This window comes from Podarcis erhardii (genome assembly GCF_964252035.2).
Source record: "Podarcis erhardii genome assembly, chromosome: 7".
Taxonomy (NCBI): domain Eukaryota; kingdom Metazoa; phylum Chordata; class Lepidosauria; order Squamata; family Lacertidae; genus Podarcis; species Podarcis erhardii.
Window position 1 is genome coordinate 74621546 of NC_138511.1, and position 132474 is coordinate 74754019.

The 132474-nt window shown below is 45.7% G+C and overlaps 5 protein-coding genes and 1 long non-coding RNA gene across 11 annotated transcripts; 1 reads left to right on the plus strand and 5 right to left on the minus strand.

Moving 5' to 3' along the window:
• The first annotated feature begins 9073 nt into the window (after positions 1-9073).
• LOC309346001 (sushi, nidogen and EGF-like domain-containing protein 1) lies at positions 9074-21120 on the plus strand. The gene is made up of 7 exons (XM_081869614.1): positions 9074-9198; positions 11235-11270; positions 11811-11941; positions 12486-12767; positions 13350-13487; positions 19761-19930; positions 20967-21120. The coding sequence occupies exons 1-7, from the start codon at positions 9162-9164 to the stop codon at positions 20968-20970; spliced, it is 798 nt and encodes a 265-aa protein (XP_081725740.1). The 5' UTR covers positions 9074-9161; the 3' UTR covers positions 20971-21120.
• Positions 21121-24044: 2924 nt separating this feature from the next.
• Positions 24045-33015, minus strand: LOC309346094 (membrane-spanning 4-domains subfamily A member 4A-like). 6 transcript variants are annotated; one of them, XM_081869779.1, is made up of 8 exons: positions 32785-33015; positions 30263-30355; positions 29807-29958; positions 27532-27651; positions 26302-26358; positions 25621-25722; positions 24404-24523; positions 24045-24140 (listed from the first exon to the last, which is right to left on the minus strand). In XM_081869779.1, exons 3-8 carry the CDS (start codon positions 29921-29923, stop codon positions 24060-24062), a joined length of 597 nt encoding a protein of 198 aa, XP_081725905.1. In that variant the 5' UTR covers positions 29924-29958; positions 30263-30355; positions 32785-33015; the 3' UTR covers positions 24045-24059. The 6 variants fall into 6 exon arrangements, with proteins under 6 accessions (XP_081725905.1, XP_081725904.1, XP_081725908.1 ...); XM_081869778.1 differs by having other exon boundaries at positions 29807-29978; positions 32785-33011; XM_081869782.1 differs by lacking the exon at positions 32785-33015 and adding an exon at positions 32585-32738.
• Positions 33016-41735: 8720 nt separating this feature from the next.
• Positions 41736-72939, minus strand: LOC309347160 (uncharacterized protein). The gene is made up of 12 exons (XM_081871501.1): positions 72825-72939; positions 71486-71725; positions 69283-69399; positions 67561-67617; positions 66229-66402; positions 65662-65781; positions 51356-51496; positions 47370-47486; positions 46419-46475; positions 44674-44853; positions 43205-43324; positions 41736-42302 (listed from the first exon to the last, which is right to left on the minus strand). The coding sequence occupies exons 2-12, from the start codon at positions 71693-71695 to the stop codon at positions 42222-42224; spliced, it is 1374 nt and encodes a 457-aa protein (XP_081727627.1). The 5' UTR covers positions 71696-71725; positions 72825-72939; the 3' UTR covers positions 41736-42221.
• Positions 72940-75859: 2920 nt separating this feature from the next.
• LOC309347586 (uncharacterized protein) lies at positions 75860-90897 on the minus strand. Its single transcript, XM_081872258.1, has 10 exons — positions 90670-90897; positions 87702-87759; positions 84577-84651; positions 82349-82423; positions 80913-80972; positions 80732-80812; positions 79887-79928; positions 78218-78292; positions 77121-77166; positions 75860-76201 (listed from the first exon to the last, which is right to left on the minus strand). The coding sequence occupies exons 1-10, from the start codon at positions 90715-90717 to the stop codon at positions 76177-76179; spliced, it is 585 nt and encodes a 194-aa protein (XP_081728384.1). The 5' UTR covers positions 90718-90897; the 3' UTR covers positions 75860-76176.
• Positions 90898-102747: 11850 nt separating this feature from the next.
• LOC309346694 (FXYD domain-containing ion transport regulator 7-like) lies at positions 102748-121587 on the minus strand. The gene is made up of 6 exons (XM_081870608.1): positions 121400-121587; positions 107839-107871; positions 107396-107470; positions 105207-105240; positions 105027-105061; positions 102748-103567 (listed from the first exon to the last, which is right to left on the minus strand). The coding sequence occupies exons 1-6, from the start codon at positions 121425-121427 to the stop codon at positions 103548-103550; spliced, it is 225 nt and encodes a 74-aa protein (XP_081726734.1). The 5' UTR covers positions 121428-121587; the 3' UTR covers positions 102748-103547.
• Positions 121588-122008: 421 nt separating this feature from the next.
• On the minus strand, positions 122009-124786 carry LOC309346219. The gene is made up of 3 exons (XR_014158484.1): positions 123615-124786; positions 123437-123524; positions 122009-123164 (listed from the first exon to the last, which is right to left on the minus strand). It is a non-coding gene; the product is annotated as an uncharacterized lncRNA (long non-coding RNA).
• Between the last annotated feature and the right edge of the window lie 7688 nt (positions 124787-132474).

The following is a 132474-nucleotide window of genomic DNA, read 5'->3' on the forward strand; positions in this document are numbered from 1 at the left end:
GGTCCTAAATGCCATTCGAACTGAGATGATTGACACAACAATGTGATTTCTTATAAAAATAAAAATAAAAAAAAATGTCCAGTAGCACCTTGGAGACCAACTAAGTTTGTTCTGGGTATAAGCTTTCGTTTGCATGCACACTTCTTCAGATACCTTCAGATTTCTTATGAATTTCTAAAGTTTTTGCATTGAGCCAGCACATAGACACATTTATCAGTGAATTGGTAATGTGCAGCAGAGGCTCTTTGCCTTTGCCTCATAGTGTGGAGAGGCAAGGCTCGTGGGGGGGGGGGTCACCAGTCAAAATACTCATTTGCATATGCTTTCTTTGTTTGGAGAACTGCATCCCCCCCAAAAAAAGTTTCCCTGTTCATATCTCGAAAGATAGCTGTGTTTAAGTTTGCGTATTGTTTCCAGGCTTGCAGATTAGGTAGGTTTGCATAAAAATGCGAACCAAACCAACTCTCTTTCCCCTGCCCACATCCCGCAAATGCTGTAGGACTCTCTGTTGGTTTTGCTGCAAGAGGCAAGCATAACAACCTGACAGAACAAAGGCTTGCAAGTTAACACAGAAATCTCAGGAGGAAAAGGAAGCAGGTGGGACAGATGGAGAGATAAGCTTGACAAAGTGGTGACGTTATAAGGAGTCTTTTATATCCCCTTATGGCCACTAAGCTCATCTTCTGATACTGGAGGTCTTGCTTGCCTTCTGGCTGTGGGCAGAGACTAGAGCTTTGGGGGGAGGGACTTTTTCATCCCATGATCCAAATGAAAAACTGAGGGGGGGGGGACACTTGCCAGTGGTCCCAGAGGTGTGGCTAAAGGCAAAGTGGGTGAAGCAATGAATGGGACTTTTTTCCCTTTGAGGGTTAGGGTTAGGGTTAGGGTTAGGCCAGGAACAAGCCAGAGCTTTCTCTCTCCCATCACACACTTAACTTCACTCTATCCTCTGCCAGGGCAAGCGAGAGGCTTTATCATAATTCAAGGATACATTCCATGAAGGCCAAAGAACTCAAGGATTGGCAGAGAATGTCTAGGGAAGGGAGGGGTCTGGACAGATATCAAAATGACTAGATAGAGGGGTGAGGAGTTCCCATCCCTGGACTAGCGGGCACTTTCTCTTCTTCCATCAAGTTTTGTTTTCTGGTAGTGAGAGCAGAACTGGGAGGAAGAGAGAGAGAGAGAGGGAGGGAGGGAGGGAGGGAGGGAGGGAGAAGGTCCCTGCAGCTGAGCCTTTTAAAAGTGACATCTTAAATTTATATCCCACCTTTCTTCTATATGGTTTCTCATGACTCCCAGCCAACTATGGATCGGGACATCTTAGTCTCTCCTTTGGCATGTTCTCCCTAGGAGCCGAGGTATATTGACTCCAGTAGCACCAATTTGAGTTAAATATTGGGGGGGGGGCTGCAATCCCACCACCCCAGCCCGAAGGTCACTGGAAGTACAGATGGAGAGAGCAAATCCAGAGGGCCCCTGGCCCGGCGGAGGCTGCATCACTTTCCTCCCTCGTCTGGTGATTCTGAGACCCAAGCAGTAGTGTCTGGGCACAGGAGATGATGCTTCCTGGGCTGGGTTCAGCGCTGAGGGGCTGATCCAGGGGGCTCGGATGATGGCAGGCCCAGCCCCCACATAGCCCCTCCTCTTCCTGCCCAGATGCCAGCAGGTGGTGGCAGCCAAGTCCCTTCCTTGGTGGGCTTGCAGGGTTTCAGATCCAGGCGAATGCCACTTGAGGGGAGGAGAAGAGTGGGGGCACCCCAAGAGAGAGGGAGGAGGGTGGCTGATCGGGAGTCTTACCTGCGCTCCCATGCAGAAGAGGAGAAGGCTGGGGGGGGGGGTTGGCACAGTCAATTTGGGGCAAAGAGGACTGAGCCTGTTGAAGTTGACTCCTATCACTGACTCCCAGGTGGAATCTGGTCACATATAAAAAACGTTGTGAAAATGTTTTTTTTTTAAAAAAAAAAAGTTTTGAAAAAATACAGTGGTGTCTCAGGTTACAGACGCTTCAGGTTACAGATGCTTCAGGTTACAGACTCCGCTAACCCAGAAATATTACCTCGGGTTAAGAACTTTGCTTCAGGATTAGAACAGAAATCGTGCTCCAGCAGCGTGGCGGCAGCAGGAGGCCCCATTAGCTAAAGTGGTGCTTCAGGTTAAGAACAGTTTCAGGTTAAGAACAGACCTCCAGAATGAATTAAGTACTTAACCGGAGGTACCACTGTATATTGAATTTGCAATAGCTCACCATCACCATCTAGTGTCACATTTGTATAATGCACTTTACAAACACATTTAAAATGTTCTATTTGCATATTGCTGGGTCTCCAGTGGCCCCTGCTGCCCTGGTCACTTGCAGAGGGCAGAGTGTGTCTCCCTTTGGTTCTGCAGTCCAAAGGCAGTTGGCCTTTCTGCAGAATTCTTCTGATTTGTGCTACTTTTCACTTTTATTTTGTCTGTTTCTGAACAGAGTGCCTGCAAAAGCTTGTTGCTTGCAATTAACGTTCCTGTAGGCCTGAAGTCCCTCAGGACATGAAAAAAATGGACTTGGAGCAGCCAGGAGAGACTTGCTGGAATAGTGCCATAGGTATATAAAAATGCAAATTTGGTAGATGCACCTTTGAATGCAAGCTAAAACAAATTCCTTCCCCTTCACTTGTTATAAAGGTAAAGGGTAAAGGGACCCCTGACCATTAGGTCCAGTTGTAACCAACTCTGGGGTTGCAGCACTCATCTCGCTTTATTGACCGAGAGAGCCAGCGTACAGCTTCCGGGTCATGTGGCCAGCATGACTAAGCCGCTTCTGGTGAACCAGAGCAGCACACAGAAATGCCGTTTACCTTCCCGCCAGAGCAGTACCTATTTATCTACTTGCACTTTGACGTGCTTTCAAACTGCTAGGTTGGCAGGAGCAGGGACCGAGCAATGGGAGCTCACCCCGTCGCGGGGATTCGAACTGCCAACCTTCTGATCGGCAAGTCCTAGGCTCTGTGGTTTAACCCACAGTGCCACCACGTCCCTTCACTGGTTATAGATAGGGACAATTTTGAGATTTTGCTCAAAACAGGACCAACTTTTCTGGAACTCTACTGCACAAATATAAGAGGAGGGGACACCTGGCTTACTGGTAGCTCATGTGAAAGGATCTAGTGGTCTTAGTGGACCACAAGCTTCACATGAGTCAACAGTGTAATGAAGCAGCAAAAAAAAAAGCTAATGCTATTCTAGTCTGCATCAAAAAGTATAGTGTCCAGATCAAGAGAAGTAATAGTACCACTCTATTCTGCCTTAGTCAGACCACACCTGGAGTACTGTGTCTATTTCTGGGCACCACAATTTAAGAAGGATATTGACAAGCTGGAACATGTGCAGAGAAAGGCAACCAAGATGACCAAGGGTCTGGAAAAGACTCTCCTCCCTGAAAGAGAGGGGAGTGGTTGTGGGCGGGAGCCCGAGCACCACCCAACAGGGGGGCATTTGCCCCCTGCCTCCAGCTCACCTGGCTGGTGCTCACGCCCCCCTCCTGTGGCCATCCAACCAGGTGCCACGGAGGGGGCGTGTTCAGCAGCCTTTTGCTGCAGCACTAGCCTCTCCCTGGCCTCATTCCTCATCGTCGTCGTTTTCGTAATGAGGCATTGCTTATGCCATTGCTGAGAGGGAGAGTTGCCACGTTTGGCCCTCCTGACATACTTATCCTTCAATTAGGGGGAAATGACCTTGTTAACAGAAGAAGTGTGGACTTGTCGTGGCACATAAAGAGATTTGGATGAGGTGGCTGCCTTGTGTCCCGGAACAACGGTGTTCTGGTCCTCCTTCCTGAAGAGAATTGTGTGGCACGGTGTGCAGAACTGTATGGCCATTGAAAAATCCAGGAAACTCTTAAATCGTGCAATAGCCCGTTGGGTGCACTTTTTGTATGGCCGAGTCATTTATCATGACCGTATCCGGATCGGCGACCAAGCTTTATACCGGAATGACGGTGTCCACCTATCGAATCTGGGGAACGACATTTGGTTAGCTAGTGTCAGCAAAGCATCTGGGATTGGTTACAGCTTTGAGGGTATTGGCGGCGAGCCTTTCGGCTCGGGTGGCGCTTAGGCATTGGAATAATGTGTTGTGGTGTGTCGAAGTGCTAGGTGTGGCCATCGCCTATGCCTTCAATGTTTAGGGGTATTCCGTTAAAGGAATCTGGCGGTCGTGTATTCTGTCCGATGCCTGCTTGGCGGGAGGCCATGGCACGACCCTCGGTGACAGCAGGAGGTGAGCCCATAGTTGGATCAGCATCAACAGGCTCCACCTACTGGTGAATAAACCCACTTGTTTCGATCCAATGCCTAAGCCAATACCTTTTCATTGCTGTAATCAATAAAGTTGTGGCCTTTTCTAGCCCATTAACCTTATATCACGTGTCCTTGTGTCTTCATTTCACTTTCACTTCGCGGGGTCGGGTCCTCGAACCACAACCAAGCCTTATGAGGAGCACTTGAAGGAGCTCGGTATGTTTAGCCTGGAAAAGAGGAGACTGAGAGGAGATATGATAGCCATCTTCAAATATCAAATATCTCAAAGACTGTCACATGGAAGAGGGAACAAACTTGTTTTCTCCTTCTCTTGAGGGTTGGACTTGAACCAATGGCTTCAAGTTACAAGAAGCTGTTTGGCAGTGGAACCATTTCCCTTGGGATGTTGTGGACTCTCCTTCCTTGGAGGTTTTTAAGCAGAGGTTGGATGGCCATCTGTCGTGAATGATTCATTTTAGGTTCCTGCATTGCAGAGGGTTGGACTAAATGACCCTTGGTATCCCTTCCAACGCTACAATTCTATGATTCTGTAAAATGGACCTATTCATCCTTCCTAGTTCCTGATATGTAGTGGTGCATATGGTGCAAGAACGTCTATGATGTACACCTACAATTTGAATTACAAATTACAAATATGGTAAAATGCAACATAAGAAATAAAAGAAGAAAGAGAAACACCATTAAAGATCATACAGTATCAAGCAGAGTGTGCCATAATTGCTACAACAGGCAGGTCTGTCAAGGCACTCTGCAATTTTCAAGTTGTCTGTGGAGAAATTACAGGTTTTACTACTGACTGGTGAAACGGCACTTTTCCCCCTGGCACCCTTGGGCCCGCCCTCACTTAAATATAGTGCACCCACCTCACAGAACACCAATTCCACCAATTCCCACAAAGTACACCAGATTATCTTGTGGGGGACTTGTGTGAGGGGAAACTTAATAATTTGGAGTCTCAGGCAGGATGTGATCAAATAAACAATAAATATTTTATTTAACAAAGGAAGTTTATGACACAAGTGGGCAAAACATAGGATACTTCAGATTATAAAGTTATTTCACTTCAGCGCTTTCTCGGTTGTTGCACAGCTGTTGCCACTTAATACTTTGGTTCTTAAACAAGGTGTTACTTCCTGTCAGTTACACACCCCTTAGACAACCCTACTCCTGAGGTACTCCAAGTAAGAGACCCAAGGGATCACTGGTTTGGGAGTCTTCTCTTTTTGTAGAAGAATCTCTCCCCTCTTGACTGGAATGAGACCTAAGTAGATTGTATCTTTCCAGCTTCTACTTCTCCTGGCTCATGCTCAGCCTCCCAGTTAATTCCTGGCCTAATTACCCTAATAGGACACCACACACTGTCCTTCACACTAAGCTCAGAGACTCCTTTCTCTAGCTTGTGATATATTCCTCAGAGTGGATGCTTCTACCCAGAACCAACTCTCTGTATCTCCCAACCTACAAAACTGTCTCTCAAAATCCTCTCCTTTTCAACTCCCCCTCCTGGAACCCCACTCAATCATAAGTTGACATTCGTTTATGATTTGCTGGCAGGGAAAAAGAAAAAGAAAGGTGTTATGTACTGAGTTGAATAGGATCCAAAATGCAGCAATCTGATTGGTCCTAGAAAAATAGGATCCAAAATGAAGCAGTCTGATTGGTCCTAGAACAATAGGATTCAGAATGCAGCAGTCTGATTGGTCCTAGAACAATGCAGCAGTATGACTGGTCCGCAGGAGCCACCCAGTCCAGCTCCAGGGAGAAGTGAATCCACAACCTGATTGGCCTACAGGAGAATCCCGGAATTAGCCAATCACGTGCAGCCCATTGTGTAAATAATGTATATAAAGCAGATATTTTGGGGGAACATTCATTCCTCCTCACCACTATGAGCTGAATAAAGAGCATGAAATCCACTCTCGACTCCGAGTACAGTGGTACCTCGGGTTAAGTACTTAATTCGTTCCGGAGGTCCATACATAACCTGAAACTGTTCTTAACCTGAAGCACCACTTTAGCTAATGGGGCCTCCTGCTGCCACCGCGCCGCCGGAGCACAATTTGTGTTCTCATCCTGAAGCAAAGTTCTTAACCTGAAGCACTATTTCTGGGTTAGCGGAGTCTGTAACCTGAAGCGTATGTAACCCGAGATACCACTGTATATTTCAAAAACACTTGGTGAACCAACCTGCCCAGCAAAAACAAACTTTTCCATCACAACTGGTAGCAGCTCTGTGGGGGTTTTGACAGGAACCTTCCTCACCCTAACCTGGTGATGTCATTTACTGGACTGTCTGCATGCAAAACCTCCTATGACTCGGGCAAGGAGACATCATGGCATTTGGGGGATAAAGGCACATCTATCACCCTGCAAGAATTAGGGAAATGTTGGTTAATATTAGCATAAAGGTTTTGAGGCTCAGCTGAGATAAGGTCCACTGATTTTCATGGTGTTCAATTGGATTTGCATTAAGGGCTAACCGAAGAACAAGCTGGGGATTGAAGTCCAGGTGTCAGGTGAGACATGAGGACAAAAACTTCACTGATGACTAAGAATGTGTCAACACATGCGATGACATGATCAAACAAGCTTCATTTTTCTTTCTTTTGAAAAGAAAGCAGGCAAATTTGCTTTCCTGGCAAACAGATCCAGATGATAGAAACGACTAGACAGGATCCTCAAATGTAAAGATCTAGGCTGATGATAAATAAAGATAAAACTCTTTGCATTACCAAACCTGCTAGCTGTTTCACAAATTTGCATGGGTTGTTGTTGTTGTTGTTGTTGTTGTTGTTGTTGTTGTTGTTGTTTAGTAAATTTAGGGTCATTTTGCATTTGGGTGTTGACTCCATTGCAGTGCTACAGAAGCAGAAGAACAAAGGTCCATGACTTTTTTCCAAGCAGGAGTGATGTTGTCATCTGCTTTTGCTCCAGTATTTGGGAGATGTTCTGGCACGTGAATGAGGTACCGTGGCTTTCACGTTTCACCAATACCCTTCCAAGTGTCCCTATTTTCCAGGGACAGTCCCAGAATTACAGAAGCCGTCCTGGTTTCTGATTTCATCCCGGAATGTCTGGTTTTTTTCCTTTTTCCTCCCCTCCACGTTTTGGAGAACAATTAAAAGTGGTATGTGGAGGTGCAAAAGTGGAGTCCTGATTTTACTGAAAATAAAATACTTGCAATGAATGAAGGAAATAGTGAATCTGGAGCAGAAAGCCCTTCCAATCATTTTGAAGGAAAACGTCACCAATCCACTTTAAATTCTCTAATTGCAATGCTACAGCGGCCAGCAATTTTTTAGGAAACACGTGGAGTGTTGATTCCTTTCTTGTAAATGGAGCCTTACACTGTCTACTCAGAAGGAAGCCCAACTGTATTCAATGTAGTTTACTGCCAGGTAACTGCATAAAGACTAGGCCGCCTGCTTACACAGCAATCCTAAGCATTTTTACTCAGAACTAAGTCCCATTGAGTTCAATAGGATTTACTCTCTAGTTTGTTCCTGATCATGCTCCCAGTTTTTTATTATTATTATTATTATTATTATTATTATTATTATTATTATTATTATTATTATTATCATTCCGTCTTTTTCTCTGACAGGGACTCAAGATAGCTTACAGCTAAAAAAAATATTTCATTCCATTTATCTGTCAAAGGTGTTGAGCATTATCCCTTTCCTTTCATATTCTTTTCTTTACAACAATCCTGCGAGGTAAGGGAGGCAGAGAGGTTGTCATTGGCTCAAGGTGACATGTATATGACATGTATGTGTGCAGCGAGATCAAAGTCAGGAGAAGCTTCCTGATGTGGAATAGGATATCCCTGTCTTCACTGGAGAAATGTTGGGGAGTATGGTTTCACTATGGTTTAGGTAAAAAAAAGGTAAAGGTAAAGGACCCCTGGACAGTTACCGGTAAGTCCAGTCAAAGGCAACTATGGGGCTGTGGCGCACACCTCGCTTCAGGCCGAGGGAGCCGGCATTTGTCCACAGACAGCTTTCTGGGTCATGAGGCCAGCATGTCTAAACTGCATCTGGCACAATGGAACAGTGACGGAAATCAGAACACACAGAAACACCGTTTACCTTCCCGCCACAGCTGAACCTATTTATCTACTTGCACTGGCATGCTTTCGAACTGCTAGGTTGGCAGGCACTGGGACGGAGCAGCAGGAGCTCACCCTGTCATGGGGATTTGAACCGCTGACCTTGTGTTTGGCAAGCCCAAGAGGCTCAGTGGTTTGGACCACAGCACCACCCGCTAAACCTGTGGTTTAGGGCAGATTAGTGTAGAGGAAGTCAGAGAATTGGGAAAACACATTCAAATAACCCGTATGTTGAACCTCCAAACTTAGCTGGGGTGGGATGTAAGTCTGTGTGGCATTCCTGTTCCAAACACTACCTCATCACCCATCATTATTCTGCCCATCAAAAATAAACCGGATGCTCAAAAGCTCTGCATCATTTTGCCACACTGAGTAGCACCTAGAACATTCTTGGTGCTAGGTTTGTTTGCCTATGCACACAATTGTGGACGTATCCCACCCCCCACGCCCACTCCGACTCCACCCAGGAGACTATTGTGCCTTTTGTGGTGTTGGCCCATTTCTCACCAAAAAACAAGTTGTGCAAAGAAATTCAATGGGATTAGACTGTTGAAACGGCCTGCTATTTGATTAAGGTCCCCTTTCCTTGTGAGAACTGTTTGTTCTCTTTTTGTCAAGCTAGGTGTGGAAGGCAGGGTCAAGATAAATATCAGTTGTAGATCCACCCCACACATCCTTTCTTGGCTGGAGGAGGCATAGAAGGCACCTGAAATAAGCTTAAGACGCTGCAGTTCCAGGGCAAAGGAGCAGCCAGGATGGAAACTATATCTGTTTTCCTTCTGCTGGCAGTGGGTAAGTAGGAGACTCAGAAGCCAGCTCTTTGCTTTGGGCTGTTTTCTCCATTAATGGCAGATCAAGCCTCATCTTAACTTATTGTAAAAGTAGGTTCAATTTTGGGTTGACTTGACCTTGTAGCAGCAGTCTACTACAGCTACCTTCACAATGCGTGGAGGAATATTAAAAGCTTGTTGTTTCATTCAGCGTTTGTGCTGTGCTTTTCAGTTAAAAATAGACAAGGTGACTCATAATTATCAATTTATTTTGGGAAGAACAATTTTACAAAAAGGAAATGCAGCAATTGTGGAAGTGGCTGGGGGTGGGGGGGATATTGTACAAAATCAGGAGTACAGAAACCAAGTTGTGGGGGACTTTTTCAGCCCGGTGGGCCAATTCCTTAGCTCCCCCACTCCTGGTGGGCTACTTTGACAGGTGGAATGCATGACAGACACCTAAGGTCACCAAAATGTCCAGTGAGACATTTCTTCCTTTGCAGTGTGGTGGAGCAGTCGATCCCAGTGGGGCTCGACGACCCAGTGGGTCTAGAAGCTGACACTAAATTCAAACCATGCTTTTATGGCAGGGATCATCTCCACTCCAGAGCTCTGATCAGAAGCTGCTGAGTGTGGAACCAATCCCAGTTGGCCTTGCAATTGGCGCCAGACTTAAAAGGACTTGAATACAAGCCCTGCTTTTCATGGAACTATTGGGAACACATTTCAAGTCTCCTGGTTGTTCTTTCCTATCTGCATCTTTACTTGCCCCACCCGCAGGGGTCCAAGGTGTCTTTAGCCTCCTTAAAATCTCTGGGCAAGGGGCTTGGCCTTCTCAATGTCTGTCAGCCTTCCTGACTGCTGACTTTCTCCATGAGCCCAGAGCACCAGTGCCAGATGGAAAGGCATGTTGTGCTCATCAGCAGGATTGATCCAAGGTGCTGGACTTTCAGCACTCTGTTGTGATCCTGCTGACGAGCCCATCTAGTTTTGTGTCTCAGATCAAATCATTTGATAAAGGTAGGTCTTCTTCAAACCCTGTGAAGGATGGGGCTCTGCTTATCATTTCATTTTATAGAATCATAGAATTGAACCATTGGAAGGGACTGCGAGGGTCACCAGCTCCCTGCAACACAGGACTCTTTTTGCCCAATGTGGGGCTCAGATTTACAATCCCGAGATTAACAGTCTCATGCTGTACGGACTGAGCTATCCATTCCAATACAACATCCCCAAAAGGTTTAACCACAAAAACATCATCAATAATAAATATATATATAAACACTATTTCAAAACCGTGGTAAGAATTTACAGATACATTCTTATCACAAAATTAAGACAGGGTAGAAATAGCCATTGAAAAATCTTGCTGGGAAAGGGTCGAAAAGACAATTAACAACAGCATCTGTCTGATGGGAGTTCCAATAGGTAGGTGAAACTGCACTAAAGACCAATTCCTAACTATTATGGAATGGGCTTCCTGATGAGATAATATTTGCAAAGGCCCTCTCCTGCAATGTACAGAGGCCAGTTTGGGTATATAAGGGGTGAAACAATGTTTTAGATATCTGAATCATATGTCCCACAGTTGCGAAGTACACTGAAAATGTTCCCTTGCCAGCCATGGTAGCTTGGGCTTCACTGATTTGTTGCAGGGTATACGTGTGGCTAGATGGCTGTGTTGTCTTCCAGCAAGCCTTGGATGAGATAGCATATTCAGTAGTGGGGGCATCAATCTTATTGCTACTGTTTACCAGCAGAGAGAGGAAGAGGAGGAACAGCGGGGCAGAAAGGTCAGGGTGGTGGAAATGCACCAGTAGACGCACAGTACAATCTAGATAGCATTGGGGCCCTCTCTCTCTCTCTCTCTCTCTCTCTCTCTTGCTGCCACATCACCCTGTTGACTTAGTTTGTGGTCAACTAAGACCCCCTAGATCAAATCTTGATTTGAAACTCAATGGAACACTTCTGGAATCTGCATAAAAAACTCTTGTCTCTCCCTGCGTATGCCTGTAAACATGAAACAGATCTGATGGCTTCTCTCTTGCTGCTTTTTAGGGTCAACCCTGACCTCTCCAGCCGATGCCTCCAGTGGTAAGATCTACTTGACTTGTGGGCCTGAATTTGGGCTGAGGATTTGCCTTGAACAAATGAATGGCAGTGCACTTATAAAACATCCAGGCATTACTCCACCAAACATTGCAAGAATGTGTGGTGGAGGATTCCAGGCACCTTAAGACCTCCACTCCCACTGATTCCACCCCCAATTCCCATGTTCAGTGGGAAGGTTTGAAGGAGAATTTTGCAGGCTTCCTGATCCTGGGGGAGATCCTAAGCGTTTTCTTATAAAGGACACATTCAGGCTGTATACATGCCGTATGTTAAAGCACATGGTTTCCCCCAAAGAATCCTGGGAATAGCAGTTCACCCCCTTGCAGGGCTAGTTCCCAGCACCCTTAACAAACCATAGTTCCCAGGATCCTTTGGGTGACATTTGTGCGCTTTATGCAGCCTCAGACCCAGATAGAGGGAGGAGAGGCTGGCCAAACACATAGCCCTCCCTCCTCCCCAGGGGGCCTTCTGTAAAATGAGTTGCTGGCTTGGGCTCTAACAAGATGCTCCCTTCTCCTCTAGAATCATTGATGTACCCTTATGGGACTGCACAGGGTGACACAAAGAACCCCAAGTCAGATGATGGGACATCTACAAAGATCATCACTGCAGTGCCCTTCAGCTTCTATGGCAAAAAGTACAGCTCACTCTACGTACGTAATGCTTGGCCAAAGCCCCAGTCTACATGTTTCTTGACTAGAAGGGCAGGTGGTACAGAAGTCTGCTCACCTGTGATTGAGATCTAGCAGGCTGCCTTGGACTGACCCATCTTCAGTCTTGCTATCTAATCTAGTTGTCCATCTGTGCATCCATCCACTGCTGATTCCAGGTTTCAAGGAATCTTGGGCAACGTTCTACCTCCTCACCATCACTGTTGCCGCCTACTGATTCTCCTCATTTCTGAGGTCAGGGTTGGCAGGTGTTCAGTTACACCAACCTGGTGTGCCAACTTGAATAAAATATTGGAGGGGGAGTAAGCCCCATCCTGCATGATAAATCACATGATGTCACATACACACACACACCATTTGAATGGCAACGTCCATCAACTTTAGGGGAGTCCAAGCCCCTCAAATATTTTAATGGGGGGCTGAAGGGACCTCAGCTTCTAGGAGTTGACTCCTATGACGCCAACCCTATATCTCTCGGTCTACCTACTTGCTGTCATTCACACCTGTATCTCTCTCCTTTCTTCAGGTCAACAACAATGGGGTGGTCTCCTTTGGTGTGAATGTCTCACAGTACACACCCGACCCTTTCCCGCTGGATTTAGGGTCGCCCTTTGTCGCCCCCTATTGGGGGGATGTTGACAATACTAGAGGTGGGGATGTCCTCTGGAGACAGACTCAGGACTCTGCAGTGCTTAGCCGCTGCACCGCAGATATCAACCAGTACTTCCCAGAGATGTCTTTCACGGCTGTCTGGGCCTTGGTTGCTACCTGGGACCGTGTCGCCTACTTTGGAAGTGCTTCAAAAAAGGTAGGCCTCTCTCTGACCTAGGGTAGCCAGCTGCAGGAGATGATAGGGCCCTGGGTGAAGCAGAAAAGGGACTTTCAGCAGATGAAACATACAAGCAACACTTGCCAAAAATGCCTCTACTCTCCCTGGCCACTCAGCATTGTCCCACCACCATCCCTCTGACCCTTTTCAGCTTGGGGGTTCCCCATCTGGTGCCTCCCACCATTCCTCTGCATCCAGCCAGTCCATGACACAGCCACACAAAAGTCAGAGGTTTGTAATGTTCAGTACCTGGGTCTGAGGTCCCCGCCCCCCGCCGCCCTAACCCTTAATATGCAATGTGAAAATGTAACAAGAGGAACGGATGGGGAACCTGTTGCTGGACTCCAGCCACCATCATCCACAGCCAGTGTGGTCAATGGGGTGGCAACATCTGGAAAACCGCAGGTTCCTCTGTCCCTAATCTAGATGATTTCCCTATCACTCTCGATGAAGAAGACTCCCCCATGGCACTGTCCTACTTTGTGTGCCCCAGAGACAGAGCTGCATCTCTTTGTGCTGTCGTAGCTCCACACTCCCATGTCTCTTTCCTTTTTGCTGCAGACCAACACTTTCCAGGCTGTCTTGACCACCAATAATGAAATCGCTTTCATCATTTTGAATTATGCCAACATCCAGTGGACAACCGGAATAGCAAGCGGTGGGCATCCCAGGACAGGCCTTGGGGGAACCCCTGCACAGGTACTTGATCTGAATAGGAACACTGAGGGAATCTGACCTTTGCAGATTCCGATATGAAACTGACCTGGTCTCTGACCTCCCAGACCAACATGTGGGTTGGAACATCCTTTGGGTTTCATGCTTCTCCAGAGCTTTTGGCCAAAACCAAAAGTATCAAAATATGTGTTTTAAATTGAGATTAAAACCAAACCAAACCACATTTGTTTTGTGACAAAAGGTGTTTGGGATAATCATTATGGGCTGTATCCAATGTTCTCTGTCTGCACAAGCAGGTGGGTGAGTTTTCATTCTGTGCAATGGAGGACTCCGCAACACAAGGGAGAACTCCAGTGCAACAGTTGCGTCAGTGAGAATTCGTTGCTCAACAAAATTACCAGCAACCTGCTTCTGCGTTCTCTTGTGCAACAATTTCCTGCTGCTGCAGAATATTTTGCCTGGGGAACAAGTATACAGCCGAGTGACTTTGACTTGGATACAACGCTTAAGTATGAATTGGGGAGGGAGAGTTTTTTTCCTTTTCCTTTTCTTAATGGACAGATTAAGAGCTCGTCCGCATTCCTGCTTCTCCCATGCCTAGGAAGCATAAGTCTGAGCTGTTTTCTGCTTATCTCACATTTTCTAGGCATGCATCCAAGTGGTTGTGCCTTTGCCCCAAAGCTCCCCCCACCCCACCAAGAAAACCCTGTATTTAGCACTAAATCAGAACAAACAAAAATCCATGGAAAACCTGCCCTTTGTTCCAATTCAGCAGTGGAGTAAACGGGAGTGTGGCTAAGCCCTTAGCGTGTAACTTCAGAATCATAGAATTGTAGAGTTGGAAGGGACCCAACTCCCTGCAAAGGATGCTTCACCATGATATCCAGATATGCTTTGTATGCATCTGAGCCGATTCTGCTCTTAAGCAGGCCTGGCTTTGTAAGCGATCAGATGAGAGAAACCACCTGGGGATGATGGGTATAAGCTGCCTTGCTGAAATCAGAAACAGCAGGCTATCCATGTACAGAGTTAAACTGCCACGTGAACAGTCCAACAGATCAATATTTCCATCCAGAGTGATTTCATGAATGTCGAAATTGTACTGTAAGGTGCAATGCATAACCTACAGCAGCTTTCTGCCAACTTGGTGTCCTCCGCCTGCCACTAGACTATAGCCCCCATCATCCCTGATCACTGGCCATGTGGCCTGGGGCTGATGGGAGTTGCGATCCAAAAGCAGCTGGAGGGCACCAGGTTAAGGAAGGCTGTCTTAAAATACTATCTGAATGTCAGCCCATTAACTCACTAATTGGAAAGAAATTGGAGATGTTAATGTATTTTTCTTCCAGTTATATCAGCAGTTATGCCAAAGATTGGCCCAGCACTAATTGCTGATATCTGGGGGGCGGGTCCTGGATTTTCATTGTGATGGGTTTTTTGGCAAGGGAGGGGTCTCTACTGCCAGGGCTTTACTTTTCCTGTGCTAAGTACAATAACTATTTTGCACCCCAAATGCGGTGGCAATGAACTTGGATTCCACAACCCAAATTTAATTATGCAGAATGAGGGAAATTGCATGCTCCTCTTATCCATGAATTTATTCTGAAGGTTTTGCTTTTTCATTTATTCTGCTTCTGCAACTCAAGGGAGGAACAAGGAACTATACAGGGCATGGCATTTCTGACCTCTGATCGCTGGAAATCTGATTCATTAATGCTTCTAGCTTCTGAAATGTGCAAAGCTTTGCTTGAACAATTTCAGGAAGCAGGCATCCAACAATAAGGGAAGTTGAGGGTTTGCTTGTGGTGTTTCTATGTTTTCTAAATGAAAGCTGAAATTCTTGGTAACCAAATTCTGCAGCTAGTTCCATATTCCTGTGGCTATAACGTGCTTTAGGGCTATTTCACAGCAACCACACAATCACATCTGGCTATTGCTAAATCAGCTTTCAGTTGCCAGTGCAAAAACAAATGAACAAACCTAAAAACCCACTCTTGAAGATTCTGCTGCAGTTATCCCGCCGTCATACATTTATTTGCCCTGATCTGGAGCCTGGGTGGTTGTTATTTACAGATATATCCTGCCCTTCTCCCAAGCTGCTCAACATGACATTCCAGATTCTCTATCCCTGTTTGAGGCAATGATGGCCACCAACTTTGATGGCTTTCAAAGAGTGTCTAATCCTCATTCTTTTGAGGACCCCTCAATAATTTTTTTAAAAATTCAGGGGCTGAGGGAGGCCAGTCGTGTCTCCTCCTCCTTTTTTAAAAGAAATTTTATTTTTCAATTTTTGAAATTGTTTACAATCATACAATCATACAAATTAAATAAGTTTTCCAATAAAAACACATAGTATGACTTCCCTCCCCACTCCTTCTGTGGTTTCTTATGCTTTAATTTTCATTACTGCACCTCCCAATTGTTGTTGTTGTTGTTGTTTAGTCGTTTAGTCGTGTCCGACTCTTCATGACTGCATGGACCAGAGCACGCCAGAGTCTTCCACTGCCTCCCACAGTTTAGTCAAACTCATGCTGGTAGCATGCACCTCCCAATTAATTCTATTGATTGGTTACTCCCTGTGTTTTCCTTAACAAATACATCCACCCCCATTGTTCTGACCGGACACTGAGGTCCAGTGCCAAGGGCTTTCTGACGGTTCCCTCGCTATGAGAAGCCAAGTTACAGGGAACCAGGCAGAGGGCCTTCTTGGTTGTGGCACCCGCCCTGTGGAACGCCCTCCCACCAGATGTAAAGAGAAAAACAACTATCAGACTTTTTAAAGACATCTGAAGGCAGCCCTGTTTAGGGAAGCTTTTAATATTTAATAGGTCATTGTATTTTAATATTCTGTTGCAAGCCGTCCAGAGTAGCTGGGGAAACCCAGCCAGATGGGCGGGGTATAAATAATAAATTATTATTATATATTATTATTATTTAACAGCTTGTTTTAGATTAATCCTGCTAATGAGCTTTGTTGTTTACAAAGGTTTTTCAGATAGTCCATGAATCTTCCCCATTCTTTATTAAAAGTTGTTTCTCCCTGGTTTCCTATTCTTCCAGTAAATTTTGTCATTTCAGCATAATCCATTAATTTAATCTGCCACTCCTCTTTGGTTGGGACTCTTCTCCTCCTGCTGCTGCAGAGGAGGAGGAGAAGGCGGGGGGGAAGCAGCCCCCAGCCCCTGGCAGCAGTCGGAAGAGGAGGAGGAGGAGGAGGAGGCTGAGCACCAGAGAGGAGGAGCCACTGGCCAGTGAGGCCACACTGCCGCCACATTTAGCTCCACCTCCTAGCTCCTCCCAACATCCTGACATCACATCCATGCATCATCGCCCCCCTCCAAATCTCCTTCACAAGTTGGCCTCTGATGGAGAGCAAAGCCATCAGCAACTCTCCTGAGCCTGATGGCTATTTTCTACCTCCACTTCATGCTTCCAAAGACCAGTTTGTGGGAACTGCAGGTGCTGTGTGCTGAGGACCTGCTTGCTGGCTTCCCATAGACATCTGGTTGGCCAGTGTGATAACATTTTGCTGGACTTGATGAGCCACTGACCTTACATTCTTATGCATACGGGGAGTACGTCTGAGACGTGAGGCGGGAAAAAGGCAGCGGCAGGGGTTAACAGTTTAAATATATATATATATATATATACATTTGGTTTTTCAACTTAAAATTTTACAAAAATATATCAAACATAAAAACAAGATTCCAAGGAATCTCCTGGACTTCCATCCTCCCCTTGGTGGGTCCTATTATTAATCCTTTCCTCCCATATCTTTTATGATAAGCCAAATCTTTTACCTCTCCATTATGTGCAGCATTCAACCTTAAACTACAAGTGATATTCCAATCCTACTAACGACTTTAACTGTTTACAATGGTCCTTAAGATAAGTTATACATTTTCCCAATTTCTTATTGAAATTTTTGTCTTCCTGATTTCTGACTCTTTCCGCATTTTAGCCATTTCAGCATAGTCCATTAACTTCATCTACCATTCTTCTCTGGTAGGAACTTTATCTCCGTTCCATCTCTGGGCCAGTAACATCCGCACAACCATGGCCGCATACATAAATAGCCTTTTCTGCTCCTGTGGGATTTCATTTTTTTTTTTTAAATAATTTTTATTGGGTTTTTACATTTTATAACAACAGACACACACACAAAGACAAAGACAAACAAACACACAAATACAATTACATACCCTAAGTTTCTTTACCCACTTTCATTGACTTCCCCCCACCCCCTCCTCTTACATCCCAATTCCAAAATTAATTCAGCAAGTTCTTACCTAACCTCTTAAAGATATTCACATTGCTTTTAAAAATTAAATTCTTTTGTTTATCTATATTCAACTATCCAATTCTCTTATAATCATTAATTTCTTTTTTTTTAAGGTCGATCTAACTTCCCCTTCACAAATTTTCCCTTTATTATATTAATTATAGGTCACATTGACCAGGTAAAACAAAACATAACATTTTATAATTCTATTCTCTCCCCCCCCTGCCCCGGTTTCTGTCCCTTCCTAGACAAATGTCCAGAAAACAAACAAAAAATATTTCTAGCCCGGATTCCTCACGTCCGAGGCGTCTGATTCTCTGTCAGTCCCTCTCTGCCAGCTATATTGGTAGTCCTCTTTGATGGTCCTAAGACCTCGAAGGAGTTCAGTCAGAGTCAGATCATATTTTCTTTCATTCAGAATGTTGAAGAGTGTTTGCTGCGAAAGACCATCTAGTTTTCCATACTCAAGAGAAAAGTCCCAATCATATTGCTTTGTTCTTTCTAGTTTTAATATTCCAAGTACTCCAGGGGCTTCTCTCTTCTTCTTTCTCATCTTTCGCAGGTCTGTAATCCAGAGGTCTTCTTGCTCATACTCTAACGCTGCAGATTCCTGGTTGATATTTTCCACTTGTAGTGTCTGAACTCCTTCTTTTTTCTCTGTCAATTCCAAAGGCATCTCTTCCTGCTCAGCTGCAGAATTTTTATCATACATCTCCTTTGTGCATTCAGCAGAGTTGTTTGTTTCAGGATTCAAGGTCATAAAAACTTTACTCAGAGCCATACTCTGCTCCTGCAGGATTCCCACGAGAAAGAACATTTTTTCTATCTCCGCCAGTAATTTTCCCTCTGCAGCCATTGTAATGTCACTAATTCCCCCTAGGGGGCTTTCAGTTATTTAGTAGTCCTTTTCCAATAATCTGTTACTTTGTTATTATCAATACTTTGTTTCCAATCGCCTCAGTCCAAATGTATCAGCTTTAATTCCAAGAGTTATTAAATAGCAAAATTCTTTACTTTGTCCGCCCGTTTGACAGCTTCTTTGACAGCTGTCAAACTCCTTTCACTTCTTCCTCCGGGACCCAAATAGGACACTCCCGGGTTTTTTGGGGGGGGATACACACAAAGTTCCAAATTCCCTTTCTCTCCAGCACAAAAATCTTATTCTATCAAATTTGTGAGAAACTTTTAAATCATCAAAACAGTATTCATTCCGCCTTAATTCTCCGTTCCTTGCTTTGAAACGTCTATAAGTAGAGGGGGTGCGGACTTCCCTTTAACACATCCCCCGATCGTGCCGAATTCACAGGATAAAATTTTTAAAGTCCAAATTCCACTACTCACGGGTCCTTTGTTATCCAGTCCAAATTTTGGGAAGAAAGTCAGCGCTCTCCGGCCATGGCTTGCGGCTTCGCTCTACTGAGGTAGCGGTCTACTCTCAGCACCACGCCACTCTCCGTACCCTCTCCGCAGCCTTTAAAAAGGCTCTTCGTGGGTCGAGGAGGGCGCTTAAGGTGCCCACCGAGTCACCAAGTCCGCAGGCTTCCGCGCCTGCGGTTTCTGAGGGTCCCCGTGTCGCCGGCACGGCAAGACCCGTCCTCAGCAGAGCCGATTCCCTCCGGAGCTCGGAGGGAATCCGCCATTAGCCGTTCGCGCTAACCCGGAAGTCCTGCTCCTGTGGGATTTCAGCACCTAGAATTCCTAAAAGGAAGGCTTCATCCTTTTTTAACAAAGGTTATTTTAAAAAAAAATTCCAATTCATTATATATCGTTTCCCAAAATCCTTTTGCTACCTTACAATTCCACCACATATGATAAAAGGTGCTTTCTTTTTCCTTACATTTCCAGCAAACATTTGAGCATGTTTTATACATTTTCGTGAATTTACTAGGAGTTAAAGTCAACCAAACATTTCCACACATACATGAATATACAGAAAGGGATCGAGACTGAGGAGAATGTTTCCTATTCTGTGGGGTAGGACAGTACGTTGCTTTTATCCTTTCTCCACTCCCTAGGCTGGATTTGACAGTGGAGACAAGAAAAACTTTTACAACATCCCAGCATCACGCACCCCCAGTGTCCTCAATATCACACAAACCACCAACGTGCAGTTTCCGGGACGATGGGTGTTCCAAGTAGATGAGATTGTTATCGGAGACACAACGGAGATGAGCAAATGCTTGGAGTAAGTGCCAGAGTGTCCTTTGAGAGGGGTGTTTTTGTGTGGATTATTTTAATAATACTGGGTCTGATTTAGGTTTGATGAGGCCCTAAGCTACTGAAGGTAATGGGGTCCTTTATATGTGCAGCTGTCCTTTGTCAACAACAAATTGTCACTGTTTTTTTTTGTTGTTGTTGTTGTTGAATATATGCTATATGGTAATTTGTGGACCTAATAGGTATCTAAAGCCATTTGCACATAACAAAGTTTATCAAAGTAATTGTTGAACTGAAATACAATTAAGAAGAAGCATTTTAATAGTGAAATACAATTAAGAAGTATGTTAACAGTGAAATAATTATGAAGCTCTAACTTAAAATGATTTTTTTATTCATAACAAACTTAATAATGCAAACACACTGGCATTTGGCAATAACAAAAGTTCCTTTAGAAACACAGTTTACAACGACTCATAATCAAGTCTCTAGAAACTTGCTATAACATGAAATAATAATAGGTGTAAATATATGATGCAAACTAGTAATAATTATAAATAGCAGAATGTAGGCACCCTATATATAGAAATGAGTGACATTTTAGGGAGCAGGCTAGCAGGCCATTACTTACATCACAGGAGCCTACACAACACAAAAGACTGTTGCTGTATGTAGGTTTTATTTTATTTGTTTGTTTATCTTATATTTTGGAAATGTACATCCAGTTTTTTTCCCTTTACTTTTTTGGGGGGTCCCTGAGAGAGTGGGGCCCTAAGCTATAGCTTGTTTAGCTTATACATAAATCCGGCACTGTATTACATTTTTTAAAAGATCCCTACACACATTCACTGTTCTTTATAGACAAGGTTACTGGAAGCTGCCTCTGCTGGTGACATGCTCATTCTAGGCTTGTGTTTTAATCTTCCAAGCTGTCACAATGTTCCCTTAATAATGTGTGGGTGGAGATGTGGCAGAGGCTGTTAAGAAAAAATTAGCAAGTTGCTAAAACAGGCAGGAGTAGGGATCTGCTTTTCAGTACAAATGTTTCTGTCTCTTTTCACTAGATGAGACCACCTGCAACTCAAGAGAGCCCCCTCCTCATCCACCGGTGTCAAGACAGGATGTACTCAAATCTTTGCAAAGATCCCTCTGCTGCCCCCTATAGGCTTGGAGCCATGGCTGATTATGGCGTACCAATAAAATGGCTGTGCTCTCGTTGCTACTCTCCTTTGTCTGTTCCCTGAGTGACTGGAGCTGAACGTGCTTTTTGAAGTCAAGAAATGCAGGAATGCGTGTGTGCATGTGTGTGTGCATGTGTGCCTTTGATGAACAGAGGGTCTAAGGCTTAATCTTACATGAAAGTCATGCCTTCTGAATCTTGACCTCCTTGACTGTCACAGTGGAAAGCAAAGACTCTTCTGGCAGTGCCCTGATGCCTCAAGCAGCAGCAGCCTCAGCAGCAGAAATACAGACCATGGCACTTTCCTCTCAACACTGCTATGCATATTTTCCATGTGGTGGGGGAAGCTGCACCTGTTGAGCTTCTGCCTGTCATGCAGAGCAGACAATGCCATTTGGGGTGTGAAAGACCCAGTTCCTTCCAGGTTATGAACTCTGGCTTCGAAAACTGGTTCCAGGTGCTGAGTCAGCCCCACCAGCATCCGCAAACTCAAATCATTGTGCTCCAGTTGAATTGGATGTGTGGCCTCTGTGTGTGTTTTAAAGTCACCAGTGTGCTAACATTTACATTGCAGAGCATGTAAAGATTAAGCAGGATGTGCAACCGCTGTGCAAAGACCAGAGACGAGGTGCATGAGATAAATAATGAGCCACACCTCACATGCTTAAAGCCAGTGGCAGATATTATGTTGTCAGCTGCTGTTCTCTGCAAAGAGAGTCTGTTGTTGTTGTCAATAATAATAATAATAATAATAATAATAATAATAATGCATTTTTGCAAGTTAAAGAAACACCAAACAATATTCATCATTATCTCTTATCCTCAGACTTTCCAATCCATCTCTCCGTGGCATTCTGGGTAGTCTTTTGTCTGCTGCATAATCTATTATTCTACCCATTTTCATCTCAAATCCTCCTCTATTTAATGTTATCTGCTGCTCACATGCTCATTCCTACTTGTAGGTTAAAGTGACTATTATACCCTCTGAGATACTCTTCAAAACACTTCCACTCATCTCTGATCTGTGACTCATCCTTATTTCTTAGCAAAGAGAGTCTTTTGGAGAACCACTTTGCTGCACAAGACCTCCCCATCAACTCTAATTCTGTGGCCGAATACATACCATATTTTTCTTCCATTTGCCATTATGTGATTGAATCCCACCCCAAAATAGTGACAGTCTGAATGGAAGCACCTACAACAGGGGTCAGCAAGGCTTACTGGGCATGGGACAGATCATTCCCACAGAGATCCTCTGTGGGCCGGGCCAGCACAGCATGACACCAGAAATCACGTGCTCTGGTCCATGGGATCACGAAGAGTCGGACATGAATAAATGACTAAACAACAACAAGGTGCTGCTGGAAGGAATTTTTTTAAAAAAAATCCAGCTACAATCTATCTGTGATGCAACAGCGCCACTGCCTGGGTACCGGTGAGAAATACACTGTGGGAAATGGGAGGCGTCATGTGATCTCGATTGGTTGCCACACAAGGCAATGATGGTAACATTTTGCCCTGATCATCCCAGGCAGAAGTCCACACTTTAACACTCCATGTCCAGGCATTCAGACCCAGGTCCCGCTTTTAACTCATACATAGATTTCCCATATTTCAAAAGGTAAAAATCCAGATCCCACCACAAATTTGTTGAGCTTTTCTTAGGAGGCCCACCCCAAAAAAGTTGTTCAGACTAGCCCCCGCACCACCGTCAATTGCGCCACCAACACAGCACCCAAACCCAGACATTAGCTACAGTTTTATTTTTTAAAAAACCCGCCACCAAAAGGAACCAAATTCAGGACTCCTCTGGGATATATGGCAACCCTACCCAAACATGCACTTGGGGACCCAATTCTTAACCTTTTACCCTGCGATGTTCTGGTGGGTCCCAATCCATCAGCTGAAGACCAGTGCTTGAGGGGCAGCCATGATTGTTTGAAGTGCTATGATACTGCTTTAAGTGCATAGCTCTGATGGGACCACACACTTCTCCCACCAGGCAAATAAGAGGCATTATCAAAGTTCAGAGACACATTCCAGCCCGGCAAAAAGACCTTGCAAGGCAGGACTGGTGACTGGCATGATGCAGGAGGAGGATAGTAGCCTGGGAAAACTGAGGGCCAGTTTCAAAGCCCTGGAGGGCCACATCAGGCTACAGACCAGACGTTCCTCACCTTTGTTCTAGCATGTCAGAAGCCCTGGAAACGCAATAAGCTACCATATATGAAAACAGAAGACCAGAAATTTTGAGTAATGTATAATATCGTTATATAATTCTTGTTTTGCATTCATATCTTGCTGAAAGATATCTAGTGCAATTAGGGGGATCTTTATTTGTCCAGTCAACCCACATCCTGCTTGCAGTTTTTCTTTTTCTTATTCTTATTCTCATGTGAGTCCTAGTTCATCAACATTATATTTGCTATACAGTCAAGTCATACCTCGGGTTACACACGCTTCAGGTTGTGCGTTTTTGGGTTGTACACCATGCTGAACCCGGAAATACTGGAACAGGTTACTTCCCGGTTTCGGCGCTTTGCACATGCACAGAAGCACCAAATTGTGACCCGCATGTGTGCAGACATGGTGCTGCGGGTTGCGAACACTGCAGGTTGTGAACGTGCCTCCCATACGGATCATGTTCACAACCCGAGCGTCCACTGTAGTTTCTTTTGGAAATCTTTTTCATTATTTTTGTTTAAAATGGTCCTATTCATTTTCAGGGCTTCCATTGATTGGCTTCTTACATTTCCCCTAAACTACTTTTAAAATGTTGCTCTTAACTTAAAAGTTGCCAGTCTTCCTAACAAACAACAGGCCACACCGCCTTATCAAAATCCCAGTGTTTTATTTGCATGGGTCATGATAGACATAGATTTCTTCAAATATGATCTAGGATGAGCCAAGAAACCTCCTTGTTGCCTAAGTGCACATTTAGTATTTTTTACTCATAACATTGGGAAGGAACAGCAAGTCAGAGAGATCTGGCATCCTTGCAAGCATCTGGAAGAGCAACAGAGTCGCCTGGGCTCACGTTCTGGTAAACCACCACAACCTGCAGGAAAAGCACACCCCAGGAGAAAAATCAGTCTTGCTGTGCATTTACAGTGCTGCTCAGCTCCTGAGCAACTAACTCTGCTTGCTATCAGTATTAAGGGATGAGCTCTAGACCATTGAACTTAGAGGGAGACTTCTAGCCCCAAGGTGAAATGCTGTTTTGACAACAAACACCTTATTTGGGGAGCAAGGAAGCAGGCCGCACCCTGGGATATCTTTGCCTGCTCTGGTTACCAAACCCCACTCTCTTTTCAATGTTACCGTCTCGGTGTAGTTGTCCTGGCAAACAGTCTCGCACCCGAACGCAGCGGTGGAAATAGTGATGCAAAACTCAAGGACGTTGAATACCAGGAAGACAGCCGTGATTCCATACAATATGCCCTGTCAATGAAGCAGAGAGCCCAGCAAAGGGGATTACTCTCCATTTATAAATGTGTGTGTATGTGAGAAGAACAGAGTTTGAATCAGACCAGTGGACCAGATAGTCCAGCACCCTGTTCCCATTGCTGACAACCAGATGCCTCTTTGGGTTGTTGTGAGGATGCAAAACAACATAATAATGCACACAGACACCCAGTGCCCCTTGGACACTGGGAGATCAGGCAGAGCTGCCTAACTTGGCTGCCCCCCGAAGTGTTCAAGGGCTCCCCTTGCTTAAAAGACCTTCAGTCAAAGCCAGGGGTCAGCAAACTTACTGTGCCTTGGGCTGGTGTCTCCAGCGCTGATTGCGCGGCGGGCCGGAGGGCAGGGGAGCACGTGCCCATACACATGCGCACACGTTATTTCTGGTGTACTTCTGGGTCGGAGGAGCACCGGAAATAGCTTGTGTGCATGTGAATGGGCCTCCTCCGACCCAGATGTGCACCGGAAATAATGTTTGCACATTCGCAATTAACACTTGCTCATGTGCACAAGCTATTTCCAGTGCTCTTCCAACCCGGAAGTGGGCAGTGGCGCAGCGCAGCGCTGGTAAGAGCAAGCAATGGCAGTGGGAGATGGGGGTCTCTGCAGGCTGGATAAACGAGTCCCTCAGGCCTTATCGGGCCTGCGAGCCTTAGTTTGGGGACCCCTGGTCAAAGCCAAACGCAGCAGACTTAAGCAATTCAATTAATCCCATAATTGCTCTGTTTATGTCAAAGCGTCACTCTGCTCACACCATGACTTGCTCTGTTCATCCTTCCATCCTGTCCTGCCAAGGTTGTCTAAACACACTTTCTGCTGCATTTTCCAGTCATTTTCCTTATCCAAAAAGGGTCTGTTTTCAGCAGGAGAGTGGTGTTTCTTGCACAAGGGCGTATCGAATCCACTTTAATCTCACAATCTGGATTTGCCAGGATGCAACTGGAATCCCGCCCCAAAATAGCAACAGTCTGGAAGAGCCCTCCCTATGATGAGACCAGCCCTTTACCCAAGGGAACAATGGGGATTTATTACACCCACTATACTTTTTCGGATGATGCTCATTGCAGCTCTCTCACCTGCCTATGCAAATGGTAGCTATCCAGTGAAAAACAGAGCAAAATGATTCCAATGCCGGCCGCTACAGAACTCACGACGTTCATTCCCAGCATCCCTTTCACCTAACAGTGGGGACAAACAATCAGATATCAGGCAGAAGAACAATCCTTCATTGAGCAATCCTGAAGCAACTGCCTGGTATAAACCTCCCCAGGAGCTGTAATTCTGTGAGAGGAATAGAGGTCTCCTAACATCTCTCAGCACCCTGGATGACAGTTCTCATGTGTCTTTGGAGAGAAGTCATAATTGTCTAAAGTGCTTTGATGCAGCTTTAAATGTATAGTGCAGAACGGGCTTCTGGGGACATCCAATAATGTCATAATACACAGAGGCAGAGCACCACCCCTTGAGTTTCACAAATTCAAGCTATATATAGAGTTAAATAACTATTGGATTCTAACCAGCCATATCTGAATTGATGCATGATTTTGGACATGGTAGCTGCAGACCAATATGGTTCTTGAGTTGAGATGATAAACCCCATAAGAGATACACAGAACTTCCTCTGGAAAATGCATGAAGTTGGACAAGGTAACTTCAGACCAGGAATTCTAGGAGGGACCCTTAAATGGCAAGCAGCAGGTGCCATGAATTCTGTGCTCCATCTTTCATCGCAATTTCCCAACAAGCAAATTAGTTACCATTGGTATTTTGGGGTTCCTGGCAGCTGCCACAGAGAGGGACCCTGAAATGATGTACTGTAAGAGAAGGAAAAGGAAGTCAGAAGCTAGGAACAAGATTCCAAGGGATTTTTCTCACATCTTGCCTTCCAGTCCATTAGCTCATAACCAGAAAACGATATTAATGGAGCATTACTTGATGTTTCTCAAGCAAAAGTACTGAAGCAAAGATACACTTTCTGCTGGACAGCTCCATAACTATCATAGCATTTGTCCATACAAATTCTGCCCAACAGACTCTCTGATGGACTCTTTGAAGGAGGAGGTCCAGGGCACAAGGGGAGTCCAAGGCTGGATCTGGCACTGTTGCTGTGCCTTGCCTGCTCCCTAGAATGGTCACCCCTTCACAACCACCTCCAAGGCCCCATGTCAGCACTGCATATACACTCTGAAATAGGATCCAAGGGTGTGCAAAGTTGCACAGACAGTTAGCTTCCACAAGCAATATGGAAGGGCAAAGGCCTATGCAGAACAATGAAGCCCCATCCCATAATGACTGGAACACCTCTTCAGCCATTCTCCAGCTTCTGACATTTTCACCAGCTATCCCACATACATGCCATCTTCATGTCTCCTGAGGAAGAGAAACTGTCTATCCCCCTCCCCAAAAAGCTGAACTTCTCAATAGTAGTGCCTGGTGGGAAGTGGCAGGACTGTACTTGATTTCCTGGCAAAGGAGTCCTTGCCTCTTACTGGAAGAGTGAGGTCAGGTGGTATGGAGATTGGCACTGTGCAGAGCCAATCCTGTGCTCCTGGCGTTGCACCCACATGCCACTAACACCCCAGAACACACGCTCAATTAAGCAGTACTGACTCTCTGCCCACAGGTCAGGTGTGTGGTTTCCCCCTCCCCAGTGGCTTCTATTTTCCACTTAATTCATGAGGCATAATTCTGAGTCCCCCCCTTTACACAGTAGCAGTTGTGGGATCTTTGAGTGATGCTCAGCCTTGGTCGGTGTTGCCTTCTGGTCTTCAACTGTTGCAGAGCTTTGGGATCTTCAGCCCTAGAGATTTTGCTGAACTACAACTCCAATCACCCCTGAACTTTAGCCAGGCAGGCAGGGGCTGATGGGAGTTGCAGTCCAATCACCCAGGGACATTCCCAACCTCTCCATCTCTCCCTTAGTCTAAGCTGAATCCCAAAGGAACTTTTCTTTTTCTTTTTTTACACAAAGATGTGTGTTGGATTACCAAGATTCCGCTCCAGATTGGTACTTCAATTACAATGTAAGAGTAATAATAATAAGAAGGCACAGTGTGAAAGGCAGCTCCCAGACCAACTTGCATAATTCCGATGAGTATCTGCGTGATCTGCAAAGACAGCATAAAACCAGGTCTCATTATCACCACACATTCTAGCTGCAGACCAACTGAAAGTTACTTCAAACATGGTGGGGGTGGGCACATGTTGAGGTGAGCAGGGCTGAAGGCCTAAATGGGCGGAGCCAATGCAATGCTATCCAATAGTAAACCATTGCTATGCTCAGGACCAGATTTAGGTTTGATGAGGCCCAAAGCTACTGAAGGTAATGGGGCCCTTTATATGTCCAGCTGTCCTTTGTCAACAACACTTTGCCACTAGGTTTTTTTGTGTTTAATATATGCTATATGGCAATTTATAGACCTAATAGGTATCTAAAGCCATTTGCACATAACAAAATATGTATTTTATCAAAGTAATTGTTTAACTGAAATACAGTCAAGAAGAAGTATATTAATAATGAAATACAATTAAGAAGAAGTATATTAATAGTGAAATAATTATTAAGCTCTAGCTTAAAATGTTTTTTTATTCATAACAAACTTAATAATGCAAACACATTGGAAATAACAAAAGTTCCTTTAGAAACACAGTTTGCAAAGACTCATAATCTAGTCTCTAGGAACTTGCTATAACATGAAATACGGTAATAATAGGTGTGAATATATGGTGCAAACTGCTAATAATTATAATTATATGATGCAAACTGCTAATAATAATAGCTTTATTAATATGAAATTAGGTGTTTTAACCTGTACAATGCAATTGTAGTTAATACAATGCATTTTTAATATAATATCAATATCCCCATAGTAGTCCACACTGTTCATTGGGACCGCAGACCTTTGTACCCTGTTACACTTAGTGAGTGTAAAAGACGGTATTTATTTCTTTTTTTCGGTATAATGGGGGGAGAGAGAGAGTGGGGCCCTGAGCTATAGCTTGTTTACCTTATACGTAAATCGGCACTGGATATGCTCAAGGTCTTGCCTCCGGGAAAGAAGCAAAGGAAACCAATGTATGCAGAGATGTCGGGCAGGGTTATGGCTGCGCACAGCCATTCAACATACAAGCTGTGAGTATGTGGAGTGTTGTTTATTTCTCGGCTGCAGGGCTTTTTGTCAAGGGAAACTCATAGGAACTGAGGTATTCATGGTGAGTTCTGGAAGTTATTTTTCTAGAAAAACAGCACTGCTGGGCTGCATGTCCTCAGAACATGGCAGACATGCATCTTGCTGCAACTGTTGACGCTTGCTTATTTTTCAGAATATCACCAGAGAGAGAATAAGAGGCAGAGAATATAGTTTGCGGTCTGAACCTCAGATGAAGAAGAAGAGGAGGAGGAGTTTGGAGTTGATATCCTGCCTTTAACTCCCCCTTAAGGAGTCTCAAAGCGGATAACCATCTCCTTTCCCTTCCTCCCCCACAACAAACACTCTGTGAGGTGAGTGAGGCTGAGAGACTTCAGAGAAGTGTGACTGGCCCAAGGTCACCCAGCAGCTGCATGTGGAGGAGCGGGGAAGCGAACCCAGTTCACCAGATTAGGAGTCCACCGCTCTTAACCACTATACCACGCAAGGTATCATCCCAACTTCTTTAAAAATCTCTTTGGATAGGCATAGGAAAGACAGGAAGAGTGTGACTAGCCCTCTCCTCATAGCAGTGGTTCTGCCTTCCCTGGGGACCCTGACAAACTTATTTATGTTATTTAAAATACTTGTATGTGGGAGGGCAGGAGATAGGGATCTGTCTTGCACAACTCTACACACATCCACTCAAAAGCCATTCCTACTGAGTTCAGTGAGATTTACTCCTATGTATACAAACTGAATTTTCTTCCTACAGTATAGAAATGAATAGAATAGATCATGATGCAGTCAACATTTAAGCACTTCAAAAATCCAAAGGTTTCATTCAGAAAGAGGAGTATGTATTTCGCTGAAAGCAATGAGGCATTAGAATGTAGGATGCTAAACTCCAGACATTGCTGAACTACAACTCCCATGTTAGCTGGGGCTACACAGGGTGCAGAAGAGAAGACAGAATTGACTTCAGAAGCAGGGCTGGGAAGCTGAGAAGAGGGCTTTGCAGTTGCCTAAGGGTAGGCAGGTCTAAAATGTTATGGGGAAGGAAGTGGGAGGGCTCTCAAATAGAGCAGGCAGGGGATCAAAGACCCTCTAGGTTTCCCCTATATTCCATACTCACCCCCAGTGCCAATGGCTCACCCCGATAAAACCTCTTCATTGCTTTTGGCATGTAAGCATCCGACTCATCTCTCGAGAAGGATCGGGGCGTCAGTGGTGCGATCGGATTGGAATCCATGATGGCGTTTGGGGAGTGGTTTTGTAAAACAGCAACTGTATCGGGAAGAGGAGATCTAAATGGGGCAAGGGAAGATAGTGTGGGGATGTGTATAGAAATTAGGAAAGGATATATTACCCTTCCTTACACTCATTTGTGAGTTTAGCAGAGCACACCCCTTTTGCGACAAAATTAGGAAGCTGCTGTTTCAGTTTGTTGCAGCCTTTTTGATGAAGCAGTCCAGGATGCCTTGATGTGTAGGCTGGGTTTTCCTGGTGTTTCCCCCTTTTATCCCCCTTAAAACAACAGCAGCACACACACACAAAACAGTCTTCTTTGAATAAAATACAGTTTACTCACAGTTCACATGCAGTAGCAATCTGGAGGCAGTCTTAGGCTGCAGTTACAGGTGCATTTGTATATACAAAAGGACCATGGAGTCTGAGGCTGAATCTAGACACATCAAAGAAGCGTTTCAGTTAAAGGCCTGGTAAATTTTAACAGGGAAAACAGGTAGAGAAATAAACGGGAGTACACAGCACCATCTGGTGGCACAATGTTATATCACCTATAAAAAGGTAAAGGGACCCCTGGCCATTAGGTCCAGTCATGACCGACTCTGGGGTTGTGGCGCTCATCTCACTTTATTGGCCAAGGGAGCTGGCATACAGCTTCCGGGTCATGTGGCCAGCATGACTAAGCCGCTACTGGTGAACCAGAGCAGTGCACGGAAACACCGTTTACCTTCCCGCTGGAGGGGTGCCTATTAATCTATTTGCACTTTGATGTGCTTTCGAACTGCTAGGTTGGCAGGAGCAGGGACCGAGCAACGGGTTGCGGGGATTCGAACCGCTGACCTTCTGATCGGCAAGTCCTAGGCTCTGTGGTTTAACCCACAGCGCCACCCACGTTGTATAGCCTATACAACACATATAAATCGCTTTTTCTCTACCAATCTAGCTGAGTCCTGAGACTTTGGACTTCAGACTCAACAACTCGCTACATCTCTGCAGAGTAGAGTTGCAGTGGTAGAAGATGCACAACGATGGCAAGTGAGCAAGCTGGAGTAAGTGAGAGATGCGGACGTGATCTGTATCATAGTTTACAGGTAAGTTATGCCCAGAAGTCCTCCCTGCTAGATCCACATTTCGCTGGGTGCCCATTCCAGCAAACAGAAAATGTTGAAGCTGACTCCTCTTTCTGGATTTCCCACAAAGAGGGGAGGGAGAGGGGGGAGTGTGAATTATTGCCCCCTTTTGGAAGGAAAGGACATCCCAACTCTGTTGACCACTTGCAGACTGTCCTTATTTTCTGGGTGGGCTTCCAGGACATACTTGCAAATTTCAGTAATGGAATTAAACTGGGTTTGGCAAGCTTGCCCAAGAAAACTGATTTCAGATCATAAGAATCTTACATTTCACAGTAAGGAAAGTGATGGAAAATGCACTGGAAAGTCCAGAGTAACAACTGCAAAATTATTTGTGGGGAGCTCATACAAGAGAGTGGGAATGTTTGCTAAACAGCAGGCATCTGACTCCTTTGAAAACTTGGTGCAATCAAATCAGGATGACATCTCGAGAAATAGGTCAGCTGGGAATAAACTAATTAGGGAGTTGTCCTAGAGGAAGACGCACAGGGATGTAGGATCCAGAGGATCCCTGGTTGTCCTGCCAACTTCCCAGCACACCTGGGCTATGCTCCCTAAGTAAGAGAAATGGAGGTGCCTTGAAACTGAACGGGAGAATCCAAACGCCACAATACAGCAATAACTTACCAAGCAAAATGTCCCAAAGTTTGTGAGCAAACTTTTGAGTTCCACAGAATTCTTTCTCTGCCTGAATGAGGTTGGTGTGGCAGGAACAATTGGGGCTAATGAACAGGCTTGCAGATTATTAAAAAAATAAAAATAAAAACTTTTCAGAGGGTGTCCAAAACAGCACAGCGAGGGCACCAATGGCTCGTGTTGCTTTTAACATCTCACGCAGGGTGGGTTGAAGTCGTGCTGCGCACTCGACTTCAGATCCCAGTTGTGGGAGCGCCCTGCCAGCCGGGGCAGAGTGTCGTGTGCGCGCACAGCCATTGCCTAACCTTCGCGCGCGAGCTTTATGCAAACGCATCAGGATTTGTGCTCCATAAAACGACTCGTTCAGAAGTGACCTTTAACGGCTCGTGCTGAATTTACGACAGGCTGAAAACTTTGTGCCATCAAATCAGGATGATTTCTCAGTCAACAGCTGGAAAGGACCTCAAGAGGAAGCAATCCTGCAGAAAGACGCGCCGCCGCCCCTCGGGATGAGCAGGGTTAGGAACCAGAAGATTTCGCATTGCGCTGGGGATTTCCCTAAATTTACGACAGTTGAAAATAGTGGCAGGCCGGAAGTGTCCTAAATTGGCATCCCAATGGCGAGGGATGGAAACAGGAGACGTTCTCCCTCCCTTCCCTTACTGGAGAGCGGAAAGACTTAGAGCAGCAGGCGCACTTGGCACAACTAACATAAATCCTGGCTACGCCCATAACAGCTAACCCGGGACTCCAAACTGCCCGTCCTCCTCCTCAGCAACAGGTTCTTCCTTCTGCCTCGGAGAAAAAGGAGTGGGAAAGAGCTGGTTCCTCTGGCTGGGACCCGGTTCCCCTCTAGGCAAAGGCAACCACCCGTCCAGGCTGCCACACAGGATACAGACCGTGGTGCATGGATCCCTCGCCTCCTCTGGCCCCAAGAGCGCGAAAAGACGTCCCTGCGCCGCTGGGATCTGCGGGATGGTCGAGGAGTCCCGGCCAAACTGGATGATGGTTAACTAGTGGGGCTGAACTTTGGGGAGAAGATTGGGGAGGGGAGGGGAGGGGAGGGGGGAATGGGGGAAAGTGCGAACTTGTCACGGACCTGCTCAGAAAGAGATCTCGCTTGCAATTCTTGCCTCGCAGCTACCGCTCCTTTCCTGACGGTGCAGTCCTAGGGGTGCCTACTCGAAAGAAGTGTCAGCTGATCTCATCAGAGCTTGCAGAAATGGATGCGGACAGATATTGGGTAACAGTTTAGATTTTGCTGAATTCCAGTTTGATGGGAACGCGGACTTTTAATTGGCTCTGTTTGTTCACGTCAACGTTTCCTCTACGGATACTCCGACTCCGCCCCACTCTCTCCCCGCTGCATCACACATCAAGATTCAAAGCACTTTGCATTTGTCCAGTTAAGGGTAATAAGGGTCTCCCTTATTTTGATCGATTTTGCCTCGTTTAGTCCGGTTTTGTTAGCTGTGGGGAGGAAAGGGGTCTGCGGAACTCTGAGGTCCTGTTCCCCAACTACAGGAAAAGTTAGAGGGGCCACCCTTCTAGTTTCTGAAGATTCCTCCTGTATTGGCTGCACTCCACCCAGTTTCTCTTTCTTTCTCTCTCTCTCTCTCTCTCTCTTTCTCTCTCTCCCAACAAAACAAGAAGCTTGCTTTTCATTTTCAAAAAGAAAGAAGGCAATATTCTCAGGAAGGTGTATTTCATGCACAAGACCACATTCAATACCCTTATGCTATTTGGGATCACATAGCACCCTGCTTAAATCTAAAAATGTGGTCAGAACGCTGTTGTGTTGTAACCAATGGGAAAAAAGTGGCATCAGATTTTATACGGGATGAGGGGATTAGAACTCCAAATGTAATTCAGAACAAAGGAAGGAAGGTAGATATAGTATCTATTCCCAACGTTAACAGTTATTGGTAATAGCAACTTATTCACCCTATTTAAGTGCATGTTGTTGTTGTTGTTGTTGTTGTTTAGTCATTTAGTCGTGCCCGACTCTTCGTGACCCCATGGACCAGAGCACGCCAGGCATTCCTGTCCTCCACTGCCTCCCACAGTTTGTTCAAACTCATTCTGGTAGCTTCGAGAACACTGTCCAACCATCTCGTCCTCTGTTGTCCCCTTCTCCTTGTGCCCTCCATCTTTCCCAACATCAGGGTCTTTTCCAGGGAGTCTTCTCTTCTCATGAGGTGGACAAAGTATTGGAACCTCAGCTTCAGGATCTGTCCTGAATGCATGGATAAGTTAAATAGATTTCCTAAGCCAAATCTGCCACATTATTTTAGAATCATGGAGAGAGAATGGCACGACTGGCATGTCAACATACCTACCGAGGACATGTTTAGAAAATATTTACTAAGCTCCCGCACAGCCACCTCAGTTTGGTTCTTAGGACTTAGCCCACAATGTTATTCAGCCTGGGGGCTGCATTTCATGGTGGGGAATCTTCCAGGGGCCTCCTGCCCATCGTGGGCGGGGCCAGACACAAAAATGGGCAGACTTCCTTGTGGCCCTGCAAATGCTGGAGCTTTCCATGTGCACATACACCTCCCTTTCCTCGTCCTCCATCCAGTCAAGCTACAGAAATTATTACAATCAGATATGTTGTGAGCCAGGCAAAGGCACTCAAGGAGGGTGGGCAACACAGCTCCTAACCACTGCTCTCTGGGATGAGGCATGGATGCTTAAACCCCTCTGGGAACTGTAGCTCAGACCCAAACATGCATCTGGGGACCAATTTCTGAATCTTGTTTACCATATTGTTATAGATTTAGGGCAAGCCCTAGAAATTAATAAATGCTAGGTGTTTTGCCAGTTAACACTGCAGGTTCTTTAAAAGGTAGAAAATATATGAGGGGAAAGGTATTTTTATCTGAAAAACAAAACACAAACAGTAAACCTTCTTAAACAGCAATAAAAAACCCTATAACACTGAGAAATAACCCCAAAGGTGTGGGATGTAAACACAGGAGCAGTCAATGACAACATTCCTAGAGTGTACATGTTAGAACATGGGGAGGGATGTCTGTCCAGCAAGCAGGTAAACTTCCTGGGGACGGACTTCCTCCACATGTGACCAGAGGTGGGTGTGGCCTCACCTGTGCAGGTAATGATAAAAGCACAGGGCAGGCAGCCACTCTCTCTTGCCTCTTGCCTCTTGCCTCTTGCCTCTTGCCTCTCTGCCATCTTCATCTTCTGAAGGAGCAACATGCCCTCTTGGCTCTCAGCCAAGAGAGGACAGTACTATCTTGCTACAAGATAGATTCTAACTGCATGTAACCTTTTTAAGCCTGCCTACCTTCTGGGATCATATTGTGAACAGAACGTGAGTAAACTCTTTTATACTTTTATAAAGACTGTGTCGTGTCTTGTATTTTAAGAGGGAACAAAGGGGAAATTACCAGAGTAATTATTATAGAGGTTCTAGCGAACCTGTGCAAGCGTTACCGTTGCGAACTTAAAGGGGAATGTCTATAAACTCTGCTGATATTTTGGGAACTTGTTAGTACAAGTTGGATAAGGATATAATTAGTCAATATATCCTCTTCTGCACCCCAGAACATTCCCACAAAGGGTTATTGGGCCCAGTATTGTATATTTCTGCGTATTTTTGAAGGATTGCGTTGGATTGTGATTTTGAATTGAGTAGTATTTTTCTGAGTTAACTTCCTGGTAAGCACATGGTCCTTTGTTCCATTGTGCAGTGGGGATTAAGCAACCCCCCCCCTTCCCTCAGAGTTCACAGTGACCCAAGGCAGTGAAGAATTGTTTTGTATTTTGAGATTTTTGAGATTTTGATTTTAAAATTTTGAGAAATTTTGAAATTTTGAAGAATTTTTCAAATTTTTGGATTTTAAGATGGCTAGAGCAGCTTTTGATAGTGATGCAAAGCTAGGAATGCCTGTGCTGAATGAACACAATTTCATACACTGGAAGCAGCGCTTGATAGCATGTTTAGATTATAAGCACATTTTGGAAGCTTTAAACCCTCAACCTATGGGATCGTCTGAGGAAGCTTTAGCCAAGATAAGTGCTTGGAAACGCATGAACAGCGAAGCTAGACACATAATTTTGAGTGGACTTCGTGATGAGCAGCTATCATTAATAAATACTACAGATGATGCATCTCAAATCTTAAGAGATATTGAGCGCGTGTATGGAGAATCTAGCATAAACTGCTTCAGAAACTTGGTGTGTAAATTAACCAGAGTGAGGATGAATTCAAAAGAGGAATTCACAGAGCACATCAACAAGTTTACTGAGATTATTCAGAGAATTGATTTGACTCCCAAAGCTTTTGATGAAGATACAAAGATAGCATTTTTGTTGTCATCACTTGGACCACGCTTTAGCGCATTTGTAAGTTTGATGGATCATAGACAAGGTCTGACTTTTAAAGACTTGATTGGTTATTTAAAAGAAGAATGCAGAGATAGAGCCGAATCTCCAGTGAGAAATGCTAGAAGCAAAGACAGTAGTTATGCATCTAGGCAATTTACAAAGTCCAAAGAGATGCCTAAGAAAGTGATTTGTTTCAATTGTAACAAAGAAGGACACATTGCAAAGAATTGCAAGGCTCCTAAAGCCAAGAAACCCCACCCCTTTCAGCCAAAAGGGGAAAAGAAGGGGAAATGCGAATGCACATGGCTACTGCAAGAAAGGAATTTAGCTGTCCAGAATTGTGAAAATAGACGTAATAAATGGATAATTGATTCAGGTGCCAGCTCACATTTTTCATATAAAGAGGACTATTTTAATGAGATAAATGATGAAGAAGGATCTGAAATTGAAATTGCAGATGGCAACATTGTTAAAGCAAAAGGTGCAGGTTCCATGAGGCTGAAATGCAATATAAATAATGAATGCATTGAGAACACAATCTCTAGAGTTTTGTATGTACCAGAGCTGAGCTGCAATTTAATCAGCGTGTCCACACTGGACAAGAAAGGTTTCCAGATCACATTTGGAAATGGAGAATGCAAGGTGACTAGAAATGGCAAAGTGTTTGCTCAAGCAGAGCTAATCAATGGTGTATATGAGCTTGATCTTTCAGAGAATCAGTCTGCAAAAGTGGCACATTCCAGCCAGAAGGATGAAGCAGATCTGGACCTATGGCACAGAAGGCTTGGACATAGAGACACCAACGTCATTCTGGATCTACAGAAAAGAGATCTTGTAAGAGGTTTGCAGGTAAAGCAGAGCAACAAAGCTCCAGCAAAGTGCATAAGCTGTATTACTGAGAAGGCTGTAAAACCTTCATTTCCACGTTGTGCAGAACAAAGAAGCAACAAAGTGCTTGACATAGTGCACACTGACATATGTGGACCCATGAGTGTTCCCTCACTGGGAAAGAATAGATATATTTTAATATTTCTGGATGACTTTTCAAGATTTTGTGTTGTGTATTTCCTCAAAGAGAAGAGTGAGACAGTGGACAAGCTCCAGGAATACATTGCCATGGTCAAGAATAAATTCCAAAGAGCTCCAGCTGTGCTAATGAGCGACAATGGAGGTGAGTACTGCTCAAATGAAATGCAGGCTCTCCTGGCCAAGGAAGGAATTGCACATGTAACCACAATTCCTTACACACCACAGCAGAATGCCATAGCTGAGAGAAAGTTTAGGTCCATTATGGACATGACAAGGTGCATGCTAAAGGATGCATGTTTGCCACAGAAGCTGTGGGCCGAAGGAGTGTACACATCGGTCTATTTGCAGAATAGACTGCCAACTAAAGGTGCAGAGCGCACACCATTTGAACTTTGGCATGGGAAAGCTCCCAATCTGTCGCACATACGTGTGTTTGGAAGTCCGTGTTACTTCCACGTGCCCAAGGAACACAGACACAAGCTTGACTCCAGGGCAAAAGCAGGTATCCTTGTGGGATACGCCTCTGGAGGCAAAGGATATAGAATTATGGACTTACAAACTGGTAAGACAAATGCATACCATGCGGTTTATGTTGATGAATATGGAAAGGTAGACACTAAGAACACTGTTGTGGATTCTTCAGATGAGTCAGAAAGGACTCAAGAGTTTGTATATTTCCCTTTTGAGACCCCACAAAGTACTAATCTGCCTTCGAGTGTTACAGCGCCCCCTACAGGCGACGCACCAGAAGACGCAGAGGACCAGAACCCTGGCGGCACCAGAGACGAAGATGAGGACTCAGATGGGGACATGCCTGCGTTGGAGGAGGATGAGGAAGCTGATGCGGTCGCAGAACCAGAGGTCAGGCGCTCGTCCAGAACCAACAAAGGTGTCCCACCATTACGGTTGTCCTACTTTGCAGGGTCGGCGTTTCCACAAGAACCTTCCACTTGGGAAGAGATACAGGAGATGCCAGCTGCAGAAGCCAGTCTCTGGAGGAAGGCCGCGCAGGAGGAGATGGATGCACTGCATCAGAACAAGACCTGGACACTCACTGAGCTGCCTCCCGGTAAGAAGGCCATTGGCAGTAAATGGGTTTTCAAGGTTAAGAAGGGGTCAGAAGGAGAAGTGCAGCGCTACAAAGCTAGACTTGTAGCACAGGGATTTTCACAGCGTTTTGGTGAAGACTATGATGAAGTTTTTGCACCAACCGTGAGGTACAGCAGCGTAAGAATGCTTCTAAGCATTGCAGCCTCCAAGAAAATGAGAGTGAAACACATAGACATTGCTACCGCTTTTCTACATGGGCAGATTTCTGAAGAAATTTATATGAAACAGCCCAAAGGTTTTGTGAAACCACATGAGGCACATTTAGTGTGCAAACTGCAGAAAGGACTTTATGGACTTAAACAGGCTGCTAGAGCCTGGAACCAGAAGTTGCATAAAATGCTGACGCAACTTGGGTACAAGCAAGGCGACGCTGACAAGTGCTTGTACAGTAAGTCAAATAATGGACAATTCTCATATATCTTAGCTTTTGTCGATGACCTGATTATTGCCACAGCAAGTGAGAAAGACTATACACAGATAGTAAAACACCTTAGCAAAGAGGTGGAGGTCAAGGAGCTAGGAGATGTCCAGTACTACCTCGGGATCCAGGTGGAAAGAGAAGAGGACGGCTCATTTCTTCTCAGCCAAAGACAGAAGATCCACGAGCTAATTGAGCACATGCAGATGCAAGACGCACATCCAGTTGCTACACCGATGGCTACTGACTTCCTGAAGAATCAGCAGGATTCGAAGCAGTTGCCAGACAACAATGACTACAGGTCGGCGATTGGTAAACTTTTGTATTTAGTTACCACATGTAGACCTGACTTAGCTAATGCTGTGGGGATTCTTAGCAGAAAAGTGAATTCTCCCACTGAGCATGATTGGGCAGGTGTAAAGAGGGTGGTGCGATATTTGAAGGGTACCATGAATTGTAAATTAAGGTTACCAGCCGTCAGAGACCCTAAGTTGGTTGGGTATACTGATGCGGATTGGGCTGGGGATAATGCTGATTATAAATCAACAAGTGGTCATGTTTTCATGTTTGGTGATGGACCTGTTTCATGGGGCAGTTATAAACAGAGCTGTGTAGCATTATCTTCCACAGAATCAGAATACGTTGCAGCAACAGAAGCCTGCAGAGAGATCGCCTGGCTTGATCAACTCATAAAGGACTTTGGGTTGGTGAGAAAAGGGCCTGTCAGCTTGCTAGAGGACAATCAAAGTTGCCTGAAGCTGACGCAGAGTGAGAAGTTCCTGGCCAGAACAAAACACATTGGGGTTAAGTACCACTACATACGCCAGATGATCCAGGATGGACTTGTGGAACTATCCTACTGCAGCACCCAAGAGATGACTGCTGACATCCTGACGAAACCCCTACCAAGAGAGAGTTTCCAGAATCTACGTGTCAAGCTGGGACTCTGGGTGGTTGAATAAAGTTGTTTATGTTTTGTATAATGTTGTATTGCCTGAGAAGGGGTATGTGGGATGTAAACACAGGAGCAGTCAATGACAACATTCCTAGAGTGTACATGTTAGAACATGGGGAGGGATGTCTGTCCAGCAAGCAGGTAAACTTCCTGGGGACGGACTTCCTCCACATGTGACCAGAGGTGGGTGTGGCCTCACCTGTGCAGGTAATGATAAAAGCACAGGGCAGGCAGCCACTCTCTCTTGCCTCTTGCCTCTTGCCTCTCTGCCATCTTCATCTTCTGAAGGAGCAACATGCCCTCTTGGCTCTCAGCCAAGAGAGGACAGTACTATCTTGCTACAAGATAGATTCTAACTGCATGTAACCTTTTTAAGCCTGCCTACCTTCTGGGATCATATTGTGAACAGAACGTGAGTAAACTCTTTTATACTTTTATAAAGACTGTGTCGTGTCTTGTATTTTAAGAGGGAACAAAGGGGAAATTACCAGAGTAATTATTATAGAGGTTCTAGCGAACCTGTGCAAGCGTTACCGTTGCGAACTTAAAGGGGAATGTCTATAAACTCTGCTGATATTTTGGGAACTTGTTAGTACAAGTTGGATAAGGATATAATTAGTCAATATATCCTCTTCTGCACCCCAGAACATTCCCACAAAAGGAACAATTCCAAAGACACAATTCCCCCACTAGAACTTCACCCACATACAGCACTAGATCCAGCCATAGGGAACCTCAACAGCATTTGGGCCATCATCCTTATCCTCTCTGACTACTTTGTACCTGCCCCAAGCAGATGGGGCTGGATGTCTCCCTAGCCACCACCTGTGCAAATTAGGGCTCCTAATCTGGACAGTCGAGCCCCAGCTGGGCCTCCCTCAAGGGCAGGGGTGCTCCAGCGAGGACTCACAGGAAGGGTTGACTGTGCAAGACCAAATCTGTGATTTTGGTTATTTGTGATATGAAAGGAGAATGCAAGCTGCAAAGGAATTCCTGTGGCTTAGCTATAAATGATAGGGAGCAATTGAGGGACATTAACAATACAAGGAAATTCCTTCCCCTCTTGCTCCAGGTGTGAACAGAGACTGGGGATTTGGGAGGTGGCCTGGGTAACCGCTCTAGGGGAGGGGAGAGGGTTTGGGGGAAGAAGAAGGGGTAGGGAGAGCAGAGGTCGATCATGGGAGAGGCTGGCTGCAGTCAGATTACACTGATGCCTCTTGGAATGACTGTGCCATAAGAGCGGGACTGGCTCCATGCACACTGAAGGTGTAAATAGGTGAATGAAGCAAATTTCTTAAAGCCACAATGGTCTCTGTTGCATCTTCCATTCTCCAAAGGGACATAGACCCTGTGTGGGTGCCTGGGCCCCATGGGCTTTTGCCACTGCTAGGCAGAGAGAGGGGCACCCAACTTCGGGAACAATATATTTGCATGGTGTTAGCAGGCTACAAAGTGCTACTATGCTCCATTAAATACATAGTGCAGACGGGATCACACAGAGGCAATAACAAAGCTCCAAGGCAGAGGTCAGCAACCTAAGGCCCATGGACCAGAAGTGGCCCATGAGGGTAGCTTAACCGGCCCATGAGCTGCCCCCAAACTGAGCTGCCCGCTCGGCGAGTCTCCACGCGCTGCACTAAACCGGTGCAGCGTGGCGTGGGGACTCTCTTCCACGGCTCCGGAAATCACTTCTGCTCATGCCCAGACACTGGAAATCATGTCTGCACATGTCCATGGCACCAGAAATCGCTTCTGCCTATGCCCAGATGCCGAAAATCGCTTCTGGGCAGGCACAGTTTTCATGTCTGGGCATGTGCAGAAGTGATTTCCGGTGCCACGGACATGCGCAGACACGATTTCTGGTGTCGCGCTGCACCGGTCCGGCCCATGGAGGATCTTCGCGAGAGTGATCTGGCCCATGCCCGGTAAGCCTTGCCAACCCCTGCTGTCACATTCCAGCCAGACAAAAACACTCTGCAAGGCTGGGCTGAAGCTGAGGGTGATGTAGGAAGAGAAGAGGGGAGGAGTAGCCTGGGGAAAGTCCTGAGGGCCAGATTCAAAGCTCTGGTGGGCCACATCAGCCTACAGACCAGAGCTTCCACACCTCTGTTCTAGCATGTCAGAAACCCTGTGTTAGATGCTGGGAACACACAAAGCTATCTGAAAACAGAAGACCAGAAACAGTGAACAAAGCATAATACGTTTGTATAATATTTCCTTTTTCCATTCATATCTTGCTGCAAGATATCTAGTGCAATTTCAATGATATTTACTCATCCAATCAGCCCACATCTTATTTGCAATCTTTCTTCTTCTTCTTCTTCTCCTCAGGTGATGGATAGTTAGGCAATGCAACATTCACTATAGTTTGTTTTGAAAATCCTTACTACTGTATATGTTAAAAATGACCCCATTTGTTTTAAGGGCTCCCATTGACTGGTTTCTTATCTGATCTACTTTTAAAAGGTCAGTTCAAAGTTATAAAGCTGCCCTTCTATCCAAAAAGAAATGTCCACGCCGCATTATCAAAATAGTTCCATTGTATTCCTCTGGTTACAAAGACAATCTTGGTCCAGCCAGAAAAGCTGCTTGGCGTATAAGTACACATTTATCCTTTTTCGCCTTGACTTTGCAGAAGGAGATGGCAGTCAAGAAGGGTGGAACAGGAAGCAAATCAGGGGGAATCGGGATCCTTGCAAGCAGCTGGAAGACCAAGAGCATCGCCTGGGGTCGCATTCTGGTAAACCACCACAACCTGCAGAAAAGAACACCCCAGGAGTAAAATCAGCCTTGCTGTGCATTTACTGTGATGCTCAGCTTCTGAATAACAACAACAAAGTTTGGTTCTTGATAAATAAGGGAGGGGCTGTGGGGGGTTGGACTTGGGACCTCCTAGATGCAAAGCAGATGCTATATCACTGAGCCACAGCCCTTCCACCCACAATTAGCACCTAGGGAGGCTGTCAGGGTGAGTCTGCTAGCTCAGCCCTCAGCTCCATCACTGTTTCAGCTGCCTTCAAGGTAACCATCTGCAGCAGGAAGCCTTTTGCATCCTTGGAGGCTCCCCAGGTATTTCAGGATCCTGATGGTGCAGCTAGGTGGTTTTCTAATCCATAGTGCTGACAGCAAACCAATTCTTTCTAGCTGGATACATCTGTTTCACCCTGCAATGGGAGCTTAGGAGCTGTTATGTACTAAGCTTGGATCCTAGAACAATAGGCAAGTAGGATTGTAGAATGCAACAACTGATTGGCTTGCAGGAGAAGACCAATCAGGCTCCAGGAAGAAGTTAATCAGCCTATTAGGCTGGTAGGATTGTAGAATGCAACAACTGATTGGCCTACAGGAAAAGACCAATCAGGCTCCAGGAGGGAAGCAGAATCAGCCAATCAGACGGGACTCGTTGTGTAAATAATGTATATAAAAGCCTGAGGTTTGGGGGGCAATTCAATCACTGTTTGACAAGCTGCAATAAAGAGCTTGTAAATTCACTGCAGGACTGAGTATATTTCAGGAAATGAGCTAAGAGTTTTAGTGGCAGACTTCCAGCCCCAATGTGAAATATCGTTATTCTACAATACCCCTTATTTTAGGCCCCTGTCCCTGAATCTCTTTGCTTGCTCTGGTTACCAAACCCCACTCTCTTTTCAATGTTACCATTTCAGTGTAGTTGTCCTGGCAAACAGTCTTGCACCCGAACGCAGCGGTGGAGATAGCGATGCAAAACTCAAGGATGTTGAATACCAGGAAGACAGCCAGGATTCCATACAACATGTTCTGTCGATGAAGCAGAGAGCCCAGCAAAGGGAATTACCCTCCAGCAAGGTGTATGCTTGTCTATAGGAGTATTTCAAAAAGTCTCAGGCTAGGACCTGGCAGTTCAGGGTTCAAATCCCCACTTGCCAGGTGCCTTTGGGCAAGTCATCTCTTTCAGCCCAGCCCTTCAACCCCACAGGGTTGTTGCAAGAATGTAGACCACCTCGAGCTCCTTGGAGACCTGAAGGAGTGTCTCCACCTCCATCGTTCTGCCCGGACACTGAGGTCCAGCGCCGATGGCCTTCAGATGGTTCCCTCCCTGTGAGAAGCCAAGTTACAGGGAACCAGGCAAAAGGCTTTCTCGGTAGTGGCACCCACCCTGTGGAATGCTCTCCCACCAGATGTCAAAGAGAAAAATAACTACCAAACTTTTAGAAGACTTCTGAAGGCAGCCCTGTTTAGGGAAGCTTTTAATGTTTAATAGGTTGTTGTATTTTAGTGTTTTGTTGGAAGCCGCCCAGAGTGGCTTGGGAAACCCAGTCAGATGGGCGGGGTATAAATAATAAATTATTATTATTATTATTATTATTATTATTATTATTATTAGTGATCAGGTGGGATACAAGAGCAAAAATAATAATGCACACAGATACCCAGTGCCCCCGGACACCAGGGGGCAGCAAACTAACTTGGCTGCCTAACTTGGCTGCCTACCTCAAGAACCCACAAGGGTTGCAATTGCTTAAGTGTCGCTGGGACAATGCAAAATGCACCAAACGTACGTAATTCCAAGATCAAAGTAATCACTATTCCCCATCTGTTGTTCTGGTTATTTCAAAGCCAGTGCTGTAGCTACAGGGCGGTGAGCCAGGTTTTTTGAAGCCACCAGAGGTTCCCAGCCTTTGTGTGTAAACAAATGCATGTGGGGTCTGTGTGTGCCAAACTGGGTCTTTGACCTGGGTGAAAGAAAGCCTAGTTTAACCTCTGCTAATGATTACGAGAGATTATATTAGTGACACAAATTACTTCCTCTCTTCACGGACAGGACCCTCCAGGAGCTAAGGCACACTGTTTCACCCTGTTTTGTGTCCCTCCTCCTCCCTTTGCAGGGAGATTGGACAATGTTGGTCATTTATTCAACATTCACTCAAACTTTGCCTCAAGCAAGTGTTTCCCCACACTTCCCAGTACGTTTATCCATTGCTTTCCTTCTTGCAAAATATCATCTTTGGAGGAAGTGGGTTTGTGGCCTGTGAACTCTAAATCCACTTTAATGGTACAACCTCAATTGGCCGGGGTGCTCCTGGAATATTGCCCCCAAATAACAATGGTTTGGTAGCACCCTCAGTATTGGTGAGACCTGCACTTACCCAAGGGAGTATGTGAGCTTTAATGCACTCTGACAGTGTAGTATTGCCTGAATACTCATAATGGCAAAAGTATTCTGCTTCCCATCCTGGTGTGTAAAATTCCAATTGGAAACAGAGCGACACAATTCCAATGCCGGCTGCCACAGAACTCACCACGTTCATTCCAAGCATGCCTTTCACCTAAAAATGGTGACATATAACATTATTTCATTAAGCAATGATATAACATTATTTCATTAAGCCAAGAGTCCCTCAGACCATGTGGTGGGCCAGACTATATTTTGCGGGGGGAAAGAGAACGAATTCCTATCCCCCACAAATAACCCAGAGATGCATTTTAAATAAAAGCATACATTCTACTCATGTAAAAACACCAAGCAGGCCCCACAAATAACCCAGAGATGCATTTTAAATAAAAGGACACATTCTACTCATGTAACAACACACTGATTCCCGGACAATCCGCGGGCCGGATTTAAAAGGCGATTGGGCGGCATCGGGCCCCTGGACCTTAGGTTGCCTGCATTAAGCAATTCTAGCTCTGTTGACCTCTACAATGGTGACAATAGCCCTGAGAGGATCCAATACTTTGGCCACCTCATGAGAAGAGAAGACTCCCTGGAAAAGACCCTGATGTTGGGAAAGATTGAGGGCACAAGGAGAAGAGGATGACAGAGGATGAGCTGGTTGGACAGTGTTCTCGAAGCTACCAGCATGAGTCTGACCAAACTGCAGGAGGCAGTGGAAGACAGGAATGCCTGGCGTGCTATGGTCCATGGGGTCACGAAGAGTCGGACACGACTAAATGACTAAACAACAATCTGCCTGGTATTATATCTCCTCTTATCCAGACTAAACACACCCAACTCCCTCAAAAGACTTGGTTTCCAGACCCTTGATCATCTTGGTTGCCCTCCTCTGCACATGTCCCAGCTTGTCAATATCCTTCTTAAATTGTGGCGCCCAGAACAGGACACAGATGGGGCTTCTGGGGACATCCTATGGTGTTGCAATACACTGATGCAGAGCCCCACCCCTTGAGTTTCACATGAGGTGGGGAGGGCAGGTTCCATTGTGGGACAATAGCACCCATTTCAGCTTTGGACTTATATGGGTAAATATCATTTGCTTTGGAAATATCCCACAATTTTTTTAAAAAAAAAAATGTTAAAAACTATCAGATTCTAACCAGCTGCAGCTGACCAGCTATGAGTTGTCTGAGATCGGGGCAGGATTTCGTTTTTTAAGTGTGTAGTTGAACCCAAAATATGGAGTAGAGGGAAATCATTGTTTGCGATTGAAAAGCTGATAATGTCCTAATATCTTCATCTTTATGCACATTCTCCTAAGAAATGCATTTTCGTAAACACTGGGTGGTTGGAGAAGCGCATTGCAAAATTCAACTAAGTGCAGATTTAAAAGGATCTCTGTAGCTTTCAAATGCATATCATTTCAGAAAGTGCCGATTTTATACATTCAGCTTTTGGTGCATACTGAATCAAATTTCCTCTCCGTTTCTAACGTTGTGTCAATCCAATCTGACGCTTGGCCTGAGCCAAGATTCTAAACCTCATAAAGTAATCCACAGAACTTCCTCGGGGAAAACGCATGAGGTTGGGCACGATAGCTTCAGACCAGGAATTCCAGGAGGGAGCCTTAAATGGCTAGCAGAAGACGTCACCAACTGTGTGCTTCACCTCCCATCATGTCACACAAATGGGTGTGCCCAAAAACAAATTAGTTACCATTGGCACTTTGGGGTTCCTGGCAGCTGCCACAGACAGAGATCCCGAAATGATGTACTGTAAGACATGGGAGAGGAAGGCAGAAACAATGAACAAGATTACAAGGCATTTTCTCATATGTAGAAGGTAAGTTGAATGCAAACCACAGTTTCCCAGTCTTAGTGTAACACACTAATCACTGTGGCAGGGAGGCTCTTGTAGTTTGCAGTTCCCCATTGTGGGCCTTTTCCAATCTCTCTCTGCCTCTAACTCAGCACACTATTGATGCCTTACACAGCAGGCATCAATAGCTGGCATCAAGCATTGGCAAGTTCAGGCATCTGCCAAGAGCTCTTATCTTAGCAGGGGTCATGTCGGAACAAGGCCCCTGGACCTCCTCCTCCTCACCACTGCTGCATCCGGCTAGTTCCCCTACCTGTCTCATTGGACCAAACAACAGGGAGTGGGAGAGGGTGGAGCACCAGATGCCACTGCCTGCTTCTTCATAGGGTCCCTGCCTAGAAAGCAAGATGTAAGTAACCAAACAAACCCCTGTGTTGCAAAGAGAACGTCAGCAATGTCTAGGCAACACAATGACCATGTACATACGCATTAGTCAATCTTTTATAGAATTCCTTCAAACCATAACAAGTCCAAAATGAAATCTTTAGTCTCAAAGTCTCTGAAAACCTTTAAATGAAGTGAATAACAGTGATTCCGGATATTGACTACTGTTTCATAGAATTCTTCATCAGTGTGGTGGGAAGATATAGAATTGCTTCATAAACCCAATTTATTTTGAATGAATATGTAAATGAAAATATCAAATGCTGTGGAACAGTGCTCATGTAATAATGTAGTCACTGATATTTTCATCTCTGCCTTACTCTCGGGTGAATCCTGAAGGAACTGTTTTGCTTTTTTAGGTTGCTGGGGTTTTTTAACACAGAGAGATATTATATGTAGAATTACCAAGATTCCAGCCCAGAGTGGTTGTTCTATAGCAATGTAAGATCCTCTGTGATCGCCCATTAGGTTAAATACAACTCCAAATGCAATGTGCGTGATTCCGAGGAAGATCTGTGTGATCTGCAAAGAAAACATAAAACCAGGTTTTAGCATCACCACACTTTCTACCCACAGAGCAAATAAAGATCACTTCAGATCTTGATGTTTTTCTGGCATGAATGCCTTCTCCAAGGGGTGCAGAAGAGGTGTGAATCTTCTTCTTCTTTGTGAATGCTACCTGCTTGTCTGCCCATAGGATAACTAACCTACAGGGTGCCTATAAACATCAATGGACTCCAGCAATATCCTTATAATCATCACATATCTACAACTGAGAGCTTCCAAGGGCCAAACCAGAGGCAGCCCGCAAAGGATGCTGCAACAATAACAAGCCATGGAAGATGAGAGGCAGCAGGGAGCTGAATTTTAGCATCGCACAGGGTGACACTGAAATTTTAAAGGCCAAAGTTTGCCACTGGATAAACTTAACATAACGTGTAAGGTAGTCTTGAGTCTTTGGAACAAAACAGAAATGCTTAAAGGAGCCACCTACAGTTCATGGCCAGAGAAAGCAGGACCAAAGTCTGCAATCCTCAATGCACTTACTTGGGAGGAAGTCCCTCTGAACTCAGTCTGAGGAGACAGGCAGTAGATTTTTTGGACTTCCTGGTGGTTGCAGTTCAAACATCAGACAGGGGAAGGCAAATAAACAGGCTCATGGGGACAGCTCTGGGGTGTGGTGGTTGGTAGGTGGTTGGTAGGGCAGAAGGTGGAAAGGCCACAGCAGGTGAAGGCAGGATCACAGAATCGTAGAGTTGGAAGGGAGTGTGAAAGTCATCTATTCCAACCTTGCACAGAGCCAATGGCAGGCAGAGCCAACTCATTCCAGACTGGGTTTTTAGGGGGTATCCTAAACCCTTAAAATGTCACAAGTTGCTTACTAAGACACACAGGTTGCCAGTCCACTGTCCATCAGACCTTGTGGGGGGCCGGACTATATTTTTTTGGGGGGGGGATGAATGAATTCCTATGCCCCACAAATAACCCAGAGACATATTCTACTCATGTAAAAACACACTGATTCCCAGACCATCCACGGGCCAGATTGAGAAGGTGAGTGGGCCGGATCCGGCCCCCAGGCCTTAGTTTGCCTACCCATGATTTAGGCAGCCACTGGCTCCAGGCTTCAAATTACCCCCTGTACTGATGTTACCCTTGAAGATGAGGGGAGTGGTGGAGATGCAAATTTCCAATCATGCAGGGTCACCCTTGGTAGCAGCTGCCCCAAAGCCAAAAAGTGAGGGAGGGAAGCATTTGGTGGCTGTGTGAAGCAAAAGACAGGAAGATAAGGAGGGAATTTCCGCTCAGAAACGGAAACAGAGGCACTGGTCTAATAGCCAGGGTGGCAGGGCTGAGCGCTCTTACAAGCTTTGCCAAATTAGGAACAGGACTGTCTCAGACATTGGCTGAATTGCTGGGGCAGTTACTGAGGTCACAGGTCCACTACAAACCCACCAGTGTTTGACCTAAGTTTGACCCCTGCCTGTCCTTCAGTATTTTTAAGCTTCATTAAGTCTTTTGTGCTTCATTATGCAGCAGTGAACAGTCATCAGCTGTAACTGTGGTCATAGCATGGCCTTTTAACGAAATGTACCAGGGTCAGGGCAGAATTATATTATTATTATTATTATTATTATTATTATTATTATTATTATTATTATTATTATTGTTAAAAGCAACATATACAGCAACTGCAGTGGAGCACCTTTCTAGCCCATTTCTCAGACTCAGGTTCTCGATTGACTCGTTACATGGAAGGATTATTCGTTCCGGCATAAAGAAGCACCATACATTTGAAGCCAAGTTGAAGAGTGCAGGGAATTATAGTTCTGTGACAGCGTTCAAAGCTCCCATTGTTCTAGGCGCATTCCGTGACATGGAATTTCATTAGCATGAGCAGTTTCTGAGCTCTGGGCACAGTATCGTGCCTAAAATATCGGATTAAAACTGCAAAGTGGAAGGAAAGGAGGAGCTTTTTCTGCCTCCCCACTTCCAGCTACTGCACTCTCTGAAGACTGGGGAAGAGACTCTCTTAAGAATATCAGGGTGGTGGGAAGAAGGGGAAGTACTAGACCATGTGAAAAATGAGCACAAAATTTTAGCTGCAGTTCATCTTTGGCTTTGAATTCTTGTTATAAAAAAGGCATCTAGGCATTTCATTCTTGCGTCCATAACCTAGGTTTAAGGTGCCATTTACCGCCTAGCTTTCATATCTCAGTTTCTAATGCTGTTCTGTGAGAGGTAAACCACATTTCTCAGGATATATTTTTTTTTGGGGGGGGGGGGAGAACAATGGCACTAGTGGAAGCCAGTGCAGGGACTCCCACGAATACAATGGGGTTTTCTCCTGCCCACTCAGATGATAATAATAATACCCCCGCCCATCTGACTGGGCTTCCCCAGCCACTCTGGGCGGCTTCCAAGAAAATATCAAAATGCAGTGATGCATCAGATTGGGAAGAGTGCAGTGCTGCATTGTCCCATAAATGCACGATGTGTATTTAACCACATAGACCAAATAGTGCCACATCTCTGTGTTTAAAGAAGGGGTGGGGCTATTCATGTAAGCCTCAACTGCAGCAAGGATTTTAATAGCAAGAGAACGGAAAAGTGACATCATCCCCTCAAAGATCGAATGGCAAGCCAAATTGATAGAGTACTTACAATTAGCAAGGAGAACGGGCTCAGTAAGAGGAAACACAATACAAGAAGTAAATAAGGGTTGGTTTATAATTAAGGAATATCTCAAAGGGTACTGCAATAGTAAAAGTTTTCTGGCAGATATTGAATGAGCCTTGTAATCCAAAGTACATGTTAGATATAGTTAAATTAAGTTAACGAAAAACAGTGTTGTGTAACTGTGTAAATAAAAGTTTATTTGAAAATTAGTACAATGGGTATAGTCGGAAGTATCTTTTCTTTGCTGACTGAAATATGAGATATTACTATGTTTTTTACTCTATTCATACTTTTATTCTTCTTTCTTTTCTTTTTCTTTCTCCCCCTCCCTTTTTCTTTTTTGCTTTATTTTTGTTCTTTTGTATGTATACTCTAAATAATTTCTATGTTTGCTGGTATTGCATGTATTTTAAGACACTGCTTGTTCAATTAAATTAAAAAAAAAAAGCAGGAGTGGGGAACCCTATAAACTTTTATGTTGCCTCAGGATTAATATGCCTAAGGAAGGCTTATGTCAAAACGATATCTTTCTTCTTTTTAATGTTCATGTAGGCTGCAGTCCAATCCCCATTTACCTGTGAGCATGTCACGTAGAACTCAGCAGACGTTAATTTTTGTTAATAATCTTTGTTAATAACCGCATAAGAAGTAGCATAAACATAGCTGAAGCTTAAGGTTTATAACTATGTAAGAAAAGACAAGTATATGTTTTGTGTGTGCACGCATGCACGCATGTATATGATTGAAATCTCAACTCTATGAGATATACTATATATATGTACAGTCATACCTCGGGTTGCAGACGCTTCAGGTTGTGTTTTTTCGGGTTGCGGACTGCTGAAACCCGGAAATACTGGAATGGGTTACTTCCGGGTTTCGGTGGTCGCACATGTGCAAAAGCGCTAAATCACGCTTTGCGCATATGCAGAAGCACCGAATCGCAACCCAGGGGTGCGCAGACGCGGGTTGCGACTGCTGCGGGTTGCGGACATCCACTGTAATGTATTGTAAGACTATTAATAAAGCTTATTACATTGCAAAAAGAAAAAAGAAAGCAGACTTTTGTGTAGACAGCAACTCATACAACAACAGCAGGACTTCTGATATGGTATGTGGAAGGAAGTGCCAAAGGAGGCAGGCAGTCATGAGCTAGCCACTGTATATTCAAATATGATCTCCCCACCCACCCACCCGCTATATTCTGTACTCACCCCCAGTGCCAATGGCTCACCCCGATAAAACTTCTTCACTGATTTTGGCACAGAAGCATCAGACTCATCCCTCGAGGAGGGCCATGGTGGAGCAGTCAGAGTTGAATCCATGATGGTGTTTGTGGAGTGGGCTTCTGTAGACTTTCAAAACAGCAACTGTGTCAGGAAGAGGAGATCAAAAGGGAGAAAGAGAAAATAAGAGAGGGAGAGTGGGCAGTGAATTATTGCCCCCTTTTGGAATAATAATAATAATAATAATAATAATAATAATAATAATAATGGAGAGCAGTGATAACAAGAGCATCAACTGAACTTAGCACTCTCCTCCCAAGCAAACTGGGGAGTCCAAACTGCCCATTATCCTTCTGCTCTTAATGCTCAAAAACAGGATATTCATTCTGCTTGGGGTGAGGGCAGGGGGTGCTGAATGATAAAGGCTTTGTGATATTGCAGATTTGGAATTCTCCCATTCTGTTTCCAGGCACCTGCATTTCTCTGACTTGGATGCAATCCTGCACACCAGACACTGGAGTAATCAAGCTGGTGTTTAAGTTCTCTGGGATCCAAAATGAAGAAGCAAACAGGGTGGGCAGAGACTCCTCTTGGCAAAACCACCCACCTGCCTTCCCCTGCAGCCAAGGCACTGTTTTGCCAACCCTACCAATGCTGACACACACACACACACACACACCCCCCTCAAGCTGATCCCATACCTCTTTCTGGATTACACCCAGGGGCACCAATTGTGTCATAGGACACCAGGAATGCTGTGATCAATGTAAAAGGAGTCCTGGCCAAGTGGGCTGCTGGTTAGCTAGCAGGACTGAGCCAGAAGAAGAAGAAGAAGAAGAAGAAGAAGAAGAAGAAGAAGAAGAAGAAGAAGAAGGGGGGGGGGAAAGGGAAGTGAAAGGGAGCCCAGAGCAACATTTCCCCTAGCACGAGACAAAAGAGCTATACAGCAGCTCACATCCAGAAGCTTGCAATTCTTGGAAATGAAAAGCTCCATCAAGGGCAGCTATTCTTAGAAATGAAAAGGGCCATCGAGGGCAACCAGTTTTGGCTCCTTATCTTCTGCCTGCCAGTCCCACAGCTTGACTGAAGCTGGTGGCACAGTCCTATGGGTGCCTACTCAAAAGGAAGTCCTAAGTGAGCCCCTCGGAGCTTACAGAGCAGATCCGGACAGATGTTGCGCAATAGTGCAGAATTTGCTCAGTTCAGGTTTCATAGAATATAATCATAGAATCTGTAGTCCAACCCGAAGGAATATCAGATACAGCATCCAGGACAGATGGCTATCCAACTTCTGCTGGTTGGAAGGAGAGTCCACCACCTCTTGTGGGAGTCTGTTCCACTGTCGAACAGCTCTTGAGGTCAAAAAGTGCAAGGGGGGTGGTAGCTGGGTACACTTGCCCTGGGCTTTGGAGGGCCAAGCCAGCAAGGGACTATCTGCTTTTTTGTTTGAGTTTATAACTTTATTCTAACAAGACCCCACCCACCTCAGGCCTCACACAAGCTCTACACAGGCCTAGCACTGGATTGAAAATGGCTCTTGTTTATTGAAGCAAACATATACCCATGGGACATGAGCAGACACTGGCTTATTCTCCTGTTTAACTATCCCAGCTGCATCACATTAAGATGCAACACTCTTTTCACTGCTCCAGTTCATTGAAACCTTAACTTCTATAAGGGTCTCCCTTATTTTGCACGATTTGCCACCCACCCACAGCATTTTGCATTATTCATTCTGGTTTTTGTCAGTTGTGGGAAGGAGAAAGGGTCTTCGGGACTCCGAGGTCCTGTTCCACAGCTGCAGGAAACGTGAGAGAACCCACCCTTCTGGTTTCAGCTCTCTCTCTCTCTCTCTCTCTCTCTGTGTGTGTGTGTGTGTGTGTGTGTGTCTCAGCCAACAGAACTAGAAGCTTCTTCCTCTTTACCCGGAAAAGAACAATGTGTAAAATTATTGAGAAGGTTCATTTGTGCACAACACTATATTCAGGACTCTTGTGTAATTTGGGCTTACGTAGCATCATGCTTCAATCCCAAAATGTGGCCAGCTGTGTGTCATGTTGCAACCAACTTTCCATTAGAAATGCAGAAGTGAAACCAGGGACATGGGGTCGGGTGAGAGAAGCTAGAGTTTGGGAGGCAAAGCAAAATTGGACCGATTGTGGTAGAGCCATCTGCTTTGCATAGAATCATAGATCTGTAGAGTTGGAAGCAACCCCAGGATCATCTAGGATCAACCCCCTGCAATACATGCAGATTGTCCCGGGTTCAGTCCTTGGCCACTCCATGTAAGGCTGAGAGATCCCTGTTGGAAACCCTTTGAGAACCAGTGGCAGTCTCTTCTGGTCTCTACTCATCTGACTCAGTATAAGGTAGTTAACAGAACATAAGAAGAGGCTGTTGCATCAGGGCAATGGCCTATCCAGTCCAGCATCCTGCTCTTGCAGTGGCCAACCAGGTGGGAGCAGGATTCAAGCACAAGAGCACTTCCCCCTCCTGTGGTTTCCAGCCATTGGTATTCAGAAGCTTTGCCACCTCCAACTATAGCCATTGTGGTTAGTAGCCATTGATAGAGCTCTCCCTCCATGAATTTGGCCCTTGCAAGAATGTTACTTGCCCACAACTGGAAAGAAGCAGGTGTCCCAGTAAAGGAAGAATGGATACTTGTGGAATACAGTGGTACCTCAGGTTACATATGCAGGTTACATACGCTTCAGGTTACAGACTCCGCTAACCCAGAAATAGTGCTTCACGTTAAGAACTTTGCTTCAGGGTGAGAACAGAAATCGTGCTCCAGCGACAAGGCAGCAGCAGGAGGCCCCGTTAGCTAAAGTGGTGCTTCGGGTTACAAACAGTTTCAGGTTAAGTACGGACCTCCAGAATGAATTAAGTACTTAATCTGAGGTACCACTGAGTGCAGAAATAGCAAAAACTTACTGGAAGAATAAGAAATCAAGATAACAAATTGTTTATAAAAGAATGGAGATGGCTTATTGAATATTTACAATTCTAAACAGATAAAAACATCAGCAGGGTTATTGTAATATCCTGTAGTTTTATAAGAGTATCTATTTACAGTAGATAATTAAATGAGCGAGTTAAATGAATTTGGATATGCAGAAGACATTAAAAAATAAATTTAAGGAACTGCAGAAAGAGGGGGAGGGAAGTCAAATTTTGAAATGTTAAATTGATTGTAAAATGAATGAAATGTATAAATTTGAAAAGTATAAATAAAAACTTTTTTTAAAAAAAAGAATTTCCCCTCTGTTCCTGGGAGTCATCCCACTGGTCCTTGTAGCTGAGGGATGAGGCAACTGCTCCTGTCTGCCCCCCCCCCCCCCGGTGCTGCTGGACTACAACCTCCATCCCACCTGACCAATGAGCATGTTGCCTGGGACTGGGGAGAGCTGGAGTCCAGCAACAGGTGAGCCTGACAAATGGGGCTAGTAAGAACTGCCTTGGTGCTCACTGCAAATTACTTGCCAGGTAGAGTCTGCAGGCAGCTGGAGGAGAAGGAGAGGACACTGGAGGAAGAAAGAGCTGCGAGTGGAAGAGGGCCCTCTTCCCATCCTTCTTACCCCCTGGAAAAGTGAACAAGCCTGCCACACCTAGAACTGGGTGTTGAGGGTGCAGCTGAATGGAGCACAGCTGTGGGCCAGCTAAGGAAATACCATCCACCTTTGGGCTGCCCATAAAAATGCACTGTTTCCAGTAGTAATTCTCATTGTGAGACTTGTGGGTGAGCTGAGAGTTTGTTTGGAGCCTGAGTGAGAACCCAGAGGCCAAGAGAGAGGATGTGTGTCAGAAGGAAAATGAATATATGTTAGTAACTTGCCAATCAGAAGGTTGGCGGTTTGAATCCCCGCGATGGGGTGAGCTCCCGTTGCTCGGTCCCTGCTCCTGCCAACCTAGCATTTTGAAAGCACACCAAAGTGCAAGTAGACAAATAGGTACCGCTCCAGTGGGAAAGTAAACGGCGTTTCCGTGCACTGCTCTGGTTCGCCAGAAGCGGCTTAGTCATGCTGGCCACATGACCCGGAGCTGTACGCTGGCACCCTCGGCCAATAAAGCGAGAGTTGGCCACGACTGGACCTAATGGTCAGGGGTCACTTTACCTTTATTTTTATACGTAACTGCATTTTTGTAATATCTTAAGTTGTCTGTTGCTGCTTCCATTTTCTGTACATCGCTTATAGGTATATTTTTTACTAATTAAGTTGCATAGAAATGGATTATTTGATGGCCTTCAGCCTGGAGAGCATGGTGCTGATGACACCAAGGTTGTAGGTTCGAGCCCCATATGGGACAAACTGCATATTCCTGTATTTCAGGGGGTTGGACTAATTGATCCTCAGGGCCCCTTCCAACTCTACAATTCTATGATTATTTGTTCAATCAACTCCTGGAGGGCCACAGGTCAATCATCTCTGTTGGGGAGGGGGGAAAGATGCCATCAAAGACAGTTGCATCTGCAGGACTAGCAAGGGGTGGGTGATTCCCATCATCCCTGGCCATTCCTGTTGTTAGCATCTATCTGTCTCAGGAGACAATGGAAGGGTGTACCTTTGAGGATGAAGCTGGAGAGTTACAATGCCTGCTGTGGCTGTAGAGACCAAAACAGGACAGACCTATTTCATTGCAGGCGAGGCAGATGAAGGTGTCCAAATCTGCTGCTACAGGAGCACCATGCCTTCTGGACTCCTCCCAGCCGTTGTTCCTCTGCTGTGGATATATGACCTGAATGTCTCCACTTCCAGTCCTACCCCTGGTCTAATGATTTATCACAGCGATGGGGTAAAAATGAAGAGGGGGGCGGGGAGAAGCCGACGAAACGCAAACCAACAAAACTATGGTTGAGGTCAAAGTCACAGGGGCCAGAACAAAAAGTTGGCAACTGTGTTGGTCGTCCTGGTAACTGGGAGGCCAGAGATTTTCCCCTGGCAAGGCTAAGTGTAGAAACGGGCAGGAGGAGAGATGCTGTCCTTGTTTTTTTCCTCCGGCTGGTGGGAGGATTCAGACGGGAGAAGGGAAATCGGGGATGGGCTTACCCACCCCCAGCCCTGCTGCCAGCTGCAAAGCCGACTCACCGCTCAGCAAGCCCCCACCCCCTTTGCACGCACCTCCCAGCCCTCCTCTGAGCCAGACCCCACGGGAGACCGAGGGTGATTGACAGAAGAGAGGTCTGATCTGCTTCTCCGCCCGCGACGCCCATGGTCAAGCACACGTCACGCGGGCGGAGGACCCGGAGCGCAAGAGCTGCGGCTGCTACTCTTCTGCCAGCACATTCCTCCTAGCAAGTGGACATTATTATTAACTGACTCGTTGCCGGAAGAAATCGTAGGCGGCATCGTAAATCGGGAGCTGGTCAGGAGGTGGAGGGTGGGAGGGAAATCCCCATCCAGGGATTAGGGCGACCCCTGCGCAATTTGAGGCAGGTCGCAGCAAAAGTTGCCGGCTCTCACATGCCCAACGACAGCAGCAGCAGCAACAACGGCCCCACCTCCCCACTGAAAACTAAGCAGCTCAAAAGAGGAGATTGGGGGGAGGACGAGACTGGCTTTCTGCGTGGGAGAACTCTGAATTGAGTTTTGCAAAAGAACCGGTTCTAAAGGTACCGTTTACATTAGCAGCTTAAAAGGTCGTGGACCCCCCTGCTTCTGTTTAAAAAACTGCATCTGCACGGTGTTATTCACATCAGAGGGGGGGGTGGGGATGGCTTCACCTGACCCGTGCGACCTTTTTGGATTCTGGGCCCTGCAATGCCCACCCCACCCCCCAAAAACTCCTTTTCATGAAGCTGTCTTCCCCTGACTCAAATGTCATTCTTAGAAAGTGTTCACATCACAGTTTACTCCACATCCAGTTTCCTAGTCAGATTGATGTTTTGAGGTGGAGGGAGGGGGGGGGGAGGAGACAGGATCAGACAGAAGTCTTTGTGAAGAAACTACAGGATCACTATGATGACTGTAACTAGCATGATGGGAATGTGATTTCAAAAATCAACAGCAGGAGAACATTGGATGCGGAATAAATGGTAATGTGAACACACTTTAATATACCACTTTAAAAAAAACCACCGTCAAGCAGTATATATAGATTTTATGAAACCCTGAGAATTAAGAGATATAGTACTTTTTCACTTGCTCTGACTCAATTCTCTCCCCATCCTGCATCATCACAATGTTTTCTCAAAGCAACCTCATGCTGCCCTTGCCTTTAGAATCTTGAAAAACAGCCAATGAAAACAGAGTGGTGACACCTTCCAATTTTATTATATAGTAAGATATGATATGCAACTTATTCACAATATTTGAGTGGATAAATAAAATCATATACAGAAATAAATCCTCTCCATCAAATCTACAGGGTTTTTTTTAGTATCAAACACAGAGAAAGAAGAAATGACAGCAATGACATATGAGCAAATTTACTGGGGTGATAGGTGTGGGATGTAAACACAGGAGCAGTCAATGACAACATTCCTAGAGTGTACATGTTAGAACATGGGGAGGGATGTCTGTCCAGCAAGCAGGTAAACTTCCTGGGGACGGACTTCCTCCGCATGTGACCAGAGGTGGGTGTGGCCTCACCTGTGCAGGTAATGATAAAAGCACAGGGCAGGCAGCCACTCTCTCTCTCTTGCCTCTCTCTCTGCCATCTTCCTTCGATGAGGAAACATCTAAGGATGCCCTCTTGGCTCCCAGCCAAGAGAGGACAGTAATATCTTGCTACAAGATAGATTCTAACTGCATGTAACCTTTTAAGCCTGCCTACCTTCTGGGATCATATTGTGAACAGAACGTGAGTAAACTCTTTTATACTTTTATAAAGACTGTGTCGTGTCTTGTATTTTAAGAGGGAACAAAGGGGAAATTACCAGAGTAATTATTATAGAGGTTCTAGCGAACCTGTGCAAGCGTTACCGTTGCGAACTTAAAGGGGAATGTCTATAAACTCTGCTGATATTTTGGGAACTTGTTAGTACAAGTTGGATAAGGATATAATTAGTCAATATATCCTCTCCTGCACCCCAGAACATTCCCACAAAGGGTTATTGGGCCCAGTATTGTATATTTCTGCGTATTTTTGAAGGATTGCGTTGGATTGTGATTTTGAATTGAGTAGTATTTTTCTGAGTTAACTTCCTGGTAAGCACATGGTCCTTTGTTCCATTGTGCAGTGGGGATTAAGCACCCCCCCCTTCCCTCAGAGTTCACAGTGACCCAAGGCAGTGAAGAATTGTTTTGCAATTTTAGATTTTTGAGATTTTGATTTTAAAATTTTGAGAAATTTTGAAGAATTTTCAAATTTTTGGATTTTAAGATGGCTAGAGCAGCTTTTGATAGTGATGCAAAGCTAGGAATGCCTGTGCTGAATGAACACAATTTCATACACTGGAAGCAGCGCTTGATAGCATGTTTAGATTATAAGCACATTTTGGAAGCTTTAAACCCTCAACCTACGGGATCGTCTGAGGAAGCTTTAGCCGAGATAAGTGCTTGGAAACGCATGAACAGCAAAGCTAGACACATAATTTTGAGTGGACTTCGTGATGAGCAGCTATCATTAATAAATAGTACAGATGATGCATCTCAAATCTTAAGAGATATTGAGCGCGTGTATGGAGAATCTAGCATAAACTGCTTCAGAAACTTGGTGTGTAAATTAACCAGAGTGAGGATGAATTCAAAAGAGGAATTCACAGAGCACATCAACAAGTTCACTGAGATTATTCAGAGAATTGATTTGACTCCCAAAGCTTTTGATGAAGATACAAAGATAGCATTTTTGTTGTCATCACTTGGACCACGCTTTAGCGCATTTGTAAGTTTGATGGATCATAGACAAGGTCTGACTTTTAAAGACTTGATTGGTTATTTAAAAGAAGAATGCAGAGATAGAGCTGAATCTCCAGTGAGAAATGCTAGAAGCAAAGACAGTAGTTATGCATCTAGGCAATTTACAAAGTCCAAAGAGATGCCTAAGAAAGTGATTTGTTTCAATTGTAACAAAGAAGGACACATTGCAAAGAATTGCAGGGCTCCTAAAGCCAAGAAACCCCACCCCTTTGAGCCAAAAGGAGAAAAGAAGGGGAAATGCGAATGCACATGGCTACTGCAAGAAAGGAATTTAGCTGTCCAGAATCGTGAAAATAGACGTAATAAATGGATAATTGATTCAGGTGCCAGCTCACATTTTTCATATAAAGAGGACTATTTTAATGAGATAAATGATGAAGAAGGATCTGAAATTGAAATTGCAGATGGGAACATTGTTAAAGCAAAAGGTGCAGGTTCCATGAGTCTGAAATGCAATATAAACAATGAATGCATTGAGAACACAATCTCTAGAGTTTTGTATGTTCCAGAGCTGAGCTGCAATTTAATCAGCGTGTCCACTTTGGACAAGAAAGGTTTCCAGATCACATTTGGAAATGGAGAATGTAAAGTGACTAGAAATGGCAAAGTGTTTGCTCAAGCAAAGCTAATCAATGGTGTATATGAGCTTGATGTTTCAGAGAATCAGTCTGCAAAAGTGGCACATTCCAGCCAGAAGGATGAAGCAGATCTGGACCTATGGCACAGAAGGCTTGGACATAGAGACACCAACGTCATTCTGGATCTACAGAAAAGAGATCTTGTAAGAGGTTTGCAGGTAAAGCAGAGCAACAAAGCTCCAGCAAAGTGCATAAGCTGTATTACTGAGAAGGCTGTAAAACCTTCATTTCCACGTTGTGCAGAACAAAGAAGCAACAAAGTGCTTGACATAGTGCACACTGACATATGTGGACCCATGAATGTTCCCTCACTGGGAAAGAATAGATATATTTTAATATTTCTGGATGACTTTTCAAGATTTTGTGTTGTATATTTTCTCAAAGAGAAGAGTGAGACAGTGGACAAGTTCCAGGAATACATTGCCATGGTCAAGAACAAATTCCAGAGAGCTCCAGCTGTGCTAATGAGCGACAATGGAGGTGAGTACTGCTCAAATGAAATGCAGGCTCTCCTGGCCAAGGAAGGAATTGCACACGTAACCACAATTCCTTACACACCACAGCAGAATGCCATAGCTGAGAGAAAGTTTAGGTCCATTATGGACATGACAAGGTGCATGCTAAAGGATGCATGTTTGCCACAGAAGCTGTGGGCCGAAGGAGTGTACACATCGGTCTATTTGCAGAATAGACTGCCAACTAAAGGTGCAGAGCGCACACCATTTGAACTTTGGCATGGGAAAGCTCCCAATCTGTCGCACATACGTGTGTTTGGAAGTCCATGTTACTTCCACGTGCCCAAGGAACACAGACACAAGCTTGACTCCAGGGCAAAAGCAGGTATCCTTGTGGGATATGCCTCTGGAGGCAAAGGATACAGAATTATGGACTTACAAACTGGTAAGACAAATGCATACCATGCGGTTTATTTTGATGAATATGGAAAGGTAGACACTAAGAACACTGTTGTGGATTCTTCCGATGAGTCAGAAAGGACTCAAGAATTTGTATATTTCCCTTTTGAGACTCCACAAAGTACTAATCTGCCTTCGAGTGTTACAGCACCCCCTACAGGCGACGCAGAGGACCAGAACCCTGGCGGCACCAGAGACGAAGATGAGGATTCAGATGGGGACATGCCTGCGTTGGAGGAGGATGAGGAAGCTGATGCGGTCGCAGAACCAGAGGTCAGGCGCTCGTCCAGAACCAACAAAGGTGTCCCACCATTACGGTTGTCCTACTTTGCAGGGTCGGCGTTTCCACAAGAACCTTCCACTTGGGAAGAGATACAGGAGATGCCAGCTGCAGAAGCCAGTCTCTGGAGGAAGGCCGCGCAGGAGGAGATGGATGCACTGCATCAGAACAAGACCTGGACACTCACTGAGCTGCCTCCCGGTAAGAAGGCCATTGGCAGTAAATGGGTTTTCAAGGTTAAGAAGGGGTCAGAAGGAGAAGTGCAGCGCTACAAAGCTAGACTTGTAGCACAGGGATTTTCACAGCGTTTTGGTGAAGACTATGATGAAGTTTTTGCACCAACCGTGAGGTACAGCAGCGTAAGAATGCTTTTGAGCATTGCAGCCTCCAAGAAAATGAGAGTGAAACACATAGACATTGCTACCGCTTTTCTACATGGGCAGATTTCTGAAGAAATTTACATGAAGCAGCCTAAAGGTTTTGTGAAACCACATGAGGCACATTTAGTGTGCAAACTGCAGAAAGGACTTTATGGACTTAAACAGGCTGCTAGAGCCTGGAACCAGAAGTTGCATAAAATGCTGACGCAACTTGGGTACAAGCAAGGCGACGCTGACAAGTGCTTGTACAGTAAGTCAAATAATGGACAATTCTCATATATCTTAGCATTTGTTGATGACCTAATTATTGCCACAGCAAGTGAGAAAGACTATACACAGATAGTAAAACACCTTAGCAAAGAGGTGGAGGTCAAGGAGCTAGGAGATGTCCAGTACTACCTCGGGATCCAGGTGGAAAGAGAAGAGGACGGCTCATTTCTTCTCAGCCAAAGACAGAAGATCCACGAGCTGATTGAGCACATGCAGATGCAAGACGCACATCCAGTTGCTACACCGATGGCTACTGACTTCCTGAAGAATCAGCAGGATTCGAAGCAGTTGCCAGACAACAATGACTACAGGTCGGCGATTGGTAAACTTTTGTATTTAGTTACCACATGTAGACCTGACTTAGCAAATGCTGTGGGGATTCTTAGCAGAAAAGTGAATTCTCCCACTGAGCATGATTGGGCAGGTGTAAAGAGGGTGGTGCGATATTTGAAGGGTACCATGAATTGTAAATTAAGGTTACCAGCCGTCAGAGACCCTAAGTTGGTTGGGTATACTGATGCGGATTGGGCTGGGGATAATGCTGATTATAAATCAACAAGTGGTCATGTTTTCATGTTTGGTGATGGACCTGTTTCATGGGGCAGTTATAAACAGAGCTGTGTAGCATTATCTTCCACAGAATCAGAATACGTTGCAGCAACAGAAGCCTGCAGAGAGATCGCCTGGCTTGATCAACTCATAAAGGACTTTGGGTTGGTGAGAAAAGGGCCTGTCAGCTTGCTAGAGGACAATCAAAGTTGCCTGAAGCTGACGCAGAGTGAGAAGTTCCTGGCCAGAACAAAACACATTGGGGTTAAATACCACTACATACGCCAGATGATCCAGGATGGACTTGTGGAACTATCCTACTGCAGCACCCAAGAGATGACTGCTGACATCCTGACGAAACCCCTACCAAGAGAGAGTTTCCAGAATCTACGTGTCAAGCTGGGACTCTGGGTGGTTGAATAAAGTTGTTTATGTTTTGTGTATGTTGTATTGCCTGAGAAGGGGTATGTGGGATGTAAACACAGGAGCAGTCAATGACAACATTCCTAGAGTGTACATGTTAGAACATGGGGAGGGATGTCTGTCCAGCAAGCAGGTAAACTTCCTGGGGACGGACTTCCTCCACATGTGACCAGAGGTGGGTGTGGCCTCACCTGTGCAGGTAATGATAAAAGCACAGGGCAGGCAGCCACTCTCTCTCTCTTGCCTCTCTCTCTGCCATCTTCCTTCGATGAGGAAACATCTAAGGATGCCCTCTTGGCTCCCAGCCAAGAGAGGACAGTAATATCTTGCTACAAGATAGATTCTAACTGCATGTAACCTTTTAAGCCTGCCTACCTTCTGGGATCATATTGTGAACAGAACGTGAGTAAACTCTTTTATACTTTTATAAAGACTGTGTCGTGTCTTGTATTTTAAGAGGGAACAAAGGGGAAATTACCAGAGTAATTATTATAGAGGTTCTAGCGAACCTGTGCAAGCGTTACCGTTGCGAACTTAAAGGGGAATGTCTATAAACTCTGCTGATATTTTGGGAACTTGTTAGTACAAGTTGGATAAGGATATAATTAGTCAATATATCCTCTCCTGCACCCCAGAACATTCCCACAATAGGTTTGTTAACAGTTTGTGAGCAAGGCTTCTCAACAATGGTGACCCTCAAAAAACAACTCCCTGCAATGGAATTTGGAAGAAGAAACATGCCCAAGTGTCCCACTGAAATTGTGATTGAGACTTTATAAAATATAGCAGTAGTGTCAAGGTAACACTATGTATATTCCTCCTAATTACCATTTTCAGATTAGCAATGTCAGTACTACTGAGAATCTATCAAAAGTCAATTGCTAAGGGTTCCAGACAGCTTGCAAAACAGAAAACCACTTTTGCCTAGATCTCTTTGGTAGATATGAATTGATTTTAAAGATTCCCATTCATCCCTAGCTGGGCTTTAGGCATGTCATATATCACACCAAGTTTAGATTTTGATCCAAAATTTTAAAGTTCTGCTGGCTCAAGGCCATTCCCCATTGTCATCAGGGTTCTCCATGCCTCTTTATCTTAGTTCATGGTATACGTTGTCTTGGGCAGGTTATCCTTTTCATTGGAGATCTGTTAAGAAGTCTGTTTGGAATATATGTACATACGGATGAAAAAGTCTGACTCTTTCTGCTCTTGATTTTGAGGCAGGACTCCAGGACCATTACATGGAGGAAGTGACAATTCAGGTGTTCTCTGCATCCTTGCCAGAAGCCGGGAGATTGGCGGCATTAGCACTGTCCAGAATTGTGTTCTGGTAAACCACCACAACCTGAAGAAAGGAAGAAAATCAGCCTGGGAGAGTGTCGGTCCGCTGCTCAGCTTGTGAATAAAGGGGCAGAGTTTGGTAAACTATCTAAGGATAACAGGGTTGCTTAGTAGGGGCAGGGGCAGGCTATGTAGCCCAAATAGTGTCAGGGACCATGCTGAGAAGGTCTGTACTGAGGAGAAATGGTGGAAGCATCCCCCTGCTCCTGATCCGGATCCTGAATCTTCCCAAGAGCAGGAGGACAGAATAGATTTGGAACAGTGGTTTGCAGAGGGACATAGTTCAGAAGACAGAAGCTGGGAAATACTGGATGGGGAAGAGCTAGGAGAAGAAACACTGGGGGGGAGAAAGAGAGAGAGTTAACAGATTCACTGTCCCTGGAAAGCATTCCTCCGCTCAACCCAAGGTCAAGAAGAGCTAAGAAAGTGGCAGAGCAGAAAGCACACAAAGCACAGAGGGTGCAAGATCAGATTACAAGAAGTAGAAGTGACGTGGTTTAATAGGGATGAAAGGGGGTGGGATCCTTAATTGGGAGCACCGCCATTTCTAGGAGATGGGATTTTTGTTCTCTCGCTGTGATTATTAAAGTTTCTAACTGGTAAGAAGACTCCTTTCCCTTTGTTCTGCTTATCTACTGCCAAGGTGGAGAGGAAGCTGATTCCCTGAAGGCTGACAAATAGCTATGTCCTCCAATACCTCACCGTCACCCGCCAGCCCTGAATATCATATTTGACATCATGTGTAAATCTCAGAGCTGGTATCCAGACTATGGACTCTGCCATTTTGCCCCCTAAAAGGTCTAAATTCTGAATGACGATGTTGCACAATTTCTTAGATTTTGCATAGTATTGTGCAGTTTTCCATAATTTTTGCTATTCATGGGGAGAGGCAAGGGACTAGGGAGGGTATCCCACCTCTGAACACCAGAAATGTTGTTGAACCTCATTTCTGGCCTCAACATTTTTTTTAAGCATTACTCACACACCATCAGTCTTATCTAAGCAGCTTTATGAGCTAAAAAAGGGGTGACAAACTGCATCCTTATCTCTCCCGCCCCATTGGGCAGAGTTTGACAGGTGAGCGAGGTAACCCACCTGTCAATGGCATGATGTCAAAATGTCAGGTGACCCATTTTTGCCTGCTTGGACAATCAGCTGATCATGAAGATTTGCAAAGCTCTGCATGTGGAACTGTTCAAGCCCGACAATCAACTGATTGCCCAGAATAGCAACAGCCTAGAAAGCTGCCTGCAGAGAAGTCATTCACTCAGAGGTTTGGCTCAAATATTATTTCCCCTACAATGAGGAACTGGGAAGTGCAATCTGAAATGCCTTCATTTTAACTGAGCACTTGTCATTTCCAAAATGTGTGCAAATAGACACATGTCCCAGAGTACAGGTGGGAGGATTTAAGTTCCACAGTTCTGAGAATAAGGTCATTAATTTCTGGTTAAATGCTAGCTTCTCCACAGTGGCAAGCTGGTTGTGAGCATCCCAGATGAAGAATTGCAACCCTGATGTGGAATACTATTTGGACAACAACCCCTACCCCTTACGAGACAGGAGAGCAAGCAATCCCACCTCCAGAATCCCCACTCGTTTGCTTGGATTGCCAAACTCCACTCCCTTTCTAATGTTACCGTTTCTGTGTGGGTTTTCAAGCACACCGTCTTGCACCCAAAGGCAGCAGTGGAGATGGAGATGCAGAATTCGAGGATGGTGAATGCCAGGTGAACAGCCATCATTCCAGACAGTATATTCTGTGAATGAAAGATATGTCCCGATCGCAAGAAATTGCTCTTCTTTACCACATATATCTATGTAAATAAGGAGGCAGGCAGGTGGAGGCTGGCTGAGCCGGTGCTTTGTTCCACCTAATGGACCAGCTTCCATTGATCCCCCACTTGCTCCTTGGCCATGTTACTGTGAGTTTTTGAACTAGAAACACCATATTGAATGCTTGCTGTTCCACCTCGGCCCCTTGCACCTTTCTTTCAGGGTGCAAATGGCCTGCAAGTGGTTCTGAAGTTTTTAATATTTGATGTTTTATCTCATTTTTAACATTCTGTTGGGAGCCTCCCAGAGTGACTGGGGAAACCCAGACAGATGGGCACGGTATCAATACATTATTATTATTATTATTATTATTATTATTATTATTATTAATTTATTTTCGTCATCATCATCTTGCCAGGACATGTCCTCACCTCAGGGATGACTTTGGTTTCGTAACACCTACGAGCCAGCTTTGTATCAAGGTTCCTGCACCAATACCTGGCATGAAACTCCAGGCCTGAAATAGCCAAAGATGCAGAAAGGATGATAATCCCAAGGCCAGCAGCTATGGCACTCACCACATTCAATCCCAGCATGCTCTTCACCTACAGATGGAGAAGAAAAACCATTGTGTCTCTGGCCAAAGACCCTGATGAGAGTGAGCACCTTTAAGAACGGCCTTCAAGATGAGGTCCCCACTGTGCCCTCAAGACACCTGCCAAGGCCCCCTGTCCTTTCCAGATTGTATTTTTTTTACAGTTAGGTTCTTTGGCCTATTGTTCACTGAGGGATGGAACAGGGCTGTCTGTTCCCCCCAGCACTCACTGTTTTATTTGTTTGCAGGGTATACATACATTGACAGTTGTTTAGGGCCTTCTCAGTAGTGGCACCCTCCCTGTGGAACGCCCTCCCTTCGGATGCCAAGGAGATAAATGATTACACAACTTTTAGAAGACATCTGAAGGCAACGCTGTATCGGAAGGTTTTTTATGCTTGATGTTAATATTGTGTTTGTAGACATGCTGTAAGCCACCCAGGGTGGCTGGGGAAACCCAGCCAGATGGGCGGGGTCTAAATAATGAAATTGTTGTCGTTGTTGTTTAGGGCCAGAATTCTGAGCATCGCCAGCGTTTCTGTGAGATGGGTACTTTGTGGTGTTCACGACAGTTTCTTGTATTTTCAAGTGTGCTCCCAGGCCCCAAAAAGGTTGGCAACCCAAGCCTTAAGGTACTTAACCCAGGCCCGTTCTTTGTGTGTGCCAGGAGGATTTCAAAGAAGATCCCTCTGGTTCCTGGCTTATAAAAACTTGGAGGAGATCTTTTGGCATCTGAACCCTTTAAACTGGTTTTCTTATATAGCCAGCCTATTTACATATGCATGAACACGAGTCTTTATCTGGAACAATCTCTGGGTGTTCTGTATGTCACGGTGGGGGAGGATAATATGTTGTCACTCAACGCAACACATCACTCCTGATGAGTGGCTGTTGGGCTGGTGGCAGTTGAAGTCCAGCAACATTGGGGGTGGAGGCACAGATTCCCCATCCTTGACCTGTATAACTCCAACATGTCTCTTTGGCCCACCCCAGTTGCCAGGCCCCATTAAGATAGCAACCTCTAAGCAATGAACTGCGTTTTACAAGGCAGCCTCAGAACCCCAAGTCTAGGAAGTGTCCTTAAACGGCAAGCAACACAGGTCACAAATTCTCTATTTCTTTTTCATCAGACTCCTCACATCACACCATCCCATAAGAGGTTAGTCACCAGCGGCTTCTTGGGGTTGCTAGCAGCTGCCACAGACAGGGATCCTGAAATGACGTACTGCAAGAGACAGACGGAGAGACAGAGAGAAATAAGGGGCAATGAACTAATCTCAAATGGACTGACTGTCTGGTTCTGTCTACTAGATCATAATCAGAGGCACTTGCAGAGGAAGGGGTGCGGTGGGTGTCATCCCTGGGGGGGGGGGTACACCGCCACGCCGCCACCCCTAGGATGCTCAACCCGCCCCTGGGAGCACAACATGCACGCTGCTCCGGGTGCCAGAGCAGCTAGCTCCGCTTCTGATCAGAGGACTGTTAGATTGGGCATCATCTGACTTTCTTCAAATGAAAAGCACTGTTTGGGTGAACAGATCCACTTAAATCAGGAGATTTTTCCATCAGGGGTCTGTGTTCAACAAAAAAACTGTTTCCATGCTCTCTGGTAACTGCTGCAATGCTTGTGAAAGCCTGGCAGAAACTTCAGCTGTTCTAAAAGAATGTTGTTCTGATGCTGGATGGTTGACCAGGACTAGCTAAATAGAACATATTGCACCGTTCTTAACAAGCTGTGGATCTACACACGGGGCGAGGGGGTGCTATAAATATTTTCCGCCCTATAGGACGCACTTTTTCCCCTCCAAAAATGAAGGGGAAATGTGTGTGCGTCCTATGGGCCAATGCAGGCTTTCGCTGAAGCACCGACCCCTCTCGCTCTCCAGGCTTCAGGAAGCTATCCGCAAGCCGGGCGCGCAAGGCTTGCGGGCAGCAGCCTGCAGCCCAAAGCACGGGGCAAGCTGCAGAGCCCGCCCCGTGCTTCGGGCAGATGTCGGCAAGCCTTGCGCGCTGGGCTCACAAGGCTTGCAGGCAGTAGCCTGTTCTGGGGGCTGGGGTCGGGGGAAGCTCGGCCTGGGGGGGGGGAATAAAAAAAAATCTTTATTTCTCCCCCCAAAAAACTAGGTGCGTCCTATGGGGCGGTGCGTCCTATGGGGCGAAAAATACGGTAAGTCAGAAATCACAGGGGCCTCCAAACTTTTTCAGCAGGGGGCCAGCCCACTGTTCCTCAGACCTAGTGGGGGCCCAGACCATATGGGGGGGATGAACGAATTCCTATGCCCCACAAATAACCCAGAGATGCATTTTAAATAAAAACACACATTCTACTCATGTGAAAACACACTGATTCCTGGACCGTCCGTGGGCCGGATTTAGAAGGCGATTGGGCCGCATCCAGCCCCCAGGCCTTAGTTTGCCTATCCATGAATTAGATCATTATAACAAGGGGGGAGGACTATGGAAAATCATATTTAAATATTTCCTGCTCTCTGGCACCATCTGGTGTTGAATGTTTATAGCGCATTCAAATCATTGTTTACTAATACAGCTGAGTTCAATGACCAAGCACAGTTTGAAGCGTTGGTTCTTAAGGCCCTAATGGTTTGGGACTCAAGCATCCAACAGCCATTGCCTCCATGACCTGCTTGCAGGCTTCCCAGAGGCATCTCGTTGGCCAGTGTGGCAAACAGGACACTGGACTGGATAGGCTTTTGGTCTGACCCAGCACACTCTTCCTATGTCCTTAGTTAGACCTGCCTGCTTTGGGCAGCCATTCAGCAAATGCGGAGCAGAAGGCAGGTTTCAAAACACAGCACTAGCACAGGAATTATTTGACAGAACAAAGGTGAATCCTGTCAAACTTCTCTTAGGCACAAATATGAAGAATTACCGGGATTCCTGTCCAATACGGGGTCATTATGACTGCATAAAGCAAGAAGTCATTAGACGCAACATTCATCACAAGCCCAAAAGCCATTCCTGTGATGCCTATGAGTATTTGAGTGATCTGCAAAGAGAGAATTAAACATGATGTTACCCTGATCTTGTTCATCCTTGACGATATAAGTACAATTTGCTCATGACAAGTTCCCTGAATGATGATAAACTTCAGCAGGTGGGGAGGGAGGTGGGTGACATTTTCCCTTTTGAAATATGGAAACATTTTTTGACTAGTGGAATCTTAAAGACTCGACACTTTTATTATGGCATAGGGTAAATTAAATAGTTTTAATGCAACTGTCCCTCTGAAAATGATCTGATTTGCTGCAAGAAAACAGATTCAGATCCTGTACAGATTTAGCAGGATGTTAGCAGCAGGTCACCTTAACTGAGATCTGTTTTGTGCATTTTGTACCTATCACAGTGGATACATTGATGTTCATATCAGCCTTTGCTCACACAACAATTGCTCACCAATTGTCCCGGTGGCATATTAGCTGCTTGGCTACGGTCAAGGTACTGATACCAGGAGACCTAAAGGATTGCCCCACCCATTATATACCAAACCAATCACTGCATTCTGCATTCTGCTCCTGCAAGTACCATCACACCTGGAGATCTTCCAAATCATGTACAGATCAAAGCTTTAGTGTGTCGACACTTCCCTTTGGAACTTCCTCCCATTAAATATCAGTCGGGCACCATCCCTAGGGCCTTTTCAGGAGCTTCTGAGGACCTTCATTTCCCTTTTTTAATTTTTAATTTTGTTTTCCAACAAACCTTTTAGAATGAGATTCCCACCGCACCCTTTACAGTGGTACCTCTGGTTACGAACTTAATTCGTTCCAGAGCTCCGCTCTTAACCTGAAACTGATCTTAACCTGAGGTACCACTTTAGCTAATGGGGCCTCCCGCTGCCACCACGCTGCTAGCTCACAATTTCTGTTCTCATCCTGAGGTAAAGTCCTTAACCCGAGGTACTACTTCTGGGTTAGCAGAGTCTGTAACCTGAAGTGTCTGTAACCCGAAGCGTTTGTAACCCAAGGTACCACTGTATCTGTATTGCATTTGGAATGTTTTGCTGCTGTTTTTTTGATGATTTTATTATCCATCGCTTTGGGATGTTTCATGGGAAATGATGATAATTTATTACTTGTACCCTGCCCATCAGACTGGGTTGCCTCAGCCGCTATGGGCAATGCCACCATAGACAAAACCAAATAAATAAAATACACACATTGGAAACCAAATTGAGGATTGTGCATTTGGCAGTCTGAATATTGGGCAAAGGAAGCAAAGGAGCACAGCCATGTTGTTTGCCTTCCACCTTGTTCTCTCTCCCCCTTGGGTGAACAGGCATATTTTCATGGGGCTCCACCCCAACCTTCAAATTTAGTACAGTCATACCTCTTGTTACGTTACTTCCGGGTTACTTCCGGGTTTCACCACTCACACATGCACAGATGCTCAAAATGACGTCATGCGCATGCACAGAAGCAGCGAATCGCGACCTGCGCAGATGCGGGTTGTGTTCTGTTCATGTTGCAAACGGGGCTCCGGTACGGATCCCGTTCGCAACCAGAGGTACCACTGTATTTTGCCCCACAGACAGATAACTCTGCAAGCTCTGTTCCCACAACTCTCAGCCCACCCCTTTACGGAACCCTAAAACTTATAAGGAGTGGGAATAATTGGCTCCATTCCCTAAGCCGGAGGGCTACTCCCCCTGCTGATGCCAAAATGTTCCTTTTCATGAATGGGCAGGCCCACCTCTTAGCAGTGCCCTCATTGCATGTTGGGATGCACATGCTTCCCTTCCATTAAGTCAAGGCTGGGAAACCTGCAGCCCTCCAGACATTGCTGGACTCCAACACCCATCAGCACGTCAGCATGACCAATGGCCAGAATAATGGAAGTTCCAGTCCAGCAAAATCTGGATGGTCCACAATCCAGTTTTACACATTCTTAGCAGTGCTGCAAGCTAATTCACCATTCTGATCTTACTCCAGAGGAACCCAAAGGTGCCCTGGATACTGCCTGAGAAGCATCGCTCTCAAGCTGATTGGGGAAGAAAGCCCCCAAAAGAGACAGTTATTGGCGCAGGGCAGACATGGTGGACTCAAACACTGCCACTCCTGTTTGTTTGCACTCACCCCCAGTGCCAGCGGCTCCCCGGCATAAAATTTCTTCAGTGGCCTCTGCAGAGAAGGACTGGCCCCAACGCTGGAGAAAATCTGAGGATGTTGGGTCACAATCTGAGTTGGAGGCCCTGCTCCAGAGCCCTCTGGACCTATGGGTGTCTCAGAAAGCTTGTGGGGCACGATCTGAGTTGAAATAATAGTTCTCGAGCCCCCTGGATCCATGGAGGCCAATTTCTAGTCTTAACTGCCTCTCTGGGAAACAGAGAAGATAAAGAGACATGAGGATAGAGTGGGAAAGGAGAGCAAGGCGCACAGAAAGAAATGGTGAAGAGTCACATTTTGGAAGCGGCAAAGTATTTAGAGCCTGGATCTAGAAAAGCAGTGGTTCAGCTTTTCTCCAGATGGAGATGCAAAGTGCATCATTACGGCTTCTGGAAATGTTTCTAGAACAATTTGTACTTAGGTCCCAGCTTTCCTCCTAGGCCCACATGAACTACTACTACAGTGGTACCTCAGGTTAAGTACTTAATTCATTCCGAAGGTCCGTTCTTAACCTGAAACTGTTCTTAACCTGAAGCACCACTTTAGCTAATGGGGCCTCCTGCTGCTGCCGTGCCACCGGAGCACGATTTCTGTTCTCATCCTGAAGCAAAGTTCTTAACCTGAGGTACTATTTCTGGGCTAGCGGAGTCTGTAACCTGAAGCGTATGTAACCCAAGGTACCACTGTACTACTACTACTACTACTACTGCTACTACTATACCCCACCCACCTGGCTTGTTTCTCACGGATTTGCATTTTCAAAGAATCATAGATTTGTTGAGTTGGAAGGGACCCGAGGGTCATCTAGTCCAACCCTAGCAAAAAATTTGTTCCGATTTAGAGCTAAAGAGGCGGTTTTCCCTGGGAAAGGAGCAGGGCAAGGGGGAAACCATTCTTTCTAGTCACAGGACAAGCGGAAGTCCATCATTTCCATCATTTAAAAACGTGCGCCTCAAGTCATCTACACGCTGCGCAAAGAGTGAGGTGGCTGCTTGGCAACCCAGGATGTTTGAGCGTTTCGTAGAAACAGGGAGGGCGTGGCTTTCGTCTCCCCCGCCCCAAAGCCGGCACAAATCATCCCAGCCTCCGGCACCTTCCTCTTTCCCCCTAGTAAGCCCCAAGGCTTCTGTAGCGCCTCCCTTAACTGTGCGTTACTCCTTTTGCCAGAAGATGGGACTGAGAAGCAAGCGGGATTATGGAAGAGAATCCGGGAGACAGTTCCTTCATCTTGCAAAAGCCAGGGATGAAACCCCTACAAATTGCACCCCGGCGCGCCCTGAGCTTTGGGCACCCCGTTCCCTTCCCTTACCACCTCCGGGTCGTGTCAGCAGACGCAGATCTTGGAGAGGCTGCACGAAGCGAGCGAGCTGAAGAGCTGCCTCGGCCAAATAGGCTGTTGCTGGCTGAACGTTGCAACAGCAGAGACAGAGACAGAAAGACAGGATCAACATCTTAGCCACCTCCCTTGAAAGCATGTAGTTAGGGAATTTAAGCGTCTGCCTTTAATGGCTTTGTAGATGATACAGGGATGGCCCCCAGAGGCGCGCGTAGCCTGTATGGGAATAGAGGCTTTTAGTGTTGGTGCTCCAGCTCTCTGGAATGAATTGCCAGCCAAAATCCTCATAAGGCTTGGTTTTCAGACCCTTGATCGTCTTCGTCACCCTTCTCTGCACACGTTCCAGTTTGTCAACATCCTTCTTAAATTGTGGTGCCCAGAATTGGACACAGTATTCCAGGTTTGGTCTGACCAAGGCAGAATAGAGTGGTACTATTAGTTCCCTTGATCTGGACACTACAGTGGTACCTCGGGTTAAGAACTTAATTCGTTCCAGAGGTCTGTTCTTAACCTGAAACTGTTCTTAACCTGAGGTACCACTTTAACTAATGGGGCCTCCCGCTGCTGCCGCACCATCGATTTCTGTTCTCATCCTGAAGCAAAGTTCTTAACCCGAGGTACTATTTCTGGGTTAGTGGAGTCTGTAACCTGAAGCGTCTGTAACCTGAAGCGTCTGTAACCCGAGGTACCACTGTATCTTCTGTTGATGCAGCCTAGAATAGCATTAGGTTTTTTTGCTGCTGTATTGACTCTTGTTAAGCTTGTGGTCTATTAAGACCACTAGGTACTTTTCATTACTGGCATTCCAGGTATCCCCATCTTATATTTGTGCAGCTGCTTATTCCTGCCTAAGTGTAGAAATTTAACATTTGTTCCTGTTGAAATTCATTTAGTTAGTTTTGCCCTGTTCTTCAATCTGTTAAGGTCATCTTGAATCCTGATTCTGTCTTCTGTGGCATTAGCTACCCCTCCCAGTTTGGGAGTCAACAATGGATTTACTTGGTCAGATTATTCTTAAAATAAAATAAGCCCTACCCTTTTCACAGGCAGTAAGGCGAGCAAATTTTCTGCACAAAGTCCCGCCTTTGCTACTAACTTTGAAGGGTATGCTAAAATTCTACCTTTCTCCTTTTCTTTTCTTTTCTTTTCTTTTCTTTTCTTTTCTTTTCTTTTCCTTTCCAATTTCATTTTGCTTTATTATACTTACTTACAACTGTACAACATAAAGTTGAGTTCATTGTCACCAATATACTGATACAAAAAACCCTAACATTTTAACAATAAATTTTCGTCTGAAGTGTCAGACTTCCCGTCTTTTCCATATTTTGTTCTATTGAAACCTATCGCACAAATTTGTCCATTTGTTTAATATTAAATTACAGACAATTATATCATTCTCTTATTGTATGAATTGTTTACAGAGGTTATTCAAAGGCTATTACAGAATTTAAATCACAACAAATGTTCTCAAGATATTTCTTGAGAACTCCCCAATCCTTTCTCCTTTTCCTGCTCCTACCAGGGGGAGACAAAAAGATGTCAAGTAACCAAAATATCCCATCTTTTCTCAAGGAATTGTCACTATTTTTCAATTTGTGCTTTCTCAAGCAGCCTCAAGAGGGAGTGCTCCAGTCATGAAGGATGCATTTTCCTGCATCAACACCCCCCCCCCCCAGATAGTCAGTTGCCTTCTTTCTACAGCTCCTTTGTTCACAGTGTTGGGTGTTTAGAGCTCTGGATGAAGAAAGAGGAGACCAGGGTTCAAATCCCCACTCAGGTATGAAACCCACTGGGTGATATCAGGCTAGTCGCTGTCTCTCAGCCTCATCTACTTTACATAGTTGTTATGAGAATGATCTGGATGCCACCTTGAGCTCTGGGGAGGATAGAAATGCAGTAATGATGGAAGCGAATAAATAAGAAAAGTGATTAAGAAAACAAACATAAGCAACAGCAGCATATTTTATCATATGTGGTGGAACTGTAAAGTGATAAAGGAATTCTGGGAAATTATATATAATGAACTGAAAAACAAATGTTTAAAATAACTTTTGTTAAAAGGCCAGAAGCCTTGTTAGGAATTATAGGTGCAGAGATACCGAAGGAACTAAAAAGACTGTTTATGTACACTACAACAACCACAAGAATGATTCTTGCCCAGAGTTGGAAAGACGACAAGATACCTACTAGGGCGGACTGGCAGATGAAATTATTGGGCTATGCAGAGATGGAAAGATTAACCGGGAAAATCAGAAATCAGGAGAATCAAAATTTCAGCAAGGAATGGAACAAATTTATATTGCATTTGAAAGACCACTGTAAACACTTGAACTCTTTGGCAGGCTTTAAATAACGCTTGCAATGATACAGAGATTTTGGATATAATGGAGGATGGTAAATTAGATGGACTTGTAATATACAGGGGTGTGTGTTTTTTTAAAAAAATGTTATTTAAAGAACCCACGGAGCGAAGGAGGGAAGTCTTGAGATTCAGAAGAATCATATGCAAATTTTAATACTTGTAATGATATTATTGTGTGAATCAATTTGTAAAATCAAATAAAATCTATTTAAAATAAACAATCTCTCTCTCTCTGCAAAGAACAAAAAACAAAAAAAGCAGCAGCAGTGTAACGTTGGTCTTTACAAAGCCAGGAAATTGGGTCCTCACAAGTAAATGGAGCCAGTTGCAACTCCATGAATATTTTGCTGACAGTTCATGGCACTGGAAGCAGCAATATCCCTCTGACATGATGACTTCTCTTAGAACATGCCTGCATATAAGACGCCAGCAAAAGCACAAAATCAAATATAGCCAGCAAACGTAGAAAAAACAAGCCACGCCAAAAATTTATTGCAAGTACAGAATTTGAGACTTCTTGGCGCAAATGGAGGACCATAGGGTTTTTCTTGGCCTGGAGTGTCAACAGCCAGGCCCTCAGATCCAGGCAGCATCTCCCTCCCCGGCCTCAGGACGCACAAGGGAAAGAACAAAGAATTCACAAATGTTCTTGTTCTACAGCGAGGCTGGTTTAATGTAATGAAAACACAACTTTTGTTGCAGTTGTAACACGAGAAAAGGCAACGCTTCTTGTAGGCCAAGAAAAATGGACGGAGGTTGTGGGAGCAAATGGAGGACAAACCAGGATGTGTCAGGCAGAGGATGGATGGATTTGGGGTGGGGGAGCTAAGGGAGTGCTCCCCTATTGGGGGATAACAGGTTACATTACGATCTGTCAAAGCAGATCTGTCAATCAAAGCAGCCCCACCCACCCTGCCCTGCTCCTCCCAATCAGTGCAGTCCTCCAGAGGATAGGAGATGGCTTCAGGCTGGTGTCACGTCGTAGTTCCTGTAAAGAAAGGAAACAGGGATCAGGGCAAGGAAAATGAGAATACACGTTAGGCTCCTTGTGGTGATCTATTTACTGAGTATTCATCCTGATTCTCTTGCACAAAGCATACGCAGAGGTTCAGGCACTTTCAAGCAGTAATTTCAATGAACATGCCTCCTGATTTGTTTACAGGGAGATGAGATGGCATTGGCTATTTAATGAGCTTTTGTTCTGATCTGTGTGCAGCAATGTTAGATAATGTTGCACCCATTGGTTATGGGTGTCCATTGGGACTGGGGGAGCAGAAAGCAGGGAGTCCAACTTTAGGTTGCCCCACAGCTAATGACAGGCCAAGCCAACTCATTCTAGAATTAATGGAGACCAAGGGCTTGTCTTTTCTGCAAAATCCACACACAATCTAGATTGATTGCGGATTTCTTTGCGCTTCTTGAGATACTGCTTTCATTCTGAAAATAAAAGCTTGTTGCAGACTGATTTTTCACTTCCTGTTCATTTAAAAAAACAGATGCAGATGGTTCCAGCAACGGGGAGATGGGTGTCTCTCCCCCCCCCCCCGACCAATGACAGTGTTGGTGGACCAGAGTGAACATGATAACAATCACCAGTTTCTTCTTTTTTCACCTGGGGTATGGGCAGGGAGAAAAGGCTTGGATAACCTAATGAAGGGGAGAGTTTTCAAATGCATATCAAGTAGCCACAACTACCCTTGTAGATCTAGACTCAAACTAGATAAATATAAGATTAGTGTGTAGGCAGCCCCAAAGTTCCAGGATGCATTATGATCCTTCCCACAAATAGTGACACCTTAATTACAAATATGTAGGCTGCATTCATATTCCAGCATCTGGACTTTCACAAGATGGAATTAAATAGAGATAAGGAAACAGGAATGGGTGGGTGGGAAGGTGTTGCTCACCTTGTCCGCTTCTTCCCTCTGCATCGAGATTTTCCATGTTTACCACCTGGAAGTGGAGAGAGAACAAACCGTTTTCTGAACTCTTCCTCCTAGAGTAAAGGCCCATTTTCTGAACCCAGCCCTTCAGCCTCCCCTCTCTAGCCCCCTCCTAAGATCCACCAGATCCTGCTGTCAGATAAAAAGGCATACTATTAGAATGGGGGCGGGCAGGGCTGGAGGAAGCACAGTGCCTCTAAGCAGCTGTTGAGTGCAGGATTTGCTTAGAGTTTTGCAGATCCCAATTATCAATCGTGCACTTATTACTTAGGGCTTGTCCACACTTCAACTTCCCCCACCACTTTCCCCTTAGGAAACCTGCTCTTTACTGCTGAATCGAAGCAAACGTCCGTCAGGTTTTCTGTGGATTGATATTTGCTCCGATTCAGTGGTAAAGAGCAGGTTTTCTCATGGAAGGCAGCAGGGCGAACAGAAAACCACTTGGACCCATGTCTAGAAAGAATGGGACATGCAGAAAACTGTGTGGTCTTCTGCTTTCTAGGCTTGGGTGTGGATGAGCCCTTAATAAGATCTCAGATGAGGAGAGGAGAGATTATGTGAATAGGTAAAGGTAATGGGGCCCCTGACCATTAGGTCCAGTCATGACCAACTCTGGGGTTGTGGTGCTCATCTTGCTTTACTGGCCGAGGGAGTACAGCTTCCGGGTCATGTGGCCAGCATGACTAAGCCGCTTCTGGCGAACTAGAGCAGCGCACGGAAACGCCGTTTACCTTCCCACTAGAGTGGTATCTATTTATCTACTTGCACTTTGACGTGCTTTCAAACTGCTAGGTTGGCAGGAGCAGGGACCGAACAACGGGAGCTCACCCCATCGCGGGGATTCGAACTGCCGACCTTCTGATCGGCAAGCCCTAGACTCTGTGGTTTAACCCACAGTGCCACCCGCGTCCCTTACGATTATGTGAATATCCAGGCACAATTATACTTCTACTTTGTAGGAAAGTTTATTCCAACCCAACACTACTTCTCCACTCTTTTGCCATCCACATTTCGGGAGAGAACTCAAAGCAGCTCCACTCATCCCAGTTGCTCATACTTACAGGTGAGAATGAGAATGCCAAGGATGAAGAGGATGGCAGCAGCTATCAAGCCCCCTTTGCGCAGGGAATAGTAATCTGCAAGAGTATGGAGAAAAGCAGACATTTAATGCAAGCCTGAAGTACACACTAAAGCTGTGTACAAATTAGCAGCTCAAAATACAGCAAGGTTGTTCTTTTTCTCAATTAAGATCAAAGCTGGTGGGGGGCAGGAAGGAACCAAAATATGGTACAACAGCAGTGCTCCCCCCCCCCGAAAAAGAAGTGCTGGAACTCACCATGGAATCCTCCCTAGTTCTACTGAGTTCCTGTGAGTTCCCCCTGAAAAAGCCATGTGCAACAGTGTACACACTCCTGTTTAATCTGCAGCCAGCACATTTCCGATTCTTTTGGGAAATGGTGTACACACAATGTAAGCCAAAGTAGCAGTGGGAGTGCACTGGGTGTAAACAGGAATGGGTACATCGCCATACCTTCACTCTGTTTCCAGAGTTCAGAGATGAGTGTTGTTCCTTTAAGTAGCCAAAACTGCACTAGCCACAAACAAGAGGATGAAGGAGGTTTGGGAGAACCCCCAAGGTTTCCATAAATACAAAAAGAACGTAGGGGTAAACAGACCAGTGAAAAACCGAGCATGCTCAGTGACCATGGAATGTTGGCTACAGCTGTGTGCAAACTATTCTTCTAAGGAAATTTCAAAGCACATTCTTTCCCTCAAAGAATTCTGGGCACCATAATTCAACTCTCACAGAGTTGCAGTTCCCAGCAACCCTTGACAAACTGGTACCCATAATTATCTGAGGCGCGGAAATGTACTTGAATGTGTTGCAAAGGTGTACTGTGTACACAACCAGATAATGGAATTTAAGAGAGCTCAAAGGAGAGAGGCACCTCTTCCTATGGTGTACACCCCTATTTCTTTTGTCCCACTGTCTCCTCTGTTCAGATGAGTTGTGCAAGTTTTCCAAAGGTGAGAAAATCTGCATTACCTCTTAATGGATGACAATAGTGGGATGAGTAAACATCTCAGGAGAAACCAACTTTCATTGAAAGCCCCTTTTAAGTATCTGAAAATTTATCTATTGTTATGAGTTTGAGGGGGAGGAAGTAGGTTGTCTGCGAGATCCTTCTAACCCCTGGATTCAGCAAGTGTTAATATATAAGCCAGGCTGGCTTCCTGTGTTGGGGTGATCACCTGGGTGATGGGCCATTAAGAGAACAAAAGAAGGGGGCTCTTTGCGAGAAGACAACCGGGTGATATCAGAGATAGATAGTTAGTTAGAAAGTTAGATAGTCAGATAGTTAGAAAGACAAAGCCTGAGTCTGGAGTTGAGTTTGCAGTGATGTAACCTCCCTCCAGTTTGTAAAGCAACAAACTGGAGGGAGGATCAGAGGGAAATGTTTCATTTCTGTTTAAATCGAAGGCTGTGGCCATAGGAGAAACAAGACCCTTCCGGGCTGTTAATGCTCTGAACCCTTCCAGAGTATGCTCAGGTTGTATACATGTGTAAGCAAACCATATATGATAAAGACACCACAGTTTCTGCTGTGCATCATTCCCAAAAGGAAACACAAGTCCTGGATTAGCACCTGGAACCCCTAGAATCCCCACCGCTCGGAGATGGGGGTGGCATGCAACACAATGGTCTGTTTCCAGCTTGTTGAGACTCACCATAATGGAAAACATTCTCTTGGTAATCTACCTTCCAAACATCTGTTAAAAAAGAAGGAATGTGAAATAGTTGAGAAATAAGCCCGGCTTACCATTATGAGGAAGGAGAGGTCATGTTTGATCCTCCTGCTACAGCAGAGGTGGGGAAACTCAGACCTACAGGCTAAATGTGCCCCTCCAAGCCCCTCAATCTGGCCCTCTCCTAGGCCACACCCCACCCCACCCCTGCTCTGCACCCTGCTTGAGTATTTTTGTCTGCTTCAGATGTGTCCTTGAAATGTGATAATGCCTCTTGCTTGCCTGGTGGAAGGATGGAGAAAAGTGTTTGCAGTGCATGAGGAAATCTCTAGCTTTTGTGTGGCTGGGCTATAGCCTTCTGTACGGAAGTGAGAGTCACACCCGTGACAGCCCACTTTTGCTTCTGGCTCCACCCACTTTTAACTCCAGCCCTGCCCACCGCTGGCCTGCAGTTCCTTGAAGGCATTGGTTTCGTCTTGGCAAAATCCCTGATATTTGCAGAAGTTTGTGTACTTAAAAATTATATTCCTGTAATATGGGGATTATCAGCAGGAGAGCAACAGAGGCTGGCCCTACCATTGGGTAGAATGAGGGGACTGCTCAAGCAGCAAATACTGGCAAAGGGCACCTTCCTGAACCACTGGCCATAGCCTTTGGTTGGGGGACAGAACTTTGCATGCCACATAGCCTGTCCTGCACCCTCATAATTATCCTGCCGTCCTCACTTAAAGGACACTATCCTGTTGCCGGTGTTGAATTAAGGTTCATCTTCCAGTCCCTCAACTTCTGTACATGGAACATGGATTTGTCTTTTCCCTTCTACATACCTGCTCTCCTCCTCTGGTCTACAGATGGCTGTTGAGCTTGGGTAACTTCTGGAAAAGAAAACGCAGAAGGAGACAGGTGAGCTGGTTCCATTCTTTTGGATGTGGCAAAGCAAACTCTTTCTGATTGTTCCCTCTCTCTGCCCACTTCCCCTCATGGGTGGTCCATGGTTCTTATGCTCACCTGCACTGCTAGGGGTGATGACTTTAGTTGTCTCCACTTCAGCTACAGATGTCTCTTCTACTGCATATTAAGAAAAGAGTGTTACATTGGAGCTAGGATGAAATCCCCTTGTAGATAATTTCAGTCTCCTGGCCCTAGAATCATAGAATCATAGAATCATAGAGTTGGAAGAGACCATAAGGGCCATCGAGTCCAACCCCCTGCCAAGCAGGAAACAACTTTCCTGCCAGTTCTGATGTTGCTAGCTTCCTCATGAGACCAGTCTGGCAATGGCTCGTTGGGGGGGGGTCATGAAGAAGCAAAAGGCTGATAATGGCCTGGTTTGTTTGATAATGGTGAACCACTGGCAAAACATAAGACCCTTTGCTTTTGGGGGTAAATGGTCACCCTACCCCAAAAGCTATTGGGCAGAATGTCTTATGCATTTTTCAATGAGCTTGAGAAACAGAGGTTGCCAGGGGCAGGGTGGGAATGTTGTTTGAACTGTTGGGAGAATTCTGCCCCATCCGTGGAGAATTGTCAAGTTGGAAGGGACCCGAAGGGCCATCTAGCTCAACCACTTGCAATGCAGGAATCTTTTTGCCCAATGTGCTTGAACCCATGTCCCTGAGATTAAGAGTCACGTGCTCTACCGACTGAAATGTCCCCCCTCTGCTCATGACAAGGGTGGAGAATTTGGGTAGGCCATTTTCACTATCACGTCATGATTTACAACTCACACACAGGCTGTGGGAATGGTGAACCTGAACCCACCCTGACCAGTTGTTGGACTACAACTCCCATGATCTCCAAACACAGGCCATGCTGGCTGGGGCTGGTGAGAGTTGAAGTCTTGCAACATCTGTAAGAGGGCCACAAGTCCTCCACCCCGGTTGCAACACACAAGCATAAATGTTGTCTAAGGATTTTCCCTTCCTGGAATGCTTCCAGGCAAGTGGTTTATTGAGCATTCATCCTGATTTCGCTACTGGGAGATTAGACGGTGTTGGGTATTTAGTGAACATTCATTCTGATTTGTTTGCAGGGAGGTTTTGTGAGCTTGTTTTGTGAGCACCACAGCACAACTAATAAATTGGAATTTTGTGTGGATGATTCAGTATAAACCTACCACTATTGCACTATTTTTTTGCAACAGTGATATGCTGCAGAACACAACCACAATAAAGAAAAACCCGCTCCAGTCTAGAGGAGCTCTATGTATTTCCATACATACATACATACATATATATATATATATATATATACACACACACACACACACACACACACACACACACACACACATTCATCCTTCATGCCAATAGGGGGGAATTAAACATCCTTTTAAATTTGACAATATTTGCAGGTAGAAGTTCTGGTCTTGTCTTATTTATCTTGCACAAATATCCATGGAATTATGGAAGGATTCCAACCCAAGGATGTTCTCAGCCACATACCCCTTAGTGATGCATTCTCCCGTTGCTGGAAATTCAGAGGGCTTGCCGTCATATTTTCAGCCTCTGGCTCCTCTGCTATAGAAGACCAGGATATAGAGAAGAAATGTTGGGTTAGAAAGATCTGCAAGTCCTCTCCCTCGAGTGCTACACTGCTACTACCGATTGCAGCTGGCCAGATGTCAACATGGAGGGCAGAACTCCTGTGTCTTTATAAAAACAAATTGAAGCTGGTGGTTTGTACACACATCCCATTTATGCCTCTCGCCAAACAAGTTCTACAGACTTTAATAGTGTTTCAAGAACCTTCCAAAAACCGCCGGGCCCACAGCGACAATGGGATGGGCAAATATGGCATTTTTCAGGTTCTCCTGGTGTCTTATTTTCCAAATCTAAAGTTCAGTTCTCCCATATTTCCACATCACCTTGCAATTTGTTTTCTGCATGAATCCCAAGCTGTGACTATGGGAGAAGCAATATTTTCTTGGGGTGTTAATGCCGTGAGCCCCTCCATCATAGGCCCAGGTTGTCAATATGTGTAAATAAACCATGTCTTCTAAAGACTGTCCCTCATTTTAAGGAAACCAGTTGGGGTTGCGTGCAACAATATATATGTTGTTATAAATTAGGTATGTTTTGCAAGTTGCGAGTCCACAGTAAGAATCAACAAGCAGCCGTAACAAAGTAGACAAGCAACTGAAACAAAGATGTACCAGCGTATTTTCCCCTTGAAGTGCAAATCGGTTATGCAACCAAGACTTGTAATGTTCCAAATTTCACTTTCTTTACATGTAAACAAAACCCACAAAACTTTAGGAGGATGGGGAAACATTGTAAATTGCTTTTGGTATATATACAAGGTAATGAAATGACGAAAGCAAGTATAAGCAATAAAATTAATTCTAACCAAAGATAATCAGAAAAATCGAAATAGTAAATCATTTCAATACTTCATAAAGCCATGGTATTTATTTGGGAACAGCAAGTTTTTCTTACTGTGCTCAGTAAAGGAGGTCACGTTTCTTATTACTTGCCATCTCCCCACCCTTCCTGCCTTCGGCTCTAATATAAATGTTATGTACTGAGTTGAATAGGATCCAAATTGCAGCAGTCTGATTGGTCATAGAAGAATAGGATCCAGAATGCAGCAGTCTGATTGGTCCGCAGGAGCCACCCAATCCAACTCCAGGTGGAAGTGAATCCGCAACCTAATTGGCCTACAGGAGAATCCCGGAATTAGCCAATCACGTGGGGCCCTTTATGTAAATAATGTATATAAAGCAGACAGTTTGGGGAAACATCCCCATTCCTCACTACTATGAGCTGAATAAAGAGCATGAAATCCACACTCGACTCTGAGTATATTTCAATAAAGTATTAGCTTAACCCTTGAAACGAACACCTACACTTCCTCCTTATCTATTTATCTATTCTTTTATATGATGGGACTGTAATGGCTGGTAATAAATGTAATAGAAGAAGAAGATCATGGTCCTCCTCAGAAGACTATTTAGTTAAGAGTCTAAAATTACAACACTGCACCATTGTTGCTTGCATTTATTTTTTTAATAAAATGAAAAGCAGCTTTGGGAGAGGGGAATTTAAAATGGAGCAGGAGTAGCCGGAGAAAGCCTTTAACTCTTGCCCTGCCTGCTATTTTCTCTGTTCAAAGTTACACATACTACATTAGCTTTATTTCCCTCCCAGGGGCAGGGGGTTCAAAACTGATACTGCTGACCTTTAACTAATAAAGAACATAAGTGCTTGTGAAGGGGCAGGCAGATGTTGGCAGCAAAGTGATTTGGTGTTTGTTTGTTTGTTGGCTGCATTATGAATGCATCACCATGCCTTTTGGGAAGGTCCAGGTATGGCTAGTCATTTGCAGAACTGTAAAACTCACCTGTCCTATCCTATCAAACCTATCCATTCTTAAGGAAATCAGCCCTGAGTGCTCGCTGGAAAGACAGATCCTGAAGCTGAGGCTCCAATGCTTTGGCCACCTCATGAGAAGAGAAGACTCCCTGGAAAAGACCCAGATATTGGGAAGGATTGAGAGCACAAGGAGAAGGGGACGACAGAGGACAAGATGGTTGGACAGTGTTCTCGAAGCTACCAGCATGAGTTTGACCAAACTGCGGGAGGCAATGGAAGACAGGAGTGCCCAGCATGCTCTGGTCCATGGGGTCACGAAGAGTCGGACACGACTAAATGACTAAACAAACAAAACTTACCTGTGGAAGGCAAAAAGGACTCAGTTGTGGTTCTATCACCATCTGCCTCCTGCCCCACAAGTGGGGATGAGGTACCTGAAACCAAAGCCACAAGCTCACATAAATATCCTTCTGAGCATGCACAGATAGCCTGATGATGTGTCAGCAAAGCTAGGGAATCTGGGGTCCCTCCAGATGTTGTTCAATTCCAACACCCATCATCCAAAGTCAGCATGGCCAAAGGTCAGGGTTGATGGCAGTTGGAGTCCACCCAACTGGCTGACATCAGTTTAAGTAAATCTAAAGTCTTAAGGGCCAAGGGCCTGCGTTCAACAAAACAAAGACTGGTTTTCAGACTTAAAGTTGTTGATGACCAACCAAAAGGGAAATGCACAAATTTTTGTTTGAAAGTGCATGCTTCTCAGCAAAATCCAAACCCAAGATCCATTTCATTTGCTGGAATGAAAGCAAGAATGCAGTGGGTTGAAGTCCTTTCCGTGCATGAACAGCAAAATCTTTATTTTGTACATGTTTATCCCAGGCTTTCTGCAAGAAGCTCGCAGAAGTGGTTCCCCCACCCCTGCACTCCATTTTATCCTTGCAACATCCTTGTGAGGTAGACTAAGTGACTGGTCCAATATCATCCAGCAGGCTTCTATGCTGAGATTTTTGTACATGATACTTGGCTGGAAAACTGTGTTGCAAAATCAAGAGAAATGTGAATTTTGAAAGATGGTTGTGTTTTGGTTCCCTTATTGTTTCAGAAAATATGAATCAGTTAAGTTTGCCTGCAAACTGAATCGAGCTTCTCCCTGCTCTCTAGGCAGAAGCCAGCCACAGTCTGGACCCTCCAGGTGTTTTTCAGCAATGTTTTCAAGTCAGCCCATGCAGTTGAACAGGGCAAGGCATTACTATATCTCTCTGCTTTCCTCACCGCAAACACTTTGCAACGATAATAAATAAAGGCACTTGATTGGTTTCAAAATAGCATAAAGTAACATAAAGTAACAGCTACAAGATAAAACTTAAGAACTAAAACAGGGGTATCCAACATTTTTGGACTACAATCCCCATCAGCCAACATGGCCAGTGGTGGGCACTGATGGGAGATGTAATCCCAAATTTCAGATGGGCACCATATTGGTGTGTGAATGTTGAGGAAAGGTAGGAGAAGATATGTTGTTTAAATATTATCTCTCCTCACTCACGTTTGTGAGTAAGTAGCAGAGCATGTTCCCTTGCACATTGCTGGAAGCTAGCTGATGGATTTGTGAGAATCATTTGAGTTAAGCAATCCAGTCTGGTTTGTCCAGTCTGGATTGTTCCTGGTCAGTTTCTTCTTATGTTTCCCTCTTAAAACAATAATACAACAGTCTTCATTAAAGGTAACAGTAAAGTTTGCTTACATTCAGTTCACAGTATTGTCCTGAAGGCAGGCTTTATCTTGTTACATTTACAGTTGTAGAGAAAAGAAGTCTGAGCTAGGCCTCAGACTTTCCACCTTCTGGCTTACATCCTCTGAAAGGATGAGCCACTCGCTGCTGGCTAAGAGCCAGCAGAAGATGGTAAAAGAGCAAAAGAGAAGCAAAGGAGCAAAACAGCCAAAAGAGGAAGATGGCTGCATGACTAGCTCTTTTATAGGGTCTGCCAGGGTCACACCCATCTACCTGGTCACACAGGTGTGACAGGAAGTCCTCCTGGCCGGAGCAACATTCTCCTGTGTGTCCATTCTGGGCAAACAGGAAATGTTGTATTTGACTGCTTCAGTTATGTTACACCCCACAATTGGCATTCCCTGAACTTTAATGATTTGTTCTCACACGTCATTTATTTAATAATAATAATAAATAAATTTTTATTTATACCCTGCCCTTCCCAGTTCAGAATACTGGGCTCAGGGCAGCTAACAACAAATTTAAAACACTTAATTGATGCAACAAAAAACAGCATAAAATACAGTATAAAACATGAATGACAATAAATTCAGAATTCAAAAATCAATTTGGGGGGGGGGGGAATCCATCCAATAAACAATAGATGATCACCAGGGCTAGCTGGCTAAATGAGTCCTATTTGGGCCAGCGAGGAGATCAGGGGAGAATTAGCTGTGGGATCCAGAGCGGGTAATCTTCATAAAAAGGGGAGGGGGAGGGAAGATTAGCTTTTGTTCTCCCTCACCCTGGATTACAGAACTCGAAAACCGCCAGGAGCACCGTCTGAGGAGGTCCTTCCAGAAGGATCAGTGCCTACTTCAAGGCCCAAACCTAGCTTGGAGCACCTTTATTGACACATTCAGATAATGGAAGCTAAGCTTAGAGGAAGTCGTCGCTCTTGGCAGTTCCTTTAAGCAGCTTGTTGCAATCTGCAGCGACTGAAAGCGCCCAAGCAGCTGGAGGGTCTGTTTTTCTGCCTCCGCAGCACATGCAGGAAGGGATGACTGGGCTGAGAAACAGTCGCCATGGCATTTCTGGATTCTCGGAAATGCCGGCATATGTTTTGCCTTATTTGAGGATAATTATTTTTAATTGGCAGGGGAAAATATTTCACAACAGTATTTCTTCGCTACGTTTGCCCAAATGTCCCAGTCATTTGTCTCCAAAAGATAGGGGTGGCACTAATGTTGAAATCTGCCAGCTGATGGGCAAAGTGGGAAAGGATGGCTTCCATATTCTAGGAGGCACTTGTGTCTCCAGACCAGGGGTAGGCAATGGGGTGCTGTTGGACCTCAGTTCCCATAAGCCCCAACCTCTGAAGGTGCTGTTGGACCTCAGTTCCCATAAGCCCCAACCTCTGAAGGTGCTGTTGGACCTCAGTTCCCATAAGCCCCAACCAATGTAGGCAACGGGCAGAAATGATGGATTTGCTAAACCATAACTCCAGATGACTTGTGCATTTCTGCTAGGACAGCCTTCCCCAATCTGATGCCCTCCATATAATGTTGGACTACAGCTCCCTTCTTCTCTGGCCATACTAGTTGGGGATGGTGGGAACTGTAGTTCAAAACGCCTAGAGGACACTAGGTATTAAGGTGGAAAGGTTGCAGTTCATAGAGAACTTTGGGGTGTGAACTCACAACTGGTTAATGTCACAGAGGCAAAAGTTTAAATGCACACCTGGACTAATACACTGAAGAGGGAGAATCTTACCTTGAGCATCTACAGGACCACTGAGGCTCACACAGATAAGCAGCAGAAAGACAAAGAGCTGGAAAAGACAGACACAAATTCAGCCATCATGACCCTAGTTCAGATTGTGCCCCATAGCGCCAACACTGAATGCTCTGAGTAGCAACTACTTCTCCACTGTGTGAACCAAAATAGTCACAGCTGGAACTGATGCACAGATCCCTCAGCCAACAAAACGCTGAATCAATTACCCTTACAGAGGCCAAGGAAACCATACCAGTGTTTGAGAGGCATGTGTCTGGGCACGTGTGTTCATTGCTCTTGTGGTGAGGCTTGATTGATGGACTGTAGAAGATTCAATGCTACTACTACTACTACTTCTACTATGCATTTAGCATTCCAGTGAACCAGGATCTAATTCCATAAAAAGCACACAGCCTTCTCTAGATCTATTGCCATTTATTTTCATTATTTTCACTGTTGGCCATAGCTTCTTTAAGCCATAGAATCAGACTCAGGATTCTGTCATTTCCCCAGCTTAAAAGCAACTCCCACGTTATTTTTCATACAACAGAGATAATTACAGTGGTACGTCGGGTTAAGTACTTAATTCGTTCCAGAGGTCCGTACTTAACCTGAAACTGTTCTTAACCTGAAGCACCACTTTAGCTAATGGGGCCTCCTGCTGCTGCTGCGCCACCGGAGCACCATTTCTGTTCTCATCCTGAAGCAAAGTTCTTAACCCGAGGTACTATTTCTGGGTTAGCGGAGTCTGTAACCTGAAGCGTATGTAACCTGAAGTGTATGTAACCCGAGGTACCACTGTATAGCAACCAACCTGGGGGGAAAATGATACAACCCTGAGTGCTGCGGTGGCTTAATAGGCAACTTATGCTGTGTACTCTTTGGGAGATGTACTTTCCTTCAAAGAGTTTTGAGCACTTTAGTTGACCGTAGTCACAGAGTTGCAACTCCCAGCACCCCTTAGCAAACTACAGTGGCCAGAAATCTTTGAGGGCAAGAAGGTGCTTCAAACAGGCTTTAAAGGGAGAGTGTGTACACATTCATAATTTGACATTAGAATTTTCCCCACTAAGTTTCAGGCAGCAAGTTAGAACTGTTTTATTTCAGGAGGTTTTTGCACTATGAGTGCTGTTCTGATGCTTTCTCCTCCAACGCTTCTAATTTACGTTTTGAAGTTTGTAGATCTTACATTTTTATTCTGTATAACCTGCTTTGAGACCCAGATGAAGTGAAAAGCAGAGTATAAGTTTCTTTAAACAAATAAATGCCATCTTGTGTGTGTTTAAAACTGATTTATTGTTATTTCTTTCCTCTGCTAATTTATACAGCACTTCATATTTCAAAGATACAGTGGTACCTCGGGTTACATACGCTTCAGGTTACAAATGCTTCAGGTTACAGACTCCGCTAACCCAGAAATAGTGCTTCAGATTAAGAACTTTGCTTCAGGATGAGAACAGAAATCGTGCTCCGGTGGCACGGCGGCACCTGAAGTGGTGCTTCAGGTTAAGAACAGTTTCAGGTTAAGAACCGACCTCCAGAACGAATTAAATACTTAACCCGAGGTACCACTGTAATCGCTAAGCGGTTCACAAACACCCACAAATATAAACGTCCATTACAAAAGATACAGGTTTTTTAAAAAATTAAAAACCTCACATTTTAGACCAGCACTGATAACAATTAGATACATCAATATAAACGTTAGCAACTTTAGCAATATAAACTTTAACATATGGGCCCATGATAACGGCAATTTAGATCTCTCAGTAAAACAGCCACAGAGTATAGGGGAAATGTATTCTCCTGTAACAACATAAACAAATTCAATTATCTCTCCCTCCTGCCCATTTTTTTAGATTTCACTGCAGCAGCACCAAATACAAATGAAATGTCCTGACCCAATTATTGAAAATAATTGAAAAAAAGGCCTCAGGGAATAAAACAACACAAACACCACACCCAGAGAGAGAGAGAACCCTACATGTTGTCCGCCACTGTTTTAGATTCAGAAGCTCTGCTGAGGTTTTGAGGCCTCTCAACATCCCGTCTGTGGAGCTGGAAATATACAGGCATTTCCCCTCCAACTGCCGAAGACCTTGTGGCTTGTGCTCACACTGCTCCAAAGGATGAGAAAGCCATGATGCAGCCGTCTGAGGAGGCAGCTCTGAGCTGTCAGCCCGCCAACGTCCTACAGAGGAGCCTATTGGGAGTTTAGCAAAAACCTAGTTGGAGGGGGGGGCTCTCACTCCATCTGCCTCCCAAGCCTGGCTTGGGCTGTTTGTTTTTGAAGCCTCTCCTCCTGGATCCTTTCCAATCCACTGTAGTCCCAACATCACTGAAACGGACAACCTTCCCCACGCTTTCAGCTTTGTCTCGGGGAAGCCTAATTCTTTTTTTGTTTGCTTGTTTCTCTCCGGCAGTCACGCACGGACACATGCCAAAACTTCAAAAGTCTGATGCTTTCCGGCCGGTCTCAGACTTCTGCTTCTGAGAACCACAGCTTTGAAAGCCGAACATCCCTGGCCACACAGGCAGGCAGCTTGCTAACTATATAAGGCAAAGTCCGTAGAGCAAAGAAGTTTTTTTTAAAAAAATAAACCCTTCCTGAGATGCAAACAAAGATGGAGTGAAAAAGGCAAACTGGTGAAAACTAGGAAAAGGTGTCTGCTTGCCTGTCTGGATTCTGGACTATATATCCCAAGCCTTTCGCTGACCGCTGAGACCATCTCCCTTCCTCCCGACTCTGGTTTTTTTGCCATGTGGCTTTCATTTCCCCTGAGCCAGAGGGTCTGGTTTTTCTGGCATCTTCAACACCCCAAAGGGTTAATCCCTGGTAGGATTTTTTTTCTGGCCGGCAAATTGTTCCAGAGACAGGATGCAGGGGGAGAAAAGGTTCTTATGACAAAAAAGGGGGAGAGCTGGGTGGTCTATGCTGGAGAGTTGGGGGGGGGGAATCACTCACCTTCATGGCGGATGCTACAGTCCACCAGGCGTTCCGTTTGCCGGGCATCTGCAAGCAAGCGAAAGGCCCCAACAGTCATTTCCTCCTCTTGCCACTTCCTGGCCCTGGGGAGCGGTGTGAGTCATGGGCACGTGTTCCTACATTTCTGAGTGTGTGGGTATATATACGTCGAGTCCATCGGTGTGTGTGTGTGTTTCAAACTTTGATGGCGAACTCCCTTAGAAGTAACAGGCTCCTCTGTAAAATGACGACACGGTAACCGAACCCAGAGCAGCAAATGAGGAACGAAAGAAACCACAACCCAGACTTTTATTTTTATTTTTTTGTTCTGCACAGCTAGGAGAGCGGTGAGACAAAGGCCGTGGCTCCTTCACGGACATTAATTCACATAATTTGCCCAGAATATTGTGCCAACTTGGAGGGGCAGAACGTTTCAAAAAGGAACTTGAGAACACTGAGAACAGTTAGCCTGGCAGAGAAATTCTTAGGTTCTCTTTTTTGAAATGGGCGTTGGTCACTCGTGGCAGAAAAAGTATAGAAAAGTAACAAAGTTCCCAGGTTTGGTCCCCGGCAACTTCTGGCAGAGCTGGGACAGGAGAGGCCCATGGCTGAAATCCTCTGTCAATCAATGAAAGCAATACCGAGCAAGTTATGTATTGCTATGAGTTTGTAGGTGCAAGACTCCCTAAATTAATGATCAAGGTAGGGTTAGAATTTAACTAAGGTCTGTTTGTTAAAACTGTGTGTCGGACTCATGTTAGAATCTAATCAAGATGTGCAGACTTACAGAAGCCATCCCGGTTTCTGATTTTATCCTGGAATGTCCCACTTAGGAGACTCTTATTTTCATTGGAGAAATGTTGGAAGGTAAGCAGTTATGCAACCCCTGAACCAAGGACATAATAACTATACAGTACAATCTTTAGAAGACATCTGAAGGCAGTCCTGTTTAGGGAAGATTTTAAATGTTTAATGTTTTATTATGTTTTTATATGTATACCATATTTTTCCGTGTATAAGACGCCCCCATGTATAAGACGACTCCTATTTTTTGAGCCCAAGATTAAGAAATAATTAATTGCTACATTCCGTGTATAAGACGACCCCCAATTTTAAACTTTAGAAATGTGGTGGAAATATAGTCTTATACACAGAAAAATACAGTATGTTGGAAGCTGCCCAGATTGGCTGGGGCAACTTAGTCAGTGTTGGGTGAGTTGTTGTTGTTGTTGTTGTTGTTGTTGTTGTTGTTGTTGTTATTATTATTATTATTATTATTATTATTATAAAAGTTAAAAGTAAAGGACCCTTGACCATTAAGTCCAGTTGCGGACGACTCTGGGGTTGCACCGCTCATCTCACTTTACTGGCCGAGGGAGCCGGCGTTTCTCTGCAGACAGCTTCCGGGTCATGTGGCCAGCATGACTAAGCCGCTTCTGGCGAAACCAGAGCAGTGCACGGAGATGCCATTTACTTTCCCGCCGAAGCGGTACCTTTTTATCTATTTGCACTTTGATGTGCTTTCGAACTGCTAGGTTGGCAGGAGCTGGGACTGAAAAACGGGAGCTCACCCCGTCACGGGGATTCGAACTACCAACCTTCTGATCGGCAAGCCCTAGGCTCTGTGGTTTAGACCACAGCACCACCAGTGTCCCTATTATTATTAAATAGGACAACTCTATTTTCATTGGAGAAATATTGGAGGGTATGGACCCATGTATATTAAGCTGTGCATCAGACACCGCTTTAATCCTAGGGAATCATCACGTTTTAATAGCTAATTAAGTCAGGCTAATTTCCTTTAGAAGCCATTGCCTGGGGATGAGCCGTTAGGACAACACAAAGGATCAAGGGCAAATCTTATCTGCAAAGGAGTGGGCTCCCTCAAATGAGAGTTGGCTTAAAAGACATTGCAAGTGTTTTAGTTTAGAGTTTTAGGATTGCAGTTAGGAGTTTGCAACAGAGTTAATAAGCAGTGTGTTGAAGAGAGCAATGTTTGAGAGCAACGGCCGAGGTCTGCTTAAGACCATGGCTGCTGTTTCAATGGGAGAAGCCAGAACCTCTTGAGGTGTTCATGCTGTGAACCCTGCCATCGTAGGCTCAAGTTGTTGTAGTAGTTGTTTAGTCGTTTAGTCGTGTCCGACTCTTCGTGACCCCATGGACCAGAGCATGCCAGACACTCCTGTCTTCCACTGCCTCCCGCAGTTTGGTCAAACTCATGCTGGTAGCTTTGAGAACACTGTCCAACCATCTCGTCCTCTGTCGTACCCTTCTCCTTGTGCTCTCAATCTTTCCCAACATCAGGGTCTTTTCCAGGGAGTCTTCTCTTCTCATGAGGTGGCCCAAGTATTGGAGCCTCAGCTTCAGGATCTGTCCTTCCAGTGAGCACTCAGGGCTGATTTCCTTCAGAATGGATAGGTTTGATCTTCTTGCAGTCCATGGGACTCTCAAGAGTCTCCTCCAGCACCATAATTCAAAAGCATCAATTCTTTGGCGATCAGCCTTCTTTATGGTCCAGCTCTCACTTCCATACATCACTACTGGGAAAACCATAGCTACTGGGAAAACCATAGCTTTAACTCTACAGGTTAATTCTACAGGTTGTAGAAATGTGTAAATAAACCATATATCATAAAGACACTGCTGTCTCTGCTGTGGCTCATTTCCCAAAACCTCACTGCAGGTGTATTTGACAGAGGCAGCCCTCAGTTCGGTAGCTAGCTGACACAGCACAGGCCCAGGCAACCTTCTGGTAGGCTGCTCTGATCCGACACCACGCAGGGACCTTCCCAGGCGCTCCAGTCCATGCAATCTGGGCGGTGTCTCCCAAGGAGCAGGAGACAGAAGACAACCAAGGTAGGAAGGGGGAGGGGCGTGCGAGCAGGTTGCAGTGGGGAGCAAGCAGGTGGGAGAGGAAGGGGTCGGCAGCAAGGGGGGTGTGAGTGACAGGGTCGGCGATTGATCACAGGGTCCAGGTCGCCATCAAGAGCAGATGGGGTTAGAAGTTCCCTTTAAAACGAAGCAGTGGAGACTGCTGTCCTGTTGCCGCTGCAATTGTGAGCTGGGTTGGCTTTTGAGCACAGAATGGGAAAGGGCGCCATCTCGTGGGCAAAATAGCCCCCGGATTTATTTGCATCTGTGTACCATCTATATACAGTATGCTGCAAATTGCCTTGGCAGTGTGTGTGTGCGTGTGCATGGGCGCAGCCAGGATTTTGTGGGCGGGGGCAGGCCTTTTGTTTGGAGGGGGCAGAACTTCGGTTAGCTATGTATTCTTATTCATTATTGGGGGCACCTCTCTGCCTCCCCGCCCGCTACGCCCGTGTATGTGTGTTGCTGTTATATAGCTAAATGTGTGGGATACTAGTCTGCTAAATAACTAAATATAAATGAGGCACAGCATGTAGCGGTAGCTTTAAAAACAGGAAAGCAGGGTTGGGGAACCTATTGCGGTCTCGTTGTTGCTGAGCCCCTAACTCCCTCCCAGCAACCCTACCCAGCAAAGCCAATAACCAGGGGTGATGGGAATTGTAGTCTAGCAACGCTTTTTCGGGCGATAATCCCGCCCTCCCTGCAATAAAGACTCCGGCACCCCATGAATCTGGTGTTGGCTGAAAAGAAGTAACCCAATAAACAAAGCTGTAAAGGGGAGAGAGAGAGGCATAGATGCTCCTGCCCGAGGCTAGGAAAGAAGCGTGGGGGCGGAGGAGAGCAAAACAGGACATCTCAAATTTCCAGGCAGCGCCACGTGCTCCTCCGGGGCGCCTGAAAGGCGAGGAGAAAGATCTCAACCTCCGGCGCCCGTGCAGGTCGCCAAAGGGGTTGCACTGGAAAGGGAGCGAGATTCCCGTCCTTGCAATGGGTTCAGAGCGCGGCTGGGAAGCCAGATCCCCTGTTGCAGGTTATGATCTCTCTCTCGCTTCCCCTCCTCGTTGTTCCAGGACTTTAAACAAGGGAATGTGGAAGCTGGATCACCGCAGCGCTCCCCCTTAGCTGCGCGGGGAGCTCCAATGGCGCGGAAGAACTTTGCGCATATTGCTCCTCCTAGTCCCGGGACTTCCAGAGGAGGAGATCCACCCATCACCCGCTCTCCCAGTTCTGGGCTTCCTGATTGTCCCGGAGAAGGATCTGGTCTCTGGCGGGAGGAAGCGTGCGACCTTCCGCGGTGGGATTTCGGGCGAGGAGACGGCGGTCGAAAAAGGTCAGCGGGGGTGCCTTTTGCTCCAAGAAATCGGCACTCGCCCAGGTTGGTGCGTCTTGGCTGGGGAATCTTTTGGGATAGCATCCAAACCAGGGTTTCCAGCTGTTTTTGGACTACAACTCCCATCATCCCTAGCTAGCGCGACCAGTGGATGATGGGAATTGTAGTCCAAAAACAGGTGGAGACCCAAGTTTAGGAAGCCCTGATCCAATCGACAACTTCCCCCAAAGGATCATTGGAATTGTAGTTTGTGAGGGGTGCTGAGAGTTGTGAGGAAGAGAGTACTATTGTCTTCACACTCTGGGAATGGTAGCTGGGCAGGGGAGTGGAGGTGGGGACTGGGGTCTCCTCACAACTCTCAGGACCTGCCACAAACTACGGTGCCCAGGGATCTTAGAGGGAAGCCGGGAATGTTTAAAGTGGTATTTTAAAGTGTATAGTGCACAAGGGGCCAGAGAAAGAAATGACTTGTGCACTATCTTCCAGCCTGCCTTGAAACGGAGAAATGGACCCTCTTGGCAACTGGATTGATTTGAAACTCTCTTGATGATGCAAATGGAAGGGAAACCTGGGCGCTCCAGATATTGCTGGAGTCCAATTCCCATCAACCCCAGACAGTGCAGACAATGGTCAGGAATTATGGGAGCACTCGCAGTGTTTCTCAACCTGTGGGTCCCCAGATGTTGTTGGACTACAACTCCCATCATTCCTAGCCAGCATGACCAGTGGTCAGGCATGATGGGAGTTGTAGTCCAACAACATCTGGGGACCCACAGGTTGATCACCGAAAAGGCCACTGAAATTGGAGATGCCAAGGTCTGCCACTGATCACAGGCTCCCCTTTTCTCCCTAAATTGTTTCAGGTTTCATTGGGAGGTTCTGCTACTGTGCCCTGTTTCAAAATTAGGCTTGCACTTTACCCACACAAGCCCATTATCTAGCAACCAATGAGCAAGGGATGAAGCTAGATACAGTGGTACCTCTGGTTACGTACTTAATTCGTTCCGAAGGTCCGTTCTTAACCTGAAACTATTCTTAACCTGAAGCACCACTTTAGCTAATGGGACCTCCTGCTGCTGCCACGCCACCGGAGCATGATTTTTGTTCTCATCCTGAAGCAAAGTTCTTAACCTGAGGTACTATTTCTGGGTTAGCGGAGTCTGTAACCTGAAGCGTCTGTAACCTGAAGCGTGTATAACCCGAGGATGAAGCAAGCTTGTTTTCTCCTGCTCTGGAGGGTAAGAAGATCTTTCTGACGGTAAGAGCTTTTGACAGTGGAATGGTCTTTCTCAGAAGACTGTGGCCTCTCCTTCCTTGGAGGTTTTTAAGCAGAGGTTGGATGGCCATCTGTCATGGATGCTTTAGAGAGCCAGTGTGGTGTAGTGGTTAAGAGCGATAGACTTGTAATCTGGTGAACTGGGTTCGCGTCTCCGCTCCCCCACATGCAGCTGCTGGGTGACCTTGGGCTAGTCACACTTCTCTGAAGTCTCTCAGCCCCACTCACCTCACAGAGTGTTTGTTGTGGGGGAGGAAGGGAAAGCAGAATGTTAGCCCCTTTGAGACTCCTTTGGGTAGTGATAAAGCGGGATATCAAATCCAAACTCTTCTTCTTCTTCTTCTTAGCTGAGATTCCTGCATTGCAGGGGGTTGGACTAGGATGAGTCTCAGGATCCCTTCCAATTCTACAATTACCGTATTTTTTGCTCTATAAGATTCACTTTTTCCCTCCTAAAAAGTAAGGGGAAATGTGTGTGCATCTTATGGAGCGAATGCAGGCTGCGCAGCTATCCCAGAAGCTAGAACAGCAAGAGGGATTGCTGCTTTCACTGCGCAGCGATCCCTCTTGCTGTTCTGGCTTCTGAGATTCAGAATATTTTTTTTCTTGTTTTCCTCCTCCAAAAACTAGGTGTGTCTTGTGGTCTGGTGCGTCTTATAGAGTGAAAAATACGGTATATTATTTACGATTCTATATATAAACACTGTGCAGGCAGATTAGAATGAAGGCTCCCTGATGTGTAACCTCTCCACAAACAAGTCAGAACAAATGCCCAATACAAACCAGGAATTGTATAATTTCTGCTTGAGCTTCGTGCAAGGAAATCAGGATGAATGCACAAGAAACAAAGCCCCATAGCACATGAATTTGAGTGGACTAGCCATTTCCCCCATGCTGTTTCCCCACTAAAAATCTCTCCCCCTTTTGAAGGTATGGGTTCTTTTGCAGCAGATAGTGTTTGGAAGAGGGGGGAGCCCACAGTGGTTTGTGTTGATTATTCACAGGAAAGCAGTGGGGGGTGTGGTGTGATCCAGATTGGGTGCTTTTGCTATCGGAAGACACATGTCAACTTCATAAGCACTTTAGTTAAAAGCACATTTAATAATACGATGGTGTTTAAGGCACCTCATTGTGTTCTTATACGGTTTTGAGTAACTCCCAACTTTTTTGGAGTTGTTCTGCCCTCTGGTGGCTAAAAGCCAGAACAAATCTTTATCACAGCAAGGAAGACATTCCCCTCCTCCCCGAATCTGATCCCTGTTTCTGGACTCCTCTGGGGAGGGGTGGCCCATCCCATTTCTCCACCTGAGGTGAAACACTTGCACTTCCACCACCAGAGGCGGGTGCTTCACCCTACCTAATCGGTGGGCCGGCTCTGGGGAGTATAAATGCATTACGAGGGCACCTTTGATTGCTCTCTTTCCCTGATGTGGCAGAAGTTTCTGCAGCCCTTTCTGTATCAGCACCAGAGATCAGCAAGCCAGTGGGGCAGGAAGCATTTGGGGACACAGCAGGGGTGAAGACCTCAGGCCCAGGAGGTAGATGTGGCCCTCCAGGCCCCACTACCTGGCTCTCAGGATGCTCCCCAAGCCATACCCCTCACTGGCCCTGCTTAGGCCCCTCCTTGAGTGTTTTTACATGGCTGGAATGTGCCCTTGAGCTCTCCCCATGCTTCTTGCTTGCCTGGATAGAAGGCAGAGAGTTGTGTGTTTGCGTACGGAAAGTTGCCTACTGTACAAAGGTGACATTTTAATCTGTTGCTCCGCCCACTCTTGCCTCTGCCCCCCCCCCCTTTGCTGAATGGTCCCAGGACTGGTTTCGAAAAAATGAAATGAAAATATGGTGCAAGGAAAACAAAAAGAACAGGCATAGCCAGTGTGAGAATAACCAAACAGCAGCACAGAACTGCAGTGTGCAGCAATGCACAGCAATGGGTAAATGCACTAAAAATGCATTGAGCGCAGGATTAACAGAAAGATGTATAAAAACCCAGCAAGCAAATCAGAATGAATTTGTCTGGATGAATGAATGCTCGCTGAACAGGTCATCTGGCGACGCCATATGTGTGGCATCAATTTTTTTTTAAATCCAAAAATCGCCCACAAGAATCTGCCTGTTTTTTCTTGCTTCTCCTTAAGCCCAGAACTTCTTCCCAGAAAGGACACAGAGAGTCCTGCCTGTTTTCCTTCTTCCAAAACTCAGCTGAGCCGAAAAGGGGACATTGTGTACTTAGGGTAGCCAATTATGAGGATTTGAATCACCAGCCGCAAGGACAAAAGAGAGTGCCCATTTGCATAATATCTGCACGTGGTAATTTACATGCAAATATTTAAATTTAAGAAACAATGGCTGTGCTTTCAGGAGAAGCAGAGTGCATCTCGCCATAGCGGGGGGGGGGGGGGGGGCACCAGGGGACGTTTCCACCTGCCTCTGTGGTCTCTTGACCAGGATGGGAAATTTCAAAGACCCTTCTTCTGCTCCCCTTTGGGTGGTTCCTTATTTTTAAACTAGTCTTGGGCTTGGCAGGCCTCAAATGGAGGAGATCTTCAAGCAAAGGACTGCCTCTAACAGCCCTCCAAAACGTTGCGAGAATGTCTAGTAGGATTAGTGTTGGTTTCAGCTGAACATAAAATTGGGGAAAGTTTGGGTCATAGTGATTTGCCTGAGGGCTTTGCTTCCAAGAAGGCTTGAAAAAGTTCATTTCATTAAATAGGGAACTAGAGAATTTACAGTGGTACCTCGGGTTAAGTACTTAATTCGTTCCGGAGGTCTGTTCTTAACCTGAAACTGTTCTGAACCTGAAGCACCACTTTAGCTAATAGGGCCTCCCGCTGCCGCCATGCCACCAGAGCACGATTTCTGTTCTCATTCTGAAGCAAAGTTCTTAACCCGAGGTACTATTTCTCAGTTAGCGGAGTCTGTAACCTGAAGCGTCTGTAGCCTGAAGCATCTGTAACCTGAAGCGTATGTAACCCAAGGTACCACTGTACTCGTATAGGATTAATCACTATGGCAATTTTTATCAGTGAACTGGTTATCACCAACTCACCATATGCACCACCTACTAATATGTTTTTTAAAGCGGTTTGGATTTTTTTGGGGGGGGCTGTTTCTGTTTACGTATGAGTACCACATGTGAAGGTCACAGCTTGCTTCTTTTTGTGACTTGCATTCATGTATTTAGAGTGCATTAAGTGATATTCTCCACCCCGGTTGTAATAAAAAATTGACCCTGATGGAACGTATTGAGATACAATCATCCCTTTCATTTTAACTTTGTGTATAGAAATAAGTGAAACATTATGCTTGACTTACTTTTGTACCTTTAAAGGGGACCCAAATGACATTCCTGCCCATGGTCCCCCAAACCAGAGGGGGCCCCCACTGCCCCATAGCTCCCCACTTCAGAACAAGAGAAAAGATGCTGGATGAGGCTGATGGGAGTTGTGGTCCAGAACAGCTGGAGGGCACCAGTGTGGGGAAAGGGAGCCTAGCCAACCAGATTACTCAGGTCTAATAAAGCTAATTCAAAAAGGAGGCAAATTCTGTTTGGCCTCAGGGTCATCCTGCAGCCAAATCTGATTGGCTAGGTAATGACCTGCTGGTTCACTATAGGCTGATGGGAGGATGGGGTTGCTAGGATGAGAGGCAGTGGCATTTGGAGGGGTCCGGGAAAGCCCCCTTTGCACAATGAGAGTGAGCTTGCAAACTTGGACACCTGTGATGGCATTAGGGTAGAATTACGTGGTGCTTTTTTGCATGTGATGATCCTTACCAGTACAGAGGACCGTCGTTTCTTTTCTTGCTACCCATGGCAACTCTTGTGTGTGGGCACCCATGGCGCTTTTATCAAGATATGCGTACCAGCATCTCATATTTCTACTCCCCCAAATTACGTGTTATCTTGGCAGCCACGGCTGCACTCACAATGTGGGTTTCTCCGCCTGGCTCAGCAGGTGAGATCATTCAGAATATGGAGCATTAGCTTTATTGGATTTGTGAATTACTTCCCATCATATAAAGCCCCAAGTATAGTCGGAAATTGGTACCTAAAGGGAAGCAAGCGAGACCCTGCGTTTTCCCTGGTCGCTAAAGAGAGCACCACATTTTTCTTGCAATCTCAGGGGAGGAGGCCCCACAACGCTGGATATATTTAGAGGCATGGCTCAGCCCCTGGATCCAGGTTTTTTTTACAGACTGAGGGCACTACTCTCCTCCCCTCTGGGAAAACCTGCTCTTTTCTGCTGAACTGGAGTAAATGTCCATTGGGTTTTCCCACAGATTGCTGTTTGTTCTGATTTAGCACTAAAGAGCAGGTTTTCAGTGGGAAAGCGGCAGGGCAAAGGCAAAACCGCTCAGTTGGTGCTGAGCGTGGTGCTGATAACGCCAAGCTTGGAGGTTCGCTCCCTGCATATTCCTGCATTGCAGGGGGATGGAATAGATGACCCTAAGGGTCCCTTCCGACTCTACAATTCTATTATTCTATTTTAGGCAAATTGCATAGAGACCTGTGCCTAGGAAGTACAGAACAAGCAGGAAACTGCTCAGATCCTTTTTTTCTAGGCACAAGACAAGCGGAAGTGTGGATTGGCCCTTGTTGGCAGCGCGGCAGCCACACGCACCATCTCAATTTGCCTCTTTCTGTATGTGTTGTGTTCCTCTTTCTTCTGATCATGGCAATTTACCAGGCCGCGGCCCAGGCAGCTGCTCATTCATCCCTTCCTTAGTTAAGGACGCCAGCGTTCCAAGAATGGCTGGTGGGTTTTTTCCGCCTCCCCCATCGCCACAATAACGCTGATTAGATGGTCCAGGGTTGCCAACTGGCCGCAAATACAAAGCCGCCTGTGCCGTTCTTCTGCAACCTAAGATGCAGCCAGTTGGCAGGTGAAACACTTCACACCGTGGAGAGGAGCACATTCAGCTGCTCGTTTCTGCTGACCAAGCCAATGTTAAAAACCAGCGGAAAAACAAAAACAAAAAGAAGGCATCTCAGTAAGAAGATCAAGGCCTTTTCTTCTCAGAAGGGCCTGACTAAACGTTGCAATTAAACGCATTATTGCATTTAACACATCTGGGCTGTGTTTTTTATTTGTTTTTGTTTTTTTGAAAAATAGCAGCTGTCATGGCACACCGTAACTTTATTTAACGTTCTCCATTCTCAGGCTGAGATCTGCCTTCTCCACCAGCTCTTACCTGTATCAGGAAGGAAGACACATTTGGGGCCAATTGTAGCTTCCCCTCCACACATGGCAAGTAGCAGCTTTGAGAAGTGGGGGGCAATTTTTCATCAGATTAACACATCCCTTCCTATGGCCTTGATTCCGATCAGAAGATCTGTGGTTCGAATCCATGCAATGGGTTGAGCTCCTGTTGCTCTGTCCTAGCTTCTGCCAACCTAGCAGTTTAAAGGCATACCAGTGCAAGTAAATAAATAGGTACCACTCCGGCGGGAAGGTAAACGGCGTTTCCGTGAGCTCTGGCACTTGTCACGGTGTTCCATTGCACCAGAAGTGGTTTAGTCATGCTGGCCACATGACCTGGAAAGCTGTCTGTGGACAAATGCTGGCTCCGTCACCTGAAAGTGAGATGAGCACCGCAACCTTTGACTGGACTTAACCGTCCAGGGGATCTTTACCTTTTCTGCCTGACCCTAATCAGCCCCTCCCAAAGCCGCCATTTTAAAAGGCATCGTAAGTGCAACTCCACATTTAATACAAAGGATTGTTGCCAACATTAGGCCCACTGGGATTAATTAGCATGAGAAATTTACGTCCATTAATTTCTATGAGTGCACTCCACATAGAACTTAGCTGCCTACAACCTGTAGTGTAGCTTATTCCTTAGTTCTAGTGAATTATTATTATTATTATTATTATTAATGCCCCACCCATCTGGCTGGGTTTCCCCAGCCACTCTGGGTGGCTCCCAACAGAGATTAAAAACAGAATAAAACACCAGACATTAAAAACTTCCCTAAACAGGGCTTCCTTCAGATGTCTTCTAAAAGTCAGGTAGTTGTTTATTTCCTTGACATCTGATGGGGGGGGGCGTTCCACAGGGCGGGCGCCACTACTCAGAAGGCCCCCTGCCTGGTTCCCTGTAACCTCACTTCTTGCAGGAGCGGAAGATCAGTAAAAAAAAGAGGGGGTAGAACTCAGTTCTTTTAGAACCCAAATCCTGCCACTTATGCAGCAAGCTCAGAATTGCAGATCCCAAGACAGCTTGGAATCATAGACTTGTAGAGTTGGGAAGGACCCTGAGGATCATCTAAGTCTAACCCCCCCCCCCCAGTGGCGTAGCGTGGGTTGTCAGCACCCGGGGCAAGGCAAGTAATTTGCGCCCCCTAACCCATGGATTTGCACCCCCTAACCCTAACCCCCAGATGTTGCGCCCGGTGCGGCCGGCCCCCCCTGCACCCCCCACGCTACGCCACTGAACCCCCCTGCAATGCAGGAATATGCATTTGTCCCACACGAGGAATCGAACCTGCAACCTTGGTGTTATCGGCACCATGCTCTACCCCACTGAGCTACCCAGTGGTGAGATGGAACTTTTGAGCCCATTAGGGTAACAACAAACAAAACAAAGCAAGCGAGCCTAGTTAGAAAAAAACAACCCACGTTTATTGATTGGTCAAAGTTTGCTCCATGCTTGGATGAGAGACACGGAGATGTGGATGGTACAGCAAGGAGAAGCTGTGAGCAGCGCCCCCTGGGGGAAGTGGAGTGTATGCCACAAAAGCAAGCCCTCCCTCGCTCCTTTTTATTCCTTCGGCTGGCCCTATCCTTGGCTTCACAGGTGGCCCAACACCACCACCCCACCCAAAAAAAGCGTCCTGGTTTCTAGCACTGGGGCAGATTGGCTCTTGGGTAGAATCCCCGTCCCCCTTGTGGCTATCGTGGTCATTGGACTTCTTCTTTTTTTTCTCACAGCGTAGCGGGAGGCACAGAAAGCAAAGCAGCAGCAGCTATGGGGGGGTTAATATGCCCAGAAGCAAGGGGGCATCGCTGGGGGGGCATGGCGTGGCATGGGGTGGGGTGGGTGTTTCCCAGAGGGTGGCAGCAGGCAGCGTTATTGCAGTTTAAAGGGACCCTGTTTTGGGGGTTATGGGAACCAGCCCCCAGTGGGGTGGGTGCCAGCTGAAATAGACAGGCAGAGGGACTTTGCTACCTCATGGCCTGTGTAGCTCCCCCAACCCCACCCAGGTGCCCGCCCCCGTCATGCAATGGAAGCGCAAGAGCTAACTGGTTATAAAATTGCCCCTCCCTTGTCGAGGATAGAACGGAGAGCCCCTCCCCCTCCCGGGCAGTCGGTGCCAAGGTGCCAAGGTCTCAGGAGAAATGTTCCTGGGCGCAGTTCATCCCCCAGCCAGTCGGGAGCAGCAGAGATTGGCGAGGGCACCTACACACCACCGGCTGGAGCTGGAAGAGAGAAGGAGAAGAAGGAGAGAGGGAGAGATTGAGAGAAGAGTGGCAGTGGCCGTGGCAAGATGGAGAGAAGCGAATTCTAGCATTTGGGAGCCCTGGCAAACAATGTCTCCCTGTAGGCTTCCCAGCTGCTGCAGGAATCGTGCTCTCCGTTGCCATGGCGTCACCATAGAGTCCTCAGCATCCCCTCCGACGTCAGCAAACTCCATGGTAACGGAAGGTGGGCGGGAGGTTACCTCAGGTGTGGGAGCTTCAAGCCGCCCTCCCTCTCGCAATTTCCTCAGTGCCTCCATAAGGAGAAGGTGAAGGGGGCAGAGAGGCAGGCACCTTCGCATGTGCGCAAACGCAGATCGGCGGGAAGGGGGCTGTTTTCGAAACACCCTGGGCACTTTGAGGCCGTAGCTGTTCTTACGGGGGTCCGACCGCATCCTGGCAAATCCAGCTTGCACCATTGAAGTGGATTCGGCCCTCTTGTGCAACAGGGCCCATCCCCCTCCCTCGCAAAATATTTATTTTTATTAATTTATTTTTGCAGTAAGGAAAGGGATGCGCTGGAAATTGAGGTAATGGCTGCTTTTGAAGCAACGTTGTCAAACCTCTCTGGGAAGAAATCAGAATGAATGTATAATAAACGTGACCTCTCTTATGGGTAAAATATGGCGGTTCAGGTGGACCCCTGGCAGTGGTGGCTGGTCTGTTAGGGAATACATATGAGGCACTGCCCTGCCAACCTCAGTCTGCCCCTCAGACAGCCCCCTTCTGCCTGCCTTGGCACCCAGTCCAGGGTGCAGGGAAGGGCTCTAGCCGTCAGCTTCCTCCTCCTTAGTCTCACATACCGGTCAAATGCCCTGGAAAAAAAGAGGACATCCCTTTTTTTCTTACGAGAGGACAGTGGCCCAAATGGCCGTCATGATCTCGCACTATTTCAGGCTGCACCATTTTTGGGCACGGCGCACAGAAATTTGCATTTCAAGGCACCCCAAAACTTAAGTTTTTGGGTGCTGTGCCTGAACACAGTGCTTTGAGGGGGGGGGCTGCAATCTCAGGCGGGTCACGTAACTCGCTCGAGACCCAGAAGATGGCGTCCCAGATTCGGACCATGCCGTGCTGGAAGGTACGGTCTCAGTGTTGCTTTTGTAGAACTCAACAGGGAAGAGGATGAGGATAAAACAAGAATTAGTTGGCTTCGCTTGTCATTGGCTCTGGCTTCACCTATTGGTATCTCGGGTGCCCCCTACTGTTGGCCTCCGTACTGCCCACCCTACCAGTCCCAGTGCACCAGCCACCACTGACCCCTGGTCTGCTTTTAAGTAGATTGAAGAGAGAGAGGGAGGTTGTGTTCCCTGCTAAGTTTGCACAAGGCTACACACACAAACAGGCCCATGAGATACCACTTGCCCTGTTCCTCCCTCCCTCCCTCCTTCCCTCCCTCCCAAGGCCAGGTCACACTTACTAGGAGACTTGCCCGATGCCCTGGGGTCCGACAGGCTGCAGAGATGAAGACACAGAAAAGGGAACAAGTGAATAGGGATGAAGGGCACAACGTTTGAGGAGGAGGGAGGTCAGGTGGAGGGTGTTGCAGAGTTCAGCTCAGGGATGAAGACAAGAGAGAAGGTGGTGAGGAAGCACCTACCTGGGGTCAGATTTTTTGCACTTGAACTTTTTACCTGCAGCAGGAGGGAAAAAGAGAGAGCAAAGTATGAGTGGAAGGGAAGGGCTAGGAGGCTGCGACAACGATCCTGTCTTGCTATCTGGTGGGACCAAGTGTCATTCATAAATAAATAAAAATACTACTGGGGCCTGTAACAAAACATTGCAGCGTAACCTCACCCTCTTATTCAGGACTGCTGCCCAGCTGGAAAAGGAGCCATGTAGTGCTGTTCAGAGCTCTCAGCATGAGGATAGCATGGTCTAGAGTGGAGGAAAGGAACCTCCCCCACTCAAAACACACTGTAGACCCACTGGCCTCAGCTGTACTTTGTAGTGAAATGTGGCTCAGATTTAGGACTGGAGCATTCAGATAAGCTGAACTTGGGCATTTTGTAGCTCTATAGTGAAAGGTGGGTGAGTGTCTTGATAATGAGAAAGGGGAAGGGCACCCTTTTTCACTCCTGAAAGATCTGTGCACAATGTAGGCAAACTAGCTTGTTAACTTTACAGCATGCATCTACCCCCCCCCCCCATCTATCACCTTGTCTAGATAAAACTAATAGGGGCTTTAGCAAGGCAATTAACTCTTCTCCTCTCATTATCCCAGTTTCCTTCCTTCCTCCACCGCTGCCACTCTTTCGACTGCCACCTCAATATTTAGCACAGTCCTGAAAGGTCACACAGGTCCTTAACAGGCTGCTATTAAAAAGTATTTTCCTTTTCATATTTTGTTTGTTTATGAAAAGATTACAGCTGTGTCATAAAATATAAGGTTATTGCTCGACAATAAAATGTAAAATGCTATTTAAATACAGTACAAAATAATCATTAAGGTGACTGGCTAATCAATAATGTTTTTAATGGCTGCAAAGGCCTGTCAGCCTAAAACGGTCTTCCTCAATCACTGCTAGAGGAGAAACTAAATGACTGTCATCTAGCTAAGGCCAGTCAGGGGTCTGTAACTAACAGAGCTCCTCTGGATGGCCTCAGTGACAAATGTATATATGCACCTTCCACATATACCTAGGGAGATCCCTTGGTTAACCCTTTCCCTTCCAATGAAACCCCCCTGAAGCTGCTATTTGCCCTGGAAGTTGAGAAGGCCCATCACATGCAGCTGTATCTTGCATTTCTGTATCTCACAATGGATAAGGCTGTCTATGCTCTGGGATGAAAATAATAAGTGTCCAGAAAAGCGGAATTCTTTGCACTTGTGTCCTGAAAGCAGGTTTCCCATAGGCATCTGGTTGGCCATTGTGAGAACAGGTTGTTGGACCTTTGGTCTGACCCAGCAAAGCTCTTCTTATGTTGTTATGTATAAGCATGATGCAGAATATGACCAAATTTGCTTATGTTACATTCTTTTATCTACCTATCATGTGTGCCCCACCCTTCCTCCATGAAGCTTAGAGTATTGTTGGGGATTCACCACACAACAACAACAACAACAACAACCCTGTGAGTAAGTTAAACTGAGGGAAGGGCCATGACAAGGACCAACACCATTGGTTCAGCGGAACAGCTCATGCCTTGATGACTGAAGGTCCCAACATTCAATCTCCAGTATATCTACTTTAAAAGATCAAGTAACAGGAGATGGGAAAGACATCTCCATGAGTTTCTGGAGAGCTGCTTCCAACCAAGGGAGACAACCCTGGACTGGAATGCATAAGAGTCTTGACTTGATATAAGGTCCCTTCCCATGACTGGTCCAAAACCAGCCAGTGAGCTTTGTGGCTGAACAAGGATATGGATGTTGGTCAAAGTTCAACGTGCTAGCCACTGCATCACTGTGGCATCTCATTTATGTTGCTTCTACTAGTCACTGGAGGGGATGAGCAGAGAGCTATTGTGGGGGGCCCCTAATCCCCTGGCACCTCTGGCATCAAAAGTTTCCTGAGATGTTGCTTCTAGAACCTTGTAGACAGGAAGGAAGGAAGGAAGGAAGGAAGGAAGGAAGGAAGGAAGGGATGCCAGATTCTTCAGTAGCTGCTGATTCCTTTGGCTGATACAGGTATCTGCATTTGGGTGGTTTGTCTGCATAATAGGGCACATATTGGACCCAAGTAAAATATCAAAACTGGGAGCTGAGGGAACCAGACAGGGAGGCCAGTGTAGGAGCCAAGAGAGGAATAAAGGAAGCATACATCAATAAAAAAAGAAGTGACTCACTCAGTGCTATCAAGATTCCCAGCACAAACATGACGATGGCCAAGACCAGTCCCACCGTGCGCAGCGTATCATAGTCTGGAAGGATAATGGAGCCGGTCAGAATGTATGATGTTCATGGTCACCCAAGCACCCAAACCAAGATGCCTTAGATGCCATATCTGCCACCCAGAGACATGCCCCGCCTCTCCCTGTAAAACCCAGTCCCCTTAACACCGCCCCCACCTAGAGTTGAAAGGGACCCCTGAGGGGCAGCCAACTCCCTACAATATCTCTTCCTTCTCGTGTGGGGCAAAAGGATCTTCAGGTAAATTCTTCTCAGAGCAGATCCCATTGAGAATAGTGGACCCAAGTTAGCCATGCTCACTAATTTCAGTGGGTCTACTTTGGGTATGACACAACTCTCAGACCCAGCGACTGTGCTGCATTTCTACAACATTACTCACCATAGGTGAAGGGGTCCATGTGGCTGCTGTTATCTGGGGAGAAAACAGAGAGTGAGAGTACAGTGAGCAACCAGGCCTATTGCGCATTTCATTTCATTGGCTGGTAAATCATTGTCTTGGGTAATGTCGTACCCAATAGGGTTCACTACAAAACAATGGCTTAAATAAATGTTGTATAGTTCATTCCTGCATCCACTATGTGGATAGTGTCATTATACTCATTAGTCACTAGGTGGCGCTGGGCTTAGTTGTACCTGGGTATTGCCATGCATTTCCTGTTGCTGTCCTGTTCTTATTTAAGAGAGATGTTAAAGGTTATTGCCTAGCTTCTTCTAAGTATCCTCTAAGCCTTCCATGATGATCCTTCTACATTTCTCAGTTTAGGGAGCACAATCTGGTGAATCTGAAGTCACTGGTTCCCTTCAAACCGTTTGATACAGGATGTGCCATGAAGTGAGAGTCCAGCATTGACCAGGACACTGAGCTGGAGGCTACAGCATCACTGCCCAAGGAGCTGCACCAGGTTCCTGGCTGGTGCTTAAGAAGGTGCTGAAACCCAAAGCTACCAGGCAGGAGCCCACATAAGAAGAGACCTGCTGGGTCAGGCCAAAGGCCCATTTAGTCTAGCATCCTGTTCTCACAGTGGCCAACCAGATGCCTGTGGAAGCCCCCAAGCAGGATATGAATGTAGTAGCCCCCTCCCCACTTGTGATTTGGGAATGCTGCCTCCAGCAGTAAAGGCAGAACATAGCCAGAATGTCTAGTAGACACTGATGGTCTCACCATCCATGAATTTGTCTAATCCTCTTTGAAAACCATCACGCTTGGTGGTCATCGCTACATCTAAATCAGGTGTCGTAGAACCAGAACCAGGACTCTCACAAGCAATTTGCCCTGGGCTTGTGGAACAAACTGACTCCCACATTACCTCACCCTAGTTCAGGGCTTGGGAACATTTTTCAGGCCAAAGTTCTCATTGCCTTCCGGGACAGTGGTAGGAGAGGCCAAAGGCAAACGTGGGTGGAGCGTTAAACGTGGGTGAATGTACATGTTACCTTGGTATAGTAGACTACTTCCTATACGCACATGCACACACTCTTCTCTTTCATCCAGGCAAGAAAGAGGCAGGATCAAAGCTTAAGGACAAATTCCAGACAGGCAAAAGCATCCAAGGAAGGTGCAAAGTAGGGCTGGTGAGGGGTGTGTCCTGGAGAGAGGGTGTGGCATGGGGAGAGTCCCAAGTACCAGAGAAAGAGGCTTGGAGGAGTGCATTTGCCCCACCCCTGTTCTTCAAAAGGAGTGGACTGGAGAAAGAAGCTCAAAGGGCCCCTTCCACACCTTGTCACTGGGAGCTCTCCTTGGTGCTGTTGGAGCAAATTGCTTCCTAGGAGCTCTCCCTGGTGGTATTAACAACTAATCTGCTTTACTGCCTTGTGTAGATCAAGACAGGATTTGAGCGTGGCATGAGTGGGTTCAAATAGGATTGCCAGGTATCGTTCTTCTAACTTCATAAGATCTAAATCAATGAGTGATGATATAATAGCTGGGTTTTTGACCATGGTCCTCCACTCACTAAGCTCTTCTACCCTACCTGTTATTCAGCAAAACTATAAGTTGTCCTTGATACAGTAAGTGGGAAAGGAGGGGAGGTAGTGGGACCAATGGGCAGTGGGTTGAGAGGTACAGCGACTGGAGCTGCTTTCAACCTTTTAAAGATAACAGGTGTGAATTGGCACCTATCACTTGCTTCCAGGCCAGGATGGGATTTCTACCATTGTAGAATGAAGAACACATTTTTCTAAGAGTTGACCATTAAGTGCCTGCCTCTGTGTGTATATATAGCAACACCGGTTGGGAGTGTTTTGATTCTGATCCCAAGATGTTTTGATACCTGATTGGAAAATTCAAATGGTGTCCCCTCCCCATGGTAAAAAAAAATGTGAATATCTGGCAGTTTGACATCCTTTAGTATTGCCTACAATTTGAGGCAACTGCCTTAATCTTCCTAAATTTATTTATTTTTGTTTATTTTCTAACAATGATGTATTGTGTTTCTTCCATCATTGAACCCTTCCAGAAATGAACCAGACTTGGACCTGTCTAGCTTCAGTAAGGCGGTGGGCCCACGTTCCTTCAGACTATATCTTGGCATCTATTGGAAGGGCAGGCCCTAGTTCTCCAAACAGTGGTCTTGATCCACATCGGGTAGCAACTTTTAACAATGCAATTCTGGATGCTGCCTCTGAGCTGGGAATGTGGTTCTGGTCTTCTGCATGCCCCCAAAAGGTGTGCAATTGGAGGGAAATAAATCTTGCAAAAGAGTACAGTGGTGTCCCGCAAGACGAACGCCTCGCAAGACGGAAAACCCACTAGACGAAAGGGTTTTCCGTTTTGGAGGCGCTTCGCAAAACGAATTTCCCTGTGGGCTTGCTTCGCAAGACGAAAATGTCTTGCGAGTTCCTGCGGGTTTTTTCCCCCTTTTTCTCCCTTTTCCTAAGCCGCTAAGCCGCTTATCAGCTGATCCGCTGATAAGCCACTTAACAGCTGATCGCTAAAAGACGCTAAACCGCTAATAGCGCTAATCCGCTAAGCTGTCAATGGGCTTGCTTCGCAAGACGAAAAAACCGCTATACGAAGAGCCTCACGGAACGGATTAATTTTGTCTTGCGAGGCACCACTGTACCTCTTTCTTGAGTGGTACAGAAAGCGTTTTGCTTGTTGTGCAAGTGGTCCCTTGAAGAAGGCAAAGATGGGAGATCCAACACTACTTCAACCTGCCATCTAATCTAATCTCACTTTCAGTGGATCATGAAGGCCCTTATAGGTTCCTGCCCTTTGGTGTTCTGGGTATGCAGAGCCTATACACTCAAACCAATTTCTAAACCTCTTTAGTGGCTGAAGTTCCCGACTAAGGAACTCTGTGAACTCTTGTTCTGGCGAAGGGTCTGGTCTCTCTTAATGCAAACTTCCCAGTACCTTCCAAAAATGCCAGTTCCCATGATCCTTCAGAAGAGACTTGGAGAGTAAAACCAGTTTCAGATTGGTTTAAATTTTGCGTTGTAGACGTGCCCTGATAATGATAATGATTCAAGCAGTACTGTCAAGACAGGACAGAGTGACACTGACTCATCAGGGAGTCTGGGGTGCTTACAGGCAATGGTGGATCCTTTTAACTCAGTGTCAGGGCACCTGCATTGAAGGCAGAAGGCCACAGGTTCAATCCCTGGTATCGCCAGTTAAAAGGATTTACCAGCAGGTGATGGGGGAGACCTCTCTGCCTGTGAGGAACATCGTTGACAGCTCCTTGCAACTCGAAATATTGCCATGTTTCTGACTTATGGGGAGTGTGGTGGATCACATTCCCTCACCAGTAACTAATCACACACAGCCATCCATCTAGGCTTCAGTGAAAGAGGTTCTAGGCCAGAGGTTATGACTTCAAACACATTTCCAGCGAACATTGCATCCCACAGGTGTTTGGCCAACGGAGGTCTAGACACATCACACTGGGACGGTGTTCATTCTGGCTGCTTGATGTAATTTCAGCCATATTTGCAGGAAAGGCAGATCAATGCAGCTCTCCCATATCCTCCAGCTTCTTGCAACCCATACAGGGGTCAAACACCCCTCAACTTGAGAAAATCCTTGGGAAGACAGTGTGGTGCAATGGTTAGAGTGTTGGACTAGGATCTGGGAAATTGGGATTCAAAGCCCCATTCAGCCATGAAGCTCCCTGGGTGAGCTTTAGCGAGTCACTGTCTCTCAGCCCAGCCTACCTCACAGGGTTGTTGTGAGGATGGAAGCACCTGGGCCATCTTGAGCTCCTTCGAGGAAAAAGTGGGATAAATTAATACATTTTTTTAAAAAATCATCTGCATAGCCAAAGATAACCCAGCTACACAAATATACACACCTGCCCACTCTGACATTTCTTCCACCTTTTTGTAAAGGCCACTCACCTCACACACGGAATGACACTTGACCACATTCCCCCCCCCCATAAAACCCTCCCCAATTCTCTGCACCATCAACCTCTCCCTCTATCCATCCCTTTTGGTGCAAAACCTGATATGCCCCAGATTTCCAAATGGAACTGCTATGTCTTTTAGGAGCAACACCAAAAGAGAAAATACCAGCTGCTGCAACTTCTCCCGATATATATTTATACTTCAGGCAGCAGGCAGCTTTCTCTGCTACGGCTGGAAGTGACGTTAAAATTGAGAGTTAACAGCACACACGCACACCAGTTTTCACTTGCTCCCTTCTCCCATTCTCAAAAGTGCCCCCTCCCACTGCCCCCCTAAGTCAAAATGCCACCTATGCCCCTCCTCTAAGAGCAGGTCTCGGCTCCATCATTCTGGGTTATTGGGAAAAAGGCCTGCTTCAAGTGCCCCTACCTCTTATTAAACAAACCCACCCTACCCATCTCGGTCACCTGCATAAGTGATTCCTTCTCTCTCCCCCCCCCCCCCCGTCGAAACCTATCTGCAGAATATAGGTAGGGAGAGGGCTCCAAAGTGCTTGATGCAAGATTGAGGGCGGTTGCTGCTGCAGCGCAGGGACTGCGGATGAATAATGCAAACTCCAATGCAGGGGATGGGGTGTTGCCATGGAGACAGGACACTGCATAGCCGGGCGCAGTGTCTTAATCCGCTGCCAGGGCTAGGAGGGGGCAGCTGAGGAGACAGGATGCTTGCTTGGGGAGCCACGCAGCTGGCGCCTTGCCAGCTGTCGACGGGAAACTTTCCTGGCTGGGGCTCCTCCTGCTCCCCACCACGAAACAAGCACCCCTCGTTTTTTTAAACCCACAACTGCCCTGCCAGTGGAGGGCTGGCGAATGAAAACGACCACCCGTGTCCTCAGATCCCCTCTTGCACTGCCAAGAGTCCCATCTCTCACCCTTCCTGCTTCCCTCTGCCCCTCCTGTAGCCCCTGCGGCCTGTCCAGGAATCCAGGGGGCCAGACAGGAGGCTGGCGTGTGGGTCAAGCTCCCCCACCGCTGAGTCAGCAGGTTTCCCAGAAAGTTCTGGAAGCCAGCCAGGGGAACACCCTGTAGACAGCAATAACCAGGGCAGCCGCAGAGATAAAGGGAGAGGCGTTTCCCAGAGATGCTTATTAAATGGAGAGGCCTTTCTTTCTCTCTCTCTCCTTCTCCCCACAACACCTCCTGCCACAATCAGGCTGAGAATGTCCTCGCCTGCCCACCAAAATCAAAGCAGCCTATGAGGCTGATGCTCTGCAGTGCTGAAGATGCCTAGGAATTCTGTTTAAAGTGCTGACCCTCTTCAGAATTTGGGATTTGAGGTTGGAAGGTGGAGGTGGGGTGTTTGTGGCTCCAGGCCAGCCCCTCAGAAGTCCTTGAAGTAAAACAGCATTTCTTTGGCTGGCAGATTCTTGCTGGGCAGGGGTCCAGGATAATGCCGGTGGTAGGTTAAGGACTGTGAGCCTTTGGAAAGGTACTTCTGCATCTGAAAACTGCCTGAGGCAGGAACTCTTAATAGGCAACAATATCTGCTCTGATACGATAAGCATTAGTGGTGCGTTGACCACAAGCAGTTTCATTCTGGGCTAGACGGCTCCAGTAATTAAGTCACAGAGCCTGTTCTCAGATTGCCAGAGCTCAGCCCTAGAAACGCAATTAAGATCAGTGGCCCTAAGCATGTGCAGAGTGCCTTTCCCTCATCAGTGACCCAGCCTGCCATCTAGGCTTAAGTAGAAGAGTTCCAGGTTGGTGGGGCCGTGGTATGATTTCAGACACGATTTGTACACTACAAATCTAAACTGAGCAGTAACTAATGTAGCTTCCCCCAAGGATTCTGGGAATTGCAGTTTTGTGAGTGTGCAAAGAACCCCCTTTTAGGGGCCCCAATGCGTCTTCACATTATAGTTCCAGAGTTATTGGTTGGTAAGCATGACAGCTAAGCAGGCTTGAAACCAGTTTACATGTGTATTCCATATTTTAGTCTGGCCCCTCTTTAAAAATTAAGCTCTGATCACAAGTCTAACCTGTGCATGGGAACTAGCTTTGGGTGGTGATGATGAGTCTTATTATTGTTGCTATTGCAAATACTGTTTAAATGTTCGTTGTGGAGCAGAAACAAATGTTGGAGAGGATTTTAGTGTCCAGCAGATTCTAATCTGAATTTGTTTATAAAACCTGCCCATCGGATTGTTTTTCACTACACCCAGCTATGGAGACTGTTGGATACTTAGTTTTTAAGGTACAGAGATGTTGACTTTAGCAAGAATACTTAATATTGCCTTAAAACTCACCTACAAAAATTAGTTCATGTTCTTTTAAATGTCATAATCATTTGAATTTCAGAAGCAAAACTGGATGGTCTGAACTTTTTTAAAAAATCAAATCTGAATATGGAGGTGTTAATGAATTCCAAATTTGTGTGAATTTCGTTTCGTCTGTTACTCTAATGCGAAGTCGTCAATGGGCTCAGAGGGTGGTCCTAGACAACTCACTATGGTTTAACTTGACTTCTCCTTCTCTGAAATGGAAGTAATAAAGCAGGAGCCTACAGGCTTCTTATGAGGCTCAGTGAGATAAGGACTGTAAAATACTTCAAATGAGAAGTAATATATTAATTATGAGTCACCAATATTATTCTGCAAAGTAGTATCTCCTTAAAATTGTGGATAGGCAGACAAGAGCTTTGATGGAGGAACTGTCTCATTTATCATGGTATGAGCAAGTACAGCCAGTTGTTGCTGGATAGGTTCTGGAGAGGATCAGCTATGGTAGAGATTTGGGGGGACTGGGCTCTAGTGGCATAGGAGGACTCAAGCTTCAAGGTGACACAGAACTCTTCAGCAGGCAAATCGAAGAGTTCTGTCACACATTTAAAAACTTGCGCACTTGTCCAATAGGTCCCTCTATTTGTCAGGAGCCTTTCAGCAAACAATTGAGCTTTCCACCTCAAATAATTCTCCATCAGGCACAAATAGCAACCACTTCTCATGAATATGCAAACATCCAGCACTACACATAAGTGACAGCTCTTCGGTTTCTCTTCTGGTGAAAAATAGCAGCAGAAATATCAGAGGAAGTCTCTCTTGGTGTCACAAGACATGTCCTCATGATCAGCTACCACAGATTTCTGAAATCCTTAATATCCTTTAAACCACTCTGTTTGACCACAAAATCAAGGTGGCTGAGAATGCCCTCCCCCCACCCGAATTCAAATTATGTGTTCAGTGGCTATTGATGGCCGCAGAAACAAACCTAGCAGTTCAGCCCTACACATTCCAAGCCTATAATCAGAAATAAACCCCACTGAGTTCAACTACCAGGTAAGTGGGCCCAGGACTGCAGCCTAAATGTTTCCACATTCAGTAACTTGGGTTAAAAACCAACAATGCATATGATTCTGTGAATAATACCCCAGGAGAGTATTCCCTAAGGAGGTTAGTGCACCTGTGGGTATCTGAATTCACATGGAATTTACTTCCTACCTGTTTTCTCTAATAAATCTGAGGCCCTTTTTCATGTACCTCCTCTATGAGAGGTTCTGAGGCTGGCAACAACACAAGAATTGGCCTTTTCTGCAGCGGCTCCCTGTTTGCAGAATACTCTCCCTAGGGAGGTTCATAAGGCATCTTCATCATATATATTTTAAGGCACCAGGGAAAACATTCCTCTTCAACCAGGCCTTTGGTTGAGTAATATTCTGCAGCCTTTTAAATGTGTTTGTGCGAGGTGGGGTTATTAATAATGATGATGACAATGATTATATTATTTATACCCCACCCATCTGGCTAAGTTGTTTCGTTGCTTCTGTTTTAACTATTTCTTGGTGCTCTTATCTTGTATTGTTATCTTGTGAGCTGCCCTGAGATCTTTTGATGAAGGGAAGTATATCTATATCTATCTATCTATCTATCTATCTATCTATCTATCTATCTATCATCTATATCATCTATCTATCATCTATCTAATCTATCTATCTATCTATCTATCATCTACCTATCTATCTATCTATCTATCTATCTATCTATCAAACAAACAAACAAATATGTGGGTAAATCTATGGCTTTACGGTTTTGCAGCTGTCCACACTTGCCAAGGGAAGCTTCCTCCTAGAGGCTGAGAGGGGAAAGGCTTTCTCAAACGTTACACAAGTGATTTTCAAAGGATAGGTAGCCTGGGAATGCAAGAGTTCCAAAAGGGGATACAGTATTTATTTAACTCACTGGTTTGGGGTGGGGAGAGGACTTTACCAATGGACAAACAGCAACCACACTTCTAGCAGGGCATACATGAAAAATGCAAACAGATGTGCAGGTAAGTAACTAACAGCCAGTGCTCACATTCGGGAATCTGGTAGGTGCTTATCACAAGCTGTTTAGGGACTACTGTGCCCGGTACATTTATTTTAGCCCTGAGCAAATTGCTGTAAGCGTACACCTAAGCATCTAAAGAATGAATGCAACCAGGGCGGGATTTAGGTTTGATGATGCCCTGAGCTACTGAAGGTAATGGGGCCCTTTATTTGTCCAGCTGTCCTTTGTCAACAACAAATTGTCACTGTTTCTTGTGTTGAATATATGCTATATATACCTTAGATACCTAATAGGTATCTAAAGCCATTTGCACATAACAAAATATGTATTTTATCAAAGTAATTGATGTAGAAATGAGCAAACCAGGCTAGGAGCCTACACAAAACACTGTTGCTGTATGTAGGTTTTATTTTATTTGTTTTTTATCTTATATTTTGGAAATGTACATCCAGTTGTTTTTTCTTTAATTTTTTTGGGGGCCCCAAGAGAATGGGGCTCTAGGCTATAGCTTGTTTAGCATATACATAAATCCAGCACTGAATGCAACAAAATTTTGCATCATGCAAGCACGCTTGGCAAGGAGCTGCAATTGTCTGGATCTCCCTGTTGACTGATGCGGAGTACACAAACTTAAGTTTGCCACTGCAAATGGCCCTGAGCAGCTGAGTTACTAAGCAGGCGCATAACCTTCTGTGGCTGGGATCAATGCATGTAGCAAACAATAACCTTTCCTGACTCCCTCCAACTTCCCAGCCTGCGTGCAGGAAAGCACATCACCTTGGCCTGGGCAGAGAGGGCAGTTCCATCACGACGAGGAGGAGGGGAACTGTTGCAGACTGCTGGATGCATGCATGCATGCACGAACACACACAAAAGCACACCCTGTACGCTCGCCTTCCCTAGTAAACAGACGTACACCTTTCCTAGAACGCCTGCAGACTGATGGCTGGTCCAAAAGTCCCTCCCAAGCAACGCCTTCCTTATTCACCAATATTTCCTGCCACAGGGTCACATTTCCAGAGTGTATTACAACCACACTTCAAACAGGGGAGATGGACACACACATTTTGAGCATTATGTGTAACAGAGGCTTGTTCCCTTGCTTTGTACCTGGCGAACATCCCATTTATGAAACTGCAGGTACCCTGGTTGTTGGATCACACGGAGGAGGGGAACATAGGAAGCTGCCGTCTACAGGGTGAGGCCACTGGTCCGTCTAGCTCAGGGGTCAGCAACCTTTTTCAGCCGTGGGTCAGTCCACCATCCCCCAGACCATGTGGTGGGCCAGATTATATTGGGGGGGGGGATGAACGATTTCCTATGCCCCATAAATAACCCATGGATGCATTTTAAATAAAAGCACACATTCTGCTCATGTAAAAACACCAGGCAGGCCCCACAAATAACCCAGAGATGCATTTTAAATAAAAGGACACATTCTATTCATGTAAAAACACACTGATTCCCGGACCATCCTTGGGCCAGATTGAGAAGGCAATTGGGCCACATCCGGCCCACGGGCCTTAGGTTGTCTGCCCCTGGTCTACACTGACTGGCAGCAGCTCTCCAGGACTTCAAGCAGGGAGTCTCTTCTACCTGGAAATGCTGGGGACTGAACCTGGAACCTCCTGCATTTGAAGCAGATTCTCTACCACTTCGATATGGTCTTTCCCGAAGGGCTACAGAGGCCCTCCAGTGAACAATCTACACATTATAAGTTAGCTCTATGCACATGCCCCCCCCCCATGTTAAATGAATGTATGGAGAAGGAGAGATACTGTGCTCTTGACCCCACCAGCCTGTCATCCCAATGGCTGAGCATTCAACATCACTACGAACCGCGCATGTCCACAGCTGCAAAAGCCTTAACAGCTACAAACTGGATCAAGCAAATGAAAAGAGCTTAGATTTGATTAGGGAGCCAGATAATACTCAGCATAAACCATAATTTAATACTTAAAACACAGTCCGTAAAATATTCCAGAATAACTATTCACATTAGCAGGGGGAAAATGTATATACGGGGGGTTGTTGTTGTTTTTTGCAGGCGATGGAAGTAACTATTCCCCATGGACTCTGCCTACTGCAATGATCCAGTTGCAAGCTTTAAGACCAATAAAACAAGATATGTACTGGTAACACTTTCTTGTTTTAAAACCAAGAGGATTGGTAATGAAAAGAATCGGGGAAGGGAGTCCTAAAACTGGAGAACCAGAAATCCAGGCATATCGTCCAAAAATAGGCAGTGCTTCAATTGCAGGGAGAGAGTCTGTCCCCCTTAGCTTCTCGACGGCCATTTCAGCTTCTGTTTTTAGAAATCTATTGAGGGGGTATGATTTAGCTGAAATTGGAGGAACTCAGCAGTGGGGCTTGTAGGTTTCCTTAAGGGTGCTCCAACCCTATACAACATTTAGAAGACACCTGAAGGCAGCCCTGTATAGGGAGGTTGTGAAGGTTGAATGTTTTATTATGTTTTTCTATGTGTTGGAAGCTGCTCAGGGTGGCTGGGGCAACCCAGAAAATATCTGTTGTTGTTGTTGTTGTTGTTGTTGTTATTACTACTACTACTCCCTACTCAATTGAGTAGAAGAACCTTATGCATGTACACGCGCAGCACATGTAATACCATATGTGTGACCACTAGGTGACAGCATGGCTGGCAGACAAATGGAGTATGTGGTGTGGTGTGTTCAATGGGGAGATGGAATGTATTCATGCCCCTATTGTCAATTGTTGTCTCATCCTTAGCACCTAACTCCTATGTATGTTTACCTGCCAATTGCCTTCCTGATTCCTCATGGGAACTAGGAACATCCATCACTACCAGGCCCCAAATGTACAGGACAAACTTAGATACCATGGCCATGCACTCAAATGCACAGAATCACAGATCTTGCCCTCTTGCAAACACCCACTCAATACAACATACACACCCAGGAGAAAATGCCATTCATGCACGCACACAAAACTAGCAGATGGTACAGCATACACACACAATCACACCATCTGCACCTAGTCTGAAACTTCACACACACAGTGGTAACATGGCATTCATAGAATCAGCTCAAGCATGCACCCTAACACACCCAGGACAGCATCATTTATACAAGTAAGAGGATACAGCATCTGTTTTTGCTCCTGTCTACAATCACATCCTAACTGAGACAACTTTTATATAAAGGGGATACTCCACTGAAATGAGCTATCCAGGCACAATAATGTAATAGATGGAAATTAGGGAGAGTGAGATGTCAAGAAGGCTGTGTCTCTTCAGACTTCATGCCAAACCATGGTTTGCACCAGCCATCGTTTAGATCCCCAACCAGTTTGTGTTTTCAAACGTACAGCAGGCAAACCATGGTTCAGAGTGGCTCGCTTGCTTTCCTTTTTCTGTCTTCTCAGCACTCTCTTTTCTGGGTGTACCAGCCCTTGGAGGTGGAACAGCAACTGTAACTGCAATTCATCCATTCAGATGCCACACCAAGCTACAGTTACTGCAAATCATAGTTTGAAAACCCATTACAAACCATGGTTTCTGATTCTGGTCCACGCAACACGGTTTCTGTGTGTGGGTTTCACGGGGAAACTATGGCAAAGGTTCTCTAACCACGGTTTGGCATTGTGTCCGAAGAAGTGAATCTTAGCATGTGTGGGCTGGAGGGGCCAAAGTTCAGGCAGGGAGCCAATGCTTTGCATTCAGAAGGTCCTGAGTTCGGATTCCAATATTACCAGTTAAAAAGGGTCAGGCAGTGGGGCAGGGGACCCTCTGTCTGAGATCTTGGAGATCTGCTGCTGGTCAGTTTACTGGACTGGGTGGACAAACAGTCTGATATGGTATGAAGCATCATAGATGTGAGTGATATCATCTACAACAATTTCTGCAAAGAATCAATCTCTCTCTCTCTCTCTCTCTCTCTCACACACACACACACACACTCCTCTGCACCACAAGCAACTCTCAACACTGTCGAAGCCGGGGAAAGTAAACAGGGCATGTACACTGTGTACGCAGCACACAAGCACAACTGACTGGGCATTCAGAGCTCTGCACAAACTCTCCCTCTCCCACCCCGCTGCCAACCCCCGCCATCAAAACAACCGCAGCATCCCTGCTTCTGCAAAGTTGCAAATTCCATCCAAGCATCCAACCCCCTTGATGCACAGAGGCTGCCGCCGCTGCCGCTGGGCAGCATCCTGGTCCTCCCCGTGCTGTCAGTCAAACAGCAGCTGCAGAAGCTGATGACTTCAGGCTTCCCAGGACTGCAGTGAGCCGGGCAACATGCTATGTGACTGCAAACACACACACAGAGCCCACACATTTAGCCCCTGCAGCGACTCCTCCCGGGGGAATTCAGCGGGGGGGGGGGGAGAGAAGAGGAGAGGCGAGGAAGGAAGGAAGCAAGCAGGAAGGCAACAGCTTAACACCTGCCTCTGCAGTCCCCAGTTAAGCAACAGCCACACAGCGAGAAATGCCACGGCAAAAGGTGCTCGCTCGCACACGGAGCACCTGCCGGCTCCCAACAAACTGCCAACAGCCCCAAGCCAGCCAAGGTTTCCTGGGGGTGGTCCTGCAGCCCCCGCGGAGTTCATTCCGTGGGACCGTCTCCCCATCGCAGCTGCTCCCCGGTGCCTCAAAGTTGCAGAAGCACAAGCGCTGCCCGCCCCACTCCACCCCGCAACACACACACACACACACCCTCCTCTCTCCTGATGTAAGGAATTGCAGGGAAAGGAGGGAGCGGGGCAGTTCAGTGCAGCCAGGGTTAGCGCAGTTTTCGACACCCAAATCGGAAGTTCTTCCGTCCGCTCCGGAGCGACTCCGGAGCGATTCCGGAGCAGGAGCAGCAGCTCCGCATTCCCGGCTCCTTCAAAGGAAATCTGCCGGTTCGTTTTTGCCCGGAGAAGCGAGTCTCGTTTGAACCAAGCGGGGCTTCCTTTTTTGCACGCGCAAAGCAGTGGGTTTTGTGCGGGGTCTCCCATCAGCGCCCCACTCCTCCAATTTCCTCTCTGCTTCTGGAAGGAAGCGGGTTGGCTAAAACTCGGGCTCCCTCAAAAAATAGTAATGTGGCGGGCAAATAGCTAAACTACCCCCCAACCCAGAAAACTCATTGCCTCTGATTTCCAAGAAGGCTTCCTCCTGCCCCGCAATATCTAGTCTTGGGCAAAGCGGGGGGCTGGACTAGATGAGCTTGTGGGGTGCCCCGCTCGGAAGCCCCCCTCACCCAGCCCTTGCCCCGTCTCCCCGGAGGTGGGAGGGGGCGAATCTCACCATGCAGGGGCGTCGGGGGGGTAGCCATGGTGGTGGTGGTGGTCGATGCGGTGACGCAGCTGCTTCTCTTCGCGGGTCCGATCCGTAGCCAAGAGCGAATGCGGCACAGCCCAGCTGGGAGGGAGAAGCGCTAAGACTGGCGTGAAGATGCGGGGCTGGCGGGTGTTTTTCCCCCTCTCTTCCCCCCCCCCTTTCGTTCCACGTGGGGAGGGAGGGGCCAGTGGAAAGTGAGAGGAGGATCGAGGAAGGAGGAGGTGGAAACCTCAGACCTTGGACTTGCTTCTTACCGCCCCACGCGCTCCATCCCAGGACCCTTAGGAGAAAGAACCCAGGAATCCTGCATGTGGTTCACACACACACACACACACACAAGTTTCCAGCTCCCAAAAGCACACCTCCTCTTCTTCCCTCACCCCCAGACAAGATGTAATAGTAGCCACTAGCTTAGAAGGTTGGGGGGGGGGCAAATAACTTTTTTTAAGCCTTTATTCGTTTAATGGATATGCCACTTTCCCTCAGTGTCCAAAGCAGTTCACAAGAGACATCAGCTACTTTTTATTTATTTATGATTTTTAAAATAAAAAAATCCTTCAAAAATGCACAGCGCAACTGAAAACAAGTACGTAAGGCAAAGTCAACGGATCAAATTTAATATTAGGATGAAATAATAAAAGCAGATGCAAGGTCAACGTAAATAGGGAAAAAGAACACAATTCTCCATGACCGTATCCAGGTACATCAACAGCACAAAAAGTGTGAGAGCCGGCAGGGTGTGACTGGTGCCGTTGTTGTTTTTTAATGCTATGATGCTTCCAGCTGGACTGAAAGGAAGCAAGGTGGACTGGGAGTGTTAAACAGCAGGGTGGCAGGAGGCCCAGTGGTCTCTTTTTCTCACATTGTGGCAGCATGAAAGGGGAAGGGGTCTGCAAGAGAGAAAGAAAAAAAGAAGGGTGCTGCAGGATCAGGCCAGGGGCCCATCTAGTTCAGCATCCTGTTCTCACTGTGGGCAACCAGATGGCCATATGAAGTCCACAAGCTGGACCTGAATGCAACAGCACCTCTTGCGTCCAGTGTGGTGTAGTGGTAAAGAGCGGTAGACTCGTAATCTGGGGAACTGGGTTTGCCTCTCCGCTCCTCCACATGCAGCTGCTGGGTGACCTTGGGCCAGTCACACTTCTCTGAAGTCTCTCAGCCTCACTCACCTCACAGAGTGTTTGTTGTGGGTGAGGAAGGGAAAGGAGAATGTTAGCCGCTTTGAGACTCCTTTGGGTAGTGATAAAGTGGGATATCAAATCCAAACTCCTCCTCTTCTTCTCCTGCAATTGCTGGTATCCACTTCTGAATTCTGGATGTCAGCCCTTAATAGTCTTAACTTCCATGAATTTAGTTCTTCCTTCAAGCCATCCAAGCCAGTGTCCATCACCACCTCTTGTGGCAGCAAATTCCAAATTTTAACTCTATGCTGTGTGAAGAAAGACCTTCTTTTGTCTGTTCCAAATCGTCCAACATTCAACTTCATTGGATGGCTCCAAGTTCTGGTATTATAATCCACTTACTCCACACGGTGCCTGATTTTGTAGACTTCTATCATGGCTTTCTCTTGTCATTTTTCTAAACGGAAAAGTGCAGTCGAGAGCAAAGTCTAGACTGGATTGGTGAAGCAAATCTGGACAGTGGAAAGTCTTACCTCCATGAAGAAGGAGGCCAATAAGAGAAGCTTGAAACAAGGGTTGGGAGAGTCAGGAGAATTCAGGGTTTGCACACCCTGTGGAGAGCCAGATAGGAAGCAATATTATGAGAGAGATGCAAAGGCAGGCAGAGATAGAGGCAGGCTCATTTCAATGTTATGTGCAAATATTCTGGAAGCAAATAACATGGAAAGGAGCACCCAACTTGTGCTACATTCTGCTATATTTATGGAAGTGTCTTTTATGTTGCGTGAAAGCTAAACTGTAACGCAGAATTAACAGGGAAACATCGGCAAAATGGAATAACCTGCCATGTGAATGCAGACAGAGTCTGATCTTTATTTATTACTCTGATTTGTTTGCAGACAGATTGCATGCCTTCCTCTCTCATTCATTCGTCCCACCCTTTTCAAGGCGTTTCCATGTCACTTTCCAACCTGCAGAAGGTCCATTTAAAAGAAGAGAAAGAAGCTGATTTATTTCTCCAAGGCAACAGAGTGCTTTAATCCACTTTTAACTGCGCAAACCTAATGTTCTGGTCTGACAGTCTGGAGGCGCCCTGCAGCTAAAGAGCCTGCAGGGCTTGGGAAAATTAAAACCCTGTTGCGGTTGGTGGCTTCCATTGGTGGTTTTTGCAGGATAGCACCGATAAATGCACAAAGCTGTGGACTAGAGTGGGGGGAAGATCTATGCTATGAGCAGCGAGATCCAGCTTTCTGTGACCACAAGGGTGGGGGGGGGGAGAGAGAGAATAAAAAAAACATTCACTCTCTCAAAGGAAACCAAGTCAGGATGATTAGAACCAGCAGCGAAAGAAAGGGCTTCTTTAACAGAGAACATAACTAGCTTAGAGAACGAGGGGTCGCATGACTACAATGTGATGGGCACTGGCTGCAGTGGAGTGCTTAGGTATTTTTAGTCTCTGGGCTTGTGGGCTTTATGGGAAGAAGACATCTTTTTGAAGCAGAGATGGTGATGTTGCTTCATTCCTTCCCAAATGTAGCAAACCAGCCCTTTGGCAATAGAATCGTAGGGTCGAAAGGGACCACGAGGGTCATCTAGTGCAACCCTCTGCAACACAGGAATCTTTTGCCCAGCATGGGGCTCAAACCCATGACCCTGAGATTAAAAGTCTTGTGCTCTACTGTCTGAACTATCCCAGATTAACTGAGTTGGGGGCCCTTCCTCCTCATTCTGCTGGACATCTGGGTGAAAGTCCTGCCCTGATGGTACCTTTGCTATAGCACAACTTATTTTTAAAGGGGGTTGGCCAAATGGATGGGGGATAGACTAGTGGGAGATGGTACATCAAAGACAACTGGGGCACTGCCTTCAACAACTTCTGCCTTCCTTCCTACTGACCACCAGTCCTCAGTCTCAGCCCTGGTAGAACACAACAGAAAAGAACAGGGGACAAAAGTATTACAGTGGTACCTTGGTTCTCAAACTTAATCCATTACAGAAGTCCGTTCCAAAACCAAAGTGCTCCAAAACCAAGGCGTGCTTTCCCATAGAAAGTAATGCAAAACAGATTAATGCTATCCAGACTTTTAAAAACAACCCCTAAAACAGCAATTTAACATGAATTTTACTATCTAACAAGACCATTGACCCATAAAATGAAAGCAATAATCAATGTACTGTACTATAAAATAAATAAGACAGTATTGTCTTTTTCCCTCCTGCACTGATGCTAGTCATTGTTTGGAGGGGGGGGGGCTTTTATCCATTTCCGCAGTCACACAATCAATCAATCAGTAGCTGAATTGGGTTCCACACAGTTACAAAAACAAATTAACCGAAAAAGCCTCAAAAACAAAAATGCAAAATAAATAGCAAAAACCAAAGCGCCAAACTTAATCCATTCTGGAAGTCCATTTGACTTTCGAAATCTTCGAAAACCAAAGCGCAGCTTCTGATTGGTGAAGGTGCCCCACAAACAATAGCTGACAGCCGCATCGAACGTTCGGCTTCTGAAAAACGTTCAGAAACCAGAACACTTACTTCCAGGTTTTCGGCGTTTGAGAACCAAGGCGTTTGAGTACCAAGGCATTTGAGAACCAAGGTACCACTGTAATCCTTTGGCTCTGCCTGTCAGCTGGCTCTGGCTCCACCTACTGTTTGGATCCCTGCTTTCTGCCCTACCAGTCACAATGAGCACCAGCTACCACTGGGGTAGACCTAGTCAAACAGCTCTCCCCACCCTCTCTCTCCCCTCTGAAGTGGTACCATTCAGGATTCCATAACCTCGGTCTACTTAGGGGTGGGGGAAAATATATTTTTCAGCCAGGAAGCCACATGCCCTCATTCAGGGCATATTCCAGTGGTAGGCAGGGGGGCAGGTGCAGAGGGAAAAAGTGGTCTAAGCAACAGATGCTAGTGACAAAAGCAGTAGCTTACATTGCAGCCTTGCTAAAGCCAGGGGTTAGGAAAATAGGAAGATGCCTTATATGGAGTCCAAGCAGGGGACCTGAACTTTTGTACTCAAACCCCCATGATCTGCATCCAGCATGGCCAATTTTTAAAAATGTATTTATGTATTTATTAAATTTCTATACCACCCTCCCTCCAAGGATCACAGGGCAGTTTACAATATAAAAACACAAAAATGCATAACATAGCAAGAAAGCTGTAGCCCGGAAACATCTGCAGGGCCACACGTTCCCCATTGATGCCCCACTGCATACATAAGTCCAGGGGGTTCAGCAGAGCCTGCTGCTATTATTATTATTATTATTATTATTATTATTATTATTATTATTATTAAAATTTGCATACCACCCTATACCCACAGGTCTCGGGGTGGTTACAGCATAAAATCACAATATAAAAACACAAAATACATAATAAGAATAAAAACAGAAACCACCCAATTACTCCCCTCCCAAATACATGTTTAAATGGCATTGCAGTTCTCCTTGCTTTCATTGTACCATATCAACTTTTGAGACGCGGGTGTCAAAATCAAATGCCAATTCATCAGATATTTTTATTTGTTGTTTATTATGTTTATTTACCATTTATATAGAACCACCAATGCGTACAAGTGCTTTAAAGAGGAACAGCATGACAGGCCCCTGCCCTGAGGAGCTTACATTTGGAAAAAACAACAACTTGCCTTTCTGGATGCTAAGTCTTTTTACCTCTTGGTCCATCACATTACTAAACTATTTGTGAAGCCATGGGGGGGCTAAAACCCTTTTAAAACCATTATTATCTATCGGGACGATGTGTCGAGACTTTCAGGATTCTAACAAGACTCCTTGAGCCATGGGAAACGAGGTCGCATGTGGCTCACAGCCGTCCCCGTTCCTCGTTAAGTCTTTCCATCCCCTAATGAAGCCAGTCTGTGATTTAAGGCGGAATTAGTTTTATGCAAGAACTAATTAACATTTTGCTGAGCCATCTTGCCCAAGGTCAAGTACACATAGTGTTGATGGAATCGCTTTTCTCATCCAGCTCACTCTATTGACAAGCCTCATAAAAACACAAAACAGAAGATCACAAGCTCATAAGAATGACAGCGCTGCTGGAGCACAGCCCATTAGGCTCTCTAATCCCATCAACTCCCCAAAGGCCACAAGACACATTATCCCCAATAGATAATGCCTGTCGCAAGCCTTTCTCCTTACAGTCGCAACCTGCCCCAGCAGCCTATTCTGTTACTGATGAGTGCTTACTGTTCAAAGGAGTAAGGCTGTGCACACACTTTCCCCTTTCCCTCAAAGAATTCTGGGCATTGTAGTTTTTAAAGGGTTGCTGGGAATTGTAACTCTATGAGGGGTAAACTCCAGTTCCCAGAATTCTTTGAGGGAAAGCATGTGTTTTGAATGTGATTTAAAGGGACAGTGTGCTGCATGGCTGATATTGAATCAGACCATAGCTGATTTAGCTCCATAGCTCCGTCGGTAGAGCACGAGACTCTTCATCTCAGCGTCATGGGTTTGAGCCCCATGTTGGGTGAAAGATTCCATGTGAATGTCTTTTGATGAACTGAGTGGAAGACCATGAGTCATGGGGGTGGTGAGAGGGTGTGTATGAATTCAGCAGGGCTTAGTTTGTTTTTGGTTGTTAGTTTGTTAATGTTGTTAATATTGTTTTGTAGAGTGCTACAATGCTTTGTGAATTTTATAATATGAATTTTCTTGTAGTTGTGCTGTTTAGCCTTTTTTTTGTCAAAGAAGGTGATTATTTTACTGATGATTTGATAATTACCGTGTTTTTTGCTCTATAAGACTCACTTATTCCCTCCTAAAAAGTAAGGGGAAATGTGTGTGCATCTTATGGAGCGAATGCAGGCTGTGCAGCTATCCCAGAAGCCAGAACAGCAAGAGGGATTGCTGCTTTCGCTGTGCAGCGATCCCTCTTGCAGTTCTGGCTTCTGAGATTCAAAATATTTTTTTTCTTGTTTTCCTCCTCCAAAAACTAGGTGCGTCTTGTGGTCTGGTGTGTCTTATAGAGCAAAAAATACGGTATTTTATATGATCTATGTTGTAACTGTGATGTTCTGTTCTGTTGTTATTTATTGCATGTAAGCCGCTTTGTGACTCAAGGGAGTGAAAAGAGGTGTAGAAATATAAGAAACGAAATGTAAACCACTTGCAGACTTCCCATAGACATTTGGTTGCCCACGGTGAGAGCAGAGTTCTGGAGTTGATGGGTTTTGGGCCTGATCCAGCAGGTCTCTTTTCATGATAACAGAAGCACAGAGAAAGCTGCCGTTGACTGACTCACAGTACCTTTTGTTCTTACGCTTTTGAGTAAGCTTTCAAAAATCAGACGCAAAGAGTTTCTTACATTTCCAGAGCATATTGGCTGCAACCTGCCAAATGGCATTAGATACTCGCTGTGCCATCCTGAGCACAGTCGCTCAGAAATAAGCCCCACCGTGTTCAGTGGAATTTACACCCTACGAAGAGCATTTACAGGGACGCGGGTGGCGCTGTGGGTTAAACCACAGAGACTAGGACTTGCCGATCAGAAGGTCGGTGGTTTGAATCCCTGCGACGGGGTGAGCTCCTGTTGTTTGGTCCCAGCTCCTGCCCACCTAGCAGTTCAAAAGCATGTCAAAATGCAAGCAGATAAATAGGTACCGCTCCAGCGGGAAGGTAAATGGTGTTTCCTTGTGTTGCTCTGGTTCGCCAGAAGGGGCTTAGTCATGCTGGCTCAGCCAATAAAGTGAGATGAGAGCCGCAACCCCAGAGTTGGCCATGACTGGACCTAATGGTCAGGGGTCCCTTTACCTTTTTAGGAGCGTTTACGGATTGAAGACTGTGGATGGAACAGGAGCCTCAGGTTTCCTTTTTTAAATAATCTGATTGCATGTTCACACTGCATCAGGCCAAAAAGCCCCTTTTGTTGAGCATCCTGTTATCATAGGGACCAACCAGATGTCTACAGGAAGTCTGCAAGCAGGATCACGGCGGCAATAGTTTGTCAACCCCAGCAACTGGTATTCACTGTAAGTAGTTCATAGCCATCATGGCTTATAAGTTAACGGTAAAGGTAAAGGACTCCTGACAGTTAAGTCCAGTCGCAGACGACTCTAGGGTTATGGCGTTCATCTCGCTTTATAGCCCGAGGGAGCTGGCGTTTGCCCACAAACAGTTTTTCTGGGTCTTGTGGCCAGCATGACTTAGCCGCTTCTGGTGCAACCATGATGGAAACCAGAGAGCAGCGCATGGAAACGCCGTTTACCTTCCCGCTGGAGTGGAACCTATTTATCTACTTGCAATTTTTGGCATGGTTTTTAACTGCTAGGTTGGCAGGAGCTGGGACCGAGCAACGGGAGCTCACCCCATCACGGGGATTCGAACCGCTGACCTTCTGATCGGCAAGCCCAAGAGGCTCAGTGGTTTAGACCACAGCGCCCCCCACGCCCCCCATCATGGCTAATAGCCATGGATAAAAAGGGATGCCTCTCCCCAATTCCATGGAAATATTTGGGTTCAGAGTGACTGTCTCTGGAGATGCAGGGCAGTGGATCTGCTGCAAGGATGTCAGTGGACTACACAAACAAATGGCCATTGCAGCTGGGGCTGATGGGAGTTGGAGTCCAGCAACATCTGCAGGGTACCACATTGGAAAGGCCTTGATCTGTAGCACACTAGGAGTGTTTACGCCACTTGTCTCCTCTTGTCCACACAGAGCATGTAGCAGTATCTTACAACTCCCCTTTTATGGTAGGTATAAATAAGGATGGAAGGAGCTGTAATTTTCAATTCTCTCTGTTTCTCTTTTTTTCAGTCTTAAATTCAGTTTGTGTAGGAATCTGCATTTATTTTAAAAACCCTCATGAAAATTCACCAGCCTGTTAGCGCGAATTTCTCCTCGTAAATTTTGTACACAGCTCTGACAAATGTACAAATTTGTACAAGCAATGTAATCCCAATATAACACATTTTAGCACGTTATATTCCTTTTTAAAATCACACTTTCCCCAAATAGATGTGTTTTTGAAAACACTGGCTGGAGAACTGCATCGCAAAATTCAGATACACGGCTTTCAAAGGCTAGCTGTGTTTAGATTCTCATCTTGTTTCAGAAAGAGCGGATTTGAGAAGTTCGGGTTTAAACACGAAATCAAATTTCTCCATCTCTAGCACAAACCCCAGCTGTTATGATTGTGTCTTTGTCATCCAAGTATACACTCACGGTGTTTGGTTTTGAAGAAATCCATCTGCTGATGAGTGTTGGCATATGTGTCAGAAAGGGTGCCCAAATGTCTGTGATCTCTTCATTCGATTTGCATAAGAGTCCTCTGGCCCATTGAATGTGTTCAGTCACTGCCATTGCCCTCACGTCGTGGGCTATGAATAGCTTTGATGCAGCCACTGGGATGCACTGACTCCATATGAATATATGAGGCTTCGGTGATGTGATTCATTTGTGCTGGGCCATTTGGTGATGGTCCCCGGAGACCACTGAATAAGCAATCAATCATCCTTGGTGTAATGCATTTCCAGGGCCGTTCGAACCTAAAGAGTCAGCCTAAGCAAACTGTGCCCTGGGTTTGCACAGGGAGGGCAGCAGAGAGCAAAGCAGGTCTCTGAATTATTTCCGTCAATTTCAAGAAAACCAAAGAGGGGAAAGCTGCAACGGGCCCCAAATCGCTTGCCCCTTGCCCCTTTGTGTGTGTATATAGTATGTTGTTGTTGTTTTTAAGTTTTTATGATTTTCAGTTTTATACATTTCAGTAATTTTACAATCATTTTAACATTTCAAAACTTGACTTCCTTCCCCCTCTTTCTGCGGTTCCTTAAATTTATTTTTAATATTTTCTGCATATCCAAATCAACTTAATTTGCTCATTTATTCATCTACTTTAAATATATACTCGTGTAAAACTGCAGATTATTACAATAATCCTGCCAATGTTCTTTTCTGTTTACAATCTGTTTGTAAATATTCAATAAACCATTTCCATTCTTTTTTATAAAAAGATTGTTGTCTTGATTTTTTATTTTTTTCAGGTATGTTTCACTGTTTCTGCATACAGTGGTACCTTGGTTTAAGAACAGCTTAGTTTATGAACAGCTTTGATTATGAATGCTGCAAACCCAGAAGTAGGTGTTTTGGTTTGTGAACTTTTCCTTGGAATGAGAACATGTTTTGCTTCCTGTTGAGTGTGTTCCATTTGTAATATGAGTCCCCCGCTGCTATGGAAAAGCACGCCTTGGTTTAAGAATGCTTTGGTTTAAGAATGGACTTCAGGAACAGATTAAGTTCGTAAACCAAGGTACCACTGTATTCCATATCCATTCTTCTTTTGCTGGGACTTCTTTCTCCTCTTCCCCTTCTTTCTCTGACTCTGCATAAAACAGCTTCTGTGTTCCTGCATGCTGTGTGCGCTGCTTATGGGTTAACATGCTTAGTACAGGCAACTCCCGATTTACAAGGGGGTTGCATTCCAAGGCACCATGTGTTTAAGTGAAATAGTGTATGTCGGGAACACCATTCAAAAAAAGCCTGCAAAAACCCTCTAGACCAGGGGTCAGCAACCTTTTTCAGTCGTGGGCCGGTCCATAATCCCTCAGACCATGTGGTGGGCCGAACTATATTTTGGAGAGAGAAAATGAACGAATTCCTATGCCCCACAAATAACCCAGAGATGCATTTTAAATAAAAGCACACATTCTTCTCATGCAAAAACATGCTGATTCCCAGACCGTCCGCGGGCTGGATTGAGAAGGCGATTGGGCCACATTCGGCCCATGGGCCTTAGTTGCCTACCCCTGTTCTAGACCCTTGAAAAACCCTTGAATTTTATTTTTAAAATCCACCGAACTCCACCACAAGTGCACCCTCTAAACCTCCTTGCTCAAATTCCAAGTCTCCACAGGCTTCAAAGGCTCATGGGATTGCATTTGCAAAGGCTTGTGGGATTGCTAGATGCAGTTTTTGTGCCATTTTCGCAAAAATGTGCCATTTTCCCATTTTTGGGCTGTTTTTGCCTCTTTTTGTGCCACTTTGTGGCGATGCACACATGCACGGTTGCACAAGCCTTGAGCATACGTAAATGGGGAGTTGCCTGTGCTGCACTGTAAATGTCCCAGTCGTGCCCTTCATAAATCCAGGCACTTTCTAGGCACTCCAAAAAGGAAGCCCAGTAAGGGACAGGTGACTGGAGTATACTGACCTTCAGTAACACCGAATTTACAGGCGACACCTTGTTCCCAAAAGCCACGTGATGGCCAAGAGCAGAGCAAGCAAAGAGAGGTTATCTTTCAGGTAAGGCTACTGATGAGAAGCTGTTGATGGAAAGGATCAGGCTGCTTCGAACTGGCCAAGTCTGATGTTGTGTTAATTAAGTTACTTTTTTCAGAAGAGATTACCTGGGATCTAGGACAGGGAGTGCCTGAAAGAGAGGTCTCTTCAGAGTCAACCACGAGACAAGCCGTTCAGGGGCCTACCTTGGTAGTTGCCACGGAAATAACTCAAGAGGGGGATGAAAGAGGAAGTCAAAGAGGGGTGGAGGACCTGTATGGTGGACATCCATTGAAGCTGCACACTGGAAGCTTCAGAAGCTCATTCCTGCATCGCAGGGGGTTGGTCTAAATGACCCACAGGGTCCCGTCCAACTCTACAATTCTATGATTCTAGGACTGATGAAAGAATTAGCTTCTTCACACTGTGGGATTTGATCCCACAAGGAACAGTGATGGAAACCAGCTAGAATGGCTTTAGAAGAGCAGACAAATTTAAGAGGGATGAGGTTAGCAGTGGCCACTAGCCTTGATAATTATGTTCTACATTCAGGATGCTTCTGAAGGCCAGTTGTTGGGAAACACAATTGGAGAGAGTTGGGAGCAAAGGTTGGGTGGCCACCTGTCATGGATGCTTTAGCCGAGATTCCTGCATTGCAGGGGGTCGGTCTAGATGGCCCTT

What these genes read in the sequence shown, in the direction of transcription:
- LOC309346694 (XM_081870608.1), bottom strand. Translation starts at nt 121,427, where the DNA reads ATGGCTACCCCCCCGACGCCCCTGCATG. An exon ending in CCCCCCGACGCCCCTGCATG is followed by an intron (nt 107,872 to 121,399) that starts GTGAGATTCGCC and finishes TTTTCTCCCCAG; the next exon opens with ATAACAGCAGCCACATGGAC. An exon ending in GGGAATCTTGATAGCACTGA is followed by an intron (nt 105,241 to 107,395) that starts GTGAGTCACTTC and finishes CTCCTGCTGCAG; the next exon opens with GTAAAAAGTTCAAGTGCAAA.
- LOC309347160 (XM_081871501.1), bottom strand. Translation starts at nt 71,695, where the DNA reads ATGGATCCAGGGGGCTCGAGAACTATTATTTCAACTCAGATCGTGCCC. An exon ending in GGAACCCCAAAGTGCCAATG is followed by an intron (nt 44,854 to 46,418) that starts GTAACTAATTTG and finishes CACCATTTTTAG; the next exon opens with GTGAAAGGCATGCTTGGAAT. An exon ending in AAGCTCACATACTCCCTTGG is followed by an intron (nt 43,325 to 44,673) that starts GTAAGTGCAGGT and finishes CTTCATCGACAG; the next exon opens with AACATGTTGTATGGAATCCT.
- LOC309346001 (XM_081869614.1), top strand. Translation starts at nt 9,162, where the DNA reads ATGGAAACTATATCTGTTTTCCTTCTGCTGGCAGTGG. An exon ending in TTTCCTTCTGCTGGCAGTGG is followed by an intron (nt 9,199 to 11,234) that starts GTAAGTAGGAGA and finishes GCTGCTTTTTAG; the next exon opens with GGTCAACCCTGACCTCTCCA. An exon ending in AAAAGTACAGCTCACTCTAC is followed by an intron (nt 11,942 to 12,485) that starts GTACGTAATGCT and finishes TCCTTTCTTCAG; the next exon opens with GTCAACAACAATGGGGTGGT.
- LOC309347586 (XM_081872258.1), bottom strand. Translation starts at nt 90,717, where the DNA reads ATGCCCGGCAAACGGAACGCCTGGTGGACTGTAGCATCCGCCATGAAG. An exon ending in CTGTAGCATCCGCCATGAAG is followed by an intron (nt 87,760 to 90,669) that starts GTGAGTGATTCC and finishes TGTCTTTTCCAG; the next exon opens with CTCTTTGTCTTTCTGCTGCT. An exon ending in GGAGAATGCATCACTAAGGG is followed by an intron (nt 80,973 to 82,348) that starts GTATGTGGCTGA and finishes CTTAATATGCAG; the next exon opens with TAGAAGAGACATCTGTAGCT.
- LOC309346094 (XM_081869779.1), bottom strand. Translation starts at nt 29,923, where the DNA reads ATGGATTCCAATCCGATCGCACCACTGACGCCCCGATCCTTCTCGAGA. An exon ending in CAATCTGGAGCGGAATCTTG is followed by an intron (nt 26,359 to 27,531) that starts GTAATCCAACAC and finishes CTTCTCTTACAG; the next exon opens with TACATCATTTCAGGGTCCCT. An exon ending in GGAACCCCAAAATACCAATG is followed by an intron (nt 25,723 to 26,301) that starts GTAACTAATTTG and finishes CCCCACTGTTAG; the next exon opens with GTGAAAGGGATGCTGGGAAT.